The sequence below is a fragment of the Salmo salar genome, chromosome 09, assembly GCF_965601325.2.
Source record: "Salmo salar chromosome 09, fSalSal1, whole genome shotgun sequence".
In the NCBI taxonomy this organism is placed as follows: Eukaryota; Metazoa; Chordata; class Actinopteri; order Salmoniformes; family Salmonidae; genus Salmo; species Salmo salar.
This window is the reverse complement of record NC_138299.1, coordinates 112766193-112870772: the sequence shown is the minus strand read 5'-3', so window position 1 is coordinate 112870772 and position 104580 is coordinate 112766193. Positions and strand designations below refer to the sequence as shown.

General features: G+C 42.5%; 2 protein-coding genes across 3 annotated transcripts; one reads left to right on the top strand and one right to left on the bottom strand.

Annotated features, from left to right (window-relative positions):
• Window positions 1-20536: 20536 nt before the first annotated feature.
• On the bottom strand, window positions 20537-70059 carry sh3bgrl (SH3 domain binding glutamate-rich protein like). The gene is made up of 4 exons (XM_045724290.2): window positions 69729-70059; window positions 27259-27444; window positions 25973-26053; window positions 20537-21399 (listed from the first exon to the last, which is right to left on the bottom strand). The coding sequence occupies exons 1-4, from the start codon at window positions 69771-69773 to the stop codon at window positions 21364-21366; spliced, it is 348 nt and encodes a 115-aa protein (XP_045580246.1). The 5' UTR covers window positions 69774-70059; the 3' UTR covers window positions 20537-21363.
• A 1216-nt stretch (window positions 70060-71275) lies between these two features.
• LOC106612316 (non-histone chromosomal protein HMG-14A) lies at window positions 71276-84555 on the top strand. Of its 2 annotated transcripts, none has more exons than XM_045724292.2 (6): window positions 71276-71419; window positions 72386-72412; window positions 72563-72592; window positions 76748-76801; window positions 77977-78096; window positions 84068-84555. In XM_045724292.2, exons 1-6 carry the CDS (start codon window positions 71405-71407, stop codon window positions 84113-84115), a joined length of 294 nt encoding a protein of 97 aa, XP_045580248.1. In that variant the 5' UTR covers window positions 71276-71404; the 3' UTR covers window positions 84116-84555. The 2 variants fall into 2 exon arrangements, with proteins under 2 accessions (XP_045580248.1, XP_045580247.1); XM_045724291.2 differs by having other exon boundaries at window positions 72383-72412.
• Window positions 84556-104580: the final 20025 nt, after the last annotated feature.

Genomic DNA, 104580 nt, shown 5'->3' with positions numbered 1-104580 from the left:
AGTACAGTAATGGAATATTTTGAATTTTTTGTCACAATATGCGCCGGCGCGTCACCCTTCGGATAGTGTCTTGAACGCACTAACAAAACGCCGCTATTTGGATATAACTATGGATTATTTGGAACTAAACCAACATTTGTTGTTGAAGTAGAAGTCTTGGGAGTGCATTCTGACGAAGAACAGCAAAGGTAATCCATTTTTTCTTATAGTAAATCTGAGTTTGGTGAGTACCAAACTTGGTGGGTGTCAAAATAGCTAGCCTGTGATGGCCGGGCTATCTACTCAGAATATTGCAAAATGTGCTTTCACCGAAAAGCTATTTTAAAATCGGACACCGCGATTGCATAAAGGAGTTCTGTATCTATAATTCTTAAAATAATTATGTTTTTTGTGAACGTTTATCGTGAGTAATTTAGTAAATTCACCGGAAGTGTTCGGTGGGAATGCTAGTTCTGAACGTCACATGCTAATGTAAAAAGCTGGTTTTTGATATAAATATGAACTTGATTGAACAAAACATGCATGTATTGTATAACATAATGTCCTAGGAGTGTCATCTGATGAAGGTCATCAAAGGTTAGTGCTGCATTTAGCTGTGGTTTTGGTTTTTGTGACATTATATGCTAGCTTGAAAAATGGGTGTCTGATTATTTCTGGCTGGGTACTCTGCTGACATAATCTAATGTTTTTCTTTCGTTGTAAAGCCTTTTTGAAATCGGACAGTGTGATTAGATTAACCTCTCTAGGGTCGGCGGGACGAAATCGTCCCACCTACGTAACAGCCAGTGGAATCCTGTGGCGCGTTATTCAAATACCTTAGAAATGCTATTACTTCAATTTCTCAAACATATGACTATTTTACACCATTTTAAAGACAATACTCTCGTTAACCTGTTATGGCTAGGGGGCAGTATTTTCACAGCCGGATAAAAAAACGTACCCGATTTAATCTGATTATTACTCCTGCCCAGAAACTAGAATATGCATATAATTATTAGCTTTGGATAGAAAACACTCCAAAGTATCTAAAACTGTTTGAATGGTGTCTGTGAGTATAACAGAACTCATTTGGCAGGCCAAAACCTGAGAAGATTCCATGCAGGAAGTGCCCTGTCTGACAATTTCTTGCCCTTCTTGATTATCTCTATCCATTACAGGGGATCTCTGCTGTTACGTGACACTTCCTACGGCTCCCATGGGCTCTCAGAAGGTGGCAAAAAGCTGAATCGTGGCTTTGCAGGCTCTGGCTGAAAAAAAGTAGCGCGTTTGGATAGTGGCTGGTCACAGTACTGTGAGACTCAGGCTCGTGCCTGAGTCGACCCCATGCTTTGTTTTCTTTCGTCTGTTTACCTAAACGCAGATTCCCGGTCGGAATATTATCGCTTTTTTATGAGAAAAATTGCATAAAAATTGATTTTAAACAGCAGTTGACATGCTTCGAAGTACGGTAATGGAATATTTTGAAATCTTTTGTCACGAAATGCGCCATGCTCGTGACCCTTATTTACACTTCGGATAGTGTCTTGAACGCACGAACAAAATGCCGCTGTTTGGATATAACTATGGATTATTTTGAACCAAACCAACATTTGTTATTGAAGTAGCAGTCCTGGGAGTGCATTCTGACGAAGAACACCAAAGGTAATCAAACTTTTCTAATAGTAAATCTGACTTTGGTCAGGGCTAAACTTGGTGGGTGTCTAAATAGCTAGCCGTGATGGCTGGGCTATCTACTCAGAATATTGCAAAATGTGCTTTCACCGAAAAGCTATTTTAAAATCGGACACCTCGATTGCATAGAGGAGTTCTGTATCTATAATTCTTAAAATAATTGTTATGTTTTTTGTGAACGTTTATCGTGAGTAATTTAGTAAATTCACCGGAGGTTTGCGGGGGGTATGCTCGTTCTGAACGTCACATGCTAATGTAAAAAGCTGGTTTTTGATATAAATATGAACTTGATTGAACAAAACATGCATGTATTGTATAACATAATGTCCTAGGTGTGTCATCTGATGAAGATCATCAAAGGTTAGTGCTGCATTTAGCTGTGGTTTTGTTTTTTGTGACATTATATGCTAGCTTAAAAAATGGGTGTCTGATTATTTCTGGCTGGGTACTCTGCTGACATAATCTAAATTTTTGCTTTCGCTGTAAAGCCTTTTTGAAATCGGACAGTGTGGTTAGATAAAGGAGAGTCTTGTCTTTAAAATGCTGTGAAATAGTCATATGTTTGAAAAATTGAAGTTTTTGTATTTTTGAGGAATTTGTAATTCGCGCCACGCCCTATCATTGGATATTGGACCAGGTGTTCCACTAGCGGAACGTCTAGATGTAAGAGGTTAATGTAACCACACTGTCCGATTTCAAAAAGGCTTTCCAATGAAAGCAAAACATTAGATTATGTCAGCAGAGTACCCAGCCAGAAATAATCAGACACCCATTTTTCAAGCTAGCATATAATGTCACACAACCAAAACCACAGCTAAATGCAGCACTAACCTTTGATGATCTTCATCAGATGACACTCCTAGGACATTATGTTATACAATACATGCATGTTTTGATCAATCAAGTTCATATTTATATCAAAAAACAGCTTTTTACATTAGCATGTGACGTTCAGAACTAGCATTCCCACCGAACACTTCCGGTGAATTTACTAAATTACTCACGATAAACGTTCACAAAAAACATAACAATTATTTTAAGAATTATAGATACAGAACTCCTTTATGCAATCGCGGTGTCCGATTTTAAAATAGCTTTTCGGTGAAAGCACATTTTGCAATATTCTGGCTAGCTATTTTGACACCCACCAAGTTTGGTACTCACCAAACTCAGATTTGCTATAAGAAAAATTGGATTACCTTTGCTGTTCTTCGTCAGAATGCACTCCCAGGACTTCTACTTCAATAACAAATATTGGTTTGGTTCCAAATAATCCATAGTTATATCCAAATAGCGGCGTTTTGTTCGTGCGTTCAAGACACTATCCGAAGGGTAAAGAAGGGTGATGCGCCAGGCGCGTTTCGTGACAAAAATCTTCAAAATATTCCATTACCGTACTTCGAAGCATGTCAAACGCTGTTTAAAATCAATTTTTATGCTATTTTTCTCATAAAAAAGCGATAACATTCCGACCGGGAGTCGTTGTTTTCGTTCAAAGACTGAAAATGAAAACATGGAGTCGTCTCGTGCACGCGCGCCCCAGTCTCATTGTTCTCAGATCGACCACTTACCAAATGCGCTACTGTTTTTCAGCCATGGCCTGCAAAGTCATCATTCAACGTTCTGGCGCCTTCTGAGAGCCTATGGGAGCGTTAGAAAATGTCACGTTATGCCAGAGATCCCCTGTTTTGGATAGAGATGATCAAGAAGGCCAAGAAATGGTCAGAGAGGGCGCTTCCTGTTTGGAATCTTCTCAGGTTTTGGCCTGCCAAATGAGTTCTGTTATACTCACAGACACCATTCAAACAGTTTTAGAAACTTTAGGGTGTTTTCTATCCAAATCAAACAATTATATGCATATTCTAGTTACTGGGCAGGAGTAGTAACCAGATTAAATCGGGTACGTTTTTTATCCGGCCGTGCAAATACTGCCCCCTATCCCCAACAGGTTAAAAGAAATGGAGCCATCTTCCAGGCCTGGAGGCCCGTATTCGCCATCCCACTGGTCGGAGCGTGGAATCGGTCCATATCTCACCATCTGCTGCGTCATCGATTTCTCTAGAGTCCTGGTGATTAAACCTTTCATACTTGGCATATACTCATCAATCACACAATATCAACACACTCATACTGGTGAAAGCAGCCCATAATACAGTTCTTACAACACCTTTCCATTTCCCGAACATGAGCTGTGTTATCAGGAATGTACGTGCAGCAATGAACCTAATCATTCTACCTACACCGCCCTCTTCTGCCAATAACATATCAAGAGTCAGTCTATTTTACCAGGTCATGAGGGAGGTGGCGGATAATTGGTCAGAGAACCTCTTTCTGCATCCCCGGTTTCATTCATTAATCTCTGTTGATTATAAAAATGTTATTAATCCAATCCACATTTTTATTTATTGTCAACCACCAAAATAATGTAGTGTTAAAGCCTTCACATATTTGATTCATAGCTTTGTATTCATCTGGAACTTCCCTGAGGATGCCATTAACATCCATCTAGACAAAGCTACTCCCATCCTGGTCAAAACTCCTCCTGTGCCTACTTTAGCCTCCTATAACTGGCCTCTGATGACTAACTCGACTTGGTTGGACCTATAACCCCAGGGCGCAAGTTAACCACCCTTTGTGGTAATTTCTGTCGTATGCGTCCTTTGCTGGTACTAGCCCACCCTACATCAGTTATAGGTGCTGTGAGGTTAAGAATTTTCTATTCATCTTTCAAACCTAAGTCAGTCACATTAACGATTACTTTCCAGCCATTAAAATCATCTAAGTTCTCGATGCCATTCTTGTATCTATAACACTGGTACTCATCAGGAGTTAAGGTAAACCGAGGTGGGTTGGCTAAGCACTTTTATCTGGCCAACCCCATTTCCTGTACAGTTGTCTGCTTCCCCAGGAAATTGTTTAATGTTTACCTTAACCTGTTAGGGACAGACGTTCCTGGCGCGAATTACAAATACCTCAAAAATGCAAAAACTTCAATTTTTCAAACATATGACTATTTTACACCATTTTAAAGACAAGACTCTCCTTTATCTAACCACATTGTCCGATTTCAAAAAGGCTTTACAACGAAAGCAAAACATTAGATTATGTCAGGAGAGTACCCTCCCAAAAATAATCACACAGACATTTTCAAAGCAAGCATATATGTCACAAAAACCAAAACCACAGCTAAATGCAGCACTAACCATTGATGATCTTCATCAGATGACACTCCTAGGACATTATGTTATACAATACATGCATGTTTTGTTCAATCAAGTTCATATTTATATAAAAAAACAGCTTTTTACATTAGCATGTGATGCTCAGAACTAGCATACCCACCGCAAACTTCCGGTGAATTTACTAAATTACTCACGATTAACGTTCACAAAATACTTAACAATTATTTTAAGAATTATAGATACAGAACTCCTTTATGCAATCGCAGTGTCCGATTTTAAAATAGCTTTTCGGTGAAAGCACATTTTGCAATATTCTGAGTACATAGCCCGGCCATCATGACTAGCTATTTTGACACCCACCAAGTTTGGCCCTCACCAAAGTCAGATTTACTATAAGAAAAATTGGATTACCTTTGCTGTTCTTCGTCAGAATGCACTCTCAGGACTTCTACTTCAACAACAAATGTTGTTTTGGCTCAAAATAATCCATAGTTATATTGAAATAGCTCCGTTTTGTTCATGCATTCAGGTAACTATCCGAAGGGTGACGCGCCGGCGCGTTTCGTGACAAAAAATATTCAAAATATTCCATTACCGTACTTCGAAGCATGTCAAACGCTGTTTAAAATACATTTTTATGCGATTTTTCTCGTAAAATATCGATAATATTCCAACCGGGCGACGTTGTATTCGTTCAAACACTGAAAGTAAAACATGGAATCGTCTCGTGCACACGCGCTCCAGTGTCATTGTTCTCAGAAGGACCACTCACAAAAACCCCTGCTGTTTTTCGCCTAGAGACTGGAGAGCTCTCATTCCACTTTCTGGCGCCTTCTGAGAGCCAATGAAAGCCTTAGAAAATGTCACGTTACAGCACAGATGCTGTATTTTTGATAGAGATGCCCTAGAAGGAGAACAAATTGTCAGACAGGGCACTTCCTGTATAGAATCTTCTCAGGTTTTGGCCTGCCATATGAGTTCTGTTATACTCACAGACGCCATTCAAACAGTTTTAGAAACTTTAGGGTGTTTTCTATCCACAAGTATTAATTATATGCATATCCTAGCTTCTGAGTTTGAGTAGGAGGCCGTTTAAAATGGGCACAAATTATTTTCAAAAATCGCTTTAGCGCCCCCTATCCTAGGGGAACGCCAAGAGATTAATCTCTATGTGTATGCTTTTTACCGCTCTTATATTCTATGTGAATCTAGACTTGAAGAATAATTATTCGTATGGACCCTGACACATTGTTTATATCTCACGCGTAGACGAACCAATAAGTTATACTTATTTACCAAACCAATACCTGTCTTTTCTCGCGACTGTTGACTGAACAATATATCTATCTCTCCCGCAACTAATTATCTTCCAATTCTATGTGTGTGTTTTTAAAATTATAAGTCAATTTAAAACTTATGTCTATCACAACCCTATGTATTTCCTTCTCACAATATAGAATTTCTTCTCTAGAATGACCATTCGTATGGACCTTGACACATTGTTTATATCTCACGCGTAGACCAAACAATACTTACTGCAACCAGTTTTACTTTTAGGTCTTACTGCCTGTCTTTTCTCGCAACTGTTGACTGAACAATATATTCACCTCACACGCAAACAATCATCCTAGAATAAACACTCTATCTCTCACGAAACTTTTTCTATGGAGTTGTTTGATCGGACATTAGGTTGCATAGGTATGCAATTATAAGCTACTTTCCAGGGGTTGTAAAGCCCTAGTTAATGGTCTTTATCTATTGGTCCCTTTTAACAATAATATCTTATCTCACTCCGCCATATTAGGTTTCCCTTTTTCCCATGGATATTAGACCTAAATGGACTCCCCCTTAAAGATCTGACTATCCCCTTATAGTCTGTTGACCCTTTTTTATGTTATCAGGTCTCACCATAAGCGCTAGTTTAGTTTTATGCAGTGGCCACAATTGCCCAGGGTCATTACGGACCCTGTTTCACAGTTTTTGAATTTACAACTAATTCCTGTCTTCCATTCGCACAGAATAGTTGGTTTCCTTTAAAACATTTTTTCTCTATGCGAACTTATAAAGACAGGTCACCAGCTATAAACTTCCCCGTCCGGATATTTCCAGCGTCTAACACCCAGAGTACATTAAAATCCTCTAATCGCGCCCACCTTTCACTCTCACATCATGTAATGCAAACATACAGGTGCTATCACTCATTCATCATTTAATGTAATCATACAGGTGCTATCCCCCAAAAATCTGAATAAAGCGCACTGACCTTGTTCTGCAGCTGAGATTTCAATGTTGGTAGAATCTCGTCACCGCCTCTGTCGCATACCAGTTTGCCACCGGCCTGTAAAGAACCCTCAGCAAGGGGCCAGGTCTTTGATCTACGGATATTTCATTTGCCCGTGCACAGTTTTGGTGTCTCCCTGGACCGACAGGGGCAGATATAGAGATCCGGGCTCGAAGGACCAGTTGATAATGGAATTTGATATCCTAATGCTATAAATTAACAATCAATAAGCCTTGACTAATCCCCAGGGTTTGTAAGACACTGGGTTCATAATTAGGCAAGGACTCAGCTTTCTGCAAAAGGTCTGTTCAGTTTATTCAGAGAACGTTCTGAGGTCCAAATGACAAAGATGTTCACTTTATCCTCTCTCCGCTTACACACACACACATCCACACCCAAAAGTAGATGACCTATGCACACACATACGCACAGACAGTAAGTGAACAGTATCTCTTCCTTGACCTGCTACCACTGTTCCAGCACTGCCTGTTCCTTTCCCCATAGATTAGGAGAACCTTGAAGGCTCCTCCCGGTATCTCTAAATACACACACACATTTCTCTCCTTTTCCAGCCTCTACTAGACCTTTATGAGACTAACGTTCAGTACATTAATTATTAATTATCCATGCTCCATAACTCCTAATTAATGATGGATTATTGATTAATTTACCCTTATTAGATAATTCTCTTATCAGAGACTTTTATAGGAGAGTTCTGTGGTGGTAGATTTATGTAGGGGAGTTCTGTGGTGGGTTCTGTAAATCGAATCAAATCACATTTTATTGGTCACATACACATGGCTAGTAGATGTTAATGTGAGTGTAGCGAAATGCTTATGCTTTTCGATCCGACAGTGCAGCAGTATCTAACAGGTAATATATAACAATTCCACAACAAAACCTAATATCTAACAAATTCCACCACAAAACCTGATACACACAATCTAGTAAAGGACTGGCATGAGAATATATCAAATATGGATATGGAATATATATTCCAAATATGGAATATATCAAATATGGATGAGCAGTGACAGATTGGCTAAGATGCAATAGATATTAAAGAATAGATAGGATACAGTACAGTATATACATAAGAGATTAGTAATGCGAGATATGTAAACATTCTTAAAGTGGTATTATTAAAGTGACTAGTGTTCCATTTATTAAAGTGTTCAATGATATCAAGTCTGTATGTAGGCAGCAGCCTCTCTGTGTCAGTGATGGCTGTTTAACAGTCTGATGGCCCTGAGATAGAAGCTGTTTTTCAATCTCTTGGTCCCAGCTTTGATGCACCTGTACTGACCTCACCTTCTGGATGATAGCGGGGTGAACAGGTAGTTGCTTGGGTGGTTATTGTCCTTGATGATCTTTTTTGCCTTCCTGTGACATCGGGTGGTGTAGATGTCCTGGAGGGCAGGTAGTTTGCCCCCGGTGATGCGTTGTGCATACCGCACCACCCTCTGGAGAGGCTTGCGGTTGAGGGTGCTACAGTTGCTGTACCAGGCGGTGATACAGCCAGACAGGATGCTCTCAATTGTGCACCTGTAAAAGTTAGTGAGGGTTTTCGGTGACAAGCCAAATTTCTTCAGCCTCCTGAGGTTGAAGAGGTGCTGTTGCTCCTTCTTCACCACACTGTTTGTGTGCGTGGACCATTTCAGTTTGTTGTGATATGTACACCGAGGAACTTAAAACTTTCCACCTTCTCCACTGCTGTCCCGTGGATGTGTATAGGGTGGTGCTCCCTTTGCTGTTTCCTGTAGTCCACAATCATCTCTTTTGTTTTGCTGACATTGAGTGAGACGTTATTTTCCTAACACCACACTCCCAGGGCCTTCACCTCCTCCCTATAGGCTGTCTCGTCATTGTTGGTAATCAAGCCTACCACTGTAGTGTTGTCTGCAAACTTGATGATTGAGTTGGAGGCGTGCATGGCCACGCAGTCGTGGGTGAACACGACTGCGTTTCTTTTTGTAATCCGTGATTGTCTGTAGACTTCATACCCTACATTACTCATCTCATTTGTATATACTGTGCCCTGTACCATCTACTGCATCTTGCCTATGCCGTTCGGCCATCACTCATTTATATATTTTTACGTACATATTTGTATTCATTCCTTTGCACTCGTGTGTATAAAGTAGTTGTTGTGGAATTGTTAGGTTATATTACTTGTTAGCTATTACTGCATGGTCGGAACTAGAAGCACAAGCATTTCGCTACACTTGCATTAACACCTGCTAACCATGTGTATGTGACAAATAAATTTGATTTGATTTAGACCCTGCCACATACGTCTCGTGTCTGAGCTGTTGAATTGCGACTCCACTTTGTCTCTATACTGATGCTTTGCTTGTTTGATTGCCTTATGGAGGGAATAACTACACTGTTTGTATTCGGCCATGTTTCCAGTCGCCTTGCCATGATTAATGCGGTGGTACGTGCTTTCAGTTTTATACGAATGCTGCCATCAAGCCACGGTTTCTGGTTAGGGAAGGTTTTAATAGTCTCAGTGGCTACAACATCTCTTATACACTTCCTTATAAACTTGCTCACTGAGTCAGCGTATATGTCAATGTTATTGTCTGAGGATACCCGGAACATATCCCAGTCCACGTGATCGAAGCAGTCTTGAAGCGTGGAATCAGATTGGTCAGACCAGCGTTGGATAGACCTAAGCACGGGCGCTTCCTGTTTTAGTTTCTGCCTATAGGAGGGGATCAACAAGATGGAGTCATGCTCAGATTTGCCAAAAGGAGGGTGGAGGGGGGCCTTGTATGCATCGCGGAAGTTAGAGTAGCGGTGATCGAGTGTGTTACTCATTGGTGTAGTGCAATCGATATGCTGATAGAATTTAGGTAACCTTGTTCTCAGATTAGCTTTATAAATTCCCCAGCTATAATAAATGCAGCCTCAGGATATGGTTTCCAGTTTGCATAAAGTCCAGTGAAGTTCCTTGATGGCCGTGTTTGGGTTTCGCTTGCGGGGGGATATACACGGCTGTGACAATAACCGAGGAGAGTTCTCTTGGGAGATAATACGGTCAGCATTTGATTGTGAGGAATTCTAGGTCAGGTGAACAAAAGGACTTCAGTTCTTGTATTGTTACAATTACACCATGAGTCGTTAATCATGAAACATACACCCCCGCCCTTCTTCTTACCAGAGTGATAAGAGAATTATCTAATAAAGGTAAATGAATCAATAAACCATGATGAATTATTAGTCATACAGCAGGTTTAATGAATAATCAATGTAATGATCAATGTAGGGATCGATTAATCTGATTAGTTCCGGAAAGTCCAGGAACCACTGGAGAGGGAAAGAAATGTGTGTATGCAATTAGTATAGAGAGATAGAGAAGTAAAACCTCAGAGAGTTCCTAACCTTGGAGGAAAGGAACAGGCTGAGCCAGAAGGTGATAAACAGTGTGAGAAGTTTATGGGGGTTGCAGGTAACCAACGGATTGTGTGTAAATGCATGTGCGTAAGTTAGCAAGAACTATATAATGACTGTTTTGTTATCCTGACACCAGAACTTTCTCTGAATAAAGCTACAGAAACCTTTTGCAGAAAGCTGAGTCCTTGCCTAATTATTTTAACCCATTATCTTACAAACCTTGGGCATTAGTCAAGGCGAATTGATTATTGATTATTATCATCAAGATATTAAATTCCTTCAACACAGAGAGATGTTTGTTCCTGTCGGCGCGATGCACTGAAAATCCCATTGGCTGTACGGACTCCGATAGCATGTCCCCAGCTAGCCATGTCTCTGTGAAACAGAGTGATACAATCCCGGATATCTCTTTGGAAAGCAACTCTTGCCCTAATTTCGTCTCTCTGATATCCAATAGTTCTTCCCGGGTGTATGTAATAACGCTTAAGTTTTTCTGGGCTAACAATGTAAGAAACAATACATTAAAAAAACAAAATACTGCACAGTTTCCTAAGGACTAAGGACGGTCCCGTGTGGCTCAGTTGGTAGAGCATGGTGTTTGCAACGTCAGGGTTGTGGATTCGATTCCCACGGGGGACCAGTATGGAGGGGGGGAAAAAAATGAAATGTATGCATTCACTACTGTAAGTCGCTCTGGATAAGAGCGTCTGCTAAATGACTAAAATGTAAAATATATGTAAATGACTTGAAGCAAAGCTGCCATCTCCATCATCGCCATCTTGAATAGGAGACTTATTTATACAATTATATAGGAGAGTTACTGTATGAGGTGGGAGAGTTCTATAGGACAGTTATGTGGTGGGAGAGTTCTATAGGAGAGTTTTATAGTAGAATTATGTGTTGGGTTCTATAGGGGAGTTATATAGGAGACTTCTATAGGATAGTTTTATTAATGGGTTTCATTTGGGAGAGTTCTGTAGGAAAGTTATACGTGGGAGAGTTCTATAGGAGATATCTTACAATTATATAGGAGAGTTACTGTATGAGGTGGGAGAGTTCTATAGGACAGTTATGTGGTGGGAGAGTTCTATAGGAGAGTTATATAGTAGAATTATGTGGTGGGTTCTATAGGGAAGTTCTGTGTTGGGTTCTAAAAGGAAGTTCTATAGGAGACTTCCATAGGAGAGTTCTGTAGGATAGTTTTATTAATGAGTTTCATTTGGGAGAGTACTATAGGAAAGTTATACAGTGGGAGAGTTCTATAGGAGATATCTTAGGAGAGTTCAAAAGGAAAGTGGTGGGAGAGTTCTATAGGTTAGGTATGTGGTGGGAGAGTTCTATAGGAGAGTTTTATAGTAGAATTATGTGGTGGGTTCTATAGGGGAGTTCTATAGGAGAGTTATGTGGTTGGAGAGTTCTATAGGAGAGTTATGTGGTGGGATAGGTCTATTGGACAGTTATGTGGTGTGAGAGTTCTATAGTAGAGTTATGTGGTGGGAGAGTTCTATAGGAAAGTTATGTGGTAGGAGAGTTCTATAGAGTTATGTGGTAGGAGAGTTCTATAGAGTTCTGTGTTGGGAGAGTTCTATAGGGAAGTTCTGTGTTGGGTTCTAAAAGGAAGTTCTATAGGAGACTTCCATAGGAGAGTTCTGTAGGATAGTTTTATTAATGAGTTTCATTTGGGAGAGTACTATAGGAAAGTTATACAGTGGGAGAGTTCTATAGGAGATATCTTAGGAGAGTTCAAAAGGAAAGTGGTGGGAGAGTTCTATAGGTTAGGTATGTGGTGGGAGAGTTTATTAGGTTAGATATGTGGTGGGAGAGTTCATTAGGTTAGATATGTGGTGGGAGAGTTCTTGTAACGATCGTCTAACAAATCAAATGTATTTATATAGCCCTTCTTACATCAGCTGATATCTCAAAGTGCTGTACAGAAACCCAGCCTAAAACCCCAAACAGCAAGCAATGCAGGTGTAGAAGCACCAAGATGCAGCGTGGTGAGTGTTCATATTGAAGTTTTAATAATACGAAACACTTGAAGAAACAAACGAAAGGCAACAGTTCTGTCAGGTGCAGGCGCACTGGAGAGAGAGTGCCAGAGGCAGGCACCTGCTTACCGCAAAAAGCACAGGTAGTTGACTCAGGCCTCACCCCTGGTCCAGCCAAACTACCAGTGTGCCCCCCCAAAACAAATTTGGGGGCTGCCTCTCGTTCTTCCCGGGTAGGCTCCGATATCTGTCGATCACCTGGCCCCAAGTCCAGTCTCTCCTCCCAATCCATTCCTGATGAGACCAGGTGTCCATCTCCCCCCGAGCACGCTGCTTGATCCAGTTGTGGTGGGTAGTTCTGTAACGATCGTCTGACAGAGGGGACCAAGATGCAGCGTGGTGAGTGTTCATATTGAAGTTTTAATAATACGAAACACTTGAACTTAAGAAACAAACGAAAGCCAACAGTTCTGTCAGGTGCAAACCACACAACAGAAACAACTACCCACAACACCCCAAAGGAAAACAGACTGCCTAAGTATGGCTCCCAATCAGCGACAACGATGTACAGCTGTCCCTGATTGAGAGCCATACCAGGCCAAAACAAAGAAATACAAAGCATAGAAAAAAGGACATAAAATGCCCACCCTAGTCACACCCTGGCCTAACCAAAATAGAGAACAAAAACCTCTCTATGGCCAGGGTGTGACAGTTCTATAGGAGAGTTATGTGGTGGGAGAGTTTTTTAAGGTTAGATATGTGGTGGGAGAGTTCTATAGGAGAGTTATGTGGTGGGAGAGTTTTTTAGGTTAGATATGTGGTGGGAGAGTTCTATAGGAGAGTAATGTGGTGGGAGAGTTATATCAGGAAAGTTATCAGGTGGGAAAATTATATTAGGAAAGTTATGTGGTTTGATTGTGTTGTAGGAGAGTTATGCCTTGGGAGAGTTATATTGGAAACATATGTGGTGGGAGTGTTCTATAGGAGAGTTCTGTGTTGGGAGAGTTCTGTGTTGGGAGAGTTCTATAGGAGAGATATGTGGTGGGAAAGTTTGTGGGGAGGTTGGGATGGAGCAGCAACAAAGTTATTCTAGCTGTGCGCGGCTGTTCATTTAGTTTGACATCCGAGTTGTTCCCAAAAGATAACATTGGTTTCCGTGCATGCGATTTGCAAAATTCCTTTTGCCACGTGTGCAGGGCCACCGGTGCCCCTCCAGATATCGATATTATGAGGGTAAGAAGGGCCTTTCAAATCCTTAAAGGAAAGTATGAACTTACAATATATCATATGGCCATTGTAAGATATTGTATTTGGACAGCAATCAAGTCAGCCATCTCATTGCTTAAAATCATTATAAATAGTCAAAGGACAGCACATTTGAGTTGTATTTGTACAGTAGAGTGTCCCAGTAGTGGACTTCATTAGTTTAAATATTGCCAGTGCCAACATTTCATAACGCAAATATTGGCACTGGCAATATATCATATGGCCAATGGACACTGTCAGAATCAGGCAGAAATCAACACCACTATCACTGCTAGGCAATCCCAAGTTCAACAAGCATGACAATTGGGCATTTCAGCAATGTAACAGCATGTCCAATTTGTGATGGTAAATGCCCATTGTAATATATTGCTAATGGACAGTGTCCATTACACATAATACATTGCCAGTCTTAACATGTTACACTGCAATTGGACAGTGTCCATTGCCAAAATTGTGCTAATGGACAGTGCCCATTGGACATAAGATACAGTACCAGTCAAAAGTTTGGACACACCTACTAATTCCGGGATTTTTCTTTATTTTTACTATTTTATACATTGTAGAATAATAGTGAAAACAAACTATGAAATAAAACATGGAATCATGTAGTAACCAAAAAAGTGTTACAAAAATCTAAATATATTTTATATTTGAGATTCTTCAAAGTAGCCATCCTTTGCATTGATCAATCAATAAATCAATCAATAAATCAATCAAATGTATTTATAAAGCACTTTTTACATCAGCCGATGTCACAAAGTGCTATACAGAAACCCAGCCTAAAACCCCAAACAGCAAGCAATGCAGATGTAGAAGCACGGCGGCTAGGAAAAACTCCCTAGAAAGGCAGGAACCTAGGAAGAAACCTAGAGAGGACCCAGGCTCTGAGGGGTGGCCAGTCCTCTTCTGGCTGTGCCGGGTGGAGATTATAACAGTACATGGCCAAGATGTTCAAACGTTCATAGATGACCAGCAGGGTCAAATAACAATAATAATCACAGTGGTTGTAGAGGGTGCAACAGGTCAGCACCTCAGGAGTAAATGTTTTTAAATGTCTGTAAATGTAAATGTCTGGCTTTTCATAGCTGATCATTCAGCGTTAGAGATAGCAGGTGCGGTAGAGAGAGAGAGTCGAAAACAGCAGCTCTGGGACAAGGTAGCACGTCTGGTGAACAGGTCAGTGTTCCATAGCCGCAGGCAGAACAGTTGAAACTGGAGCAGCAGCACAACCAGGTGGACTGGGGACAGCAAGGAGTCATCAGGCCAGGTAGTCCTGAGGCATGGTCCTAGGGCTCAGGTCCTCCGGGAGGGGAGAGGGAGAGAATTAGAGGGAGCATTCTTAAATTCACACAGGACACAGCTTTGCACACTCTTGGCATTCTCTCAACCAGCTTCATGAGGTAGTCACCTAGAATGCAGTCACCTAGAATGCATTTCAATTAACATGTGTGCCTTGTTAAAAGTTAATTTAATAAGTTTGAGCCAATCAATTGTGTCGTGACATGGTAGGGGTGGTATACAGAAGATAGCCCTATTTGGTAAAAGATCAAGTCCATATTATGGCAAGAACAGCTCAAATAAGCAAAGAGAAATGTCAGTCCATCATTCATTTAAGACATGAAGGTCACTCAATCCGGAAAATTTCAAGAACTTTCAAGAAGTTTCTACAAGTGCAGTCGCAAAAGCCATCAACCGCTGTGATGACTGGCTCTCATGAGGACCGCCACAGGAAAGGAAGACCCAGAGTTACCTCCGCTGCAGAGGATAAATTCATTAGAGTTACCAGCCTCAGATTACAGCCCAAATAAATTCTTCACAGAGTTCAAGTAACAGACACATCTCAACATAAACTGTTCAGAGGAGACTGCGTGAATCAGGCCTTCATGGTTGAATTGCTGCAAAGAAACCACTACTAAAGGACACCAATAATAAGAAGAGACTTGCTTGGTCCAAGAATCACAAGCAATGGACATTAGACCAGTGGAAATCTGTCCTTTTGTCTGATGAGTTTAGGTGATGGTGTGTGGGTGCAGAGTAGGTGAACGGATAATCTCTGCATGTGTGGTTCCCACCGTGAAGCATGGAAGAGGAGGTGTGATGGTGTGGGGGTGCTTTGCTGGCGAGACTGTCAGTGGTTAATTTAGAATTCAAGGCACACTTAACCAGCATGGCTATCACAGTATTCTGCAGAGTGAAGGAAAAGCAGCCAACAAGTGCTCAGCATATGTGGGAACTCCTTTTAAGACAGTTGAAAAAGCATTCCAGGTGAAGCTGGTTGAGAGAATACGAAGAGTGTGCAAAGCTGTCATCAAGAAAAAGGGTGGCTACAGAATCTCAAATTCTTCAAATGTTTCTGACTGATTGTATTCCTGTTGCTGTATTTATATTAGTGTATAGGCTATCAATATCTATTGTGAATATGTGGGTTTGGGAGGGAACAACTGTGGTTCCAATCCTCTCCATGAAGTGGTAAGTGTCCCTGAGAAAGCTGGGGTGCCTGGTGGAGAGAGGGTTAATGTAATGGTCTATATACTGTGAAATGTTATAGGATTCAGTATTACAATCAGATACAATGGGTCTACCTGGAAGAATTTCAAAGGGAATTGTCCATGTCTCTGGTTCATTGTGTACTTTTAGCAGTAGGTAGAATAGTCTGGGTCGTGGGGTGTCTGTACCGTAGAGAAAGTCCCGTTGTTTTGCTGTGATGTAGTGTTGGTCAAAGAGTTTTTATTATTGTCCTTAACTGTGTCTGTGGTTGTATACGGTTTTATATTGGTTTATAATGTTTGGTGTTTGATCATTGTCTATTGGCTTCATATGTATCGATGTTTATCTAGTATTACTATTTCTGAACCTTTATCTGCTGGTTTGATGACTGTGTGGGTTATTTTACAGTTGTTTTGCCAGTCTTTCTATGTGTGTGAGGTTATCCTCACACACATTATCTGTCTGTATGAATTTGATAGTTGTGGAGTGTATTCTTCTCTGTTCTGATTAGTCTTCTGATTTTAACATCTATCTGGGAGGTTTTAGGTTAGGGTTAGGTTAGGGTTAGGGTAGGGTTAGAGTTAGGGTTAGGGTTTAGGGGTTTGGGTTAGGGTAGGGTTAGGGTTCGGGTTAGGGTTAGGTTTTAGGTTAGGGTTGGGTTAGGTTTTAGGTCAGGTTAGGGTTGACATTGTTAACAACAACTTAGGTTAGGGTTAGGTTTTAAGTTAGGGTTAGGGTTTGGTTTTATGTTAGGTTAGGGTTAACATTGTTAACAACAACTTAGGTTAGGGTTAGGTTAGGGTAAGGTTTCGTATAAAATACTTTAAAAAGCCAGTAGGTGTCCTCCTAGGATCATAAATGTAGGTTCTAAAATGACTGGGTGGCAGTACAGGATCAGATATGGTAAGAGATATATTCAACTATAGTGTTGTTTGATTATGTGAATATTAAACCAACATTATACATTGACTTGGTTTTATTGTTTTATTCTGTTAAAAAGGAGAGGAAAGGAAAGACAAAACTAAACATAATAAAACATGATATATAAAATCTCATAAAACCATGTTATATTCCATCCATTGTCCTGTCTGTTAAAATCCATTTTCAGAACTTCTCATTCAGGCCATTTGGTGTTATGGTAAGTGCTGGATCCACTCCCATTAAACCATCTTTCACTGTGTATAGGGATTTAGGGTTAAGGTTAACATCAGCTTGACTGTGGTGGTATTGCTGCTCACTGTAGGGGTGGGGTTAGGGGTAGGGTTAGGGTTAGGTTTAGGGGTGGGGTTAGGGTTAGGAGTGGGGCCTATGGTAGTGCTGCCCACTGTAGGGGTGGGGTTAGGTTTAGGGGTGGGGGTGGGGTTAGGAGTGGGGCCTATGGTAGTGCTGCCCACTGTAGGGGTGGGGTTAGGGTTAGGAGTGGGGTTAGGTTAGGGTTAGGAGTGGGGCCTATGGTAGTGCTGCCCACTGTAGGGGTGGGGTTAGGGTTAGGGGTGGGGTTAGGAGTGGGGCTAGGGGTGGGGTTAGGTTTAGGGGTGGGGTTAGGGTTAGGGGTGGGGTTAGGGTTAGGAGTGGGGCCTATGGTATTGCTGCCCACTGTAGGGGTGGGGTTAGGTTTAGGGGTGGGGTTAGGGGTGGGGTTAGGAGTGGGGCCTATGGTAGTGCTGACCACTGTAGGGGTGGGGTTAGGTTTAGGGGTGGGGTTAGGGGTGGGGTTAGGATTAGGGCCTATGGTAGTGCTGCTCACTGTAGGTGTGGGGTTAGGTTGAGGGGTGGGGGGGTGGGGTTAGGATTAGGAGTGGGGTGGGGTTAGGTTTAGGGGTGGGGGTGGGGTGGGGTTAGGTTTAGGAGTGGGGCCTATACCCGACAATAGAACATCATGCATTCAAGTGTTTGAACTTCTAACGCGTCTGCATGAACTTCTAACGCGGTTGCATGGGATTTGTCGGATATAAACCTGCTGGGTTTCGTTGCATTCAAAGGTAGTGTAGGCGATAAGGTAACACAAGGAGCTGCTTGTGGACTTGACAGCTCTAATGCAGATCCACTTCCGACAAAACAACCGCCATACAGTGTCAACCAACGCTAATCTGATTGAATCGAGCCCTAGAACTTTCATATTGAGTTGTTTTCCTCTGTTTGCATGGATGTTGGCATACTGTGCATTCAGAATGTATTCAGACCCCTTGACTTTTTCCACATGTTGTTACATTACAGCCTTATTCTAAAATTGATTAAATAAATACAAATCCTCATCAATCTACGCACAATATCCCATAATGACAAAGTGAAAACAGGTTTTTAGACATTTTTGCAAATGTATTAAAAATAAAAAACAGAAACACCTTATTTACATAAGTATTAAGACACTTTGCTATGAGATTCGAAATTGAGCTCAGGTGCATCCTGTTCCCATTGATCATCGTTGAGATGTTTCTACAACTTGATTGGAGTTCACCTGTGGTAAATTCAATTGATTGGACATGATTTGGAAAGGCACACACCTGTCTATATAAAGTCCCACAGTTGACAGTGTATGTTAGAGCAAAAATCAAGCCACAAGGTCAAAGGAATTGTCCGTAGAGCTCCGAAACAGGTCAAAGAAGGGTACCAAAACATTCGGCAGCATTGAAGGTCCCCAAAAACACAGTGGCCTCCATCATTCTTAAATGGAAGAAGTTTGGAACCACCAACACTCTTCCTAGAGCTAGCCGCCCGGCCAAACTGAGCAATCGGGGAGAAGAGCCTTGGTCAAGGAGGTGACCAAGAACCCGATGGTCATTCTGACTGAGCTCAAGAGTTCTTCTGTGGAGAAGGGAGAACCTTCCAGAAGGACAACCATATCTGCAGCACTCCACCAATCAGGCCTTTATGGTAGACTGGCCAGACGGAAGCCACTCCTCAGTAAAAGGCACATGACAGCCTGCTTGGAGTTTGACAAAAGGCACATAAAGACTCAGATAAAACCAAGATGAAACTCTTTGACTTGAATGCCAAGCGTCATGTTGGGGATGCTGGTATGATGGTGACCAAACTGGTCCATGTTGGGGAGGCTGGTATGATGGTGACCAAACTGGTCCATGTTGGTCAAACTGGTCTTACCACGCCCATCATTATTATATTTCCCAGAATGCTCTATTGTAATTGTTTCAATATCTTTTTTGTTTGTTGTGTTTTTGCATTGACTGATTAATTAATCTTATGCTACACAAAGACAAATCTAGAGGCGAAAGATAAATAATATCCATTTCTCTAAACTATTGCACCCGTTACTGAAATGGTTGTTCCAGTGTAGATGGTTTAGGTGATGTGATTTATTCATCTTTCTAACCCTGACAGTCATTCTGAATGCATGATGTGGGTGAAGAAAAATTCCAGTTGTTGGATATCCCTAATAGGAATTAGAAATCACTTTGCAAGCCTACATGATGTGACTTGAGACCAGCTTATGCTGCAAAAACACTGCTAAGGCACCACGAAAACACTGCTAAGGCACCACGAAAACACTGCTAAGGCACCACGAAACGCTGCTAAAGCACCGCGAAAACGCTGCTAAGACACCGCGAAAACGCTGCTAAGGCACCGCGAAAACACTGCTAAGGCACCGCGAAAACACTGCTAAGGCACCGCGAAAACACTGCTAAGGCACCGCGAAAACGCTGCTAAGGCACCACGAAAACGCTGCTAAGGCACCACGAAACGCCAGCCAAACCAGCACCTATGCTGGACCAGCATAGGAGCATTTCGATCTCTGAGCACACTTGTTTTCCTTAGAAATGATTACAATAGCCACTACACCAAAAGACATGTGTAACTGTGTGTATTGTTGTCAGACAGGACCATACAGCACTGAATGAGAGAACATTAATCAGCTACCAAAAAGTAAAACTTAAATTAATCATAAACATTCATAGTTGATATTTACGCCTATTGTAAATGTGTTTGCAGGTCTATATTTACAAGATGCATTAAAAGTATGTAAGACAACTGATTACTTGTATTCCACATTTTTGCAATATCAGCGCTTGCAATATTGGGTTTCATGAGTTTCTGTAGCCATCCCCTTCCAGCCAGGCATTATTAGTGTCACAACATCATTCAACCATCCATTTGACAAATGGGAGACATTAGAGATGTGAAAAGACATGGTTGTGTTTTGTTCCACCTTGGGTAGGGGTATCTAAAAAATGTGGAGGCCTTGCCACTAGCCTATACAGTTTCTAGACAGTCAATGTGAGTGATAACATCAACGCACAACGCTGTTATAACCAGTAAAACAACTCTCAGATCTTTATTGTACATAAAAATAAGACTATTATGGTGAGGCAGAGAAGAGAGAAGAAGAGAGGAGAGATTTCTGATCATATGGATTATATTCATACTTTGGCACCAAGATGAACAAACATTCTGACCAGTATGTGTGAATCTGAATAGAGTAGTTAGCGGTATACAGACATGTTTACAATAATACATCACCTCTCTGCTTCCGTTACAGATATATATTTTGGCATGTTATATTTGTGTTACTTCATGTTATCTTTATCACATTCATCTCTATCAAAACAAGCAGATCAAAACATTAAGTCACAGGGCCTCAGGCATAAAACAACTAGCATCTAGGTGTCTGTAGAAGGAGAACATGGTCAGATTGCTGAGAAGAGGGGAGGGAGAGGAAGAAGTAGACAAGAGGACAGCTGGGACATTTGGAGAGAGGAGGAAGGCAACATTGTTGTGTTTAACATTAGAGAGAAGTGCTACTCTGATAGTACATCCTGTCTTCTAGAGGACATGCATTCAGACTGACTGGAGCATCATGACATCAGGTGTGGAGACATTCAGACAACAGACTTTAAGGCCAGCGGAGGGACTCATGGGTACCCAGCATGCTCTGCTTCAGTACCTCCTCACACCCAGCTGATAAGGCACAGCTGAAGCATGAGACACAACAACAACAAAACTAAACTAAACATCTGGAAAGAACCCCCTGACCTCTAACAAAGTGAGAATGATATGGTATGGTCTGCCCAGCAGGCTCTGGCTTGGTCATGGTCTGGTCTGGTCTGGGGTTGGAGGAAGGAGCACTGTGGAACTATTGCTGCTCTCTCTTGGCTAGAGCCTCAGCCTCCTACAGAGAGAAATATGAAGAGAGAGCGGGAGGGAGAGAGAGAGGTGGGGAAAAGGAGAGTGAGATTGGGGAGAGCGAGAGAGAGGGAGGGGGATAGAGAGAGAGGTATAGAGAATGGGGAAGCGGAGAGAGAGAGACAGGTGTAGAGTGGAAAAGGGGAGAGAGAGAGTGGGGCGGGACAGAGAGAGAGAGAGAGGGAGAGAGAGGTGGCGAGAGTGGGGAAGGGGAGAGAGAGAGTGGGGAGGGGGAAAGAGGTGTGGTGAATTTTAGTAGGAAAGTCTGTTGGTTTTAACAGCTTCAGTGTGACAAAAGAAAGCCCCTGTATCTCCATGGTGATCGACACACCTCCCTGAAGTTCCCTGAGTGGCAGAGAGGGGGAGCCAGGGTGCAGAGACAGACAGACAAAGAGAGGAGGGCTGGGGTAGGCGTATACAGGCTTGAAGTTGGGTTTGATAATATACAGATGTGTAACTGAATGAAGACAGAATGTGACTGGTGTGGATATGGTTAAGTGTTAATTCATGTGAGGGGTGTGGTTATGGTTAAGTGTTAATTCATGTGAGGGGTGTGTGGTTATGGTTTGTGTGAGGTATTTGCATTTATTATGGATCCCCATTAGTTCCTGCCAAGGCAGCAGCTACTCTTCCTGGGGTTTATTATGGATCCCCATTAGTTCCTGCCAAGGCAGCAGCTACTCTTCCTGGGGTTTATTATGGATCCCCATTAGTTCCTGCCAAGGCAGCAGCTACTCTTCCTGGGGTTTATTATGGATCCCCATTAGTTCCTGCCAAGGCAGCAGCTACTCCTCCTGGGGCTTATTATGGATCCCCATTAGTTCCTGCCAAGGCAGCAGCTACTCTTCCTGGGCTTTATTATGGATCCCCATTAGTTCCTGCCAAGGCAACAGCTACTCTTCCTGGGGTCCAGCAACATTAAGACAGTTACACATTTTTAAAAACATTACAATACATTCAGAACAGAATTCACAACACACTGTGTGCCCTCAGGCCACTCTCTACTACCACTTATCTACAACACAAAATCCATGTGTACGTGTGTCTATAGTGCGTATGTTATTGTGTGTGTGTGTATGCATGTGTCTGTGCGTATGTTTGTGTTGCTTCACAGTCCCCGCTTCCATAAGGTGTATTTTTATCTGTTTTTTAATCTGATTCTACTGCTTGCATCAGTTACCTGATGTGGAATAGAGTTCCATGTAGTCATGGCTCTATGTAGTACTGTGAGCCTCCCATAGTCTGTTCTGGACTTGGGGACTGTGAAGAGACCTCTGACGGCATGTCTTGTGGGGTATGCATGGGTGTCTGAGCTGTGTGCCAGTAGTTTAGACAGACAGCTCGGTGCATTCAACATGTCAATAACTCTCACAAATACAAGTAGTGATGAAGTCAATCTCTCCTCCACTTTGAGCCAGGAGAGATTGACATGCATATTATTAATATTAGCTCTCTGTGTACATCCAAGGGCCAGCCGTGCTGCCCTGTTCTGAGCCAATTGTGGCACCTCATTGTGGCACCTGACCACTCGACTGAGCAGTAGTCCAGGTACGACAAAACTAGGGCCTGTAGGACATGCCTTGTTGATAGTGCTGTTAAGAAGGCAGAGCATCGCTTTATTATGGACAGACTTCTCCCCATCTTAGCTACTATTGTATCAATATGCTTTGACCATGACAGTTTGCAATCCAGGGTTACTCAAAGCAGTTTAGTCACCTCAACTTGCTCAATTTCCACATTATTCATTACAAGATTTAGTTGAGGTTTAGGGTTTAGTAAATGATTTGTCCCAAATACAATGCTTTTAGTTTTTGAAATATTTAGTTCTAACTTATTCCTTGCCACCCATTCTGAAACTAACTGCAGCTCTTTGTTAAGTGTACCTTGGACTAAAGTTGATGTTAGAGTGTGTTACCTTAGAGCCTGGTGGGGTGCTCAGCCCCAGACAGAGGATGTGGGTGGGACTGCCAATCCTCTGAGGTTTTAGCCTACTATAGTAACTGACTGTAGGTCTAGAATGCTCATGTAGCCTAATATAATAGTATGTCTTGCAGTAAAATGATACAGAATGGCGCCGCAGGGGATGGCTGCCGTTTTACGGGCTCCTAACCAATTGCGCTATTTTCTGTGTTTTTTCGCAGTTTGTATCTTATTTTGTACATAATGTTGATGCTACCGTCTCGTATGACCGAAAAAAGCTTCTGGATATCAGAACAGCGATTACTTACCTCAAACTGGACAAAGATTTTTTCTTTAATGAGTCTGACAGGAAGGATATAATGCTGCTCCCAGACAAGGCCCAAATCCCCATCAGTCACATGAAGAACATAAGGAACTACAGGGGGCGGAGGTCAAGGTGCCTGGTGAGAATTGGGCGGCGAGTGGGTTATCTGCCTCTACCATCCATTCTATTAGCCAATGTGCAGTCACTGAAGAATAAACTGGATGAGCTTCGTTCGAGACTATCCTACCAATGGGACATTAAAAACAATAATATATTTTGTTTCAGCAAGTCGTGGCTGAACGATGACATGGATAATATACAGTTGGCTGGGTTTTCTGTGCATCGGCAGGACAGAACAGCTGCGCGATGTCTAATATTAAGGCAGTCTCGAGGTATTGCTAGCCTGAGGTAGAGTACCTCATGATAAGCTGTAGACCACACTATCAAGAGAGTTTTATCTATATTTTTTGTAGCCGTCTATTTACCATCACAAACCGAAGCTGGCACTAAGACCACACTCAACGAGCTGTATAAGGCCATAAGCAAACAGGAAAACGCTCATCCAGAAGTGGCGCTCCTAGTGACAGGGACTTTAGTGCAGGCAAACTTAAATCCGTTTTACCTCATTTCTACCAGCATGTCACGTCCAACCAGAGGAAAAAAAAACTAGACCACCTTTACTCCACACACATAGACACGTACCAAGCTCTCCCTCGCCCTCCAAAATCGGATCATATATCCTCCTGGTTCCTGCTTACAAGCAAAAACTAAAGCAGGAAGTACCAGTGACTCGCTCAATACAGAAGTGGTCAGCTGAGATGGATGCTACGTTACAGGACTGTTTTGCTAGCACAAAATGGAATATGTTCCGGGAGTCAACCAATGGCATTGAGGGCCCTACAGGTCCTGTTACTGAGAGCCCTAGAACCCTACAGGTCCTGGTACTGAGAACCCTACACCTTCAGGTACTGAGAGCCCTACAGGTCCTGTTACTGAGAGCCCTAGAACCCTACAGGTCCTGGTACTGAGAACCCTACACGTCCTGGTACTGAGAGCCCTACACGTCCTGGCTCTGAGAGCCCTACACGTCCTGGCTCTGAGAGCCCTACACGTCCTTGCTCTGAGAGCACTACACGTCCTGGCTCTGCCTGCAGAAATGGAATAGAAAACCTTACAGATTTCAACTAGATGGCTGATTATTGATGAATTCATTCTATCGGTTTATTCTGGTGAGCACCGCTTTATTTAACAAGTAATGACAGAATTGAAGCTGCATGTAGGCCTTTCTAATTATAGACAAGTTGGCTAACAAATAGCCTACAAAATGTTGAAAAATATATGCAGAGGTAAAAGTAGACTGAGTAGGCAGGGATGACTGGCCGGGACCTTGACACACGCGGCCAGCAGTGGACAACTCAATCAATTCAGGCTACAAGTGTGCCTAAAGACAATAACCATCTCTCTCTCATTAGACTTTTTCTGTCTATTTCCATTGATCTGTTCTAGATGCTGGAATCATTATAGAGTGGATGGAACGTGTGCAGGTAGTCTGCTTTTTTTTAAAGTGATTTGTCTGACAACCAGATGAAAACATCATGCATAGTTGTGTTCATGCTACATTAAAAGTTCATACATTTGTACTGTTAAATGATCATAGGAAGTCCCACAACTCCTGTCAAAAAATAGTTCCGCCGTCCCTGGCCCCAGGAAAGGATAGTTAATGTAGGGGTTAGGGACTAGGGTGTAGGGGTTAGGGACTAGGGGTTAGGGACTAGGGTGTAGGGGTTAGGGACTAGGGTGTAAGGACTAGGGGTTAGGGACTAGGGTGTAGGGACTAGGGGTTAGGGGTTCGGGACTAGGGTATAGGGGTTATGGACTAGGGTGTAGGGGTTAGGGACTAGGGGTTAGGGACTAGGGTGTAGGGACTAGGGGTTAGGGACTAGGGGTTAGGGACGAGGGGTTAGGGACTAGGGTGTAGGGGTTAGGGACTAGGGTGTAGGGGTTAGGGACTAGGGTGTAGGGGTTAGGGTGTAGGGACTAGGGTGTAGGGGTTAGGGACTAGGGTGTAGGGGTTAGGGTGTAGGGGTTAGGGACTAGGGTGTAGGGGTTAAGGACTAGGGGTTAGGGGTTAGGGACTAGGGGTTAGAGTTTAGATCCAGGGGGAGCAGTGAGAGCCAGGAAAGGACAGTTAATGTAGGGGTTAGGGACTAGGGTGTAGGGGTTAGGGACTAGGGGTTAGAGTTTAGATCCAGGGGGAGCAGTGAGATCCATGAAGAGTTAGGGATTAGGGTGTAGGGGTTAGGGACTATGTATTAAGGTGTAGGGGTTAGGGTACCTTAGATCCAGGAGGAGCGGTGAGACCCAGGAAAGCGTAGACAACATTGTCTTCTCTGGCATCAAAGAACGCCTCGTAGTTCTGAAGGAGAGAGAGATAAACCCCTTATAAACCCTACAGCCGTGTAGTTCTGAAGGAGAGAGAGATAAACCCCTTATAAACCCTACAGCCGTGTAGTTCTGAAGGAGAGAGAGATAAACCCCTTATAAACCCTACAGCCGTGTAGTTCTGAAGGAGAGAGAGATAAACCCCTTATAAACCCTACAGCCGTGTAGTTCTGAAGGAGAGAGAGATAAACCCCTTATAAACCCTACAGCCGTGTAGTTCTGAAGGAGAGAGATAAACCCCTTATAAACCCTACAGCCGTGTAGTTCTGAAGGACAGAGAGAAGGTTAACAGGAGCTATTCAATATTAGCAAGTCCAGCTTTTTTTTATTATCTCACAGGACAAGCTGGCTTCACACCCAACAGCAAAGACAGTCACTTTACAACACACACACACACACACACACACACACACACACACACACACACACACACACACACACACACACACACACACACACACACACACACACACACACACACACACACACACACACACACACACACACACACACACACACACACACCCTTTACTACAGAGCACAAACTTTACTGGAGCTACATGTCATCTCCTCTTTGTGTTATTCAACCCTCTACTATAACCTCTATTAGTCCTTTATACCATAACATCATCAACCCTCTACTATAACCTCTATTAGTCCTTTAAACCATCACCTCATCAACCCTCTACTATAACCTCTATTAGTCCTTTAAACCATAACTTCATCAACCCTCTACTATAACCTTTATTAGTCCTTTATACCATAACCTCATCAACCCTCTATTATAACCTCTATTAGTCCTTTATACCATAACCTCATCAACCCTCTACTATAACCTCTATTAGTCCTTTAAACCATAACTTCATCAACCCTCTACTATAACCTCTATTAGTCCTTTATACCATAACCTCATCAACCCTCTACTATAACCTCTATTAGTCCTTTATACCATAACCTCATCAACCCTCTACTACAACATGATGCCTGACTGACTGAGCTGAACCCACATTAAACTCTCTAAACCTGGACAGAAAAACTGGGTCAACCTAATGAAAGCTATTCTAGTAGGGCTGTTACAGACTAACATAGAAACAGAATGATGCTCGTTCACCTGCTGAATAAGTTAATACATGATACCAATCCATTATAATTCACTATCGCTCCTTATCGTGCACCCACCCCGCAGTATCTGTCCTGGTTGAAGATCTGTGGAGGTAGAGGGTTCCCTGCAGCAGGTCGAGCCTCCTCCGGAACATTCTCTCTCATCCACTTCCTGTTGTCCTCATTGGCAGCGATGTCACACTCCTCAAACTCAATCTTATTGGCTGACAGGAAGCCCATCACATCCTGCTGCTGTTTCTTTATCTGTAAGAAGGGGAGGGATGTGTTAATTTCATATTCATATTGTCTTTCTTTTTGTTATCTCTTCTGTGAGGAACTGAAGTCAGCTGTACTGAGAACAGTGTAGAGTCAGCTATACTGAGAACTGTCTAGAGTCAGCTATACTGAGAACTGTCTAGAGTCAGCTATACTGAGAACTGTCTAGAGTCAGCTGTACTGAGAGCTGTCTAGAGTCAGCTATCCTGAGAACTGTGTAGAGTCAGCTGTACTGAGAATTGTCTAGAGTCAGCTATACTGAGAACTGTCTAGAGTCAGCTGTACTGAGAACTGTGTAGAGTCCGCTGTACTGAGAACTGTGTAGAGTCCGCTGTACTGAGAACTGTGTAGAGTCAGCTGTACTGAGAACTGTGTAGAGTCAGCTGTACTGAGAACAGAAAAAAACATATACATGATCAAATACAAATCTTAGAATCAACTATTAAAGACTACCAGAACCCACTGCATTCTCCAATTACATTGAATGAACTACAGGACAAAATACAAACCCTCCAACCCAAAAAGGCCTGTGGTATTGATGCCATCCTAAACGAAATAATAAAATATACAGACCACAAATTCAAATTGGCTATACTTAAACTCTTTAACATCATCCTCAGCTTGGGCATCTTCCCCAATATTTGGAACCAACCCCAATCCACAAAAGTGGAGGGAAATTTGACCCCAATAACTACTGTACCATGGCATATGTGTCAACAGCAACCTTGGGAAAATCCTCTGCATTATCATTAACAGCAGACTCGTACATTTCCTCAGTGAAAACAATGTACTGAGCAAATGTCAAATTGGCTTTATACCAAATTACCGTACGACAGACCACGTATTCATTTTATTTAACTAGGCAAGTCAGTTAAGAACAAATTCTTATTTACAATGACGGCCTAGGATCAGTGGGTTAACCCCTGTGCGGCCTCGGACGGACATCCAGCGAAAAATCATATCGCCATTAGAGCATAACAAAATTTAATAAATTATTTTTTTTCAATTATTTTTTCTAATTATATCGTTTTATAGATACACCTCTCCTGAATCAAACGACGTTGTCAGATTTCAAAAAGGCTTTACAGCAAAAGCAAAACATTAGATTATGTTAGAGGAGTATATCGTAAAAGTAGCCACATAGCCATTTTCCGACCAACCACATGCATCACAAATAACCAAAAAACAGCTAAATGCAGCACTAACCTTTGACAATCTTCATCAGATGACACACCTAGGACATCATGTTACACAATACATGCATTCTTTTGTTCGATAAAGTTCATATTTATATATATAAAACAGCATTTTACATCGGTGCGTAACGTTGACTAACTATTTTCCCTCAAATGCATCCGATGAAACAGAGCTACAATTTACTAAATTACTATTCGAAAACATTTTTAAAATGTAATATTGTCATTCTAAGATTTATAGATGAATATCTCTTGAAAGCACCTGTAATGCCAGATTTAAAAATAACTTTACTGGGTAATCACACTTTGCGATAAAAGGGGATGCGATACTCAGAACAATAGGCTAGCAATAGCAATAGGCTAGCCATCTTGGAACAATCGCATATCACATCTAGTCTTGTATACTATTGTCAATAATCACTTACCTTTGGTTGTCTTCATCAGAAAGCACTTCCAGGAATCCCAGGTCCACAACAAATTTATTTTCGTTCGAAAAAATGACTCCTTTATGTTCCAAGAACTTGTTCTTGTTAGCGCGTCTGAAGGCTGCTCCAAAACTTCCGTCGGCCACGGGACAGCCATTTCGAGAAAATGCATTTTTTTCTCATTTAGGTTCGTTCAAACATGTCAAACGTTGTATAACATAAATCTTCAGGGCGTTTTTCAACAAGAGAGCCAATAAGATTCGAGGGGGACGATTGCATTGTGTTTCAAAATGTTTCGAAAGGGGAGGGTAACCAGGGGCGCCGGCGTCATAATGGTGATGGCCCTCTCCGTGTGACTACGTTCCACAGTGTCTCATTCATTCAGTTTTAACAGTAGAAGGCTCAAACCAATTTGTGAAGACTGGGGATATCTAGTGGAAGCAATAGGAAGTGCTCAATGAACCATAGCTCACGGTGTGATTAATAGGCAACGTGATGAAGTTGAGTTCGCAATTCAGAATTCCACTTCCTGTTTCCATCTGTCTCGGGGTTTTGACTGCCATATGAGTTCTGTTATACTCACAGACACCATTCAAACAGTTTTAGAAACTTTAGGGTGTTTTCTATCCACAAGTATTAATTATATGCATATCCTAGCTTCTGAGTTTGAGTAGGAGGCCGTTTAAAATGGGCACTCATTTTTTTCAAAAATCGCTTTATCCTAGGGGAACGCCAAGAGGTTAACTGCCTTGTTCAGGGGCAGAACGACAGATTTTGTCCTTGTCAGCTCGGGGAATCAATCTAGCAACCGGACCCAACGCTCTAACCACTAGGCTACCTGCCGCTATAGGGTTTATAAGGGTTTTATCTCTCTCTCCCAACGCTCTAACCACTAGGCTACCTGCCGCTATAGGGTTTATAAGGGTTTTATCTCTCTCTCCCAACGCTCTAACCACTAGGCTACCTGCCGCAATAGGGTTTATAAGGGTTTTATCTCTCTCTGCCAACGCTCTAACCACCTGCCACCCCCTGCACACCCTAATTGACAAACAAACCAAAACAAAGGAAAAGTGTTCTCATGTTTTGTTGATTTCAAAAAGCTTTTGACTCAATTTGGCATGAGGGTCTGCTATACAAATTGATGGAAAGCAGTGTTGGGGAAAAAAATATATGAAGTTATAAAATCCATGTACACAAACAACAAGTGTGCAGTTAAAATTGGCAAAAAACACACATTTATTTCCACAGGGTCATGGGGTGAGACAGGGATACAGCTTGAGCCCAACCCTCTTCAGCATATACAGTATATGTGACTTGTTTTTGTTATCCAAATATGTATGTGTTGATAGTTCTTTCTTCCGCACCAAAATTGGCCATTGACAATTGCAAAAGTTTCTCTACTTTTCTCAACAACATTGATACCCTGAATTTATCAGGTGCTATCAACAGATCAGTTGGAAAAACTGATGGTCTACTTCCACAGTCAGTGTGAACTGGAGTGACATGCCACAACGCTGGCCAAACAAGATGTAACTACAAACAGAACGGAATTAAATGGTTCCAGTCCGTAGTGAAGCGTTCATCCATGTATATGGGTTAGGGTTAGGAGAGATATGTATATGTACATGTATATGGGTTAGGGTTAGGAGAGATATGTATATGTACATGTATATGGGTTAGGGTTAGGAGAGATATGTATATGTACATGTAAATGGGTTAGGGTTAGGAGAGATATGTACATGTATATGGGTTAGGGTTAGGGTTAGGAGAGATATGTATATGTACATGTATATGGGTAAGGGTCGAGCTAAATTTTCAGATATACATTTCTAATTTTGTCAGAAATGTGTTTTTATTTCAAGTTAAAGCGTACTGTTAGTTAGCTAGCGAATGTTCGCTAGCTGGTTCGCTAGATAACGTCTGTGTAGTAATATTGATCTGTGTAGTAATATTATTCTAATTAGAAATCCATTTGCATTGCTAGTTACAGTGAGGGAAAAAGTATTTGATCCCCTGCTGATTTTGTACGTTTGCCCACTGACAAAGAAATTATCAGTCTATAGTTTTAATGCTAGGTTTATTTGAACAGTGAGAGACAGAATAACAACAAAAGAAATCGAGAAAAACGCATGTCAAAAATGTTATAAAATGATTTGCATTTTAATGAGGGAAATAAGTATTTGACCCCTCTGCAAAACATGACTTAGTACGTGGTTGCAAAACCCTTGTTGGCAATCACAGAGGTCAGACATTTCTTGTAGTTGGCCACCAGGTTTGCACACATCTCAGGAGGGATTTTGTCCCACTCCTCTTTGCAGATCTTCTCCAAGTCATTAAGGTTTCGAGGCTGACGTTTGGCAACTCGAACCTTCAGCTCCCTCCACAGATGGCTAGGCCACTCCAGGACCTTAATGTGCTTCTTCTTGAGCCACTCCTTTGTTGCCTTGGCTGTGTGTTTTGGGTCATTGTCATGCTGGAATACCCATCCACGACCCATTTTCAATGCCCTGGCTGAGGGATGGAGGTTCTCACCCAAGATTTGACGGTACATGGCCCCGTCCATTGTCCCTTTGATGCGGTGAAGTTGTCCTGTCCCCTTAGCAGAAAAACACCCCCAAAGCATAATGTTTCCACCTCCATGTTTGACGGTGGGGATGGTGTTCTTGGGGTCATAGGCAGCATTCCTCCTCCTCCAAACACGGCAAGTTGAGTTGATGCCAAAGAGCTCCATTTTGGTCTCATCTGACCACAACACTTTCACTCAGTTGTCCTCTGAATCATTCAGATGTTCATTGGCAAACTTCAGACTGGCATATGTATGTGCTTTCTTGAGCAGGGGGACCTTGCGGGCGCTGCAGGATTTCAGTCCTTCACGGCGCAGTGTGTTACCAATTGTTTTCTTGGTGACTATGGTCCCAGCTGCCTTGAGATCATTAACAAGATCCTCCTGTGTAGTTCTGGGCTGATTCCTCACCATTCTCATGATCATTGCAACTCCACGAGGTGAGATCTTGCATGGAGCCCCAGGCTGAGGGAGATTGACAGTTCTTTTGTGTTTCTTCCATTTGCGAATAATCGCACCAACTGTTGTCACCTTCTCACCAAGCTGCTTGGCGATGGTCTTGTAGCCCATTCCAGCCTTGTGTAGGTCTACAACATTTTTGACATGTGTTTTTCTGGATTTTTTTGTTGTTATTCTGTCTCTCACTATTCAAATAAACCTAGCATTAAAATTATAGACTGATCATTTCTTTGTCAGTGGGCAAACGTACAAAATCAGCAGGGGATCAAATACTTTTTTCCCTCACTGTATAGCCTAATGTTAGCTAGCTAGCTAAAATTGAATCTAGTTTGTTAGCTTTAGCTACCTGCAGATTCATACTACAACTAAAACAATGTTTGTATTGGTAGTAGTATGAGTTGGGATTATGCTCGTTCATTGTTTAGCTAGCTAGATGTCTAAACAAAAAACTTCACTTTGGCCAGATGATTACATGACCCATCAAGTTAACCAGGTGTGTCTGGGGGTGATTACATGATCCATCAAGTTAGCCAGGTGTGTCTGGGGGTGATTACATGACCCATCAAGTTAGCCAGATGTGTCTGGGGGTGATTACATGACCCATCAAGTTAGCCAGGTGTGTCTGGGGGTGATTACATGATCCATCAAGTTAGCCAGGTGTGTCTGGGGGTGATTACATGACCCATCAAGTTAGCCAGGGGTGTCTGGGGGTGATTACATGACCCATCAAGTTAACCTGTCTGGGGGTGATTACATGACCCATCAAGTTAGCCAGGTGTGTCTGGGGGTGATTACAGACATCTATTGTATTTCATGAACATGTGTACATGTCTAGACAATAGTGACTCATCCACTTAGCTAGATGTGGCTGGTGGTTATAGCGTTTCCTTCAATTTAGACCAGTGTGTGGGGTAAGCGTAATCTGATAATTATCAAATATTTATCAAATATTTTTATCTGGACACTATTTTTGATATTACTACTATGCAAGTAACCATTTCATTGTACTGTTTACACCTTCTGTATCCTGTGCATGTGACAAATAAACGTAGATTTGATTTGACATATTGTATGTTTACCACATGGCATCACGTGTGAATCCTTAAAGAGATGGGTGGGGTTAAACCTTCTTAGGGTGTGAACGATGCTGAATGGGTGTAGACAAAGATATGCTCTCCAGCAGGTGTAACAAAATATTCAAGGGCCATTTTCTCCTGGGCCCTGACAGTAAATCTCAGTAAGACAAAAATAATGGTTTCCAAAAAAGATCCAGTTGCCAAGACAACAAATACAAATTCCATCTTGACGCCATTGCCCTAGAGCACACAAAAAAACTATACATACCTCGGCCTAAACATCAGCACCACAGGTGAATTCCACAAAGCTGTGAACGATCTGAGAGACAAGGCAAGAAGGGCCTTCTACGATATAAAAAGGAACATAAAATTCAACATACCAACTAGGATCAGGCAAAAAATACTTGAATCAGTTATAGAACCCATTGACCTTTATGGTGGTGAGGTCTGAGGTCTGCTCGCCAACCAGACGGGACACCCTTGCGTCAGGCACGCACCAATAATGCATGCAGAGCAGAATTAGGCCGATACACGCCAATTATCAAAATCCAGAAAAGAGACGTTAAATTCTACAACCACCTAAAAGAAAGCGATTCCCAAACCTTCCATAACAAAGCCATCAGCTACAGAGAGATGAACCTGGAGAAGAGTCCCTAAGCAAGCTGGTCCTGGGACTCTGTTCACAAACACAAACAGACACCACAGAGCCCCAGGACAGAAACACAATTAGACCCAACCAAATCATGAGAAAACAAAATAATAATTACTCGACACATTAGAAAGAATTAACAAAAAAACTGAGCGAACTAGAATGCTATTTGGCTAAACAGAGAGTAAAGAGTGGCAGAATACCTGACCACTGTGACTGACCTAAAAATAAGGAGAGCTTTGACTATGTACAGACTCAGTGAGCATAGCCTTGCTATTGAGAAAGGCTGACGTAGGAAAGGGTTAGTACTGTATTGACTGTGTTAGTACTGTATTGACTGGGTTAATGTTAGTACTGTATTGACTGGGTCAGTACTGTATTGACTGGGTTAGTACTGTATTGACTGGGTTAGTACTGTTTTGACTGGGTTAGTACAGTATTGCCTGGGTTAGTGCTGAACTGACTGGGTTAGTGTTAGTACTTTATTGACTGGGTTAGTGCTGTATTGACTGGGTTAGTGCTGTATTGACTGGGTTAGTGATGTATTGACTGGGTTAGTACTGTATTGACTGGGTTAGTGCTGTATTGACTGGGTTAGTACTTTATTGACTGGGTTAGTGTTAGTACTTTATTGACTGGGTTAGTACTGTATTGACTGGGTTAGTGTTAGTACTGTATTTACTGGGTTAGTGCTGTATTGACTGGGTTAGTGTTAGTACTGTATTGACTGGGTTAGTACTGTATTGACTGGGATAGTGCTGTATTGACTGGGTTAGTACTGTATTGACTGGGATAGTGCTGTATTGACTGAGTTAGTACTGTATTGTACTGTATTGACTGGGTTAGTACTGTATTGACTGGGTTAGTACTGTATTGAATGTGTTAGTACTGTTTTGACTGGGTTAGTACTGTATTGAATGTGTTAGTACTGTTTTGACTGGGTTAGTACTGTAATGACTGGGTTAGTACTGTATTGACTGGGTTAGTACTGTATTGAATGTGTTAGTACTGTTTTGACTGGGTTAGTACTGTATTGAATGTGTTAGTACTGTTTTGACTGGGTTAGTACTGTATTGACTGGGTTAGTGTTAGTACTGTCTTGACTGGGTAAGTACTGTATTGACTGGGTTAGTACTGTATTGACTGGGTTAGTGCTGTATTGACTGGGTTAGTACTGTATTTACTGGGTTAAGGTTAGTACTGTATTGACTGTGTTAGTACTGTATTGACTGTGTTAGTGCTGTATTGACTGGGTTAGTGCTGTATTTACTGAGTTCATGCTGTATTGACTGGGTTAGTGCTGTATTGACTGGGTTAGTGCTGTATTGACTGGGTTAGTGCTGTATTGACTGGGTTAGTGATGTATTGACTGGGTTAGTACTGTTTTGACTGGGTTAGTACTGTATTGACTGGGTTAGTACTGAACTGACTGGGTTAGTGTTAGTACTTTATTGACTGGGTTAGTGATGTATTGACTGGGTTAGTACTGTTTTGACTGGGTTAGTACTGTATTGACTGGGTTAGTACTGTATTGAATGTGTTAGTACTGTTTTGACTGGGTTAGTACTGTATTGAATGTGTTAGTACTGTTTTGACTGGGTTAGTACTGTATTGACTGGGTTAGTGTTAGTACTGTCTTGACTGGGTAAGTACTGTATTGACTGGGTTAGTACTGTATTGACTGGGTTAGTGCTGTATTGACTGGGTTAGTACTGTATTTACTGGGTTAAGGTTAGTACTGTATTGACTGTGTTAGTACTGTATTGACTGTGTTAGTGCTGTATTGACTGGGTTAGTGCTGTATTTACTGAGTTCATGCTGTATTGACTGGGTTAGTGCTGTATTGACTGGGTTAGTGCTGTATTGACTGGGTTAGTGCTGTATTGACTGGGTTAGTGATGTATTGACTGGGTTAGTACTGTTTTGACTGGGTTAGTACTGTATTGACTGGGTTAGTACTGAACTGACTGGGTTAGTGTTAGTACTTTATTGACTGGGTTAGTGATGTATTGACTGGGTTAGTACTGTTTTGACTGGGTTAGTACTGTATTGACTGGGTTAGTGCTGAACTGACTGGGTTAGTGTTAGTACTTTATTGACTGGGTTAGTGCTGTATTGACTGGGTTAGTGCTGTATTGACTGGGTTAGTGATGTATTGACTGGGTTAGTGCTGTATTGACTGGGTTAGTGATGTATTGACTGGGTTAGTACTGTATTGACTGGGTTAGTGCTGAATTGACTGGGTTAGTACTTTATTGACTGGGTTAGTGTTAGTACTTTATTGACTGGGTTAGTACTGTATTGACTGGGTTAGTGTTAGTACTGTATTTACTGGGTTGGTGCTGTATTGACTGGGTTAGTGTTAGTACTGTATTGACTGGGTTAGTACTGTATTGACTGGGATAGTGCTGTATTGACTGGGTTAGTACTGTATTGACTGGGATAGTGCTGTATTGACTGAGTTAGTACTGTATTGTACTGTATTGACTGGGTTAGTACTGAGTTAGTACTGTATTGAATGTGTTAGTACTGTTTTGACTGGGTTAGTACTGTATTGAATGTGTTAGTACTGTTTTGACTGGGTTAGTACTGTATTGACTGGGTTAGTGTTAGTACTGTCTTGACTGGGTTAGTACTGTATTGACTGGGTTAGTACTGTATTGAATGTGTTAGTACTGTTTTGACTGGGTTAGTACTGTATTGAATGTGTTAGTACTGTTTTGACTGGCTTAGTACTGTATTGACTGGGTTAGTGTTAGTACTGTCTTGACTGGGTAAGTACTGTATTGACTGGGTTAGTACTGTATTGACTGGGTTAGTGCTGTATTGACTGGGTTAGTACTGTATTTACTGGGTTAAGGTTAGTACTGTATTGACTGTGTTAGTACTGTATTGACTGTGTTAGTGCTGTATTGACTGGGTTAGGGTTAGTGAAGACACTCAGAGCTGTGTAGTGTACTGTGTGCTGTATTGACTGGGTTAGGGTTAGTGAAGACACTCAGCGCTGTGTAGTGTACTGTATTGACTGGGTTAGGGTTATTGAGGGTACCCAGAGCTGTGTAGTCTACTGTATTGACTGGGTTAGTGAAGACACTCAGAGCTGTGTAGTGTACTGTGTGCTGTATTGACTGGGTTCGGGTTAGTGATAATGCTGTAATCCATGTGTTAGACTGGAACTGACTTCAAGCCACACTTCAACATCCCAAACTGAGAAACACGTGTGTGTTTGGGGGTGTGGTTAGTGGCTGGTCCTGAGGCTGTGTTCCTATCAGAGCAGCCCTGGGCGGTATAGGTGGGGCTAGGGAGAAAGGATGGTCCTATAAGGAGTCAGGAAGTTAAGGGCTTTAGAGGAACCAGTTTGTCGGTCAGACACACACCATATATGGCCTGGTACAGCTGGCATGCACACACACACACACATACATAGACACCCACACGCAAACCACACACACACACATGCAAAACACACACACATGCAAACCACACGCATACCACATACACACGCATACCACACAACAGGAGAATAACAGCTACTGTTCCTCCATCCAGTATTGGTTCAGCTGAGTGAGTTCCAAATGAACAGTTCTGCTGTTTGAATCATTACATGATTGTTCGAATTGTTGGGCCAAAGGCGGGGAAGAAAGAGAAAGAGAAAGAGAGAGAGAGAGAGAGAGAGAGAGAGAGAGAGAGAGAGACCATAGAGCATGCTGGGAAAACTACAGCAGTAACACCAAACACACTTCCTCCTTTCCCTTTCTTTCCTCCACTCCTTCTCCTCTCCTCTTCCCTCTCTCCTCTCCATGTTAACAGAGCTCTATTGTACAGATGACAAACAAAATTAAGTTAGATGAGATCTCCAGCCTCCATCTGCTCCACTACACTAATTACACAACTACAACTGGAACATTCTCGCTGTAACCAGACTGTAACATAATATATTTATTAATACACAGCGTGCGACAATGTTTTTAAATTTATTTTATAGATTACAGTTAGTCAGCAACTTTACACTAAATCATTTTCTCTGGGTGTGCTTTTTAATAGACTCTAACCAGATTGTAACAGAAGGGTAATGTATGTCCTGTAACCAGACTGTAACAGAAGGGTAATGTATGTCCTGTAACCAGACTGAAACAGAAGGGTAAGGTCTGAGTTATGTTCTGTAACCAGACTGTAACATAACAGAAGGGTAAGGTTTGAGGTATGTTCTGTAACCAGACTGAAACAGAAGGGTAAGGTCTGAGGTATGTCCTGTTACCAGACTGAAACATAACAGAAGGGTAAGGTCTGAGGTATGTTCTGTAACCAGACTGTAACAGAAGGGTAAGGTCTGGGGTATGTTCTGTTACCAGACAAAGCCTCTCTTGAAAAAGCCAAACATTGACCCAGAAAATATAAAAAACTGGACTGGTTGGACTGGTTTAGATCTTATCTCTCGGAGAGATATCAGTTTGTCTCTGTGGATGGTTTGTCCTCTGACAAATCAACTGTACATTTCAGTGTTCCTCAAGGCTCCATTTTAGGAGCACTGTTGTTTTCACTATATATTTTACCTCTTGGTGATGTCATTCGGAAACATAATGTTAACTTTCACTGCTATGCGGACGACACACAGCTGTACATTTCGATGAAACATGGTGAAGCCCCAAAAATGACCTCCCTGGAAGCCTGTGTTTCAAACATAAGGAAGTGGATGGCGGCAAACGTTTTACTTTTAAACTCGGACAAAACAGAGATGCTAGTTCTCGGCCCCAAGAAACAAAGTTGGATCTGACAATTAATCTTGATGGTTGTACAGTCGTCTCAAATAAAACTGTGAAGGACCTCGGCGTTACTCTGGACCCTGATCTCTCTTTTGATGAACATATCAAGACTGTTTCAATGACAGCTTTTTTCCATCTACGTAACATTGCAAAAATCTGAAGCTTTCTGTCCAAAAATGATGCAGAAAAATGTATCCATGCTTTTGTTACTTCTAAATTAGACTACTGCAATGCTCTACTTTCCGGCTACCCGGATAAAGCACTAAATAGACTTCAGTTAGTGCTAAACACGGCTGCTAGAATCTTGACTAGAACCAAAAAATTGTATCATATTACTCCAGTGCTCTCTACAGTGGCTTCCTGTTAAGGCTAGGGCTGATTTCAAGGTTTACTGCTAACCTACAAAGCATTACATGAGCTTGCTCCTACCTATCTTTCCAATTTGGTCCTGCCGTACATTTTTTATTTTTTTATTTCACCTTTATTTAACCAGGTAGGCAAGTTGAGAACAAGTTCTCATTTACAATTGCGACCTGGCCAAGATAAAGCAAGCAGTTTGACACATACAACAACACAGAGTTACACATGGAGTAAAACAAACATACAGTCCATAATATAGTAGAAAAATAAGTCTATATACAAAGTGAGCAAATGAGGTGAGATAAGGGAGGTAAAGGCAAAAAAGGCCATGGTGGCGAAGTAAACACAATGTAGCAAGTAAAACACTGGAATGGTAGATTGGCAGTGGAAGAAAGTGCAAAGTAGAAATAGAAATGATGGGTGCAAAGGAGCAAAATAAATAAATACAGTAGGGGAAGAGGTAGTTGTTTGGACTAAATTATAGATGGGCAATGTACAGGTGCAGTAATCTGTGAGCTGCTCTGACAGCTGGTGCTTAAAGTTGGTGAGGGAGATAAGTGTTTCCAGTTTTAGAGATTTTTGTAGTTCGTTCCAGTCATTGGCAGCAGAGAACTGGAAGGAGAGGCGGCCAAAGGAGGAATTGGCTTTGGGGTGACCAGAGAGATATACCTGCTGGAGCGCATGCTACAGGTGGGTGCTGCTATGGTGACCAGCGAGCTGAGATAAGGGGGAACTTTACCTTGAAGGGTCTTGTAGATGACCTGGAGCCAGTGGGTTTGGCGACGAGTATGAAGCGAGGGCCAGCCAACGAGAGCATACAGGTCGCAGTGGTGGGTAGTATATGGGGCTTTGGTGACAAAACGGATGGCACTGTGATAGACTGCATCCAATTTATTGAGTAGGGTATTGGAGGCTATTTTGTAAATGACATCGCCGAAGTCGAGGACTCACCAGCAGCAAGAGCGACATCATTGATGTCAGTTTTACGAGGGTATGTTTGGCAGCATGAGTGAAAGATGCTTTGTTGCGAAATAGGAAGCCAATTCTAGATTTAACTTTGGATTGAGATGTTTGATGTGAGTCTGGAAGGAGAGTTTACAGTCTAAACAGACACCTAGGTATTTGTAGTTGTCCACATATTCTAAGTCAGAACCGTCCAGAGTAGTGATGCTGGACGGGCGGGCAGGTGCAGGCAGCGATCGGTTGAAGAGCATGCATTTAGTTTTACTTGTATTTAAGAGCAGTTGGAGGCCACGGAAGGAGAGTTGTATGGCATTGAAGCTCTTCTGGAGGGTAGTTAACACAGTGTCCAAAGAAGGGCCAGAAGTATACAGAATGGTGTCGTCAGCGTAGTGGTGGATCAGAGACTCACCAGCAGCAAGAGCGATATCATTGATGTATACAGAGAAAAGAGTCGGCCCAAGAATTGAACCCTGTGGCACCCCCATAGAGACTTCCAGAGGCCCGGACAACATGCCCTCCGATTTGACACACTGAACTCTATCAGAGAAGTAGTTGGTGAACAATCATTTGAGAAACCAAGGCTATTGAGTCTGCCAATGAGGATGTGGTGATTGACAGAGTTGAAAGTCTTGGCCAGGTCAATGAATACGGCAACACAGTATTGTTTCTTATTGATGGTGGTTAAGATATCGTTTAGGACCTTGAGCGTGGCTGAGGTGCACCCATGACCAGCTCTGAAACCAGATTGCATAGCGGAGAAGGTGCGGTGGGATTCGAAATGGTCGGTAATCTGTTTGTTGACTTGGCTTTTGAAGACCTTAGAAAGGCAGGGTAGGATAGATATAGGTCTGTAGCAGTTTGGGTCAAGAGTGTCCCCCCTTTGAGGAGGGGGATGACCGCAGCTGTTTTCCAATCTTAGGGAATCTCAGACAACACGAAAGAGAGATTGAACAGGCTAGTAATAGGGGTTGCAACAATTTCGGCAGATCATTTTAGAAAGAGAGGGTCCAGATTGTCTAGCCCGGCTGATTTGCAGGGGTCCAGATTTTGCAGCTCTTTCAGAACATCAGCTATCTGGATTTGGGTGAAGGAGAAATGGGGGAGGCTTGGGCGAGTTGCTGTGAGGAGTGCAGTGCTGTTGATTGGAGTAGGGGTAGCCAGGTGGAAAGCATGGCCAGGCGTAGAAAAATGCTTATTGAAATTCTCAATTATAGTGGATTTATCGGTGGTGACAGTGTTTCCTATCCTCAGTGCAGTGGCCAGCTGGGAGGAGGTGCTCTTATTCTCCAAGGACTTTACAGTGTCCCAGAACTTTTTTGAGTTTGTGTTGCAGGAAGCAAATTTCTGCTTGAAAAAGCTAGCCTTGGCTTTTCTAACTGCCTGTGTATATTGGTTTCTAACTTCCCTGAAAAGTTGCATATCACGGGGGCTGTTGGATGTTAATGCAGAACGCCACAGGATGTTTTTATGTTGGTTAAGGGCAGTCAGGTCTGGAGAGAACCAAGGGCTATATCTGTTTCTGGTTCTAAATTTCTTGAATGGGCATGCTTATTTAAGTTGGTGAGGAAGGCATTTAAAAAAATAACCAGGCATCCTCTACTGAAGGGATGAGGTCAATATCCTTCCAGGATACCCGGGCCAGGTCGATTAGAAAGGCCTGCTCGCTGACTTGTTTTTAGAGAGGTGGATTTTTAAAAGTAGAAGTTCAAATTGTTTGGGTACAGACCTGGATAGTAGGACAGAACTCTGCAGGCTATCTCTGCAGTAGATTGCAACACCGCCCCCTTTGGCCGTTCTATCTTGTCTGAAAATGTTGTAGTTAGGGATGGAGATTTCAGAGTTTTTGGTGGTCTTCCTAAGCCAGGATTCAGACACGGCTAGGACATCCGGGTTGGCAGAGTGTGCTAAAGCAGTGAATAAAACAAACTTAGGGAGGAGGCTTCTAATGTTAACATGCATGAAACCAAGGCTATTACGGTTACAGAAGTCATCAAAAGAGAGCGCCTGGGGAATAGGAGTGGAGCTAGGCACTCCAGGGCCTGGATTCACCTCTACATCGCCAGAGGAACAGAGGAGGAGTAGGATAAGGGTACGGGTAAAAGCTATGAGAATTGGTCGTCTTGGACGTCTGGAACAGAGAGTAAAAGGAGCAGGTTTCTGGGGGCGATAAAATAGCTTCAAGGTATAATGTGCAGACAAAGGTATGGTAGGATGTGAATACAGTGGAGGTAAACCTAGGCATTGAGTGATGATGAGAGAGATATTGTCTCTAGAAACATCATTGAAACCAGGTGATGTCATCGCATGTGTGGGTGGAGGAACTGAGAGGTTGGATAAGGTATAATGAGCAGGGCTAGAGGCTCTACAGTGAAATAAGCCAATAAACACTAACCAGAACAGCAATGGACAAGGCATATTGACATTAAGGAGAGGCATGCTTAGCCAAGTGATCAAAAGGGTCCAGTGAGTAGTGAGGTCGGTTGCGGTCACGACGATTCAGACAGCTAGCCGGGCCATGGGTAGCAAGCTGGCAGAAGATGGAGGGAGGTCTGTTTTTAGCCACCTCGTGCGTTTCCGTCTGTAGATTAGTGGGGTTCCGTGTGGTAGAGGGGACCAATCCAATTGGCAAAAATAGTTATAGTGGCCCAAGAAAACTGTCAGATAGACCTATTCAGATAGCAGCCGATAAGACAGCTAACGATTAGCAGGCCGCAGATGGGCGTTCAGGTTACGTCGCGACGGAGGGGCCAGTTGGATAACTCCCTTGGGCAGATAACATCGGAAGTCCAGTCATGAAGGCCTGATGGGGCTCCGCATCGGCAGTAAAATGGGTCCGGATAGGTGATTGTAGCCCAGGAGTGGCTGATGGAACTCTTCAGCTGGCTAGCTCCGGAATAACTGATGTTAGCTCCGGGACCGATCCAGGTGTAAATGTCCAGAGCTTGCGGTAGAAATTCGGGGATATGGAGAGAAAATAGGTCCGGTATGCTCTGGTCTGAGTCGCGTTGTACAAAACTGGCGATAGCTTTTCGAGCTAAGGGATAGCTGATGACCGCCAACCGTGGTTAGCTGAATTCTAACGTTAGCTAGTGAACTGGCTAACTTCTGGCTAGCTCTGTTGTGGATTTCAGATTTGAGGTAAATAATACTTATTCTTTTTTAAATTGGTGAGGCGGGTTGCAGGAGAGTGTTTTGAAGTTGAGTTTTTAGAAAAAAAATATCTAAAAAGATATGCGAAGAAAATATGTAAATATATATATACACGGGACACGACAAGACAAGGACAAAGGACGTCTGACTGCTATGCCATCTTGGATTAGAACATACCTACATGTACACTACGGTCACAAGATGCAGGCCCCCTTATTGTCCCTAGCATTTCTAAGCAAACAGCTGGAGCCAGGGCTTTCTCCTATAGAGCTCCATTTTTATGGAATGGTCTGCCTATCCATATGAGAGGCGCAGACTTGGTCTCAACCTTTAAGTCTTTATTGAAGACTCATTTCTTCAGTAGGTCCTATGATTGAGTGTAGTCTGGCCCAGGGGTGTGAAGGTGAACGGAAAGGCACTGGAGCGACGAACCACCCTTGCTGTCTCTGCCTGGCAGGTTCCCCTCTCTCCACTGGGATTCTCTGCCTCTAAGCCTATTACGGGGGTTGAGTCACTGGCTTACTGGTGCTCTTCCATGCCGTCCCTAGGAGGGGTGCGTCACTTGAGTGGGTTGAGTCTCTGACATAATCTTCCAGTCCGGGTAGGCGCCCCCTTGGGTTCGTGACGTGGGGGAGATCTTCGTGGGCTATACTCGGCCTTGACTCAGGGTACTACATTGGTGGTTGAAGATATCCCTCTAGTGGTGTGGGGACTTTGCTTTGGCAAAGTGGGTGGGGTTATATCCTGCCTAGTTGGCCCTGTCCGGAGGGATAGTCGGAAGGGGCCACAGTGTCGCCTGACCCCTCCTAATTCTCTCACTTTCTCGCTTTCTCACTCTCTTTCTCTCTCTCTTCTCTCAGAGGACCTGAGCCCTCGGACCATGCCTCAGGACTACCTGGCCTGATGACTCCTTGCTGTCCCCAGTCCACCTGGTCGTGCTGCTGCCCCAGTTTCAACTATTCTGCCTGCGGCTATGGAACCCTGACCTGTTCACCGGACGTGCTACCTGTCCCAGACCTGCTGTTTTCAACTCTATTTCTTTACCGCACCAACTGTTTCTAACACTGAATGACATTTACTCCTGAGGTGCTGACCTGTTGCACCCTCTAAAACCACTGTGACGATTATTATTATTTGACCCTGCTGGTCATCTATGAACGTTTGAACATCTTGGCCATGTTCTGTTATAATCTCCACCCGGCACAGCCAGAAGAGGACTGGCCACCCCTCAGAGCCTGGTTCCTCTCTAGGTTTCTTCCTAGGTTCTGGCCATTCTAGTGAGTTTTTCCTAGCCACTGTGCTTCTACATCTGCGTTGCTTGCTGTTTGGGGTTTTAGGCTGGGTTTCTGTACAGCACTTTGTGACATCGGCTGATGTAAAAAGGGCTTTATAAATACATTTGATTGATTTATTGATTGTAACAGAAGGGTTATGGTACAATAACCTATTCATCTCCTTTCTCACACATTTTCTCTGAACAGTTGGAGCTGCAGCCTGCCTTTTCTCACACATTTTCTCAACTCCTGGAGCTGCAGCCTGCCTTGACATGATCATGCTGCTGTAACAGTACTGGGTAGAGGCATGCATGGTGCAGAGAGGAGTTAGTTATTCTCTCTCCACCTGGCGTGCTGTGACCATCAGTCCACAGTTTTCAGATCAATAGCCTCCAGACTCTAAGCTTCAAAGCCTTCTAACTCTCTAAACCTGGTTATTAATCTGGGAAGGGTTTCCTGACTCCACAACACTCAACTCTCTCTAGCAGACTGACTCTTTCATGACTCCTGTGATCAAGGGTTAGGGGAAGGTCGTGTGACCTACCGTAATATTTATTTAAGGGTTAGGGAAAGGTCGTGTGACCTACCGTACTAGTTATCCAAGTGTAAGGGAAAGGTCATGTGACCCACCGTAATAGTTATTCAAGTGTAAGGGAAAGGTTGTGTGACCTACCGTAATAGTTATTCAAGAGTTATAGCAAGGTTGTGTGACCCACCGTACTAGTTATTGAAGAGTTATGGGAAGGTCGTGTGACCCACCGTAATAGTTATTCAAGGGTTAGGGGAAGGTTGTGTGTTCAATCCGAGTGGTGGACACTTGTTTGTTTTAACCGTATCTCTTAACCTGTTGGGGATAGGGGGCAGTATTTGCACGGCCGGATAAAAAACGTACCCGATTTAATCTGGTTACTACTCCTGCCCAGTAACTAGAATATGCATATAATTGTTTGATTTGGATAGAAAACACCCTAAAGTTTCTAAAACTGTTTGAATGGTGTCTGTGAGTATAACAGAACTCATTTGGCAGGTCAAAACCTGAGAAGATTCCAAACAGGAAGCGCTCTCTCTGACTATTTCTTGGCCTTCTTGATCATCTCTAACCAAAACAGGGGATCTCTGGCATAACGTGACATTTTCTAACGCTCCCATAGGCTCTCAGAAGGCGCCAGAACGATGAATGGTGACTTTGCAGGCCATGGCTGAAAAACAGTAGCGCATTTGGATACTGGTCGATCTGAGGACAATGGGACTTTACCGCCTTTTTGAAATCGGACAGTGTGGTTAGATTAACGAGAGTCTTGTCTTTAAAATGGTGTAAAATAGTCATATGTTTGAGAAATTGAAGTAATAGCATTTCTAAGGTATTTGAAAATCGCGCCACGGGATTCCACTGGCTGTTGAGTAGGTGGGACGTCCCACCTAGCCCATAGAGGTTAAAACCCATAACACACACAGAGAGACACACATGGTCTCTTCTAACACAGGACCACTGTACTGAACAGATTGTCAGACCAAATAGCAGCCTTAGAGCTGACTCAGACAACACATAACCCCTCCCTTAACACAGACACACATTTTATTATAGGTAAATTAGGCAGTAAAGTAGTGATGTTGTGAAGGACTTTGTCCCATATTTTCACACTCTTCCTCTCTCCCTCCCTCCCACTCTCTCTCACTCTTCCTCTCCCTCCCTTTCACTCTCTCCCTCTTCCTCTCTCTCTTTCTCTCTTTCTCTCTCCCTATTCCTTCCCCTCTCTCTCTCTCTTCCTATCCCTCCCTCTCTCTCTGTCCCTTTTCCTCCCTCCCTCCTCTCTCCCTCTTCCTCTCCATCTTCCTCTCCATCGCTCTCTCTCCCTATTCCTTCCTCTCTCTCTTTTCCTATCCCTCCCTCTCTCCCCCTCCCTCTTCCTTTCTCTCTTCCTCCCTCTTCCTCTCCCTCCCTTTCTCTCTCAGTTCGTCTTCCTCTCTCTCTTTCTCCACTCTCTTTTCTGATCTCTCCCTCTCCCTTCCTCTTCCTTCCTCTCTATCTCTTTCTCTCTCCATCTCTCTCTCTTCCTATCCCTCCCTCTCTCCCCCTCCCTCTTCCTTGCTCTCTTCCTTTCCCTCCCTTTCTCTCTCAGTTCCTCTTCCTCTCTCTCTTTCTCCACTCTCTTTTCTGATCTCTCCCTCTTCCTCTCCCTTCCTCTTCCTCCCTCTCTATCTCTTTCTCTCTCCCTTTTCCTCTCCATCTCTCTCTCTCTCTCTCTCTCCCTTTTCCTCCCTCACTCTCTCTTCCTCTCCATTTCTCCCTATTCCTCTCCCTCTCTCTCCCTCTCTCTCCCTCCTTCTCTCCCTTCTCTCTCTCATGGTCCCAGTGTCTCTCTCTCTCTCAACCTTTGTCACAATATTGTGGCCATGCGGCCTTACCAGGATGTGTACTGCGAGCATGCGCTGACCAACTGGCAAGTGTCTTCACTGACATTTCCAACCTCTCCCTGATTGAGTCTGTAATGCCAACATGTTTCAAGCAGACCACCATAGTCCCTGTGCCCAAGAACACTAATGTAACCTGCCTAAATGACTACCGACCCGTAGCACTCACTTCTGTAGCCATGAAGTGCTTTGAAAGGCTGGTCATGGCTCACATCAACACCATTGTCCCAGAAACCATAGACCCACTCCAATTTGCATACCGCTCCAACAGATCCACAGATGATGCAATCTCTATTGCACTCCACACTGCCCTTTCCCACCTGGACAAAAGGAACACCTATGTGAGAATGCTATTCATTGACTACAGCTCAGCGTTCAACACCATAGTGCCCTCAAAACTCATTAACAACCTAGGGACCCTGGGACTTAACCTCTTACATCTAGACGTTCCGCTAGCGGAACACCTGCTCCAATATCCAATGATAGGCGTGGCGCGAATTACAAATTCCTCAAAAATACAAAAACTTCCATTTTTCAAACATATGACTATTTCACAGCATTTTAAAGATAAGACTCTCCTTTATCTAACCACACTGTCCGATTTCAAAAAGGCTTTACAACGAAAGCAAAACATTAGATTATGTCAGCAGAGTACCAAGCCAGAAATAATCAGACACCCATTTTTCAAGCTAGCATATAATGTCACAAAAACCCAGAAGACAGCTAAATGCAGCACTAACCTTTGATGATCTTCATCAGATGACAACCCTAGGACATTATGTTATACAATACATGCATGTTTTGTTCAATCAAGTTCATATTTATATCAAAAACCAGCTGTTTACATTAGCATGTGACGTTCAGAACTAGCATACCCCCCGCAAACTTCCGGCGAATACACTAAGAATTTACTAAATTACTCACGATAAACGTTCACAAAAAGCATAACAATTATTTTAAGAATTATAGATACAGAACTCCTCTATGCACTCGATATGTCCGATTTTAAAATAGCTTTTTGGTGAAAGCACATTTTGCAATATTCTAAGTACATAGCCCAGGCATCACGGGCTAGCTATTTAGACACCCGGCAAGTTTAGCACTCACCAATATCAGGTTTACTATTATAAAAGTTTGATTACCTTTTGTTGTCTTCGTCAGAATGCACTCCCAGGACTGCTACTTCAATAACAAATGTTGGTTTGGTCCAAAATAATCCATCGTTATATCTGAATAGCGGCGTTTTGTTCGTGCGTCCCAGACACTATCTGAAATGGTAAATCTGGGTCGTGCGCATGGCGCAATTCGTGACAAAAAAAATCTAAATATTCCATTACCGTACTTCGAAGCATGTCAACCGCTGTTTAAAATCCATTTTTATGCCATTTTTCTCGTAAAAAAGCGATAATATTCCGACCGGGAATCTCCTTTTAGCTAAACAGAGGAAAGTAAACAAAGCTTTCGGTCGACGCGGGCACGAGCCTGAGTCTCACAGTACTGTAACCAGCCACTACCCAAACGCGCTACTTTTTTTCAGCCAGAGCCTGCAAAGCCACGATTCAGCTTTTTACCGCCTTCTGAGACCCTATGGCAGCCGTAGGAAGTGTCACGGGACAGCTAAGATCCTCACTCTTCAATAAACAGAGACAAGAAGAACGACACCTTGTCAGACAGGCCACTTCCTGCCTGAAACCTTGTCAGGTTTTTGCCTGCCAAATGAGTTCTGTTATACTCACAGACACCATTCAAACAGTTTTAGAAACTTTAGGGTGTTTTCTATCCATATGTAATAAGTATATGCATATTCTAGTTACTGGGTAGGAGTGGTAACCAGATTAAATCGGGTACGTTTTTTATCCAGCCGTGAACATACCTCCCCCTAGCCATAACAGGTTAACACCTCCCTCTGCAACTGGATCCTGGACTTCCTAACGGGCCGCCCCCAGGTGGTAAGGGTAGGTAACAACACATCCGCCATGCTGATCCTCAACACAGGGGCCCCTCAGGGGTGTGTGCTCAGTCCCCTCCTGTACTCCCTGTTCAATCATGACTGCATGGCCAGGCACGACTCCAACACCATCATTAAGTTTGCCGATGACACAACAGTGGTAGGCCTGATCACCGACAACGATGAGACAGCCTATAGGGAGGAGGTCAGAGACTTGACCATATGGTGCAAGGACAACAACTTCTCCCTCAAAGTGAGCAAGACAAAGGAGATGATTGTGGACTACAGGAAAAGGAGGACTGAGCATGCCCCCATTCTCATCGATGGGGCTGCAGTGGAGCAGGTTGAGAGCTTCAAGTTCCTTGGCGTCCACATCACCAACAAACTAACATGGTCCAAGCACACCAAGACAGTTGTGAAGAGGGCACAACAAAACCTATGCCCCTCAGGAGACTGAAATAATTTTAAATGGGTCCTCAGATCCTCAGCTGCACCACCGAGAGCATCCTAACGGGTTGCATCACTGCCTGGTATGGCAACTGCTCGGCTTCCGTCCTCAATGCACTACAGAGTGTAGTGCGTACGGCCCAGTACATCACTGGGGCCAAGCTTCCTGCCATCCAGGACCTCTATACCAGGCGGTGTCAGAGGAAGGTCCTAAAAATTGTCAAAGACTCCAGCCACCCCAGTCATAGACTGTTCTCTCTGCTACCGCATGGCAAGCGGTACCGCCAAGTCTAGGTCAAAGAGGTTTCTAAACAGCTTCTACCCCCAAGCCGTAAGACTCCTGAACATCTAATCAAATGACTACCCAGACTATTCACACCCCTTGTACACTGCTGCTTCTCTCTGTTGTTACCTATCCATTGTCACTTTAATAACTCTAACTACACTACCATTCAAAAGTTTTGGGTCACTTAGAAATGTCCTTGTTTTCCATGAAAACATACATGAAACTAGTTTCAAAATGAATAGGAAATATAGTCAAGACGTTGACAAGGTTATAAATAATGACTTTTAATTGAAATAATAATTGTGTCCTTCAAACTTTGCTTTCGTCAAAAAATCCTCCATTTGCAGAAATTACAGCCTTGTAGACCTTTGGCATTCCAGTTGTCAATTTGTTGAGGTAATCTGAAGAGATTTTACCCCATGCTTCCTGAAGCACCTCCTACAAATTGGATTGGCTTGATGGGCACTTCTTACGTACCATACGGTCAAGCTGCTCCCACAACAGCTCAATAGGGTTGAGATCCGGTGACTGTGCTGGCCACTCCATTATAGACAGAATACCAGCTGACTGCTTCATCCCTAAATAATTATTGCATTGTTTGGAGCTGTGCTTTGGGTCATTGTCCTGTTGTAGGAGGAAATTGGCTCCAATTAAGCGCCGTCCACAGGGTATGGCATGGCATTGCAAAATGGAGTATTAGCCTTCCATCTTCAAGATCCCTTTTACCCTGTACAAATCTCCCACATTACCACCACCAAAGCAGCCCCAGACCATCACATTGCCTCCACCATGATGACAGATGGCATCAAGCACTCCTCCAGCATCTTTTCATTTTTTCTGCATCTCACGAATGTTCTTCTTTGAGATCCGAACACCTCAAACTTAGATTTGTCTGTCCATAAGACTTTTTTCCAATCTTCCTCTGTCCAGTGTCTGTGTTATTTTGCCCATCTTAATCTTTTATTTTTATTGGCCAGTCTGAGATATGGCTTTTACTTTGCAACTCTGCCTAGAAGGCCAGCATCCCGGAGTCGTCTCTTCACTGTTGACGCTGAGACTGGTGTTTTGCGGGTACTATTTAATGAAGCTGCCAGTTGAGGAAGGCGTCTGTTTCTCAAACTAGACACTCTAATGTACTTGTCCTCTTTCTCAGTTGTGCACCAGGGCCTCCCACTCCTCTTTCTATTCTGGTTAGAGCCAGTTTGCGCTGTTCTGTGAAGGGGCAGTACACAGCGTTGTACGAGATTTTCAGTTTATTGGCAATTTCTCGCATGGAATAGCCTTCATTTCTCAGAACAAGTATAGACTGACGAGTTTCAGAAGAAAGTTCTTTGTTTATGGCCATTTTGAGCCTATAATCGAACCTACAAATGCTGACGCTCCAGATACTCAAGTAGTCTAAAGGCCAGTTTTATTGCTTTTTTAATCAGAAAAACAGCTGACTGTCTAATACTGCCAGCGTAAACCTGTTAGACAGCTGACTTTCTAACACTGCCAGAGTAAACCTGTTAGACAGCTGACTGTCTAACACTGCCAGAGTAAACCTGTTAGACAGCTGACTTTCTAACACTGCCAGAGTAAACCTGTTAGACAGCTGACTTTCTAACACTGCCAGAGTAAACCTGTTAGACGACTTTCTAACACTGCCAGAGTAAACCTGTTAGACAGCTGACTGTCTAACACTGCCAGAGTAAACCTGTTAGACAGCTGACTGTCTAACACTGCCAGAGTAAACCTGTTAGACAGCTGACTGTCTAACACAGCCAGAGTAAACCTGTTAGACAGCTGACTGTCTAACACTGCCAGAGTAATCTAATGAAGGAAAAGGCAGCAGGAGAATAGAAGCCTGATGATCTAAAGGTTTGATTCAAAACGTTAGAAGACTACAAATCCCATGAGCCTTATACAGCAATCACTTGCTGTATACCTCTGATGATAAAGCTAAATGTGTGCTATTGTTTTACATGGAATAATGGTGTAGGTGTGACTATGCTCTTCAAGAGTTGATGATTCTACAACCAAATAGTTCAGATGTATTTAATAATCAGTTGTCAATGGTTTTAGCGGGACTGTGGGTCTCCTTGTCTACACCTTATTGGGACATTTTATTGAAAACGACCTATAGACCAGGTGCCTAACGGGCATAGTGGAAGGCAGGTTCATGTTCCTGAGGTGTGTCCCTGTCTGATGACATCATCGTCAGCTGTAGTAGTAGTCAGGTCTCTGGAGACAGAGGAGAGGACACACCAGGACAACACCTAAAGAGACAGATAACATCACTCCACCAGACTGCTCTCTAGCTCCTCTTGAGGTTAGAGGAGAGGGGTCAGAGTTCAGAGGTGAGAGGTCAGGGGGTTGTGTGTGAGCTCCTATAGTATCTAGTGGGTTGATATTCCAGCTATAAACCCTGTTGCAACCCTGTTCTGTTGTCCTGGTGGGTTGCTGGGTCCGTTGAGTTGACAGTTTAATCTGAAGCAGCATTCCACTGGCCAACTGTCAATAAACATTTACTTCAAATCGGAATATTTATAAACCCTCTCTCTCTCCCTCCCTCCCTCCCTTCCTCTCTCTCTCCCTTACCTCTCTCCTTCTTTCCTCTCACTCCCTTCTCTCTTCCCCTCCTCTCCCACTCTCTCCCTGAAACTTGAAGACTTGTGATCACTTCCTGTTCAGAGCCCTGGGGTAAGCTTCCTGTTCAGAGCCCTGGGGAGAGAAGACTGAACATTCACTCTTTTTCTACTCTATTTTTTTACCACCCTCCCTCCCTCCCTCCCTGTAGAATGTCCTATTATCCAGTAGATTAGATTATAGTCCTGATAGGGTTAGGGCAGGTTAGGGTTAGGGTAGGTTAGGTAAACAGGGTTAGTTACCAGGGTATTATAGATTACATAATAGTCCTGATAGGGTTAGGGTTAGGGCAGGTTATGGTTAGGGTAGGTTTGGTAAACAGGGTTAGTTACCAGGGTATTATAGATTACATAATAGTCCTGATAGGGTTAGGGTGGGTTAGGGCAGGTTATGGTTAGGGTAGGTTAGGTAAACAGGGTGTGTTACCAGGTTTTATCGATAACATTATAATCACGATAGGGTTGGGGAGGGTTAGGGTAGGTTAGTTAAACAGGGTTAGTTACCAAGGTATTATAGATTACATAATAGTCCTGATAGGGTTAGGGTGGGTTAGGGCAGGTTATGGTTAGGGCAGGATAGGTAAACAGGGTGTGTTACCAGGTTTTATAGATTACATTAGAGTCATGATAGGGTTAGGGCAGGTTAGGGTAGGTTAGGGTTAGGGCAGGATTGTGTAAACAGGGTGTGTTACCAGGTTTTATAGATTACATTAGAGTCATGATAGGGTTAGGGCAGGTTAGGGTCAGGGCAGGTTAGGGTTAGGTCAGGTTAGGTAAACAGGTTGTTACCAGGTTTTATACAGTTGAAGTCTGAAGTTTACATACACTTAGGTTGGAGTCATTAAAACTCGTTTTTCAACCACTCCACAAATTTCTTGTTAAACTATAGTTTTGGCAAGTCGGTTAGGACATCTACTTTGTGCATGACACAAGTAATTTTTCCAACAATTGTTTACAGACAGATTATTTCAATTATAATTCACTGTATCACAATTCCAGTGGGTCAGAAGTTTACATACACTAAGTTGACTGTTCCAAGGCTTGGAAAATTCCAGAAAATGATGTCATGGCTTTAGAAGCTTCTGATAGGCTAATTGACATAATTTGAGCCGATTGGAGGTGTGCCTGTAGAAGGCCTACCTTCAAACTCAGTGCCTCTTTGCTTGACATCATGGGAAAATCAAAAGAAATCAGCCAAGACCTCCACACATCTGGTTCAGCCTTGGGAGCAATTTCCAAACGCCAGAAGGTACCACAAAATAAAAGCTGAAATAAATCATTCTCTCTACTATTATTCTGACATTTCACATTCTTAAAATAAAGTGGTCATCCTAACTGACCTAAGACAGGGAATTTTTACTAGGATTTAATGTCAGGAATTGTGAAAAACTGAGTTTAAATGTATTTGGCTGTGGTATATGTAAACTTCTGACTTCAACTGAAGATTACATTATAGTCATGATAGGGTTACGGCAGGTTAGGGTTATGGTAGGATAGTGTTAGGGTAGGATAGGGTTAGGGCAGGTTAGGGTTAGGGCATGTTAGGGTTAGGGCAGGTTAGGGAAGGTTAGGGATAGGGTAGTTTAGGGTTAGGGCAGGATAGTGTTAGGGTAGGATAGGGTTAGGGCAGGTTAGAGTTAGGGCAGGTTAGGGTTAGGGCAGGTTAAGGATAGGGTAGTTTAGGGTTAGGGCAGGATAGGGTCAGGGTAGGATAGGGTAAGGGCAGGTTAGGGTTAGGGCGGGTTAGGGTTAGGGCAGGATAGGGTTAGGGCAGGATAGGGTTAGGGTAGGATAGGGTTAGGGCAGGTTAGGGATAGGGCAGGTTAGGGATAGGGTAGTTTAGGGTAAGGGCAGGTTAGGGTTAGGGCAGGATAGGGTTAGGGCAGGATAGGGTTAGGGCAGGATAGGGTTAGGGCAGGTTAGGGTTAGAGGTTAGAAACAGCAAGAGGTTAGGGTTAGGGCAGGTTAGGGTAGGGTTAGGGTTAGGGCGGGTTAAGGCAGGTTAGGGTTAGAGGTTAGAAACAGCAAGAGGTTAGGGTTAGGGCAGGTTAGGGTTAGGGCAGGTTAGGGTTAGTGCAGGTTAGGGTTAGAGGTTAGAAACAGCAAGAGGTTAGGGATAGGGCAGGTTAGGGTGGGTTAGGGCAGGATAAGGTTAGGGTAGGTTAGGGTTAGGGCAGGTTAGGGCAGGTTAGGGTTAGAGGTTAGAAACAGAAAGAGGTTAGGGTTAGGGCAGGTTAGGGTTAGGGCAGGTTAGGGCAGGTTAGGGTTAGGGTAGGGCAGGATAGGGTTAGTGTTAGGGCAGGATAAGTTAACAGGGTGTGTTACCATGGCAGAATAAAGTGAACTTTCCATTTTCTAAGATGATTTAATCAGTCTGCAGGGAGGGCCACTCTGATTGGCTGTGATTCCACACAGGTCCCCTGATAAGCCAGCTCAGAACAGACGTAGAAACACTGGCTGTGTGTAGGCATTAAAACTCTGGCTTGGGTTAACTTCTTTGGGATAGGGAGCAGTATTTTCACGGCCGGATAAAAAACGTACCTGATTTAATCTGGTTACTACTCCTGCCCAGAAACTAGAATATGCATATAATTGTTTGATTTGGATAGAAAACACCCTAAAGTTTCAAAAACTGTTTGAATTGTGTCTGTGAGTATAACAGAACTCATATGGCAGGCCAAAACCTGAGAAGATTCCATACAGGAAGTGCCCTGTCTGACAATGTCCTAGGAGAGTCATCTGATGAAGATCATCAAAGGTTAGTGCTGCATTTAGCTGTGGTTTGGGTTTATGTGACATATATGCTTGCTTGGAAAATGGCTGTGTGATTATTTGTGTCTATGTACTCTCCTAACATAATCAAACGTTTTGCTTTCGCTGTAAAGCCTTTTTAAAAACGGACAATGTGGTTAGATTAACGAGAGTCTTATCTTTAAAATGGTGTAAAATAGTTGATTGTTTGAGAAAATTGAATTGTGGTATTTTAGTTGGTTTTGTATTTCGCGCCGTGCGATGCCATTGGCTGTTGGCTAGGGGTTCTGCAGGCGGAATGGGGTTCCGCTAGCGGAACGTCTGTCCTCAACAGGTTAACTCTGGATCAATCATCTCTGATATGATATGAGGACTCATAGCAGTCAATCAGTCTAACAGGAGGTCTGATTAGATGTATTAAATAATATAACACTTGTCTACTCAACAAACTGATAGATACTAACCACTGAGCAGACAGACAGACAGACAGACAGACTGGGTCTGTTATCACCTAACTAACCACTGAGCAGTAATATACCAGACCAGACAGACAAACTGGGTCTAAAGTCTCTACTGTGGCTTGTAGTATGTCATGTCATGTAGTAAAGTAGTAGTAATAATAATGTCTCAAACTGGTCTAAAGATGGCCTAAATGAGTTTCTGAGGTCCAGCTGCAGCCAGCCAGCCGGTCAGCCAGTCAGCCAGCCAGTCATCCAGCCAGCCGGCCAGCCAGTCAGTCAGTCAGCCAGCCGGCCAGCCAGTCAGTCAACCGGCCAGTCAGCCAGTCAGTCAGCCAGCCAGCCAGCCGGTCAGCCAGCTAGCCTGCCAGTCAGTCAGTCAGCCAGCCAGCCGGTCAGTCAGCTAGCCAGTCAGTCATTCAGCCAGCCGGTCAGTCAACCAGCCAGCCAGCCAGTCAGTCAGCCAGCCAGCCGTTCAGTCAGTCAGCCAGCCAGTCAGTCAGCCAGCCAGCCGGTTAGTCAGCCAGCCAGCCAGCCAGTCAGCCAGCAAGCCAGTCAGTCAGCCAGCCGGTCAGTCAGCCAGCCAGCCGGTCAGCCAGCCAGTCAGCCAGCAAGTCAGTCAGCCTGCCAGTCAGCCAGCCAGTCAGTCAGTCAGTCAGTCAGCCAGCCAGCCGTTCAGTCAGCCAGCCAGCCAGCCAGCCAGTCAGCCAGCCAGCCGGCAAGCCAGTCAGTCAGCCAGCCGGCCAGCCAGCCAGTCAGTCAGCCAGCCAGCCAGCCAGCCGGTCAGCCAGCTAGCCTGCCAGTCAGTCAGTCAGTCAGCCAGCCGGCCAGTCAGCCAGCCAGCCAGTCAGTCAGTCAGTCAGTCAGTCAGCCAGCCAGCCGTTCAGTCAGTCAGCCAGCCAGTCAGTCAGCCAGCCAGCCAGTTAGTCAGCCAGCCAGCCAGCCGGTCAGCCAGTCAGCCAGTCAGCCAGCCAGTCAGCCAGCAAGCCAGTCAGTCAGCCTGCCAGTCAGCCAGCCGGTCAGTCAGCCAGCCAGCCAGTCAGCCAGTCAGCCAGCCAGTCAGTCAGTCAGCCAGCAAGTCAGTCAGCCAGCCAGCCAGTCAGTCAGCCAGCCAGTCAGCCAGCTAGCCAGCCGGTCAGTCAGCCAGCCGGTCAGTCAGTTAGCCAGCCAGTCAGCCAGCCAGCCAGCCAGCCAGCCAGCCGGTCAGTCAGCCAGTCAGCCAGCCAGTCAGTCAGTCATCCAGTCATAGGGCTGGGCTGTATCCAGATTTCCATACCATCATACCGTTTCTTTACCATACTGGGGTGTACGGTATTACCGGCAATGCAAACAAGGGGCGGAATGACTTTATGCTAACAAATGCCAACAAAGTACTAGTGAATTCCCATAGTGGATGCTGGCTAAATAATAACAAGTACTAGTGAATTCTCAGGAGGAGTGGAGGAGAGGAGTGGAGGGAGGTGAGGTATGGAGAGGAGTGTAGGAGAGGGGTGATGAGTAGAGGGAGGAGAGGTGTGGAGTGGAGGAGAGGTGTGGAGGGAGGAGAGGTGTGGAGAGGAGTGGAGGAGAGGGGTCGCGAGGAGTAGAGGGAGGAGACGTGTGGAGTGGAGGAGAGGTGTGGAGGAGAGGAGTGGAGGGAGGTGAGGTGTGGAGCGGAGTGGAGGGAGGTGAGGGAGGAGAGATGTGGAGGGAGGAGAGGTGTGGAGAGGAGGTGTGGAGAGGAGTGGAGGGAGGTGTGGAGAGGAGTGGAGGGACTGAAGGGTGAGAGGTGTGGAGAGGAGTGGAGGTGTGGAGAGGAGTGGAGGGACTGAAGGGTGAGAGGTGTGGAGAGGAGTGGAGTGGTGTGGAGAGGAGGGACTGAAGGGTGAGGGGTGTGGAGAGGAGTGGAGGGAGGATAGGTGTGCAGTGGAGTGGAGGGTGGGAGAGAGGAGAGGAGATAGGGGAGGTGGGTGGACGGTATACATTACAGAAAAGAGTTCAAACATCTAATATGGTTTAGGGTTAGACCCTAAACATCTAATGTGGGTCTCTAATATATTCACTCCATTATAACAGACTTATAACTCGATAATGTCACTGTGAGCACCCCCCCCCCCCCCCCCCCAGAATTATACCAGTCAGTTATAGAAAGAGGAACTGTACTAGAGGAAGTAACTCTAAATATGGGAGTCAGTCTGCTCTCTGTTCTCTCCCTCTCTTTCTCAGTCGCTCTCTGTTCTCTCCCTCTCTTTCTCAGTCGCTCTCTGTTCTCTCTCTCTCTCTCTCTCTCTCTCTCGCCAGAGAGTTCTCATGGTGGGTTCCTGCATGCTGCAGTGACTCTAAGTCAGTTCAACTCCTCTCAGGCTCTCCTCCTCTCTTCAGTCAGTCAGCAGTATAGGGGAACTCTGTTAACCACACTGCTGTGAGACTCAGCTCACACTAAACTGACACAACAAACACTCTGCTGACACTCTGCTGACACTCTACTGAAACTCTGCTGACACTCTGCTGACACTGCTGACACTCTGCTGATACACTGCTACAACTCTACTGACACTCTACTGACACTCTATTGGCACTCTACTAACACTCTACTACAACTCTACTGACACTCTACTGACACTCTCCTAAAACTACTGACACTCTACAACAACTCTACTGACGCTCTACTGACCCTCTACTGACGCTCTCTGTCACTCTATTAAAACTCTACAGACACTCTACTACAACTCTACTGACACTCTACTACAACTCTAATGACACTACTAACACTCTACTAACATTTACATTTACATTTTACATTTTAGTCATTTAGCAGACGCTCTTATCCAGAGCGACTTACAGTAGTGAATGTATACATTTCATATATTTCATACATTTTTTTCCCCCGTGGGAAACGAACCCACAACCCTGGCGTTGCAAACACCATGCTCTACCAACTGAGCCACACGGGACCAGTCAGGGACCACTCTACAAACACTCTACAGACACTCTACAGACTCTTCAGACACTCTACTAAAACTCGACTGACACTCTACTGATATATTAAAACTCTACTGGCACTCTACTGACACTCTACTGACACTCTACTGGCACTCTACTGATACTATTAAAACTCTAATAACACTCTACTGACACTCTACTGATAATATTAAAACTCTACTGACACTCTACTAAAACTCTGCTGACACTCCGCTGACACTCTGCTGACACTCTACTGACACTCTACTGACACTCTACTAGCACACTACTGATAAAATTAGAACTCTACCGGCACTCTACTGATAGTATTAAAACTCTACTAAAACTCTACTAACACTCTACTGACACTCTACTAATACTCAACTGACACTCTACTGGCACTCTACTGATACTATTAAAACTCTACTGACACTCTACTAACACTCTACCGACACTGAGCTGGCACTCTACCGACACTTTACTGACACTACTGACACTCTACTGACACTCTACTGACAATCTACCAACACCCTACTGACACTCTGCTGACACTCTAATAAAACTCTAGTGTAATTCTACTGACACTACTAAAACTCTACTGTAATTCTACTGACACTCTACTGGCACTCTACTGGCACTCTACTAACACTACTAAAACTCTACTGTAACTCTACTGACACTCTGCTGACACTCTACTAAAACTCTACTGTAATGCTACAACACTCTACTGCCACTGTACTGGCACTCTACTAACACTCAACTGACATTCTACTGACACTCTACTAAAACTCTACTGTAATTCAACTGGCACCCCACTGACACTCTACTAAAACTCTACTGTAATTCTACTGACACTCTACTGGCACTCTACTGACACTCTACTGACACTCTACCTTCACTCTACTAAAACTCTACTGTAATTCTACTGACACTCTACTGACACTCTGCTGACACTCTACTAAAACTCTACTGTAATTCTACAACACTCTACAGGCACTCTACTGACACTGTACTAACACTCTACTGACACTCTACTGACACTACTAAAACTCTACTGTAATTCTACTGACACTTGACACTCGACAAACACTCTACTGACACTCTACTGGCACTTTACTGACACTCTACTGGCACTCTACTGTAATTCTACTGACACTCTACTGACACTCTACTGTAATTCTACTGACACTCTACTGACACTACTGGCACTCTACAAAAACTCTAAGGTAATTCTACTGACAATCTACTGACACTCTACTAAAACTCTACTGATTCTAACCTCTAACCCTAACCTAACCTGCCCTAACCCTAACCTGCCCTAACCCTAACCTCTTGCTGTTTCTAGCCTCTAACCCTAACCTGCCCTAACCCTATTAAAACTCTACTAACACTCTACTGGCACTCTACTGACACTACGGGCAATATACTGATATATTAAAACTCTACTAAAACCCAACTGACACTCTACTAAAACTCGACTAACACTCTACTGAAACTCTACTGATTCTCTAGAAAAACTCTGCTGACACTCTACTGATACTATTAAAACTCTACGAACACTCAACTGACACTCTACTGACACTCTACTAAAACTCTACTGACACTACTAAAGCTCTACTGACACACTACTGGCACTCTACTGATACTATTAAAACTCTACTAATGCTCTACTGGCACTCTACTGACACTACTGGCACTCCACTGATATATTAAAACTCTACTGACACTCTACTGACACTCTACTAAAACTCTACTGATAAAATTAAAACTACTGGCACTCTACTGATAATATTAAAACTCTACTAAAACTCTACTAACACTCTACTGACACTCTACTGGCACTCTACTTATACTATTAAAACTCTACTAACACTTTACCGACACTAAGCTGGCACTCTACCGACACTCTACTGACACTCTACTAAAACTCTACTGTAATTCTACTGACATTCTACTAAAACTCTACTGTAATTCTACTGACACTCTACTGACACTCTACTGACACTCTACTGTAATTCTACTGACACTCTACTGGCACTCTAATAAAACTCTACTGTAATTCTACTGACACTCTACAGACACTCTACTGACACTCTACTAAAACTCTACTGTAATTCAACTGAAATTCTACTGACACTCTACTGACACTACTAAAACTCTACTGTAAATCTACTGACACTTGACAAAAAATCTACTGACACTCTACTGGCACTCTACTAACACTTTATTGACACTCCACTGACACTCTACTGGCACTCTACTGTATTTCTACTGACACTCTACTGACACTCTACTGGCACTCCACTGACACTCTACTGGCACTCTACTGTAATTCTACTGACACTCTACTGTACTTCTACTGACACTCTACTGACACTACTGGCACTCTACAAAAACTCTACTGTAATTCTACTGACACTCTACTAAAACTCTACTGTAATTCTACTGACACTCTACTGACACTACTGACACTATTAAAACTCTACTGACACTCTACAGACACTCTACTGACACTCTACTGGCACTCTACTGTAATTCTAATGATACTCTACTAAGACTGTACTGACACTCTACGAACACTCTAAACCTCTACTGTAATTCTACTGACACTCTACTGGCACTCTACTGACACTACTAAAACTCTACTGTAATTTTACAACACTCTACTGGCACTCTACTGACACTCTACTAAAACTCTACTGTAATTTTACAACACTCTACTGGCACTCTACTGACACACAACTAAAACTCTACTATAATTCTACTGGCACTCCACTGACACTCTACTGACACTCTACTAAAACTCTACTGACACTCTACTGGCACTCTACTGACACTCTACTATAAGTCTACTGACACTCTACTTGCACTCTACTGATACTATTAAAACTCTAATAACACTCTACTGACACTACTGTTACTCTACTGATATACTGGAACTCTACTGACACTCTACTGATACTCTACTGGCACTCTACTGTAATTCTACTGACACTACTGACACTCTACTGACACTCTACTGGCACTCTACTGGCACTCTACTGGCACTCTACTGACACTGTACTGGCCCTCTACTACCACTACTAAAACTCTACTGTAATTCTACTGAAACTCTACTGACACTCTACTAAAACTCTACAACACTCGACAAACACTCTACTGACACTACTGTTTCTCTACTGATATACTGGAACTCTACTGACACTCTACTGATACTCTACTGGCACTCTACTGTAATTCTACTGACACTACTGACACTCTACTGGCACTCTACTGGCACTCTACTGGCACTCTACTGACACTGTACTGGCCCTCTACTAACACTACTAAAACTCTACTGTAATTCTACTGAAACTCTACTGACACTCTACTAAAACTCTACAACACTCGACAAACACTCTACTGACACTACTGTTTCTCTACTGATATACTGGAACTCTACTGACACTCTACTGATACTCTACTGGCACTCTACTGTAATTCTACTGACACTACTGACACTCTACTGGCACTCTACTGGCACTCTACTGGCACTCTACTGACACTGTACTGGCCCTCTACTAACACTACTAAAACTCTACTGTAATTCTACTGAAACTCTACTGACACTCTACTAAAACTCTACAACACTCGACAAACACTCTACTGACACTTTATTGACACTCTACTGACACTCTACTGTAATTCTACTGACACTCTACTGACTTCCTACTGTAATTTTACTGGCTCTCTACTGACACTACTGGCACTCTACAAAAACTCTACTGTAATTCGACTGACACTCTACTGTAATTCTACTGAAACTCTACTGACACTCTGCTGTAATTCTACTGACACTCTACTAAAACTCTACTGTAATTCTACAACACTCTACTGGCACTCTACTGACACTGTACTGGCACTCTAAAACTCTACTGACACTCTACTAAAACTCTACTGTAATTCTACTGACACTCAACTGAAACTACTAAAACTCTACTGTAATTCTACTGACACTCGACAAACACTCTACTGGCCCTCTACTAACACTTTATTGACACTCCACGGACACTCTACTGGCACTCTACTGGCACACTACTGACACTCTTCTGACACCCTACTGACACTACTGACACTCTACTGTATTTCTACTGACACTCTACTGACACTACTGGCACTCTACAAAAACTCTACTGTAATTCTACTGACACTACTGACACTACTGATACTATTAAAACTCTACTGACACTCTACTTACACACTACTGACACTATACAGACACTCTACTGTAATTCTAATGACACTCTACTAAGACTCTACTGACACTCTACTGTAATTCTACTGACACTCTACTGGCACTCTACTAACACTCTACTAAAACTCTACTGTAATTCTACTGAAATTATGCTGACACTCTACTAAAACTCTACTGTAATTCTACAACACTCTACTGGCACTCTACTGACACAGTACTGACACTCTACTGACACTCTACTAAAACTCTACTGTAATTCTACTGACACTCTACTGGCACTCTACTGACACTACTAAAACTCTACTGTAATTTTACAACACTCTACTGGCACTCTACTGACACTCTACTAAAACTCTACTGTAATTTTATAACACTCTACTGGCACTCTACTGACACACAACTAAAACTCTACTATAATTCTACTGGCACTCCACTGACACTCTACTGACACTCTACTAAAACTCTACTGACACTCTACTGGCACTCTACTGACACTCTACTATAAGTCTACTGACACTCTACTTGCACTCTACTGATACTATTAAAACTCTAATAACACTCTACTGACACTACTGTTACTCTACTGATATACTGGAACTCTACTGACACTCTACTGATACTCTACTGGCACTCTACTGTAATTCTACTGACACTACTGACACTCTACTGACACTCTACTGGCACTCTACTGGCACTCTACTGGCACTCTACTGACACTGTACTGGCCCTCTACTACCACTACTAAAACTCTACTGTAATTCTACTGAAACTCTACTGACACTCTACTAAAACTCTACAACACTCGACAAACACTCTACTGACACTACTGTTTCTCTACTGATATACTGGAACTCTACTGACACTCTACTGATACTCTACTGGCACTCTACTGTAATTCTACTGACACTACTGACACTCTACTGGCACTCTACTGGCACTCTACTGGCACTCTACTGACACTGTACTGGCCCTCTACTAACACTACTAAAACTCTACTGTAATTCTACTGAAACTCTACTGACACTCTACTAAAACTCTACAACACTCGACAAACACTCTACTGACACTTTATTGACACTCTACTGACACTCTACTGTAATTCTACTGACACTCTACTGACTTCCTACTGTAATTTTACTGGCTCTCTACTGACACTACTGGCACTCTACAAAAACTCTACTGTAATTCGACTGACACTCTACTGTAATTCTACTGAAACTCTACTGACACTCTGCTGTAATTCTACTGACACTCTACTAAAACTCTACTGTAATTCTACAACACTCTACTGGCACTCTACTGACACTGTACTGGCACTCTAAAACTCTACTGACACTCTACTAAAACTCTACTGTAATTCTACTGACACTCAACTGAAACTACTAAAACTCTACTGTAATTCTACTGACACTCGACAAACACTCTACTGGCCCTCTACTAACACTTTATTGACACTCCACGGACACTCTACTGGCACTCTACTGGCACACTACTGACACTCTTCTGACACCCTACTGACACTACTGACACTCTACTGTATTTCTACTGACACTCTACTGACACTACTGGCACTCTACAAAAACTCTACTGTAATTCTACTGACACTACTGACACTACTGATACTATTAAAACTCTACTGACACTCTACTTACACACTACTGACACTATACAGACACTCTACTGTAATTCTAATGACACTCTACTAAGACTCTACTGACACTCTACTGTAATTCTACTGACACTCTACTGGCACTCTACTAACACTCTACTAAAACTCTACTGTAATTCTACTGAAATTATGCTGACACTCTACTAAAACTCTACTGTAATTCTACAACACTCTACTGGCACTCTACTGACACAGTACTGACACTCTACTGACACTCTACTAAAACTCTACTGTAATTCTACTGACACTCTACTGGCACTCTACTAAAACTCTACTGGCACTCTACTGACATTACTGGCACTCTACTGATATATTTAAACTCTACTGACACTCTACTGACAGTCTACTGACACTCAGCTGTAATTCTACTAAAACTCTACTGACACTCTGCTGTAACTCTACTAAAACTCTACTGTAATTCTACAACACTCTACAGGCACTCTACTGGCACTGTACTGGCACTCTACTGACACTCTACTGACACTACTAAAACTCTACTGTAATTCTACTGACACTCGACACTAGACAAACACTCTACTGACACTTTATTGACACTCTACTGTAATTCTACTGACACTCTACTGACACTCTACTAAAACTCTACTGACACTCTACTGACACTACTGACACTCTACTGACACACTACTGTAATTCTACTGAAACTCTACTCACACTCTGCTGACACTCTACTAAAATTCTACTGTAAATCTACAACACCCTACTGGCACTCTACTGACACTGTACTGGCACTCTACTAAAACTCTACTGTAATTCTACTGACACTCGACAAACACTCTACTGACACTCTACTGGCACTCTACTAACACTTTATTGACACTCCACTGACACTCTAATGGCACTGTACTGTAATTCTACTGACACTCTACTGACACTCTACTGTAATTCTACTGACAATCTACTGACACTACTGATACTATTAAAACACTACTTACACACTACTGACACTCTACTGACACTCTACTGTAATTCTAATGACACTCTACTAAGACTCTACTGACACTCTACTGACACTCTACTAAAACTCTACTGTAATTCTACTGACACTCTACTGGCACTCTACTGACACTCTACTGGCACTCTACTGAAATTCTGCTGACACTCTGATAAAACTCTACTGTAATTATACAACAGTCTACTGGCACTCTACTGACATTGTACTGGCACTCCACAGACACTCTACTGACACTCTACTAAAACTCTACTGTAAATCTACTGACACTCTACTGACACTCTATTGGCACTCTACTAAAACTCTACTGGCATTCTACTGAAACTACTGGCACTCTACTGATATATTAAAACTCTACTGGCACTCTACTGACACTCTACTAAAACCCTACTGACACTCTACTAAAACTCGACTAACACTGTACTGAAACTCTACTGATTCTCAACAAAAACTCTACTGTAATTCTACAACACTCTACTGGCACTCTGCTGACACTGTACTGGCACTCTACTAACACTCTACTGACACTCTACTAAAACTCTACTGTAATTCTACTGGCACTCCACTGACAGTCTCCTGACACTACTAAAACTCTACTGTAATTCTACCGGCACTCTACTGGCACTCTACTAACACTTTATTGACACTGTACTGACACTCCACTGTAATTCTACTGGCACTCTACTGACACTCTACTGACACTCTACTGGCACTCTACTGGCACTCTACTGAAATTCTGCTGACACTCTGCTAAAACTCTACTGTAATTATACAACATTCTACTGGCACTCTACTGACATTGTACTGGCACTCCACAGACACTCTACTGACACTCTACTAAAACTCTACTGTAATTCTACTGACACTCTACTGACACTCTATTGGCACTCTACTAAAACTCTACTGGCATTCTACCGAAACTACTGGCACTCTACTGATATATTAAAACTCTACTGGCACTCTACTGACACTCTACTAAAACCCTACTGACACTCTACTAAAACTCGACTAACACTGTACTGAAACTCTACTGATTCTCAACAAAAACTCTACTGTAATTCTACTGAAACTCAACTGACACTCTGCTGACACTCTGCTAAAACTCTACTGTAATTCTACAACACTCTACTGGCACTCTACTGACACTGTACTGGCACTCTACTAACACTCTACTGACACTCTACTAAAACTCTACTGTAATTCTACTGGCACTCCACTGACAGTCTCCTGACACTACTAAAACTCTACTGTAATTCTACTGGCACTCTACTGGCACTCTACTAACACTTTATTGACACTGTACTGACACTCCACTGTAATTCTACTGACACTCTACTAAAACTCTACTGACACTCTACTAAAACTCTACTGTAATTTTACTGACACTCTACTTACACTACTGTAATTGTACTGACATTCTACTGAAACTACTGGCATGCTACAAAAACTCTACTGTAATTCTACTGACACTCTACTGGCACTCTACTAACACTTTATTGACACTGTACTGACACTCCACTGTAATTCTACTGACACTCTACTAAAACTCTACTGACACTCTACTAAAACTCTACTGTAATTTTACTGACACTCTACTTACACTACTGTAATTGTACTGACATTCTACTGAAACTACTGGCATGCTACAAAAACTCTACTGTAATTCTACTGACACTCTACTGGCACTCTACTGCCACTCTACTGTAATTCTAATGGCACTCTACTGACACTCTACTAAAACTCTACTGTAATTCTACTGACAGTCTACTGACAGTCTACTGTAATTCTACTGACACTCTACAAAAAATCTACTGTAATTCTACTGACAATCTACTTACACTCTACTAAAACCCTACTGTAATTGTACTGACACTCTTCTGGCACTCTACTGACACTTAACTGACACTACTGATACTATTAAAACTCTACTGACAATCTACAAACACTCTACAAACACTCTACTGACACTCTACTTACACTCTACTAACACTACTGATACTATTAAAACTCTACTGACACTCTACTGACACTCTACTGACACTACTGATACTATTAAAACTCTACTGACACTCTACTGACACTACTGATACTATTAAAACTCTACTGACACTCTACATACACTCTAGGGTACACTCTAGCCCATAGAGGTTAAATAACTGGCTGGTATACCCTATATATAACTGGCTGGTATACCCTACATATACAACTTGCTGGTATACCCTATATATAACTGGCTGGTATAGCCTATATATAACTGGCTGGTATAGCCTATATATAACTGGATGGTATACCCTATATATAACTGGCTGGTATACCCTATATATATAACTGGCTGGTATACCCTATATATAACTGGCTGGTATACCCTATATATAACTGGCTGGTATACCCTATATATAACTGGCTGGTATAGCCTATATATAACTGGCTGGTATACCCTATATATAACTGGCTGGTATACCCTATATATAACTGGCTGGTATACCCTATATATATAACTGGCTGGTATACCCTATATATAACTGGCTGGTATACCCTATATATAACTGGCTGGTATAGCCTATATATAACTGGCTGGTATACCCTATATATAACTGGCTGGTATAGCCTATATATAACTGGCTGGTATAGCCTATATATAACTGGCTGGTATACCCTATATATAACTGGCTGGTATACCCTATATATAACTGGCTGGTATACCCTACATATAACTGGCTGGTATAGCCTTCATATAACTGGCTGGTATAGCCTATATATAACTGGCTGGTATACCCTACATATATAACTTGTTGGTATACCCTATATATAACTGGCTGGTATAGCCTATATATAACTGGCTGGTATAGCCTATATATAACTGGATGATATACCCTATATATAACTGGCTGGTATACCCTATATATATATAACTGGCTGGTATACTCTATATATAACTGGCTGGTATAGCCTACATATAACTGGCTGGTATACCCTATATATAACTGGCTGGTATAGCCTATATATACCTGGCTGGTATAGCCTATATATAACTGGCTGGTATTCCCTATATATAACTGGCTGGTATACCAAACATATAACTGGCTGGTATACCCTACATATAACTGGCTGGTATACCCTATATATAACTGGCTGGTATACCCTACATATAACTGGCTGGTATACCCTATATATAACTGGCTGGTATAGCCTACATATAACTGGCTGGTATACCCTATATATAACTGGCTGGTATAGCCTATATATACCTGGCTGGTATAGCCTATATATAACTGGCTGGTATTCCCTATATATAACTGGCTGGTATACCATACATATAACTGGCTGGTATACCCTACATATAACTGGCTGGTATACCCTATATATAACTGGCTGGTATAGCCTATTTATAACTGGCTGGTTTAGCCTATATATAACTGGCTGGTATAGTCTATATATAACTGGCTGGTATAGCCTATATATAACTGGCTGGTATAGCCTATATATATAACTGGCTGGTATACCCTACATATAACTGGCTGGTATAGCCTATATATAACTGGCTGGTATAGCCTATATATAACTGGCTGGTATAGTCTATATATAACTGGCTGGTATACCCTATATATAACTGGCTGGTATACCCTACATTTAACTGGCTGGTATAGTCTATATATAACTGGCTGGTATAGTCTACATATTTACATTTACATTTACATTTGTCATTTAGCAGACGCTCTTATCCAGAGCGACTTACAGTAGTGAATGCATACATTTCATTTCATGCATTTTTTGTATTTTTATAAAAAGCTTTCAAATGAAACAAGCAATTTTACACACGGTAAAAAGTAGTTATCTTGACAATACTGCATTCCAAAAGAGTAGCAGATTTGAACATTAAACATGTTTGGCTTTACCTTAGGCATCCCTCTCAAGCCCTGTACACTGAGAAGGGACAATAGCAGATAAGGTCAGCTCTAGCAGAGATACAGTGAGCTCAAAGTATTGGGACAGTGTGTTTTGTTTTGGCTATACATTGTTGAGGCAAGAATAAATTAGTTCAGATGTAAGATTTGGCTTAACAGACGACAATGTTATATGGACTCACTGTGTGTGAAATAGTAATAATGATGAATGCCTACCACTTCCTCTGTCCCCCATATTTACAACATATAACTGGCTGGTATAGCCTACATATAACTGGCTGGTATAGCCTATATACAAATGGTTGGTATACCCGACATATAACTGGCTGGTATAGTCTATATATAACTGTCTGGTATAGCCCACACCCTCCTACTGTTCTGGCTGCTATTGGCTAAAACACATGACTGATACAATATGAAAGACGTCATGTCTCCAGCTCAGTGTCCCCCCTGTCCCCCCCGGGATTTCCGCCCCTGCTCCAGCTCTCCAGTGTGTCAGTTCAAACTGGGTGACCAACTGAGGCTCGTCAGAGAATAATGTCTTATTACTGATTACAAATACATAGTATCTGCACATCGTTATTATATACAGTAGCTCCGTCTGGTAAAGAAACAGCCCAGCTAGAGTCTACAGCTGTGGCAGCCTACCTTCTCTATACCAGACCCCCCACATGTAGTAAACCATCATCATCAGAACCCCGACCCCTGCAAATCGTATGAAAAGTGTAAAAGTCGTTCAGTTCTTACCGAGGTGGAACCGGAGGAGGTTGCTATATAGACTTTGATCACCATGTTGAGTGCGTTGTCGCCGAGGCTCCAGTCAGACAGAATGATGCTTTGCTCTGCTCTGTTCCAAAAGTAATAATGTGAGTTTCACAGCGATGACTCACAAAACAACTTCCTCCAGTCCTGGTCTGAACGATCCGCCCCTCTTCTCTTCACTCCCTCTCGTTCTCTTTCTATTCTTTCACACCGTCCGTTTCTCGTTGAATCATGTCACCGTGACTTGATCAGTGGCAAAAAGTCGACCACAGACTCAACAGCCTAAATGCGTGGACGTAAAGAGCCAGGAACTGTAACTTTCCAGAAAAATATATAACCTTCTAGTTGTAGTCTGTCCTGTCAATGGGATGTCTATTTTCACCGTCTGATTGAATTCCCTCTTGAGCTCCACTTTGTGTCTGAATGCAACAATGTATCAAGAAGAAGCATCCATTAGAATGACGTCATAATCGAACCCAGTTCCAGTTGGTTACAACGTCGCACCAGGTGGCGGTCAAAGGGCGTCTCAGAGCGCCCTCCAGTGGTATACATGAAACACTGCATCCCCACTACAATACCGGTACATCTGGCCCTCCAGTGGTATACATGAAACACTGCATCCCCACTACAATACCGGTACATCTGGCCCTCCAGTGGTATACATGAAACACTGCATTCCCACTACAATACCGGTACATCTGGCCCTTCTGGGATTTTAGTCCAGTTAGAGATAATGGCTGTGAATTACAATAGTTAATAGAAGCATATAATGCAAGGCTAGTTGGTCACATTTGAAGGTGATCATTCATATTCCGCCCTTTCTATCTCTATTCGCTGTGTCTGACGAGATAAGAGAGGAAGACTGAGGATGTTTTAGTGAGGTGTGCTGTCTGTCCTCGGCCGCCGGGGGTGCAGGGAGACCAGCCCATTCATTCACACTGGGCTTTGTAGCTGAAGCCACCTACAGGCGCCCGGCCGATGCGACGTATGCATTCCCTCTCCTCAGATGAATTTAGAAAAGCCGACAAACAAAAATGTGTCGAGCTAGAAGGGCGCCATGTTGGCCACAAGCACGAAGCCAAATGTTGATGTATTTTTCGTCTTATTTTGGGCAGAGGTTAAAATGGTGTAGTAGATGGTGACTTTCCTAGTAAAATAAAGGTTAAATAAAAAATAAAATATATAAAAAGACAGTCGTTCTATGATGCTTGGAATAGAGGGAGATTATTTTTCTTTGAGTTCCATTGAAATAAGACATCAATTAAACCCAACCTCTAGACCCCATCAAATCATGTTCTCTGTTCGCAGGGGCAGTACTAATCAAGCGCTCACTATTCTTTCATGGAGATGTTTTTGATTTTAGCAAGGTTTTTCTTCCCTCGCTAAGCTGGAAGCACTTCGCGCGTAAAGAACAGCACCGGTTCCCAAATTGTCCGTGTTCTGCAGCTGCGAATATCGCTCGGTAATTGGCGGAGAGCACATCAATCATGCGTTTAGCCGCACCCCTCCCCCCATTCAGCCAGTCTGGTGGCTGTTCCTGTGTGTTTACTACACGGACCACGCAGCAGCAGACACTTGGTTTCACATGCACCTAACTCACAACAGCTAGCGAGCTAAACACTTTATAGTTCCATCTGAAAGAGAATCTCCAACAATCCAACATGCCCAAGAGAAAGGTACGTAGTTTGGTGACTATTTAGAGAGGATTGTGGAATAAGAAAAGCAGGTAGCTATTGATAGCGTGCAAATGAATGTAGAGAACCATCCCTTCAACGATTAGTTAATTATAAACCTATTTCTTTGGAGAATTTACGGTATTTATTTGGAGGGTATTTTCTAAAAATAATGTATTTTTGTGTGTTTTAAATGGATATTTTTTTCTGATTGCTTGTGGGCTTAAAAGGCTGCTTTCCCCCCGGCAGTCGCTGTCCTTTGGGAAGCCAGAAGTCGCTCTCTGTCTCCATGTAGTTAAAGCACAACTAGCAGCCATGCTTTGCAGCCCAAGTCTCCCTCTCTTCTTCGACCTACCGAACAGAAACGCTTCAGTTACCGCCATTTTCACCTCAATCCTCCCAAAATGGCCCCGAGAATTCTCGTTCGTATCTCTAGTTTCAATTCTGATCGTTAAAAGATGCAATCGTCGTCGTATTTCGATAAAAATGTATATTTTTTCTCTTTGTTCATGGTCCCAGGTGGCTGCAGTGTCGCGTCTCTACCGCCGGGCGGCGCTGCGGAGGCTTAACTCTGCTCCTCCCTCTTGCTTATCCCGTCCCGCGCCACTTTTCAAATCCTGCCTGAGCTCATAGAGAGAAGAGAGAGATGGAGTGGAGAAAGACAGACAGATACTTTAGGACCCCAACTTTCACTGTTACTGGTCCCAAAACATATAAACTGTTAACAAAACTCAAATATTACATTACAGTTCAATCTAATGGTTCTAAAAACACATTTATTTGAACATTATCTATGACATTTTTACTTTTTTCTTGAAATTGAAAAGTTATCTGGGGTCTTCCTTGACAGTGAAGAAATATGTAATTTGAGCCACAGTAGACTGTTACTTGCTCTTATAAAAGCCAATAAAGTGTTGTTGTTGTGATAAAAGTTGTTTATTTGTCGTTGTTTGTGTTTGTCCTCAGCAGGGAGCCGCTGGGGACACCAAGGAGGAGGTGAGACCGAGATCCTCGACTACAACTCATCCCCTATAATTACTATTCAATAAATGAACTCGTATTGTCAGCTCAGTTTCATCATAGTTGATCTCTGACAGCGTGTGTTTTTCTGTGGTGATATGTTTTCTCTTCCTCTTCCTGTTGCAGCCCCAGAGGAGATCCGCCCGGTTATCAGCGGTGAGACCAGCTACGATAGAGACATTATACACTACCTTATGACGCATCATATAACCTATACACTACCTTATCATGCATCATATAACCTATACACTACCTTATGACGCATCACATAACCTATACACTACCTTATCATGCATCATATAACATATACACTACCTTATGACGCGTCATATAACCTGTACACTACCTTATGACGTGTCATATAACCTATACACTACCTTATCATGCATCATATAACATATACACTACCTTATGACGCGTCATATAACCTATACACTACCTTATGACGCGTCATATAACCTATACACTACCTTATGATGTGTCATATAACCTATACACTACCTTATGACGCGTCATATGACCTGTACACTACCTTATGACGCGTCATATGACCTGTACACTGCGTGATGATGCATCATATGACCTGTACACTGCCTTATGACGCATCATATATCCTGTACACTGCCTGATGATGTATCATATGACCTGTACACTACCTTATGACACATCCATATCCTCAGCTACAATCACTATACAATCATTTTACACTTATACACATGTACTGTCTCTATATACAGCAGGTAATTACACATGTATTGTCTCTATATATACACCGGGTAATTACACATGTATTGTCTCTATATATAGCAGGTAGTTACACATGTATTGTCACCCTATATAACGGGTAATTACACATGTATTGTCTCTATATACACCGGGTAATTACACATGTATTGTCTCTATATACACCGGGCAATTACACATGTATTGTCTCTGTATACACCGGGCAATTACACATGTATTGTCTCTGTATACACCGGGCAATTACACATGTATTGTCTCTGTATACACCGGGCAATTACACATGCTAAATTAAACTCCGCTCCAACAGCATGTACACCTTAATAACATCTGCTACAATAACTAGACCATATTATTAGACATGTTTTATAACTATACACCAGGTTGTTACACATGCTTTATAACTATACCCCAGGGTGTTACACATGCTTTATAACTATACCCCAGGGTATTACACATGCTTTATAACTATACCCCAGGGTATTACACATGCTTTATAACTATACCTCAGGGTATTACACATGCTTTATAACTATACCCCAGGGTATTACACATGCTTTATAACTATACCCCAGGGTATTATATACTGATAGATTCCTTATTATGCATCTATTAGCCATGTACTAGCTTATAACCTTTATAACCTGATAATATACTACACCCTAGTATTTCACATTTATAACTTCATAACATCTATCAATATAAACCAAACTCAGCTACAACCAGCTAATATCCATTTTATGAAACCGTTATAATCTCTGCTACAATCACTAAACCACATTATCACTGTAGACCTGCTTTATGATCTGTATACGACCATAAGCAAACAGGAAAACGCTTATCCAGAGGTGGCGCTCCTAGTGGCTGGGGACTTTAATGCAGGGAAACTCAAATCCGTTTTATCTCATTTCTACCAACATGTTAAATGTGCAACCAGAGGGGAAAAAACTCTGGACCACTTTTACTCCACACACAGAGACGCATACAAAGCTCACCCTCCATTTGGCAAATCTGACCATAATTGTATCCTCCTGATTCCTGCTGACAAGTAAAAAATAGGAAGCAGGGAGCACCAGTGACTCAGTCAATAAGAAAGTGGTCAGATGAAGCAGATGCTAAGCTACAGGACTGTTTTGCTAGCACATACTGGAATATGTTCCGGTATTCATCCAATGGCATTGAGGAGTACACCACATCAGTCACTGGCTTCATCAATACATTTACATTTAAGTCATTTAGCAGACGCTCTTATCCAGAGCGACTTACAAATTAAGTGCATCGACGACGTCGTCCCCACAGTGACCATACGTACTCACATCCACAGCCGATGTAAGACCTTTAAACAGGTCAACATTCACAATGCCGCACGGCCAGACGGATTACCAGGATGTGTACTCCAAGCATGTGCTGACCAACTGGCAAGTGTCTTCACTGACATTTTCAACCTGTCCCTGACTGAGTCTGTAATACCAACATGTTTCAAGCAGACCACCATAGTCCCTGTGCCCAAGAACACCAAGGTAACCTGCCTAAATGACTACCGACCCGTAGCACTCACGTCTGCCGCCATGAAGTGCTTTGAAAGGCTGGTCATGGGTCACATCAACACCATTATCCCAGAAACCCTAGACCCACTCCAATTTGCACACCGCCCCAACAGATCTACAAATGATGCAATCTCTATTGCAATCCACACAGCTCTTTCCCACCTGGACAAAAGGAACACCTATGTGAGAATGCTTTTCATTGACTACAGCTTAGTGTTCACCTCAGCTTAGTGCCCTCAAAACTCATCAATAAGCTAAGGAACCTGGGACTAAACACCTCTCTCTGCAACTGGATCCTGGACTTCCTGACTGGCTGCCCCCAGGTGGTAAGGGTAGGTAACAACACATCCGCCACGCTGATCCTCAACACAGGGGTCCCTCAGGGGTGCGTGCTCAGTCCCCTCCTGTACTCCCTGTTCACTCATGACTGCATGGCCAGGCACGACTCCAACACCATCATTAAGTTTGCCGATGACAACAGTGGTAGGCCTGATCACAGACAACGACGAGACAGCCTATAGGGAAGAGGTCAGATCTGATCGTATGGTGCAAGGACAACAACTTCTCCCTCCACGATGGGGCTGCTGTGGAGCAGGTTGGGAGCAAAATTTTCCTTGGTGTCCACATCACCAACAAACTATCATGGTCCAAACACACCAAGACAGTCGTGAAGAGGGCACGACAAAGCCTATTCCCCCTCAGGAGACTGAAAAGATTTGGCATGGGTCCTCAGATCCTCAAAAGGTTCTATAGCTGCACCATCGAGAGCATCCTGACTGGTTGCATCACTGCCTGGTATGGCAACTGTTCGGCCTCCGACCGCAAGGCACTACAGAGGGTAGTGCGAATGGCCCAGTACATCCATGGGGCCAAGCTTCCTGCCATCCAGGACCACTATACCAGGCGGTGTCAGAGGAAGGCCCTAAAAACGTTCAAAGACTCCAGCCACCCTAGTCATAGACTGTTCTCTCTGCTACCGCACGGCAAGCGGTACCGGAGCGCCAAGTCTAGGTCCAAAGGGCTTCTTAACAGCTTCAAGCCATAAGACTCCTGAACAGCTAATCAAAGGGCTACCCAGACCCCTCTTTTACGCTGCTGCTACTCTCTGTTTATTATCAATGCATAATCACTTTAACTCTACCTACATGTACATATTACCTCAATTTCCTCAACTAACCTCAGTAACGTATGTCATAAGCGTCGTAATGATCGGACCAAACTGCAGCTGGGATGTGAATCATCTTCTTGATTTATTAAAGAAATGAACACTGAACAAAAGAACGACGAAAAACAGTCCTGTAAGGTACATAGACTATACATGGAACAACCACCCACAAACACAAGAGAAAATAAACTCACTTAAATATGGCCTCCAATTAGAAGCAACGACAACCTGCTGCTTCTAATTGGAGGTCGTTCCCAAAACTAACATAGAAATAGAAAAAATAGAAAACCCACATAGAAATAGAAAACATAGAACATAAACCCCGAAACACACAAAACAAACACCCCCTGCCACACCCTGACCAAACTACAATAACAAATAACCCCTTTTTCTGGTCAGGACGTGACAGTGTACCCCCGCACATTGACTCTGTACCGGTACCCGCTGTATATAGCCTCACTATTGTTATTTTACTGCTGCTGTTAAATTATTTGTTACTTTTTATTTTCTATTTTTTCTTAACTTCTTAAAGCATTGTTGGTTAAAGGCTTGAAAGTAAGCATTTCACTGTCCTGTTGTATTCGGCACATGTGACGAATACAATTTGATTTGACATGGCAGCTAATTCCACATGTATTACATACGAACCCTTCTTAAAGCATCATACACTACTACACTTATCACCTCTAAACCAGCTAATTCCACATGTATTACATATTTAACAGGTTACAGAACTCTGAACCAGTTTATAACTCTCAGTAAAGTCCCACTGAAGCCCTAGCTCCTATTGGTCAGTAGAACTAGGAATGATCAGTGGTTGTAGAACACATGAGACTGATGTTTGTTCTCTCTCTCCAGAAGCCAGCCCCAGCCAAGGCTGAACCCAAGGCCAAGAAGGAGAAACCAGCAAAGGTAAGAGAACAGAACTACAAACCCCAGGGTTGCACATAATAGAACTACAATCGCTAGAGCAATCATATTACAGAACTTCAAACTCCAGGGTTGCACATAATATACTGAACCAAAATATAAACACAACATGGAACAATTCAAAAGATTTTACAGTTACAGTTCATAGAAGGAAATCAGTCAATTGAAATATATTCATTATGCCCTAATCTATTGATTTCACATGACTGGGCAGTGGCGCAGGCATGGGTGGGCCTGGGAGAGCATAAGCCCACCCACTTGGGAGCTAGGTCCACCCACTTGGGAGTCAGGTCCAGCCAATCAGAATTTGTTTTTCCCCCAAAAAGGTCTTTATTACAGACAGAAATACTCCTCAGCACCCTCCTTCCACTCCTCAGATGATCCCGCAGGTGAAGAAGCCGGATGTGGAGGTCCTGGGCTGGTGTGGTTACATGTGGTCTGCAGTTGTGAGACCGGTTGGGCGTACTGACAAATTCTCTAAAACGGCTTATGGTAGAGAAATTCTCTGGCAACAACTCTGTTGGACATTCCTGGAGTCAGCATGCCATTTGCACGCTCCCTCAACTTGAGACATCTGTGGTATTGTTGTGTGACCAAAATAAAAAGGTGCCCTTTTATTGTCACCAGCACAAGGCTCACCTATGTAATTATCATGCTGTTTTGAGATAAATAAGCTTTTTGTGCGTATGGAACATTTCTAGGACATTTTATTTCAGCTCATGAAACATTGGACTTTACATGTTGTGTTTATATTTTTGTTCAGTATAGAACTCTAGAGCAATCGCATTACAGAACTACAAACCCCAGAAGCATCGCAAAAAACAGAACTATAAACCCACTCTCTAGAAAGAGCAGGCATATAGTAGTCATGGTACATATTTTTTACATTTTTAAGCGTAACCTTTGTTTAACTAGGCAAGTCAGTTAAGAACAATTTCTTATTTACAATGACGTCCTACACTGGCCAAAACCGGACGAAGCTGGATCAATTATGCGCCGCCCTATGGGACTCCCAATCACGGCCAGTTGTGATACAGCCTGGAATCGAACCAGGGTCTGTAGTGACGCCTCAAGCACTGAGATACAGTGCCTTAGACCACTGTGCCATTCGGGAGCCCAGTATAGATGAGGATAATGTCTGTTATCCCCCCATCCAGAAAGAGAAGGCTGTGAATGACAAGAAGGAGGAGAAGAAAACTAAGAAGGCAGCAGCGAAGGAGAACGCAGAGGCCGCTGAGGAGAACCACTCTGAGAACGGAGGCGCTAAGACCAACCAGGTAATATACATTACTATACTGTACACTACTGTACACTGCTATACTGTACACCACTGTACTGTACACAACTGTACTAAAGTTTGGACACCTACTCATTCAAGGGTTTTTCTTTATTTGTATTATTTTCTACATTGTAGAATAATAGTAAAGACATCAAAACTATTAAATAACACATAAGCAATCATGTAGTAACCAAAAAAGTGTTAAACAAATCAAAATATATTTTAGATTCTCCTAAGTAGCCACCTTCTGCGGTCCAACTCATCCCAAACCATCGCATTTGGATTGAGGTTGGGTGATTGTGGAGGCCAGGTCATGTGATGCAGCAGTCCATCACTCTCCTTCTTGGTCAAATAGCCCTTACACAGCCTGGAGGTGTGTTGGGTCATTGTCCTGTTGAATAACAAATTGTAGTCCCACTAAGCCCAAACCAGATGGGATGGCATATCACTGCAGAATGCTGTGGTAGCCATGCTGGTTAAGTGTGCCTTGAATTCTAAATAAATCACTAACAGTGTCACCAGCAAAAACCATTACACCACGTCCTCCATGCTTCACGGTGGGAACCACACATGCTGAGATCATCCATTCACCTACTCTGCGTCTCACAAAGACACGGCGGTTGGAACCAAAAATCTCAAATTTGGACTCATCAGATCAAAGGACAGATTTCCACCGGTCTAATGGCCTTTGCTTGTGTTTCTTGGACCAAGCAAGTCTGTTCTTCTTATTGATGCCCTTTAGTAGTGGTTTCTTTGCAGCAATTCGACCATGAAGGCCTGATTCACACAGTCTCTTCTGATCAGTTGATGTTGAGATGTGTCTGTTACTTGAACTCTGTGAAGCATTTATTTGGGTTGCAATTTCTGAGGCTGGTAACTAATGAACTTATCCTCTGCAGCAGAGGTAACTCTGGGTCTTACTTTCCTGTGGCGGTCCTCATGAGAGCCAGTTTCATCATAGCGCTTGATGGTTTTCGCGACTGCACTTGAAGAAACTTTCAAGTTTCAGAAATTTTCCGGATTGACTAACCATGTCTTAAAGCAAGGGGGGGGAAAGAGCATCCTGCCGGGCACTTCAGTCCGGCCCGAGAGACATAAAACATTTTATTTTTACGCATAATTTTTTTTTTTAAATCTCCCCAATTTCATGGTATCCAATTGGTAGTTAGTCTTATCCCATCGCTACAACTCCTGTACGGACTCGGGAGAGCCGTGCGTCCTCCGAAACACGACCCAGCCGCACTGCTTCTTGACACAATCCCCGCTTAACCCAAAAGCCAGCCGCACCAATGTGTCAGTGGAAACACCGTACACCTGGCGACCGTGTCAGTGTGCATGCGCCTGGCCAGCCACAGTAGTCGCTGGAGTTCGATGGGACAAGGAAATCTCGGCCTGCCTAACCCGGACGACGTTGGGCCAATTGTTCACCGCCTCATGGGTCTCCAAGTCACGGCTAGCTGTGACACAGCCTGAGATCAAACCCGGGTCTGTAGTGACGCCTCAAGCACTGCGATGTAGTGCCTTAAACCACTGCGGCACTCGGGAGGCCCCCGCAAATTGATATTAACAAACAATTGGTCCCCCAAAAAATGCGTCCCTCAGTTGAATTTCAAAATCCCGATGTGGCCCTCGAGCCAAAATGTTTGCCCACCCTGTCTTAAAGTAATGATGGACTGTCGTTTCTCTTTGCTTATTTGAGCTGTTGTTGCCATAATATGGACTTGGTCTTTTACCAAATAGGGCTCTTCTGTATACCACCCCTACCTGTCACAACACAACTGATTTATGGAATGCCGTTTGGGTCTTTGCTATGGAACGCCGTTTGGGTCTTTGCTATGGAACGCCGTTTGGGTCTTTGCTATGGAACGCCATTTGGGTCTTTGCTATGGAACTCCGTTTGGGGTCTTTGCTATGGAACTCCGTTTGGGGTCTTTGCTATGGAACTCCGTTTGGGGTCTTTGCTATGGAACTCCGTTTGGGTCTTTGCTATGGAACTCCGTTTGGGTCTTTGCTATGGAACTCCGTTTGGGGTCTTTGCTATGGAACTCCGTTTGGGGTCTTTGCTATGGAACTCCGTTTGGGTCTTTGCTATGGAACGCCGTTTGGGGTCTTTGCTATGGAACTCCGTTTGGGGTCTTTGCTATGGAACTCCGTTTGGGGTCTTTGCTATGGAACTCCGTTTGGGTCTTTGCATGTCAAAAAAGATACACGTCAAATAACACTATTTGACGTGTCAAAGAAGCTTATTGACCAATCAGGACCTGATATGACTGCACGTCACAATAATTGAACACGTTCATACATTTTTGACGTAGTTATTACACATTGATTACACTCACTCGTGTTTCATATGTCACAATGATTCACCGATACGTATGCTATGATGCTGGTAAAGTTTTGTCTCGCACACCTGCCGCTGCCGCACGAGCGCAGACACACTTCCCCTAGCTCTGGACAGTGCTGGTCATAAAAAGCTAGCTAGCTGATGGATGCAAACAACGTTCTTCCCCAAAAACATAGCAAAACGACATCTGTTTCAGTAGCTATAGTTAGCTAACTATCTAGCCGGGTGTCATCTAAAATACCCCTAATTAATAAGACAGTTGTTATTTGATTAATGGTGGTCGGACCCACCTAATGTGAAGCTAGCCACAATAAGGACTAACCACAATAGTGCGATTTGCGGTTTACTTTCAAAATAAACGTCTCTCAATGAAAGTAATGCAAATAATACAAATAGTGGAATCATGACATAATTGAATAGATCATGCTAAACAAGGTTGGAATATCCTTATATAAATTCAACAAAAGACAATAATTTGACAAATCTATTGAAATCACACTGGATATATTATACTTTAGAATTGCATTGGGGGCATACTTATTTCACTGTACAGCCTTACCTATGGATTGTGGATCAATGACATGGGGTATCAGTCTACTCAGTGACACCCAGAGAACATTGGTGTCGTAGCTCTTGTTGCAGGACTCTGAAACCACTATGAATTGAGCTACGTTTATTGTATCAGTCAACCTACTAAGTGTATTGAACACTATTCCAGGAGAAAAACTACAAGGTGGATGTTTTGGTGCCTTTGGGGAACTTTGGGGAAAATAATCACCTGGGTACTGAGTAGACTGATAACCGTGGTCCCGTGTGGCTCAGTTGGTAGAGCATGGTGTTTGCAACGCCAGGGTTGTGGGTTCGATTCCCACGAGGGACCAGTACGGAGAAAAAAATTATGAAATGTATGCATTCACTACTGTAAGTCGCTCTGGATAAGAGTGTCTGCTAAATGACTAAAATGTAAATGTAATACCCCATTTCATTGATCATCCCCAATTGTTAGTTAAGGCTGTACCAATGTCATTACCCATAATAGGCTGACTGGGGAGGTGATTTCCCACGGTCAAAGTCCCGCAATAAGAGCTATGACGCTAATATTTGCCTAAACTCTTCACAATTGTGTTCTGTGGGTGTCACCGAGTAGACTGACACCCCATTTCATTGCTCCACATTCCAACACCAACCTTGTTTAACATTATCTAGTATAAATATGGCATGATTCCACCAATTGTACCCTTCTACGTCACTTTTAAAGATAAACTTTTATTTTGAAGGCGAACAGCAAAGTCCACTGTTGTGGTTATTCCTCATTGTGGCTAGCTTCATAACACATAACCCAGTCCGGTAAAGCCATTGTAGCCAGATGACGCTAGCTGGCTGCTTATAACGTTAGTTTTGGGCAACAGGATTAAGTAGCTGGTTAGCTTGTTATTTCAATAGGAGAACAACAAGTGGCTACCTAGCTTATACTTACTCACAAGGATTCCTAAATCAATGCTAAGAATAATGAAAATGACTAGTTTCTACTGGTCATTGTTTTCAGACTGGTTGCATTGGCGCTAGCTATGTACCAAGCTAAAGCTAGCTAATTACCCCAGAAGTTGCTGATAACATCTGTATCAAAGATATTAGCAAACATGTTTGATCCTGCTCATTTGATCCTGATCTAATTTCAAATGCTCACAAGGACGTTTTCCCATTCGGTGGAATAAATAATGCCTTATTACCAACGCCCTATTGTACAGCTTTGACAGTGATCGTAATGGTGGCGCTTGGCTTGCACATGCAAATTCAGCACACACAACATTCTAGAATAGAATTGCGTTATTTGACGTGTATCTTTTTTGACATGCAAAGACCCAAACGGTGTTCCATGCTGATTGGCTCAAACACATTAAGAAGGGGAAAAAATCCACAAATGAACTTTCAACAAGGCACACCTGTTAATTCAAATGCATTCCAGAGTGTGCAAAGCTGTCATCAAGGCAAAGGGTGGCTACTATGAAGAATCTGTAATATAAAATGGTTTTTGGGGTTAGTACATGATTTCATGTGTTATTTCATAGTTTTGATGTCTTCACTATTATTCTACAATGTAGAAAATAGTAAAAATAAAGAAACCCTGGAATGAGTAGGCGTGTGAGCTTTTGACTGGTGCTGTACTGCTGTACTACTGTACTATATATGACTATACTATATACTATACACTACTGCTCTATATATTACTCTACTGTACACTATACACTACTATACTGTACACTACTACACTAGACTACAGTACACTACTATACACTATGCTTTACACTACTGTACTGTGCACTACTGTACACAACTATACACTTCTATACTATACACTACTATATTATACACTTCTATACACTACTATACACTTCTATTCTATTCACTACTATACACTACTATACTATACACTACTATACTGTACACTACTATACACTGTACTATACTCTACCATACACTACTCTACCATACACTACTATACGATACTATGCACTACTGTACACTACTATACACTACTGTACTATACACTACTATAATATACACTACTGTACTATACACTACTATACTATACACTTCTATACTGTACACTTCTATACACTACTGTACTATACACTTCTATTCTATACACTACTATACTACACACTGCTATACACTTCTATACTGTACACTTCTATACACTACTATACTACACACTGCTATACACTACTATGCTATACACCTCTATACTATACACTACTATACTATACACTTCTATTCTATACACTACTATACTACACACTGCTATACACTTCTATACTGTACACTTCTATTCTATACACTACTATACTACACACTGCTATACACTACTGCGCTATACTCTGCTATACTATTCACATCTATACACTATTACTATACACTACTATACTATACATTACTATACACTACTATACTATACACTACTATACATTACTATACTATACACTACTATACACTACTATACTATACACTACTATACTATACACTACTATACATTACTCTACTATACACTACTATACTATACATGACTATACTATACACTACTATACATGACTATACACTACCATACATGACTATACTATACACTACTATACTATACACTGCTATACACTACTATACTATACACTACTTTATAAACTGGGTGTTTTGACCCTTGAATGCTGATTGGCTGACATCCATGGTATGTCAGACCTATACCATAGGTATGAGAACATTTATTTTACTGCTCTAATTACGTTGGTAACCAGTTTATAATAGCAATAAGGCACCTCGGGGGTTTGTGATATATGGCCAATATACCACGGCTAAGGGCTGTATCCAGGCACTCCGCGATGCGTCATGCATAAGAACAGCCCTTAGCCGTGGTATATTGGCCGTATATCACACCCCCTCGGGCCTTATTGCTTATGTACACTACTAGGAGGAACTAGAAAGACATCATGGACTGTAGGGGACATGAGGCTGGTCATAAAGGGACATTAGAAGACATTGGTCAGCTTGATGGCAGAGATAAGCTCCTGCTTAGGATGAGAAACTACCAACAGGAATGTCAGGTTGTTATACTGACCTCTAACCTCTGACCCTGCAGATTGAGGATGCTCCCGAGGCAGAGAAGGAGGAAGCCAAGTCTGAGTAGCAACACTGCCAACCCCTGACCTCCGACCCCAACCCTTCCCACCAGCCTGCCCCAGTGTTCGTGGTCCCCCTCCAAGACATATTGTTAACAGAGGAATATTTTTATCAGTGATTTTATAAGTATACTATCTACTATCCGTACAGATTTTTAGCACAAAGCAAAGCTGAGTAATATAATGTAGATCTGCAGTGGTCATATCAACAAAGTGTCTGCAGGCAAGATGAACACACTAAAATCTTTTTTAATTAAACAGCATTTCATGATTGTGTAGGAAGCAAAGCGCGTCCCGTCCCATAGTGACTTGTGTTCCTGTGCCCCCCTCCTCCACAGTTGGTTCTCCTAGGGTTCTACCTTATTCCTGGTTAATTAACGGTTCTCCCTGACGTTCCCTTGCTTTGTCTAAATGTTCCTGTTTTTACATTAAACATGTTCTAAGCGTGTTGAAAGTGTGTTGTCCAATAAGAAAGAGGAAGAGGATCATGAGAAACATTCTGGACAGAGTGACATGCTTGTGTCTCCTAGGCGACCCTGTAACAGTGACATGCGTGTGTCTCCTAGGCGACCCTGTAACAGTGACATGCGTGTGTCTCCTAGGCGACCCTGTAACAGTGACATGCGTGTGTCTCCTAGGCGACCCTGTAACAGTGACATGCGTGTCTCCTAGACGATCCGGTAACAGTGACATGCGTGTCTCCTAGGCGACCACAGCAGTAGTGTGTGACAGCTCTCCATCTTGCTGGTTTTCTAACACATGTTTTTTTAGATGAGCGGTTCTCTGACGTGTCTGTCCCTCTGATGTTCTGGAATTCTTCAATAAAACAAGTCCTGTGAATTTTCCTCAAAACTTTGTTGTCGTTATTACATCCCCCGTTCTAGTTGGGTCTTAATTCTAGTTTTTATTATGTGTGAAGGCTGTTGCAATTGTGTTTTAGTTCTGTTGTAGTTCTGTTGTGGCTTCACTCACAAGTGTGGAACTAGCTCCTGACTAATCCAGCAGGAAACACATTAATCCTACTCCTGGATTCTCCATTGATCATGCTGTTTAGTCCAGGACTAGGACCTACAGTGTTAATGTTAACCCCATTTTACCTCACAGCTGCTCTGTTAGGTGAAATGCTCTATGGCGGTGTATAGACAGAGAAAAGCCTGGGTCGCTGGCTCAACGCATTTATAACATGAATACTTTACCTCTGAGATAAATCTACCAACTGATACCTTTGACAAAATAAATAAAAATAGGGAAGGAAGAAGAAACTGAAGGAAGTATTGCATTGTAAACGATTATTTGAAGAGCAGGCTCCATTTTGTCTCTTGGTTGTGAAGAGTGTAGTTATATTTATGATCACTAGGTGTCAGCATTGTCCTGTATCAGCTAGCTGTGAGAACAGTGCCAATTTTCTCTGCAGAGGGCTAAGAATTAGTGTGGCAGCACTAGTGTGGCAGCAGGCCAGCCAAACAAACAATGACACCTGATTCAACTAATCATCAAATCCTGTTCATCAATGAGGAATATATTAGTTGTGTGACTGCTTGGCTGGAACAAAATCCTGCACCCACACTGACACAGTTGAGTTAGAATGAGGAAGCCATATACATAGAATTACTAGTTAATAGAGTTGGTGAAGCTACTCTGAAAGTATAGTTGACCAATTACTTCCTACTGGAAGAAGTTAAGATACACTAAAGCAAGCCTTAACCTGTTTAGGATAGGGGGCAGTATTGACACGGCTGGATAAAAAACATACCCGATTTAATTTGGTTACCACTCCTACCCAGTAACTAGAATATGCATATACTTATTACATATGGATAGAAAACACACTAAATTTTCTAAAACTGTTTGAATGGTGTCTGTGAGTATAACAGAACTCAAATGGCAGGTCAAAACCTGAGAGATTCCTTTACAGGAAGTGGCCTGTCTGACCATTTCTTGAACTTCTTTTCCATCTCTATCATTTACTAAGGATCTCTGCTCTAACGTGACACTTCCCACGTCGTCCATAGGCGCTCAGAGCCCGGGAAAAAACAGAATGTCGTCATTCCAGCCCCAGGCTGAAACACATTATCGCCTTTCTCAAGTGGCCGATCAAGGGACACTGGGCTTATGCGCGTGACCCCGACCGCCCCCGCCTTTGGGATTTTTTCCTCTGTTTGCCGAAAAGGAGATTCCCTGTCGGAATATTATCGCTTTTCTACGAGAAAAATGTCGTAAAAATTTATTTTAAACAGCGGTTGACATGCTTCGAAGTACGGTAATGGAATATTTAGAATTTTATTGTCACGAATTGCGCCATGCGCGCGACACTTCTTTACTATTTCGGATAGTGTCTGGAACGCACGAACAAAACGCCGCTATTCGGATATAACGATGGATTATTTTGGACCAAACCAACATTTGTTATTGAAGTAGCAGTCCTGGGTGTGCATTCTGACGAAGACAACAAAAGGTAATCAAACTTTTATAATAGTAAATATGATTATGGTGAGTGCTAAACTTGCCGGGTGTCTAAATAGCGAGCCCGTGATGCCTGGGCTATGTACTTAGAATATTGCAAAATGTGCTTTCACCAAAAAGCTATTTTAAAATCGGACATATCGAGTGCATAGAGGAGGTCTGTATCTATAATTCTTAAAATAATTGTTATGCTTTTTGTGAACGTTTATCGTGAGTAATTTAGTAAAATGTTAGCGAATTCCCCGGAAGTTTGCGGGGGGTATGCTAGTTCTGAACGTCACATGCTAATGTAAAAAGCTGGTTTTTGATATAAATATGAACTTGATTGAACAAAACATGCATGTATTGTATAACATAATGTCCTAGGGTTGTCATCTGATGAAGATCATCAAAGGTGAGTGCTGCATTTAGCTGTCTTCTGGGTTTTGGTGACATTATATGCTGGCTTGAAAAATGGGTGTCTGATTATTTCTGGCTTGGTACTCTGCTGACATAATCTAATGTTTTGCTTTCGTTGTAAAGCCTTTTTGAAATCGGACAGTGTGGTTAGATTAACGAGAGTCTTGTCTTTAAATGGCTGTAAAATAGTCATATGTTTGAGAAATTGAAGTAATAGGATTTTGAAGGTTTTGAAAATCGCGCCACAGGCTGGCAGTGGCTGTTACGTAGGTGGGACGAATTTGTCCCGCCTAGCCTAGAGAGGTTAAAGATGCGCTATGCAGAAATCACTCCGCCTTACGCTCGTCGGATGTGGCAGGGCTTGGAAAACTATTACGGACTACAAAGGGAAAGCCAGCCGTGAGCTCCACAGTGATGCGATCCTACCAGATGAGCTAAATGCCTTTTATGCCTGTTTCGAGGCAAGCAACACTGAAGCATGCATGAGAGCACCAGCTGTTCCGGACGACTGTGTGATAACGCTTTCGGTAGCTGATGTGAGCAAGACCTTTAATCATGTCAACATCCACAAAGCCGCGGGGCCAGACGGATTACAAGGACTTGTACTCAAAGCATGCGCGGACCAACTGGCAAGTGTCTAAACTGACATTTTCGACCTCTCCCTGACAGAGTCTGTAATGTCTACTTGTTTCAAGCAGATGTCACGACGTGGCCCTCTTTGGGTACAGCGAGCACCATCCCCCTCGCTCTGCACCATCCCCCTCTCTCTCTCTCACACCTCTCTCTCTTCCCCCTACACCCAGGCTCTGTTAGGCAGGTCATAAATTCCTAGAGGAGTTTCTCTCCTCATGGCCAGGTAGTGTAGAGAGAGAAGGTTTCACAGAACTTGAGAACTGAACAATGTCCATGTTTTGGAGTATGTGTACACGGTCGGGGGAGAATCCAGCTACAAACTGGTCCGTTTTGTACAATTTTGTGAAACTCATGAGAGACAATACAGCCACATTACCATAACTCTGTTTATACAAGAGTCTCCGTTGTGAAGCTTGCATCTAATTGTTATATAAAATGAATGAGTAAAGATAAAACTATTTGTGAAATTATGTAATGTGATTTTAAACTGTTTAATGAAAGAGAATCCAATTCCCTTTAAAGTTTAACTAAATCATTGTCCCACCCCATGAGCACAGACATTGGTCTGGCATCATGGGACAGCCCCTTTCTACTGTTACGAATATAACCCCCACCTGGAGGAATTCCCTTCGGACCAGCTTACCTTGATTACCACGAGAGGGCTAAGGTTTGAGTAGAGACCAGTACCTCATCACAGAGGGAGCTAAGGTTTGAGTAGATTGCTGAATCTTTTAACCATACCACGTGGTTAAACAAAGACTATCGATCCGACAGAATAAGAGCAAATCTTTGATAGTAATTACTAGTCTGCAGCTAGGAATTCAATACCATCGAATGCGAAGGCCGACAACCGCCAAAACATCTATTCTATAACAACATTTCTGAATGTTACTCTGAAGTAGCCATTTTAACCAAAGACTCCAGGGACACAGAGAGAGCGGCGGATGAACTTCCAACAGAGATCACGACGACACACTGAGCGTAAATATATATATTGATTGCAATTATTCCCAAATGAGTGAGCGTTCATGTGCAAAGGTTTAGCATTTCAATGGTTATAATTCTCAACTTTGTAGTGTCTTTTATCTTTCACGCCCTTCTCAGTCTCTTTGTCTACCAAGCCGCCATGCCGGTTTAGACCACTAGGGCACATCCCCTATCATTTCCTTGTAACCATATCTACTTTGTTTGTATGTGCATTTCTGTGATTATTTAGATAGTTAATAAATAAATGATTGAGACAATTGATGTATGGATGATTCATAGTGAAGCCTGGGTTCGTGCAGATATCCAACAATTTACGATGTTTGGAATGAGACTAACGTAAGGTAAAGAATAACTCATTAATTTGAAGACTAATTGATCAGATATTAAAATATCTGAAAAGTTGTATTTGGAAAATTATAACTTTGTAATCTGAATATTTCCCTTGGTGCCCCGACTTCCTAGTTAATTACATTTACATGATTAGAATAATCACGTAATAATAATTACAGAGAATTGATTTGAGAAAAATAAGTCTTCAGTTTAATGATGCCAAAGACACGACACAGACCACCATAGTTCCTGTGCCCAAGGAAGCGAACGTAACCTGCCTAAATGATTACCCGTCCCGTAGCACTCACGTCAGTAGCACTCACGTCAGTAGCACTCACGTCCGTAGCACTCACGTCAGTAGCACTCACATCAGTAGCACTCAAGTCAGTAGCCATGAAGTGTTTTGAAAGGCTGGTCTCACATCAACAGCATCATATCGGATACCCTAACCCACTCCAGCGGAGTCAAAGGACCACAGCAAGAGGAGCAAGACAATCAACGATGGTCGCATGTCACGAGCCGTGGAAACCGAAGACAGCGACAACTCTCAAAGCAGTCTACACTCCCAACGAGAGGCCCGGAGAAGAGACAAACAACGAATAGTTTTGCAGTCCTGGAGCTTAATCTTCCTGCATCTTCGTCGCTGGGGGTGCTGTGTCTGCGGCCGCAGTGCCTACAACTACGAAGTCAACGTCAACAACCTTCCGTCCCTGCTCTGGATCGAGCGGGGCTTCTCCATCTGTCTGAGGTCTGCCACAGGCACTGGGAGCAACGGGCTCAAGTTTTCCTGCCTCTCACTCGTCCATAAAGGGTTCTCCGAATCCTGGGCGGATTTCCTCGTCCTTCTTGCCAGCCGTGATTCTGGGCAGCTCCATGGTAAGAAATGTGATCGTTCCTGGTGCAAAAACAATGTCCTTTCATGGAGCTCAAGTAAATAACATTACTAAGCTGCTCCCGAATGTACTATGCCAGGGTTTTAATGACATTATGAAGGGCAGTTCTGAAAAGTTATAACTGGATTTTAAAGAGTTAATTGACTCTGCTAAACACTAACAAAAGACCCATCATATATGGCCCTGTGCCCTCTCTGAATCGTGGCTTTGAATGCTTTAGCAGGGTTCTTTCTCTTCACAACTGGCTACGTGATTATTGTAGATCAATGGGTGTAACTTTTGTTGACATTTTTTATACTTTTTGGAAACAAAACATGTTTTATAAGGAGGATGGGATCCACCCAAGTCATGTGTGCTCCTGGATCCTTTCACAGCAATATAAGGCTGCGTTGAGACAATGACTTATCAATGACCCAAGTCCAGCTTGTCACGTTCTGACCAGTAAAGGGGTCATTGTTATTGTAGTTTGGTCAGGACGTGGCAGGGGGGTATTTGTTTTATGTGGTTCGGGGTGTGTGTTTATGTAGAGGGGTGTTTGGTTTGAGTATTCCGGGGTTTTTGGGTTATGTTCTATGTGTCGTATTCTAGGTTCTATTTATGTTGTGTATTTATTTGTGTTGGCCTGGTATGGCTCTCAATCAGGAACAGCTGTACACTGTTGTTGCTGATTGAGAGTCATACTTAGGTAGCCTGTTTTCACCTGTTCCTTTGTGGGAAGTTGTATTCGTGCACTGCTATGTTTAGCCTGCAGAACTGTTAGCTGTCGTTCGTTTTTTCGTTTTGTTGTTTTTGTGTGGTGTTCGTAATAAAATAAACATGAGCATTCACGTACCCGCTGCATTTTGTTCCACCTCCTACGACGACCGTTACACAGCTCAGCTAATCCCTACCATTGTGACGCAGAGTTGTCATAACGCTTCAGCAATTGTACACTATACCAGGGGCGTCAGTAGACACAAGGATTGGCCCCTTTTTTTCAATTTTCACCTAAAATGACATACCCAAATCTAACTGAGTTCCCTGAATTCCTATCGGATCTTGTAGTCATAGCAGATAATATTCTAATTTTTGGTGACTTTAACATTCACATGGAAAAGTCCACAGACCCACTCCAAAAGGCTTTCGGAGCCATCATCGACTCAGTGGGTTTTGTCCAACATGTCTCTGGACCTACTCACTGCCACAGTCATACTCTGGACCTAGTTTTGTCCCATGGAATAAATGTTGTGGATCTTAATGTTTTTCCTCATAATCCTGGACTATCGGACCACCATTTTATTACGTTTGCAATCGCAGCAAATAATCTGCTCAGACCCCAACCAAGGAGCATTAAAAGTCGTGCTATAAATTCTCAGACAACCCAAAGATTCCTTGACGCCCTTCCAGACTCCCTCTGCCTACCCAAGGACGTCAGAGGACAAAAATCAGTTAACCACCTAACCGAGGAACTCAATTTAACCTTGCGCAATACCCTAGATGCAGTTGCACCCCTAAAAACTAAAAACATCTGTCATAAGAAACTAGCCCCCTGGTATACAGAAAATACACGAGCTCTGAAGCAAGCTTCCAGAAAATTGGAACGGAAATGGCGCCACACCAAACTGGAAGTCTTCCGACTAGCTTGGAAAGACAGTACCGTGCAGTATCGAAGAGCCATCCTATTTTTCCAACTTAATTGAGGAAAATAAGAACAATCCGAAATTTATTTTTGATACTGTCGCAAAGCTAACTAAAAAGCAGCCTTCGCAAATGGAGGATGGCTTTCACTTCAGCAGTAATACATTTATGAACTTCTTTGAGGAAAAGATCATGATCATTAGAAAGCAAATTACAGACTCCTCTTTAAATCTGGGTATTCCTCCAAAGCTCAATTGTCCTGAGTCTACACAACTCTGCCAGGACCTAGGATCAAGGGAGATACTAAAGTGTTTTAGTACTATATCTCTTGACACAATGATGAAAATAATCATGGCCTCCAAACCCTCAAGCTGCATACTGGACCCTATTCCAACTAAACTACTGAAAGAGCTGCTTCCTGTGCTTGGCCCTCCTATGTTGAACATAATAAACGGCTCTCTATCCACCGGATGTGTACCAAGCTCACTAAAAGTGGCAGTAATAAAGCCTCTCTTGAAAAAGCCGAATCTTGACCCAGAAATTATAAAAAACTATTGGCCTATATCGAATCTTCCATTCCTCTCAAATTTTTTTAGAAAAAGCTGTTGCACAGCAACTCACTGCCTTCCTGAAGACAAACAATGTATACGAAACGCTTCAGTCTGGTTTTAGACCCCATCATAGCACTGAGACTGCACTTGTGAAGGTGGTAAATGACCTTTTAATGACGTCAGACCGAGGCTCTGCATCTGTCCTCGTGCTCCTAGATCTTAGTGCCGCTTTTGATACCATCGATCACCAGATTCTTTTGGAGAGATTGGAAACCCAAATTGGTCTACATTTTTACATTTTTTAGTCATTTAGCAGACACTCTTATCCAGAGCGACTTACAGTAGTGAATGCATACATTTCATACATTTCTTTTTCTGTGCTGGCCCCCCGTGGGAATCGAACCCACAACCCTGGCGTTGCAAACACCATGCTCTACCAACTGAGCTACAGGGAAGGCACATGGACAAGTTCTGGCCTGGTTTAGATCTTATCTGTCGGAAAGATATCAGTTTGTCTCTGTGAATGGTTTGTCCTCTGACAAATCAATTGTAAATTTTGGTGTTCCTCAAGGTTCCGTTTTAGGACCACTATTGTTTTCACTATATATTTTACCTCTTGGGGATGTCTTTCGAAAACATAATGTTACATTTCACTGCTATGCGGACGACACACAGCTGTACATTTCAATGAAACATGGTGAAGCCCCAACATTTCCCTCGCTAGAAGCCTGTGTTTCAGACATAAAGAAGTGGATGGCTGCAAACTTTCTACTTTTAAACTCGGACAAAACAGAGATGCTTGTTCTAGGTCCCAAGAAACAAAGAGATCTTCTGTTGAATCTGACAATTAATCTGGATGGTTGTACAGTCGTCTCAATAAAACTGTGAAGGACCTCGGCGTTACTCTGGACCCTGATCTCTCTTTTGAAGAACACATCAAGACTGTTTCAAGGACAGCTTTTTTCCATCTACGTAACATTGCAAAAATCAGAAACTTTCTGTCCAAAAATGACGCAGAAAAATTAATCCATGCTTTTGTTACTTCTAGGCTGGACTACTGCAATGCTCTACTTTCCGGCTACCCGGATAAAGCACTAAACAACTAAACAAACTTCAGTTAGTGCTAAATACGGCTGCTAGAATCCTGACTAGAACCAAAAAAATGTATCATATTACTCCAGTGCTAGCCTCCCTACACTGGCTTCCTGTTAAGGCAAGGGCTGATTTCAAGGTTTTACTGCTAACCTACAAAGCATTACATGGGCTTGCTCCTACCTATCTTTCTGATTTGGTCCTGCCGTACATACCTACACGTACGCTACGGTCACAAGACGCAGGCCTCCTAATTGTCCCTAGAATTTCTAAGCAAACGGCTGGAGGTAGGGCTTTCTCCTATAGAGCTCCATTTTTATGGAATGGTCTGCCTACCAATGTGAGAGACGCAGACTCAGTCTCAACCTTTAAGTCTTTACTGAAGACTTATCTCTTCAGTAGGTCCTATGATTAAGTATAGTCTGGCCCAGGAGTGTGAAGGTGAACGGAAAGGCTGGAGCAACGAACCGCCCTTGCTGTCTCTGCCTTGCCGGTTCCCCTCTTTCCACTGGGATTCTCTGCCTCTAACCCTTTTACAGGGGCTGAGTCACTGGCTTACTGGTGTTCTTCCATGCCGTCCATGGGAGGGGTGCGTCACTTGAGTGGGTTGAGTCACTGACGTGGTCTTCCTGTCTGGGTTGGCGCCCCCCCCTTGGGTTGTGCCATGGCGGAGATCGTTGTGGGCTATACTCGGCCTTGTCTTAGGACGGTAAGTTGGTGGTTGGAGACATCCCTCTAGTGGTGTGGGGGCTGTGCTTTGGCAAAGTGGGTGGGGTTATATCCTGCCTGTTTGGCCCTGTCCGGGGGTATCATCGGATGGGGCCAGAGTGTCTTCTGATCCCTCCTGTCTCAGCCTCCAGTATTTATGCTGCAGTAGTTTATGTGTCGGGGGGCTAGGGTCAGTCTGTTACATCTGGAGTATTTCTCTTGTCTTATCCGGTGTCCTGTGTGAATTTAAATATGCTCTCTCTAATTCTCTCTTTCTCTCTTTCTGTCTTTCTCTCGGAGGACCTGAGCCCTAGGACCATGCCTCAGGACTACCTGGTATGATGACTCCTTGCTGTCCCCAGTCCACCTGGCCGTGCTGCTGCTCCAGTTTCAACTGTTCTGCCTGCGGCTATGGAACCCTGACCTGTTCACCGGACGTGCTTGTTGCACCCTCGAGAACTACTATGATTATTATTATTTGACCATGCTGGTCATTTATGAACATTTTAACATCTTGACCATGTTCTGTTATAATATCCACCCTGCACAGCCAGAAGAGGACTGGCCACCCCTCATAGCCTGGTTCCTCTCTAGGTTTCTTCCTAGGTTTTTGGCCTTTCTAGGGAGTTTTTCCTAGGGAGTTTTTCCTAGCCACCGTGCTTCTTTCACATGCATTGCTTGCTGTTTGGGGTTTTAGGCTGGGTTTCTGTACAGCACTTTGAGATATCAGCTGATGTACGAAGGGCTATATATTTGATTTGAACTGCCTGTAGCTCAGGCCCTGAAGCAACGATATGCATATTCTTGGTACCATTTGAAAGGAAACACTTTGAAGTTTATGGAAATGGAATGTTGTATAATATAACACAATAGATCTGGTAAAAGATAATACGAAGAAAAAAACAACCGTTCTTTTGTATTTTTTTTGTTCCATCTTTGAAATGCAAGAGAAAGGCCATAATGTATTATTCCAGCCCAGGTGCAATTTAGATTTTGGCCACTAGATGGCATCAGTGTATGTGCAAAGTTTTAGACTGATCAATAAACCATTGCATGTCTGTTCAAGATTTTGTATCAAGACTGCCCAAATGTGCCTAATTTGTTTATTAATAACTTTCATGTTCAAAATTGTGCACTCTCTTCAAACAATAGCATGGTATTCTTTCACTGTAATAGCTACTGTAAATTGGACAGTGCAGTTAGATTAACAAGAATTTAAGCTTTCTGACTATATCAGATATGTCTATGTCCTGGGAAATTTTCTTGTTACTTACAATCTCATGCTAATCGCATTAGCCTTCGTTAGCTCAACCATCCCGTGGAAGGGACACACCGATCCCGAATGCCCCTTTAACTGCCCAGAATGCCTCTACTGATCCAACAGCTATTGTATGCAGTAATCATGTGCCTATGAACCAATTATACTGTCAGCACTGAGCCGTTGTGCTCTAGGAGGAAATCCACTGAGCAGCTCATCCTCCACTAACATAAATAACATGAGCACATCTACTGCTGCTAAGCTTCCCAGTAAAGCAACGAAAACAAGTAATCATCCCAGAAGAAAAGTGCTCAAAATAGCCAACGTTAAAACCTCTTACATCTAGACGTTACGCTAGCGGAACACCACTCCAATATCCAATGATAGGGCGTGGCGCGAAATACAAACTCCTCAAAAATCAGAAAACTTCAAGCAAAATATTAGATTATGTCAGCAGAGTACCCAGCCAGAAATAATCAGACACCCATTTTTCAAGCTAGCATATAATGTCACAAAAACCAAAACCACAGCTAAATGCAGCACTAACCTTTGATGATCTTCATCAGATGACACTCCTAGGACATTATGTTATACAATACATGCATGTTTTGTTCAATCAAGTACATATTTATATCAAAAAACAGCTTTTTACATTAGCATGTGACGTTCAGAACTAGCATTCCCACCGAACACTTCCGGTGAATTTACTAAATTACTCACGATAAACGTTCACAAAAAGCATAACAATTATTTTAAGAATTATAGATACAGAACTCCTTTATGCAATCGCGGTGTCCGATTTTAAAATAGCTTTTCGGTGAAAGCACATTTTGCAATATTCTGAGTAGATAGCTTGCCATCACGGGCTAGCTAATTTGACACCCACCAAGTTTGGTACTCACGAAACTCAGATTTACTATAAGAAAAATTGGATTACCTTTGCTGTTCTTCGTCAGAATGCACTCCCAGGACTTCTACTTCAACAACAAATGTTGGTTTGGTTCCAAATAATCCATAGTTATATCCAAATAGCGGCGTTTTGTTCGTGCGTTCAAGACACTATCCGAAGGGTAACGAAGGGTGACGCGCGGACGCGTATCGTGACAAAAAAATTAAAAATATTCCATTACCGTACTTCGAAGCATGTCAAACGCTGTTTAAAATCAATTTTTATGCGATTTTTCTCGTAAAATAGTGATAATATTCCGACCGGGAGTCGTTGTTTTCGTTCAAAGACTGAAAAAGTAAAATGGACTCTTCACGTTCACACGCGCGCACACCCGTCTCATTGTTCTCAGATCGACCACTTACCAAATGCGCTACTGTTTTTCAGCCAGTAACTGCAGAGTCATCATTCAACATTCTGGCGCCTTCTGAGAGCCTATGGGAGCCTTAGAAAGTGTCACGTTACAGCAGAGATCCTCTGTTTTGGATAGAGATGACAAAGAAGGCCAAGAAATGGTCAGACAGGGTACTTCCTGTACAGAATCTTCTCAGGTTTTGGCCTGCCATTTGAGTTCTGTTATACTCACAGACACCATTCAAACAGTTTTAAAAACTGGAGTGTTTTCTATCCAAAGCTACTAATTTTATGCATATTCTAGTTTCTGGGCAGGAGTAATAACCAGATTAAATCGGGTACGTTTTTTATCCGGCCGTGAAAATACTGCCCCCTATCCATAACAAGTTAACATATGTAGCTTAAGAAACAAGGTTCATGAAATCAGTCATTTGCTAGTAACAGATGACATTCATATTCTGACTATCTCTGAAACTCACTTAGATAATACATTTGATACAGTGGTAGCAATACAAGGTTATAAGATTTATAGAAAAGATAGAAATGCCAATGGTGGAGGTGTTGCTGTTTATATTCAGAACCACATTCCTGTAAAGATTAAAGATGATCTCATGTCAAATACTGTTGAAGTAATATGGCTACAGGTTCATCTGCCTCACCTAAAGCCCATTCTGGTGGGAAGCTGCTATAGACCACCAAGTGCTAACAGTCAGTATCTGGATAACATGTGAAATGCTTGATAATGTATGTGATATCAACAGAGAGGTATATTTTCTGGGTTCTTTAAATGTTGACTGGCTTTCATCAAGCTGCCCACTCAATAAAAAGCTTCAAAATGTAACCAGTGCCTGCTACCTGGTTCAGGTTATCAATCAACCTACCAGGGTAGTTACAAACAGCACAGGAATTAAATCATCAACATGTATTGATCACATCTTTACTAATGCTGCAGAAATTTGCTTTAATGCAGTATCCAGATCCATAGGATGTAGTGATCACAATATAATAGCCATATCTAGGAAAACCAAAGTTCCAAAGGCTGGGCCTAATATAGTGTATAAGAGGCGTCGTGTCTTTGGCATAATTAAAAGTGAAGACTTATTTTATCAAATCAATTCTCTGTAATTATTATTACGTGATTAAACTAATAATGTAAATGTAATTAACTAGGAAGTCAAGGCACCACGGAAAATCTTCAGATTACAAAGTTATAATTTTCCGAATATAATATTTTAATATCTGATAAATTAGTATTCTAATTAATGAATTATTCTTTACCTCACGTCAGTCTCATTCCAAACGTCGTAAATTGTTGGTTATCTGCATGAACCCAGCCTTTACTATGAATCATCCTTACACCAATTGGCTTAATCATTTATTTACTAACTAACTAAATAATCACAGAAATGCATAAACAAACGAACAGTAGATATGTTACTAACAAATGATAGGGAAGATTCCCTAGTGTGTTATGCCGATATGACGGACTGGTGGACAAAGGGAAGTGGTTGTGGACTGAGAAAGAGCGGGAAAGACAAAAGGGATCACTACACACAGTTCATAATTATATTAATTCAAATGCGCTCCCTAATTCAGCAATAATTGCAATCAATATATATTTACGCCCATGTGTTGTCGTGATCTCTGTTGGAATCGTCGGTCCGTCTGCTGGAGAGTTCATCCGAGTCTCTCTCTCTCTCTCTGTTTCCCTGAAGATCGTGGTTAGAATGGATAATTCAGAGTACCAATCAGAAATGTTCTCATAGAATAGATGTTTCAGCGGTTGTCGGTATTCTCGTCTCAGATTTACATAATTTCTAGCTGCAGACTAGTAATTAGTATCTAAGATTTGCTCTTATTCTGTCGGGATTGATAGTCTCAGAGTTTAACCATTTCCAGTCGTGAAGCCAATGCCCCACGTGGTATGGTTAGGAATTCAATAACTATTCGCAATCACAGCTCCCACTGTGGGTTTGCCTAGTCTTGGTACTCAAGCCAGTGCCACCTCAGTTTACACCGAGGCACGCGTGGTCTGAAGAGGATTTCCTCAGGAGTGATTTTTATTCGTAACAGTAGAAAAGGCGGTTCTATGATGCCTGATCATGTCTGTGCTCAGGGGGCCGGGCCAATTACTTAAATAAACTTTAAAGGGAATACAATTCTCTCACATTAAAGGTTTAACATCACATTACATCATTTAACAAATAGTTTAATCTTTACTAATTCATTTTATACAAGAATTAGATGCAATCCCCATAATTGATAAATGTACACATTCAGAGATATAGTTGTTTGCTTCCTGTTCTCTCTGAGGTCACCAAATGAAACACACTCGTCATACCCATCCCTTAAGTGTCCACGGACCATTCCCACCTCACAAGTGGGCATTTTGTTTCATTTTTTCAATTTTGGGGATTTAGGAGTTCGGACATGTGAAATCCTTTGTTCACTGTGAAACTCTCTCTCCATACTACATGGCCAAGGGGGGAGAGAGTCTCCGCCAGGAATTTACGACCTGAGATAACAGAACCTCGGTGTAGGAGAGAGTGAGAGAGGGAAGCCACGATCTATACCCAGAAAGGGCCACATCATGACAGAGGTCATACAATACGTTTTGTGGTGATTCCTATGTTGATGATGTAAATAATATCTGTTGGTCCGTGGTGTGTAATAAGGAGAAAACAAACACTGCACTTGTCACATTTATGAAATTGCTGAAAATTACTGTAAAAACGGTTAAATCCCCGTGGATTGATAAGGAATTGAAAAATTTTATGGTTGAGAGGGATGAGGCAAAAGGAATGGCAAATAAGTCTGGCTGCACAATCGATTGGCAAACTTATTGCAAATTGAGACATCATGTGTCTAAACTAAATAAAAGAAGAAACTACACTATGAAACCAAGATAAATTACATAAAGAATGATAGTAAAAAGCTTTGGAGCACCTTAACTGAAATTATGGGATAAAAAGCAAACTCAGCTCCATCATTCATTGAAACAGGTGGCTCATTCATCACAAAACCAACTGATATTGCCAACTACTTTAATAATTTTTTCATTGGCAAGATTAGCAAATTTAGGCATAACATGCCAGCAACAAATGCTGACACTACACATCCAAGTATATCTGACCAAATTATGAAAGACAAGCATTGTAATTTTAAGTTCTGTACAGTTAGTGTGGAATTATTGTTGTCTATCAACAATGACAAACCACCGGAGTCTGACAACTTGGATGGAAAATTACTGAGGATAATAGCGGACGATATTGTCACTCCTATTTGCCACATCTTCAATTTAAGCCTACTAGAGACTGTGTGCCCTCTGGCTTGGAGGGAAGCAAAAGTAATTCTGCTACCTAAGAATAGTAACGCCCCCTATACTGGCTCAAATAGCCAACTGATCAGCCTGCTACCAACCCTTAGTCAAAAATTGTTTGACCAGATACAATGCTATTTTACAGTAAACAAATTGACAGACTTTCAGCATGCTTATAGAGAAGGACATTCAACAAGCACAGCACTTACACAAATGACTGATGATTGGTTGAGAGAAATTGATGATAAAAATATTGTGGGGACTGCTTTGTTAGACTTCAGTGCGGCTTTTGACATTATCGATCATAGTCTGCTGCTGGCACAATGTATGTGTTATGGCTTTACACCCCCTGCTATAATGTGGATAAAGAGTTACCTGTCTAACAGAAGACAGAGGGTGTTCTTTAATGGAAGCCTCTCAAACATAATCCAGGTAGAATCAGGAAATCCCCAGGGTAGCTGTTTAGGCCCCTTGCTTTTTTCCATCTCTACTAATGACATACCACTGGCTTTGAGTAAGGCCAGTGTGTATCAGGAATCAAGGTAAGACCCAAATGCAGACTGTGTTGAAGTAACAATGTTTATTACAGCAACAGGGGCAGGCAAACGACAGGTCAAGTCAGGCAGGGGTCGATAATCCAGAGTAGAGGCAAAGGCACAGGACGCCAGGCAGGCTCAGGCAGAGTGGTCAGGCAGGCGGGCTCAGAGTCAGGATAGGTCAAAACCAAGAGAGCGAGAAAAAGAGAGACTGGGGAAAAGCAGGAGCAGTGACAAAACGCTGGTTGACTTGACAAACAAGACGAACTGGCTATGTACAAACAGAGAACACAGGTATAAGTACCCAGGGGATAATTGGGAAGATGGGCGATACCTGGAGGAGGGTGGAGACAAGCACAAAGACAGGTGAAACAGATCAGGGCCTGACAGTGTGTCTATGCATGCGAATGACTATACTGTACACGTTAGCTACTACAGCGACTGAAATGACTGAAACACTTAACCAAGAGCTGCAGTTAGTTTTGGAATTGGTAGCAAGGAATAAGTTAGTCCTAAATATTTCCTAAACTAAAAGCTTCGTTTTTGGGACAAATCATTCACCAAACCCTAAACCTCAACTACATCTCATAATGAATAATGTGGAAATTGAGCAAGTTGAGGTGACTAAACTGCTTGGAGTAACCCTGGATTTTAAACTGTGATGGTCAAAAGTAGCTAATATGGAGAGAAGTCTGTCCATAATAAAGCGCTGCTCTACCTTCTCAACAACAATATCAACAAGGCAGGTCCTACAGGTCCTGGTTGTGTCACATCTAGACTACTGTTCAGTAGTTTGGTCAGGTGCCACAAAGAGGGACTTGCGAAAATTGCAGTTGGCTCAGAACAGGGCAGCACGGCTGGACCTTAAAAGTACACATGATATGCGTGTCAATCTCTCCTGGCTCAAAGTGGAAGAGAGATTGACTTTATCATTACTTGTATTTGTAAGTGTTGACAAGCTGAATGTACCGAGCTGTCTGTTTGAACTACTGGCACACAGCTCGGACACCCATGCATACCCCACAAGACATGCCACCAGAGGTCTCTTCACAGTCCCCAAGTCCAGAACAGACTATGGACTGTACTACATAAAGCCATGACTACATGGAACTCTATTCCACATCAGGTAACTGATGCAAGCAGTAGAATCAGATGTAAAAAACAGATTAAAAAACACCTTATGGAACAGCGGGGACTGTGAAGCAATGCGAACACAGACACATGCATACACCACACACACACACACACCACACACACACACACACACACACACACACACACACACACACACACACACACACACACACACACACACACACACACACACACACACACACACCCCCCCTACGATAGCATACGCACTATACACACACGTACACATGGATTTAGTACTGTAGATATGTGGTAGTGGTGGAGTAGGGGCCTGAGGGCACACAGTCTGTGAATGTATTGTAATGTTTTTAAAATTGTATAAACTGCCTTAATTTTGCTGGACCCCAGGAAGAGTAGCTACTGCCTTGGCAGCAGCTAATGGGGATTCATAATAAATACAAATACTCCAATTTGCATACCGCTTCAAAAGATCCACAGATGACGCAATCTTAATTGCACTTCACACCTTCCTTTCCCACCTGGACATAAGGAACACCTATGTGAGAATGCTGTTCATTGACTATAGCTCAGTGTTCAACACCATAGTACCCATAAAGCTCATCACTAAGCTAAGGACCCTGGGACTAAACACCTCCCACTGCAACTGGATCCTGGACTAACTGACGGTCCGGAAGTCCAGGATCCAAGTGGTAAGGGTAGGCAACAGCACATCTGCCACGCTAATCCTCAACACTGGGGCCCCCTCAGGGGTGTGTGCTTAGTCCCCTCCTGTACTCCCTGTTCACCCATGACTGCGTGGCCAAACACGACTCCAACACCATCATTGAATTTCCTGACAACAACAGTGGTAGGCCTGATCACCGACAATGATGAGACAGCCTATAGGGAGGAGGTCAGAGACCTGGCATTGTGGTGCCAACCTCTCCCTCAATGTGAGCAAGACAAAGGAGCTGATCGTGGACTACAGGAAAAGGAAGGGTGAACAGGCCCCCATTAACATCGCTGTAGTGGCTGTAGTGGAGTGGTTTGAGAGTTTCAAGTTCCTTGTTGTCCACATCACCAACAAACTATCATGGTCCAAACACACCAAGACAGTCGTGAAGAGGGCACCTCTTCACAACCTAAAATGGATCAATTGAAAGTGTGGGTTCACAGCTCCGATCCATATGTGTTGATCATTACTGAGATGTGGTTAAGGAAGAGTGTTTTGAATACTGATTTTAACCTTTCTGGTTATAACCATTTTCGGGCAAGACAGATCTTCCAAAGGTGGGGGAGTGGAAATCTTTACCAAGGGTCACCTTCAGTGCTTGGGTGTCTCCACCAAGTCTGTCCCCAAACAATTTGATTTGCTGGTTTTAAGTTCTCAACTTTCAAATAGCTCTTTGTTGACTATTGCTGGGTGCTATCGTCCTCTATCAGCACCGGCCTGTACACAACCTGCCCTAAGTTCTCTCCTGGCCCCTTACACTAAGTCTGAATTTGTCCTGCTAGGTGATCAAACTGGGACATGCTTAAACAACCTGACTAAGTCCTAAAGCAATGGGACTCCCTAAATCTTTCTCAGATTATTACCAATCCCACAAGGTATGACTCGGATCATCATCACATAACTTAAAGAATTTCCACGTGGACGGAGATATTGGACATTTTATCAAAGTTTACTAGAGGACAACTTATTTTTAACTAAGACAAAAACATTTATAATTGTATTTTTCCAGTATAAAATAGGTTCAGCAAATCCCGTTAATGTTTGGGATACCTTTAAATGTACCTTCAGAGGTCATTCAATTCAATATTCATCAATAATTAAAAAGCAGTTTCTGGCTAAAGAGACAAGACTGACAAGGGAAATACATTAACTAATAGTATAGGTAGATAGCAATAAATACGATACTACAGAGATACAAAATAAGTTAGAGTAAAAACAAAAATAACTTTCAGTCTGGAAAAACCCCAGGGCTTGATGGCATACCGGTAGAGGTATATCAAGTATTTTTTGATATACTAAAAGCTCCATTGTTAGATTGTTTTAACTACTCCTATAGAAATGGTAGTCTGTCAGGTACTCAGCAGGAAGGTCTGATTTCACTATTATTAAAACAATACCCAGATGGCAAATATAAAGACCCAGTCTATCTAAAAAACTGGAGGCCCCTTACACTTCAATGTTGTGATGCAAAAATACAAGCGAAATGCATAGCACTCAGAATTAAAAGGGTTTTACCAGGTATTGTTCGTCCTGATCAGACTGGTTTTTACATGGACGATACATTGAAGATAATATACGACAACTACTAGAAATAATAGAACATCATGAAACATCTAAGAAGCCAGGCCTGGTGAAGTGGGTTATGAAAAGGCCGTTTATAAAGTAAGACTGGATTTTATTTATAAATGCCTGGATTTTTTTTTTTTCGGTGAGTCTCTTATAAAATGGGCAAAAGTAATGTATAGCAACCCCAGATCTAAAATAGTAAATAGCGGCTACTTCTCAGAGAGTTTTGAATTGTCAAGAGGAGTTAAACAGGGGTGTCCGCTGTCACCATATTTATTTGTTATGGCCAACGAAATGCTAGCTATTAAAATCAGATCCAGTAACAACATTATAGGATTAGAAATCCAAGGCTTAAAAACAAAGGTGTCCATGTATGCCGATGACTCAAGTTTTATATTAAGTCCGCAAGCTATATCCCTGCAATGTCTCATTGAATATCTAGATAACTTTTCTGGACTCTCTGGACTAAAACCCAATTATGATAAGTGTACAATATTACGTATTGGATCTTTAAAAAATACAACTTTTACATTACCCTGCAGTTTACCTATAAAATGGGCTGACGGTGAAGTAGACATACTTGGTAAACATGTCATAAAAGATATAAATGAGCTCTCCACAATGAATTTCAATAGAAAACTTGTAAAAATAGACAAGATCCTGCAACCACGGAGAGGTAAATACCTGTCTATTTATGGAAAAATTGCCCTGACGAACTCCTTAGTCATATCTCAGTTGACTCACTTACTTATGGTGCTGCCTACTCCTGATGATTTGTTTTTCAAATCATATGAGCAAAGAATATTTTGCTTTATCTGGGACGCTACACCAGACAAAATAAAGCATGCTTATCTATATAATGAATAGGAATTGGGTGGGTTGAGATTATTAAATATAAAAGCACTAAACCTCTCTCTAAAATCTTCACTTATTCAAAAGTTTTTCTTGAACCCTAAATGGTTCTCAAGTAGATTACTAAGAAAAGCTCATCCATTG

Coding starts and splice junctions, on each gene's coding strand:
- sh3bgrl (XM_045724290.2), bottom strand. CDS start 69,773: ATGGTGATCAAAGTCTATATAGCAACCTCCTCCGGTTCCACCTCG. Junction 27,445..69,728: donor CCTCCTCCGGTTCCACCTCG/GTAAGAACTGAA, acceptor CCCTTCTTACAG/ATAAAGAAACAGCAGCAGGA. Junction 26,054..27,258: donor ACCAGGACAGATACTGCGGG/GTGGGTGCACGA, acceptor TCTCTCCTTCAG/AACTACGAGGCGTTCTTTGA.
- LOC106612316 (XM_045724291.2), top strand. Junction 72,593..76,747: donor GATCCGCCCGGTTATCAGCG/GTGAGACCAGCT, acceptor CTCTCTCTCCAG/AAGCCAGCCCCAGCCAAGGC. Junction 76,802..77,976: donor AGAAGGAGAAACCAGCAAAG/GTAAGAGAACAG, acceptor CCCCCCATCCAG/AAAGAGAAGGCTGTGAATGA.